Source organism: Syngnathus typhle, linkage group LG13 (assembly GCF_033458585.1).
Source record: "Syngnathus typhle isolate RoL2023-S1 ecotype Sweden linkage group LG13, RoL_Styp_1.0, whole genome shotgun sequence".
Taxonomy (NCBI): domain Eukaryota; kingdom Metazoa; phylum Chordata; class Actinopteri; order Syngnathiformes; family Syngnathidae; genus Syngnathus; species Syngnathus typhle.
The window spans coordinates 5,931,413-6,067,042 of record NC_083750.1 but is presented as its reverse complement, the minus strand read 5'-3'; the positions used below and the strand labels follow the sequence as shown (position 1 = coordinate 6,067,042).

At 39.8% G+C, this 135,630-nt stretch overlaps 9 protein-coding genes and 1 long non-coding RNA gene across 15 annotated transcripts; 5 read left to right on the top strand and 5 right to left on the bottom strand.

Moving 5' to 3' along the window:
• The first annotated feature begins 23,351 nt into the window (after positions 1 to 23,351).
• LOC133165686 (cAMP-dependent protein kinase inhibitor alpha-like) lies at positions 23,352 to 26,549 on the top strand. The gene is made up of 3 exons (XM_061295525.1): positions 23,352 to 23,596; positions 24,349 to 24,539; positions 24,721 to 26,549. The coding sequence occupies exons 2-3, from the start codon at positions 24,377 to 24,379 to the stop codon at positions 24,792 to 24,794; spliced, it is 237 nt and encodes a 78-aa protein (XP_061151509.1). The 5' UTR covers positions 23,352 to 23,596; positions 24,349 to 24,376; the 3' UTR covers positions 24,795 to 26,549.
• Positions 26,550 to 27,640: 1,091 nt separating this feature from the next.
• On the top strand, positions 27,641 to 31,165 carry urod (uroporphyrinogen decarboxylase). The gene is made up of 10 exons (XM_061295163.1): positions 27,641 to 27,801; positions 28,379 to 28,491; positions 28,588 to 28,667; positions 28,800 to 28,862; positions 28,926 to 29,123; positions 29,200 to 29,361; positions 29,543 to 29,677; positions 29,857 to 29,957; positions 30,707 to 30,773; positions 30,905 to 31,165. The coding sequence occupies exons 1-10, from the start codon at positions 27,779 to 27,781 to the stop codon at positions 31,061 to 31,063; spliced, it is 1,101 nt and encodes a 366-aa protein (XP_061151147.1). The 5' UTR covers positions 27,641 to 27,778; the 3' UTR covers positions 31,064 to 31,165.
• Positions 31,166 to 35,946: 4,781 nt separating this feature from the next.
• On the bottom strand, positions 35,947 to 64,756 carry zswim5 (zinc finger, SWIM-type containing 5). Of its 5 annotated transcripts, none has more exons than XM_061295162.1 (16): positions 64,158 to 64,756; positions 45,367 to 45,554; positions 45,011 to 45,179; positions 44,217 to 44,365; positions 43,860 to 44,010; positions 43,331 to 43,453; positions 42,899 to 43,096; positions 42,671 to 42,817; positions 42,439 to 42,609; positions 41,962 to 42,113; positions 41,619 to 41,721; positions 41,249 to 41,384; positions 40,660 to 40,817; positions 40,419 to 40,582; positions 40,061 to 40,142; positions 35,947 to 39,808 (listed from the first exon to the last, which is right to left on the bottom strand). In XM_061295162.1, the coding sequence occupies exons 1-16, from the start codon at positions 64,678 to 64,680 to the stop codon at positions 38,946 to 38,948; spliced, it is 3,477 nt and encodes a 1,158-aa protein (XP_061151146.1). In that variant the 5' UTR covers positions 64,681 to 64,756; the 3' UTR covers positions 35,947 to 38,945. The 5 variants fall into 5 exon arrangements, with proteins under 5 accessions (XP_061151146.1, XP_061151142.1, XP_061151144.1 ...); XM_061295158.1 differs by having other exon boundaries at positions 43,277 to 43,453; positions 64,158 to 64,755; XM_061295160.1 differs by having other exon boundaries at positions 42,439 to 42,576; positions 43,277 to 43,453; positions 64,158 to 64,754.
• Positions 64,757 to 74,079: 9,323 nt separating this feature from the next.
• Positions 74,080 to 74,978, bottom strand: LOC133165883 (gastrotropin-like). Its single transcript, XM_061295776.1, has 4 exons — positions 74,828 to 74,978; positions 74,570 to 74,745; positions 74,410 to 74,499; positions 74,080 to 74,297 (listed from the first exon to the last, which is right to left on the bottom strand). Exons 1-4 carry the CDS (start codon positions 74,892 to 74,894, stop codon positions 74,247 to 74,249), a joined length of 384 nt encoding a protein of 127 aa, XP_061151760.1. The 5' UTR covers positions 74,895 to 74,978; the 3' UTR covers positions 74,080 to 74,246.
• Positions 74,979 to 81,019: 6,041 nt separating this feature from the next.
• elovl8a (ELOVL fatty acid elongase 8a) lies at positions 81,020 to 85,202 on the bottom strand. Its single transcript, XM_061295750.1, has 8 exons — positions 85,044 to 85,202; positions 84,378 to 84,444; positions 84,106 to 84,293; positions 83,487 to 83,567; positions 83,165 to 83,221; positions 82,959 to 83,073; positions 82,754 to 82,881; positions 81,020 to 81,686 (listed from the first exon to the last, which is right to left on the bottom strand). Exons 1-8 carry the CDS (start codon positions 85,047 to 85,049, stop codon positions 81,504 to 81,506), a joined length of 825 nt encoding a protein of 274 aa, XP_061151734.1. The 5' UTR covers positions 85,050 to 85,202; the 3' UTR covers positions 81,020 to 81,503.
• Positions 85,203 to 85,332: 130 nt separating this feature from the next.
• selenop2 (selenoprotein P2) lies at positions 85,333 to 88,883 on the bottom strand. Its single transcript, XM_061295751.1, has 5 exons — positions 88,784 to 88,883; positions 87,835 to 88,091; positions 87,194 to 87,406; positions 86,994 to 87,102; positions 85,333 to 86,778 (listed from the first exon to the last, which is right to left on the bottom strand). Exons 2-5 carry the CDS (start codon positions 88,059 to 88,061, stop codon positions 86,551 to 86,553), a joined length of 777 nt encoding a protein of 258 aa, XP_061151735.1. The 5' UTR covers positions 88,062 to 88,091; positions 88,784 to 88,883; the 3' UTR covers positions 85,333 to 86,550.
• An 897-nt stretch (positions 88,884 to 89,780) lies between these two features.
• On the bottom strand, positions 89,781 to 92,251 carry si:ch73-382f3.1 (uncharacterized protein LOC100151273 homolog). The gene is made up of 4 exons (XM_061295787.1): positions 91,803 to 92,251; positions 91,434 to 91,593; positions 91,152 to 91,327; positions 89,781 to 90,778 (listed from the first exon to the last, which is right to left on the bottom strand). The coding sequence occupies exons 1-4, from the start codon at positions 91,950 to 91,952 to the stop codon at positions 90,395 to 90,397; spliced, it is 870 nt and encodes a 289-aa protein (XP_061151771.1). The 5' UTR covers positions 91,953 to 92,251; the 3' UTR covers positions 89,781 to 90,394.
• Positions 92,252 to 92,453: 202 nt separating this feature from the next.
• On the top strand, positions 92,454 to 95,438 carry toe1 (target of EGR1, exonuclease). Its single transcript, XM_061295785.1, has 8 exons — positions 92,454 to 92,866; positions 92,956 to 92,996; positions 93,097 to 93,193; positions 93,324 to 93,482; positions 93,644 to 93,757; positions 93,920 to 94,068; positions 94,203 to 94,365; positions 94,565 to 95,438. The coding sequence occupies exons 1-8, from the start codon at positions 92,753 to 92,755 to the stop codon at positions 95,186 to 95,188; spliced, it is 1,461 nt and encodes a 486-aa protein (XP_061151769.1). The 5' UTR covers positions 92,454 to 92,752; the 3' UTR covers positions 95,189 to 95,438.
• Positions 95,439 to 95,911: 473 nt separating this feature from the next.
• Positions 95,912 to 98,020, top strand: tmem53 (transmembrane protein 53). 2 transcript variants are annotated; one of them, XM_061296089.1, is made up of 4 exons: positions 95,912 to 95,968; positions 96,055 to 96,144; positions 96,312 to 96,415; positions 96,499 to 98,020. In XM_061296089.1, the coding sequence occupies exons 2-4, from the start codon at positions 96,090 to 96,092 to the stop codon at positions 97,198 to 97,200; spliced, it is 861 nt and encodes a 286-aa protein (XP_061152073.1). In that variant the 5' UTR covers positions 95,912 to 95,968; positions 96,055 to 96,089; the 3' UTR covers positions 97,201 to 98,020. The 2 variants fall into 2 exon arrangements, with proteins under 2 accessions (XP_061152073.1, XP_061152072.1); XM_061296088.1 differs by having other exon boundaries at positions 95,918 to 96,144.
• Positions 98,021 to 98,553: 533 nt separating this feature from the next.
• Positions 98,554 to 118,593, top strand: LOC133166169 (uncharacterized). The gene is made up of 3 exons (XR_009717707.1): positions 98,554 to 98,666; positions 116,349 to 116,452; positions 117,864 to 118,593. It is a non-coding gene; the product is annotated as an uncharacterized LOC133166169 (long non-coding RNA).
• Positions 118,594 to 135,630: the final 17,037 nt, after the last annotated feature.

The window sequence follows — 135,630 nt, the reverse complement described above, 5'->3', positions numbered from 1 at the left end:
CTGAATAATTCAGAATTTCTATTCTATAACCAACCAGTTCATAATGTTTACTTTGCCCAGAAAGAAAATGCAAAAAGGCATTTTGGTGTGTACCAAAGTAGTGAAGAAGAATGTGAAACATTACACATCTGAGATTCAAGTAGAATTCAACCATGCAAAAACAAGCCTTACCATGATGCAGTAAGCCTGGTAATTAGAACCCATTGCCTTCCCAACAGGGGTCGTCAGTTGCTCCTGAGAAGCTTGCCGTACCACCTACTGAGTCGGGCTAAAATGCTGGCTTCTTTTTGTATTTGTTTATGTGACGTGTGCTCTTTACCTCTTCACCAATACTAAATAAACCGGTCATGACTGGCCAGCAAATCCACAAAGCACATGCAAAGCGCGGCCCAGCTCGTCGTCATATATTTATTCAAATTGGTATCTGCCCATCTCATGTGGCTGTTTGAATATATGAGGAATAAAAGTGCATTTATATGCCTAATGACTGTCCAACTTAATGGTTATTATTATAATTATTGTACTGTAATTTTAACATGTTTGAGTACACTGTACCTCAATGTGTCTCATAATGTGTATTATGCCATTTATGAAATAAAATATAAGGTATTGCAATTAGCAAATAAAATAGAAAAGAGAGCAATTTACATACAAATAGTTGTTCCTGACTCTTCAAACATGAGATTAAACTTCAAACTAAATTTAATTATGTTTTTTTTTTCATTATGCTTCTCAATTTAGCACTGAATTGCAGCCAAGAACAAAAAAAATTCTTGGTGTGCAGCAATTTTGCAAAGCCACTCCGATGTCATTTGGCAAGCCCAGGCAAAGGAATCATTTCCTAATAATAAAAAAAAAAGCCTAAGAAGAGAAATCCTGATGGACTCGCATCCATCCGAATGATACCTCAAACAAAAAAGAAAACCAAATGTCAGTGGTGATCTCAGTTGTGAGTCTTTTATTAGTAACCCAACATGAATGTGGAAGGAAGGTAACTGGAGAAAAGTCATTTTATAATTTCTTTCTTTTCGAAGGTCAAATTTTCAGCATTGTTATGATTTCCAACAATGTTTGCTATTATAGATATTTAACAATATGCTTCGCGTGCCACTCAACAGTTGCTGTGCTGACCATCATACCAATTGAGCAATTAATAAAATAAAAGAATTGGGCGGTTCCACAGGGGCAGGTGGCATTGTGACGAAAGATTCTTTTCATGTGCGTGTAATGTAAATGTCCCTCCCTCTTTTTTTCTTACATAAAGATGCCTAATTGTGCACTGTGGTGTCTGCCTGCCATTAAGTTGTTTAGCTAAGAGGAGGTGTCACACTGGGCATTTTGCTAGTATCTATGCTGTCTGAGCCACTGTTTGGGTCAAAAAAATTCATTTGGTACATCGACTCAATGACAAATTTGTCCCTCAGGCGAAGGGAAACAAGCCAACGGGAGAAGGTGGACCGTGATAGCGCGCAGGGAGCGATATTGGCGCGACATTGAATAAAGGAGAGGAAAACTTCCGAGCAGCAAGGGGGAGGACAGATTCAGGGAGATTTAGTGTTGTGTTGATCCCAGAGCTACTTAAATGTTCATCCCAACCAGACAGATTTGTCTTGTTTTCAAAAGGACTGTGCTTGTAGGGCAATGTTTTAATTCCTTCCCTTTACCACCCGCCCCGCCCTTATTGGACATGGTTTAAGCACGATGTAAAGACATTATGAAGTGAGGGCAAATATTCATCCTCAACTGTCATCATCAAATTAGATTGCCAAAGTATCTACAGTTAGAGATATGTTTTTGATCTTTAAATTTAAAGGATATATTGTCTGGTTGCTCATTTACTTTTGTACTATATGCCATAAGTGCAACAAAGTGTGATATGATGGAATATAAAGTTCATAATCCCAAATCATCCATCATTTAAACATCAATAATCTTAAAACATAGTTTTATGAAATAGTTATGATTCTGAGGAGGCAATGTTATAAAATTCATATCCTGGTTCACGGCTATATCACTGACTCATTCTCTTTCTTCATCGCCTGAAATGAAATAATCATCATCCTCCATTAGACGAAGACTCATCAAATATAAAGGAAGATATCGTTTCCTTTGCAGTGTCAACCGTCTGCTCGGCATACTGCAACTCACTTGACTGTTTAATTTAAGCCTGCAGTGCCTCAATTCTACTTTGAGCGTGAGGATAATGCAATGCTTGTACAATGTGTTAAACATAGTTTCTCAGAACAGAAATAAAATAAAAATTATATTGAAAATCATCTCCACATTCTTTCCACAAAACTTCCACCACGTGGAGACATTTAATTTTGTTTGTTTACTCAAAATAACTAAAGGTAACTCATTGTAATTACAATAAATATTTATTTTCCTTTTATTTCAGCGATCAATGTGGATGTTTCCTTCTTTAATGGAAGGTTAAAAAAAATTGATATAACATAAAAATATTTTAATTAAAGCTTCATGACTCTATTATCCACATACACAAAAGAAATGGAAGACTGGTAACAACAAAACTCTTAAAGACTGCCAATAATAACGTTTTCTCAAACCTTGCTTTACAAAACAATACTCTTTCTATTTTTTTCTGTGATGCTCTTCATTCCACTCAAATATTATTAGACCTTTTATACGTCCATTAAGAAAGAGACAGTCTGAGCAAGGAGACACTCCTGACACTTATTACATTACATACCCCCCCCCCCCCCTCAAACACTTTAGTTATGTTCAAAGCATTTTCTTATGAACATCTAATTAGCAACTTTAAAAGAGGACAATGCTGGGAAATTTAATGAGTTAATCCCTCAGCTAAACAAACTTTAGAAAGCCGTAATAAAAACAGGCAGACGGGGATTGCTAAAGCTGTGGTGTGTGTCCTAAGGATATTGCCGACACAACCAAGTATTTTAAACCATGATTTTACACTATATTAGCATACTGTCTTAAAATAAAGGTGTCCAAAGAGCAAGTGAACATTAATCTGTCAATACCCAGTGGAATTTTCACTTAATCTGCCATCAAAGAGACAATCAATCAAAATGGCACATCTCCTATTGTAAAGCAACATGGTTTCAAGGCTGGCACACAAGAGATAGAATTGTAGTAAAAATGATGAATGATATCCTGACAGGAACTGACAAAAGCAAGAAATATTGTTTTGAATTACTAATCACGTGTTGGAAGAAACAGCATCTTAATGACTGTATGTAGGCATGAGATTACAAACACGTACCGTATTTTCCGGACTATAAAGCGCACCTAAAAACCTCAAATTTTCTCAGAAGCCGACAGTGCGCCTTATATATGGACCAAATTCCTAAATTTAAACTGGCCCAAAGCATTGTGTCATGAAATCAATCATAAGTGGCCCACTGAAGACTATGAATCAAAAAAAGACTATGGATCATTATTTTGTGATTATAAAGTAATTTGTTGCATCTGAAGTTGAAATCAAAAAGATAAAATGGAGAATGATTTGATTTGGAATAAAAATCTGACATGATGCATTAATGGTGCACCTTATAGTCCGGTGCGCCTGATATAAGAACAAAGTTTTAAAACGGGCCATTCATTGAAGGTGCACCTTATAGTCCGGTGCGCTTTATAATACGGAAAATACGGTATTTAAATGAGTGTGCCTTGAAATGTTTTTAGTAGGTCAGATTGGCTACTAGAGTGTGAAAGACAAGTTGTTAAAGTGCAGTGCTTAGAAGAGAAGGGAGTACAGTACAAGCTGCCAAAATGTGACATGAAAGTTTAGAATGGAGTGCACTCCAGTAAATTTCCTTGGACGAAAAAAAAAACCCAAAAAAATCCCTAATGTGTATGTTCAGCAGCCTGTTGCGGTGAAATGAAGTGAGTGTAAAAGTCTGTCTCTGGAAAGAGTGATGGCTATAGCAAAGTTGTTAATAGAGTGAATTCATTCACATGACTTTTGAAAGGCGAAGCTTTTCACTTTCAGGGAAATACAAACATTGACCTTGCTATTTGTGTTGGTTGATTCTATCGAGTGTGCAAACTGATAATGAAAAGAAGATGGTGCAGTGTTTAATGTGCAATGTCTTATGAAACCTGAAACGCAATTTTCAGATGAACATTTTCTTGCAATTGTATCCTGAGGCCATGGTCATGTTTTTTTTCCCCATATTTTTTAAACAGTGAAATTAGATTTAATCCATCATCATCAGATTTCTTTCCGTTATTCCGTATTATAAGAGAGTAAGCTGATTTTAAGTACTTTTAAATACAAGCGAAATATGATTTTTGGGTGGCAATGTTGGTGATTAGTGGTGCAGCCCATCTGTCCAACATTTGGGCCCAGACTGTTGGGTGGATTAGAATAAAATTGGTACATTATTCGTCATCGGTTGACTTTAGTAGATTTAGTAGAAACATGATATTAACAATTTAAAATGCTGTGTGGACAAAGCTGTTCTTCTACATCAACGTTCAACAAAGTCCTCATTTCATCACCTGGCAAGAACAGTGATCTTAAACTATTGTAATGATCCTATTTTTTTTTAAACTGACTAGCTCCAAGCCAAAGATCTTTTGTCTGAGCTTCGTACGCTTTGAAGTCAATTTCATTGAATTTTATGAAAGGTTAGAGCTTTTTTTATTTTTTTATTTGAAATCTTTTACAGTTCATACCTGCTCCTTGACAGAGGCCAGGATGGCAGAGGTGGTTTCTGACTCGGATCCATCCCCGTTGGAGGCATTGAGGACAGGGCTCAACATGGTGGCAGCACTGGCAGTGTCAGACAACACTTCAGGCACTGGCATCACTCCTAGAAAACAAGGGAACATATTTTTTACTATTATTTCTCAGCTAACATGGTTTGGGGATGAAGGCAGTCACGCTATCAGACACTCATGGACATCTGTCAACATGAGAGTGATGAAAATTGATAATTAATGTACAGATGATTGATGAGAGTGGAAAGCCGTTTGATTTTATTGAACACATTAAAGCAGAAATTATTTTAGGCATCATTTGAAAACCATGTGAGGAGAAAAAGATTTGAAAATTAGGCATGCGTGGACATATTAGGCTAATGACAATCCAGCATGATTAGCGATCCTGCTCCTGCTCTATTAAAGGATTTTGGTTTCCATAGCGGCAATAAGAAACTACCGTATTTTCTGCACTATAAGGCTCACCAGATTATAAGGCGCACCTTCAATGAATGGCCCATTTTAAAACTGTCCATATACAAGGCGCACCGGATTTTAAGGCGCACCTTCAATGAATGGTCCATTTTAAAACTTTGTCCATATATAAGATAGACATTTGGCCGGCGGGCCAGACTTTGGACATACCTGCTGTAGTGGCCCAATATTGGTCCATATATAAGGCGCACCTGATTATAAGGCGCACTGTCGGCTTTTGAGAAAATTGGAGGTTTTTAGGTGTGCCTTATAGTGCGGAAATTACGGTAGATGTATTGCCTCAGAGAGTCTTGTGACAATACACACAGAGACAAGGATGCCATGTGCCATACTGTATTAGACCATGAGTGGGAGGACACAGGCATCATATGCACCTTGTAATCCTGATGCAGCACGGCGCTGGCGTAACGGCTGCATCAGCCGGCTTTACGTGCTGATGAAAGACTTGTCATGAGGACTTGACACATGCACACACACACATTTATGCAAAAGCATGGCTGGCTGTCGGCATGAGACAGCAACAGCCTAGGGGTCACACTACAATAAAAAAAAAAAAAAGAAGACAAGAAGAAGTAAAGAGGGATGGGAGTGGAATGGTGAAAAGTGGAGGCAAAGAACAAGAGGGCAAAATTCATCTCGCAAGAGACAATCTCGTGACTGAATGTTTTCATATGGCTGACATGTCTTCAATCAATTATCTTCCCATTTACATATTTCATTATCATCCACCTTGCTGTCTTGCCCTTCTTGACATGTCGTCACCTGATTGTAAGTTTGCTTCCTCTGTCATGCTGCCTTTCCAAGGCTATATATTCTCTTGTTTTGCTTGCATCACTGTTTCCCTGCTTTTCTACACTTGACCTATTTTTAATGTCTCCTTGCCTTTTCAATGCATTTCTGCTTTCAGTGGAGGGTGAAAGAAAGAGGATGGCCTCAAAGGTTGCAGGTTACGTTCAAATCTGCAACGCTACAGTGCACCTGAGCCCTTTGAGCACTTTCCCCTGTTGCTCAAAAATACTTGGTTGCCCATTCTTTGCTCCGGACTGTTTTTAATTATTTTTCTCTTCCGCTAGATTTTCATTTTTTTTCTTCTACACTGTAAAATACATCGCAGGGTTATTTAAGTTATTTGTCTTGTTTTGCAGGACCAACAGGAAAACATTGTGCAACCAACCGCCAGAATGAGCAGATTGCAAAATTAAATCTACTATAAGTAATGGGACTGAAACGATACGTTCCTCGGTGGCAACACAAGTTTGAACAAAGTTTGTTTGATGGTTTAAATCACCATAAAAAACAAAAATTTCCCTCGGCCCATCTATGACCTTTGAATATATGCATTAAGTTAGCTGATTCGTGTCACACAAATGATAATGGCAGTGATGCTGTGTTGATTTGAATTAACATTTATGGTGAAAAATAAACAACTTCAAGCAGGAACACTTTCCCTCTCAATTGGCGTGGCAGCTAACAATCAGCTAAATTAAAGACTGCACCGTTCAGAATGGAAAAAAATAGAGAAAACAAACACTGTGCAGTAGGAAATAAAGTCAAGTGGACACAACTCAAATTAGACCAGAAACAAAAATACTGCTAAATGGAAAAACATTGAGGTCCTTAGTCCAAGCTAGATTGTCTGTAGGCATTATATATATATATATATATTTTTTTTTTTTTTCTTTTCTTTTTTTTTTATATAAATAAATAGGTATGCATGATTTCATCAAAATGAAAATGCATGAAAATTAGGCTTGGGTTTGAATGTTCTATTCAGTTCTCATTTGAAAAAACAAAACAAGACAGAGGATATTAACCACGCACCCAGACAGGGAAGGCAGCCAGATATAGGTCAACTCAGCCAACCATATCCTACAACTGACCAGTACAAAGCAGCTTTCCCCGATAACAGCCATCACAACTGGGTTATGGAGGCCAACAGGCCAGCCAGAGACAAGACTTTGAATATGGATTATGACTAACGGCTTTATTTTACTCCAGTATAAGCTTGTATATTTATACTTTTTTTTTTGTCTATATTTCAACATTCTAACATAGGAGTATTTAGAACTGCATTTGAAAGGGGTAATCTCCCATTTTTTTTTACAACAGCTGTAAAAGCATCACACCATGACATGAGAAATTCCCGAGCTTAATCTTTTTGACCGTTTAAGCTCATCAGCATGGTCTGAGACTGGGGTGTTTGGGCGAAGGCAGAATTCATCACAGAGCAGCAACAAATCAGAATAAAATCCAAGCGGGCACATTATCTTACTGCAGTGTGTTGTTTCAAAAGCACGGCTATATCTCTAAGTTATAGCACAATTCCGTGAATGTTTGCATTCCTTCCGAGATGAGTTTCTTTTGTGTCTCTCCGTGTCCCCAGTCACCTCATTAAAACTTGCCGCAGTGTTTTGGCTTCACCAGTCATCCGTCCCTTTGCTGACTGCCTCTACCCAAGTCTTGCCTTCCAAATTAACAGCAACTTAACATTCATATTTAGAACATAACTATGCTGTCGATTGGTTAGTATTTATATCCAACTCACCAGTCACCAAAATACTGCAATGCTGTAATATGTTGTCGATTCTGGCAACTTAAAATTCAGAATTTTAGTTACCTCATCAGTCCCACAATGATTTTACTGACATGGAACTGTGTGAATTTGTGAGAATGGACTCCACATGAACTCATCCCAGGCAATTGTATGTTGCCATGTGAATTCAGTGGCCATATGATACTCTTTAGAAATATGAACATTCATATGTGCGGGTGGACCGTATGCACAGATTACTTCTTATTGTGAAACGCAAACAATGGCAGATTGCCTCTGAGTGTTCTGGTACTCCATTAACCAAATCTGTGCCTGGTCGGCTCCAGATGCTAATGGACATCGAGATACCCCCGGACTTTTCATAAAACCATAAATCTCACAATCCATTCGTATGAAAGCTGTTTAAGGAGACAACCTCTGATGACAAACCATTAAGAGCTGACTGGTTACAATAAGTATCTATTATTCAATTAATATGTACACACTTCAAATGATCCACCAGACTTAACAAATATGTATAAAAAAAAATCCTAGTTTAATTGTTCTAAATATAAACTTTGCAAAGACTAAAATAAACATCAAACGGTGGGATTCAATTAAATGCGTTCCTCTGTAAAGCTTATCTGCTGTTTTAATTAGTGTTGCCAAGAAAATCACCCATGTGCACATACTATATCTACAACAAACATATATACACACACACACACACACACACACACACATTCTGGGCCACGCAATTCAATTCCGCCCTGCACAGAAATATATGCAATATGTCCCCCAACATTTAAAGAGCCTCTGGAAAGCTGTCCACAGGTCGTGTGGGCTGGGATAAATATTGTTAAATGAAGATGGCCTTGTTTGCCACCTACATTTTGTTTTGTTTAACTAGTGCATGTCAGGGTTACAATAGTTGGGGATTTTTCATTATACTTGGGTTTTATTTTCTTTTTACTTTTTTTTTTAAATCTGTTTTTAAAACAAGGTTGTTGGTTTCTATTATTATTTTTTTTAAATGCTTCATTTTACTCTATTTTTTACGTGGAATATTTGTAGAGTGCAACATGTACAGTCATACCAAAATAATTACATTTCAAATGAACCAGAAATCTCATCTGGCAAAATTAAGAACAACGGACATGTTTGCTATAATAACAGTTAGTATTCCTTACTTTTACAAACGCAGCATGGCTGGCGAAGTAAGCATCATCTGATTACTCATGCACAAGCTCCTGTTGTTATTCCTTTTGGTAATTAGTAATTTACATAAGTGATATACCTACAACTTCTCAAAGTAAGCCACAAGGTCAGAAGTGCATCATTTTTAATTATCACGCAAGTTTACGTAGTGCAAGTGCAGGCCAATGGGGGACGTGTTTTTGCAGACTATAAGAAATGTTACTTATAGTGTCTCATTTGGGCCAAATCCGTATGCATGTTCCATCACTTCACAACACGCTAACTTTCCTGACTTTGTAGCTTATTTTCAAGGTGCTCTGTTACAATACAAGTTGGCTGGTATCATTAATTAATGTCAGGAGAAAAATTCACATTCATTTGTGTTGCTTGCATCGTTTCAGTGCACGCTGTTGTCCTATTTATGAATGAAATATGATAACCTCCACCACAGATCCATAGAGCTCCGAATCTGTCTGCTTGCGCCGCTATCAAATCCACCAAAATCGTGTTACAGCACCTGCGCCACAAATTAGACCACTTTCATGGTGCTGTGCCGTCTGTCAAAATCCCAAACACGGCAGCACAAAGATAAAGACGAGCCAGTTTTTACACCCGAGCACACGTGCACTGGCTACGAAAATAAAGCACCGTGTATTACGTTATATGCCTGGTATGAATAACCTCGATTTTGCAGCTTGATTCTTGCAGCTCTTAGTTGTTGTTGATTCATATCCAAGGGTATACAAAGTATTTGTAGACTCTTACAGTCTGTTCCCTGTGACAGAGATGTTATTGTAAGCCACAAGGATTTTTCTGTAAGCCACACAAATAATTGTTTGCTTCTACATGGAACTAAAGCAGAAATAAATCCTCAAGTTAATTTCCGCTCCACTCTTCCTCCACATTTCCCTTAATCTTCCTCTCTGTCTTTGTCACACACATGCACACACACAAACGACCGGCCTCTCCACTGCAGGCTTAAGATTCATTACGAAATTCAAAACTCTGCATATTAAGTCATATTACACCCACGTTTGGTCATTCTTCGCTCCCTTTTCCATGCAAAAATTAGTATGAATATTTTTCTGTCTTCAATTCCACCCTGAAAATGCAGCAGGTGGATACACAAGTTTAGAGTATTTATACTTCTGACAAACGTTTGATAATTTCACACAGCACTCCTAATGATCTCTCAAGGCACACTGGGGTGCCATGGTATCATGGTTGGCAGTCACCAAAGATTCTTTATGATTGGCTTTGGATGCTGTGATGGAATGGGAGCCCCCTACTGCCAAGGAGTTAGTAAAGCAATAGCAAAACTATACGTATATAACCAAGTTGCGTACAACGCGAGCCCAGACTTGAGTCACTTTTCATACTGATACACTTCTCCTGGTTCAAACACCATGAAGGAAGCCAATTTTGAGGAAAAGTGCACACTTCTAGGTTTCCCATTTAAATTATGCCACTCAAGTGAACACGGAAACTCTGCGCTTGAGACATTACATTTTTCATGTAGTGTAATAGTACTCACTGGAATAACACCGCTAAAAAAAACACTGAATGGATTTTAGTGTCGTTAAGTGCCGAAGAAAAATTCCAATAAAGTAAAAATGATAGAGGGTTAATTTTTATCCCGTTGTTGTTTTGTTCTATTTTTTTTTTAGATAGAGAAGGACACAAAGAAGGAAAAAATACCCCCTAAAAAACTTTCAGGGCAAACCTCCAACAGCAGTAAGAAAACAAACACGTACTCATCTTTACTACAAAGTAGCTCTTGTTTAATTACATGCGAGCCTCCAAACCAACTTGTGAAGCTAAAAATATGATCAACATAATGAATTATGTATACATATTTTCCTTAAATCCTCTAGGTGGGCTATGTTTACAAACAGCTTTGCCACACAGTGTAATTACTGAAGTTACAAGACCTACTTTGCTGCAAGAAATTAAAACTCAACTATAATAATAATGACTGATTTGTTCAACAATTTTGATTTCTCCAATTCTGAAATTTGGAGGGTTTTTTTTAGGTCGTCCAAAATCGCGTAAACTTTTAGTTTAGCAAATGCACTAGGGGGGGCGTGTAATCTAATATTCCAGAACACTGAGGGAGGCGTAAAGCAATCTGGAATATTGAGTCATTATATCATATATTTGGCATCATGAGTTTGCATCATCTAAACAAACCACTGATGCCACAATTATTACAGCACAGTCAACTAAAAACCAAACAAATGTGTCAGTGAGCCAAAATCCTACATTAACATGTGGCTGAGTACAAATGGACAGATTTTAAATACAACATTTCAAATAATAGTCTCACTGATAATGCAAATAAGGTGTAGATTTTGTCTCCATCCGTCGGCCTCTCTGCTCAGGCATTTTAAGATTAATCCAACAAACCATGAGCTCAGGTGTTTTTTTATTATTATCCCTTTTCACGCTGCCTTTAGAGAAAATTGGCGTATTAGAGGCACAATGGTAGACGTCTAAGCTTCTGCGGTAAATTTGCAGGTACGTATGTATGGGAACAAAAAAAAAAGCCTGACTTTGATGGGGAGTGTGAAAGAGGCTATTGACACTTGGGTAATTCCCACTCTTCTACTCTAATCTACTTTGCAGGAATTCTATACTGATGACTCCACATTGAGCAGGAGATGGTAATACATTTGTAGCCAGCTAATGTATTATGGATTAAGAGAGGATGAAAATTTGGGCAGACAGACGGAGTGTCACCTCTAAGCCTAGTACAATTAGTAAGTGTAAAATGTTACTGTTGTCTTAAAAAAAGAAAGAACCTAACCCGTCATCAGCAAATTGATCGCCTGCAATTACAAATCCTGATTCGGATGTTAATCCCAAAAGGGTGAGACTAAGGTCTGGAGGTTTTTGGAAATCCCAGGTATTAAACATGATGGAGTATGCTTGACTTAATAGATGAACACTTTCCTTAGTTTCCTTAATTCCGTATATGAGGAAAAAGCTTGCAGTGTTGGATTGAGAAAAGCACTAGGCTAAATGCTGCAAAAAAAATGTTCAGAAAATTACACTTATTAGGAGCCAATATAAATCCACCACCCATCCCAAAAAAATAAAAAAATAAAATGGAAGAAAAATCATTTCAACTTCACCATAAATATTCAGTTCAAAACATTCCCATTCTTATTCTCAGCACCGGGAACATCACCATTACTACCTGAGGGCACCATTGCTAGCCATAGTCGTGCCATGCATAATACATTGGGCCAACTTTGAAGGGCTTTTCTCAGAAGTAATGACATCATGGAAGAAATTGCTTGTGAAAGTCGGGCATCAAAGACAGCCAAATAGCCTTTGCGTTCGTTTCAGACCATGGCAAATGTCCAAGTCGAGCACGAGAAAAGCAGCATCAAGCAGCCTAAGAGGACTGGCAAAGATTTGAACATGGCACAACTTAGGTCATGCTGAAAATTCAGATGACAACAAGCCAAGTGCTTATAAGGTAATGCCAAAAGCAGTGGTTGGTGCTCATGTGTTTGGGCAACAAAGAAGAATGATGAAAGCAATTTCTTTTTCAATATTAATAATATTGAATATTAATATTAATCACGAAGGTTTGAAAATGAGCAGCAGCCCATGTTCCTGTATAAAAGTTAAAATACGACCTTATGGCTACGAGAATGAAAACGCTTTATTTAGGCTCCATTCACTGTGAAGTGGCACAGACGCGAGATGCCACTTTTGTTCCATATAGTATGTGCATTTTTAAAATTGGCTGCAATTGCTCTTAAACCAATGAAAAAATCATGCCATGAGGCAATGTGAAGTGTTTGTGATGTGGCTACTCTGTCTCAATTGCTATAAATAGTGAAAAGTGGTGCTGTCTCTCATATTTCATGTGTCAGTGACTTTGGCAGTGACTGTTGAAGAGTGTTTACTGCGTATACTTTGCTCGCTCTGAGCTTTCTGTCACCTGATCTTCTCTTGATGATGCAGTCTATAAAGTCATAGCTAAAGGGTATATTTTGAATGGAAAGACTGAAAAAGATAGCACGGTATCACATTGACGCTCATTTTAAACAGTCTCAAAAACTAAACAAAACCTTTTTTTTTTTTTTTTTTTTTACAAGGATGGAGATTTGGATGTATCAAATCGAGATTTCCAGAGCCAGCCTGACAGAGCAAGGGCAACCCTCTTGACCACAAGACTCATTCCTTGAAGAAGGCCACTAGGCCAACATGTTCGTTGACATGGCCTGAATAAATTGGTGGAATTGAGTCAACCTTGCCTTGAAGGTCTGTCTGGCTTATCCATGTTTGTGGGATGCCTACATTTGCCTTGGGCCACTTGCTCAGTCTATGGTGGGCAAAAAGCAAATGACTCTCCATGATGAAACCTGAAGCCACAAATGGAGAAAATAAGTAAGAAAAAGGATGTAGATATGCTGTTTTTGAAACGTCCGTTGTTTATACAAAAGATTTTTGTGCACCAATGGAAGTCACAAGGAAGATTTTGGGGGGTAATATAATAAATAAAATAATTAAATACACATTAAAACAAAATATTTTGCAAACATTGATTCTATTTGTAATATCTCAGCCCAGAACCACTTTTTAATTGGAGGACCATCGTTGGTGCACGGACCTTCCCATTCAAACAAAGAAAAAAAAAAAATGAATGGGCTTTGATAAACCATCTTTGTTATTAGTTCAGAAATATGTTTGCAGGTGAAGAAAAAAATAATTATTCTGTCATTTATATTGACGTCTGTATAAATGTTTTAGATGAAAGGCACTGATCAACAATCAAGGACAAGATGGTGGAGTAAAGGGACAGCTTAGTTTCCTCTTATGAGCTTTCAACCGTGAAGTGTGAGAACACAAATCAATCCACTTCATGAATCCAGCCTGAAGCTGAAGATGAGTAAGAACAATAATTATTTTGTTTCCATCGCTCAGACAGACAGACCGACAGACACAGACATCTTAGTCATGTACCAGGCATTGCTCAATTTAAAAACAAATCCTTATTAGCCCAAGTCATTTCTAGCTAAAAAAAAAATCCCTTTAAGTGAAAAATGTAATGAATAGCAAGGGTATGAACTGTTCTGGGTTGGCTTCTTTATCTGCTAACTATGTTCAGGTAAGTTTTCTCAGGTTATATCTACCACAGTGTCTGAAAATCTTTAAAATCAAATAATATACTTTCCAATTCTGTCAAGTCATTATTGGTTTTATGTTAAACTTGGACATTTTATGAAATCAGCAGTTGAGTTTATAACAAACATTGCAAATGCAGAGTGACAAATGCACACAGCAAAGCACCTAGCCTGCCAAAAGAAACATGTTGCGCGGCTGAATGGGAGGCCAAAATGTTGCTGAGCAAACCTTTAAAACAATGAGCAGATTAGTCGCTGTCAGGCAGCTGGTTCAATGGTAGCATAGTGAATGAAGAGGCTTTAAAGCCAGACAATGCAGTACTACAGTGGCCAAAAGCCACTTCCTCCACTGCACAAACTCGATGGTGCACACATGCTGGCAAAGGTTTTGAAATGAATGAGGGAAATGCTCACATTCAACATCTAATAAATAAATAAAATAAAAATAAAAAAGTTCCTTTTTGAGTGGCTATTTTCATCACTTCGGTTTTGATGATAATGATGTTTTAAAAAGCATACATTTCTTAAAAACGACAATTATCAAAACACAGCCAACAAAAGAAAACATTGAGTCTTTCCAAAGGAGCCAACACAAACCAGTCGGTCACAAATCACAATCAAAAAGGCTAAATAAATAAATCTAGATAATCTCTTTCTTGGCCCATGAACACATCACAGGCATGTTATCTGCAACCGTTTTAATTTGTCACTAATAAATAAATAAATGCTCAATATTACCTCTTTAGTGTACCTAAACTCACCGAATGAATACCGTATTTTCCGGACTATAAGGCGCACCTAAAAACTTAAAATGTTCTCAAAAGCCGACAGTGCCCCTTATATATGGAGCAAATTCCTAAATTTAAACTGGCCCAAAGCATTGTGTCATGAAATCAATCATAAGTGGCCCGCTGAAGACTATGAATCATGAATCAAAAAGACTATGGATCATTAGTTTGTGATTATAAAGTAATTTGTTGCATCTGAAGTGGAAATAAAAGATAAAATGGAGAATGATTTGATTTGGATTAAAAATCTGACATGATTCATTCATTGATGGTGCGCCTTATAGTCCGGTGCGCCTTATATAAGGACAAAGTTTTAGGATGGGCCATTCATTGAAGGTGCCCCTTATAGTCCGGTGCGCCTTACAGTCCGGAAAATACGGTACAAAACCGACGATAAATTCTCATCAGGGAGAAACTGCCACAACTCATTAGGAGTTTAAAAGCGCCGTTTTACTTACTCCCAACAGAAATATGGACAAGAACATTTGAAATTATGTAAGGACCACAAATAGTCTGTCAGACTGCAGCTAATCCTCCAACGCCCACCCAGTCAAAACGACACTTGCACACATTTTCAAAAAGACAAGGGCACGCAAAGTCATTGGAGCGAAGTGGCTCCATGAAGCGACTGGTTGAACAGTCTTATTTTTGTCTGCAAGATTTTTAAACAAAGCAAAAAATGTTAAAAGATGATTTTTAAGTGGTATAGTCCATTATAGTCTACATAAAGTTTCATAAAGCTGATAATATCAGATAGCAATTAAAGTAAAGCAATTACTTTAGCAGGCTTGTTCTTGTCTTATCAATTTAAATCTTACAATAGACGACTTTAATAATGCATTGCTGGCCATCTGTAACTTCCAAAGGTCACGTCAGCAGCATCATAAACCCTGGACCCCTTGTACTGGACAGGAACTCAACAGCCATTATTGCTTAGCTGCTTAACTAGAAAGCAGATTTTTCTCATTACTATGGCCTTGTCAAATTACAACCGCGAATCATAAATCAATGCAGGTATAATGTGTTTGCTCCACACTCACCCATCCAGCCACTTTTTGTCTATACACTGCAAGCACCTCTGATGGCTTCAATATCTAAAAGCAACATTGTCATGACAGCAGTGTCTTGTTCTTAACAAGCCCTTAATAAAGGTTGGCCTTGTTGGAGCCCAAAGACGGCACCTGGCTGACATCACAACAACTGGTTGCCATGTCAACCACAATTTGGCAACGGCAACTTGGCGATCCCACAGGGGATTAATTGGTTGAGCCATTTACTAAAAGGGAAGTTATAGGAGTAGACGATACTCTCAGGTGGAAACAGACAGCTCTAACTGATAAAATACTACCAAGGACAAACTTTAGCTATAGTCATAAAACAGCCGCAAAGAGAATTAATCTATGACACACATCATATTGGATTGACGTCTCCGGAGGGAAAAAAAAAAAACATCTCATTACTCCAAACATTTTCCCCTCCTTTCCTCTCCTCGAGTGATCTTCCCGACTTCCAAGAGGAATCTCTGGAGGGAAATCAGGAGCTAACATGTGAACAGAGGATCGAGGCGCTTGAAAATAATAAATGGTAATTCACCAAGGGTCTTAGCCTCTCACCAGAAGGATGACTCACCGAAACAATGATGCTAGCCTTGCCTTGGCAAAAAGGGATGAGAGATGCAACAACAGCTTCACCATGTTTTGCTTTCATCACAATCCATTCTGTCCTCAAAGCTATATTGTTTTTTTCACCGTATTTTTTGGTAAACAAGTAATACATTGCATTCAGTTGCTTGCCACAACCAAATAGGTTCGAGAAACACACAAGTACAAAGCAAAGGACAATTTTCTTGCTGTGAACACTCTATCTCAAATGACAAAGCGACATGTGCAGCAAACCATCTTGTCACCTCTTTATAGATACTTTTCGTTCCTGTCCCCTTTAAGGGATAAGGAGAGGACAGAAAACCACTCAGGGCTTCAAACAAGGAGGTGAAGTGCATCGGTTCGTTCCCATCCTCCATTAGGGAATCAGTCTGGCACATGAGTGGTGGGCGCATGGAGAGGAAGTGATGGGTGCCACTCTATCACCTGGATACAATTGAATGTTACTATATAGTCTGTAAAAAAATGAGTTTAAACATTTAAGGAACTTTTCATAAATGTGTGATAAATATTGTCAATTTTCCACCACTGGGTGATGCGGGAACATTTAAAGTGTGTTTAAACAGTACGTGCATGACCTCAGCGCTTTCACTCACAAGTCAGTTGCCATAACAACGTGGGGCTCTATAGACTTAAATATTGGATGTATGCACTGTGCAGCAAAGAGGGGGCTAGCAAACATCACTTTGAGTATCTTTTTTATTTTATTTCTTGCGGCTGTACAACAGTAACTACATGTCATCAACTATAAACCTAAAGCAGTGCTTCCTTACATTTGAATTGCAAAATATATGAAGTACTTGCAATACAGTACAGAGCGCTAAGGCATGACAATTAGTATAGATGAGACTTTTACGCACAATTTATCATGATATGCGTCACTAAGACTTGAGGGAATTTTTACCAAATGTATCATCATCTTCTCCATCTTAAACTTAATGAGGCCTGTTGAGGCTGCAGCAACTCAACCAATGAAGATGATAAAGGACAATAACATACCCTTAAAAATGCTCTGAGCCGTGGTACAATGCGTCGCTTCCTCGACATTTCACCAGGGATTTAGCTGTATGCTGACTTCCATCATCTACCATGAATCTTCCACAATTAGGCTTAGAAAGTGAGAGTCGGGTGAGGTAGGAGAGGGTGGGTCCCTCTGTGTTTTTGCTAGAAGTGAGGCTTACTTTAATGCTGCTCAAAGTGTTACAGAAAAGCAGCAGAAATACTTGGGGGATTATTCACACGTCTGATCATTTAGAATGCGGTTGAAGAAGGACAGCAGTTGTTTCGAGCTCTGGGATGCTGCACATGTTGCTTGTAGCCATCATGGGGAAAAAAAAAAAGCATGAATCTTCTTGATCCATTGATGTAAGATGTATTGGGAGACAGTGTAAAGAGGCCAGATTGGGGTTATGTGTTCCCTTTTATGAGGTTATGACTGACACACACACAAACGCGCACACACGCACACACACACACACACACACACACACACACACACACCCATGCCATGTTCAATTAGAGATTTCCAGAGCAAAGGACAGAATGCTGTCCTGCTCAATACCGCAGAAAAACACAGACAACAGAGAAATGCCGTTTCAAAGAAGAAAATTGTGTTCAATACATTTCTATAAAAAATAATTAGGAGAGAATGTTATTTATACACTTTAAACTATAATAATGTTGGACCCCATCTGCTGTATCAGTTTCCCTTAATGCATTGTTGTCAAACTTATGTTTGTCATGAGCCACATTAGGGTTTTCCTTAGAGACTTGTTATGATTGTGAAACCATCTCACTGTATTAGCCCCTCATCATATTCCCACAGACAGCAATTTGATGGATAACTACTTTGAAATCACAAGTCAAACAAAATACCATCAACTATTAATCCGCTTATATTAAGAATGAAGAAAAAAGAAGGGATCTCGGCGCAATTTTCAATTTTGGTACTGACTTTAGCCAGAAACACAATTGTTTGTTGTAGTGGGCCACATAAAATGATGTGGGATGCCAAATCTGGCCCCCAATGCTGGAGTTTGACACCTTTGCCCAATCATAACAATCCAACACACCAAATTTTTGGGTGAACAAAAATAAATCCACATTGCTGCCAGGTCACAAAGCATAAGCTCACTACAATAAAGATGAGCAACACGAAAATGCTTCCTCTCAAACACAGTAATCTGGGAGAATGAATGGATTAATTACTCCACAGTGGTGAAGAGAAACGGCCCGAGCTGGTGATAAACACACATTTATTTATTTATTTATTTATTTATTTATTTATTTATTTATTTATTTATTTATTTATTTATTTATTTATTTATTTATTTATTTATTTATTTATTTATTTATTTATTTTTTACACATGGACAGTGAGGGAGGCAGGCCCAAGCTGGAGCTGCAAGCTGGCTCTAAGTTGCCTTTGCATCCGCCTCGCAAGGCTCATGTCTGAAGCACAAAGCAACACTTGCATCGTTGCGTTGTAAAAGGCAACGCAAAGCCAGCGGGGATGGGCAAGCTAAACCCCTGTCACGCATTATAATCTTACACTATCGCTCAAATTTAGGTCAATCTCAAAGTAATTTAGATTTCGCATTAGAAACACCCTCCTCCGACCCGGATGCATGGATGGATGGAGTGGATGACGCCAGGGATGGACGGACGGATGGATTGCGAGACTCTCTGGAAAGGGGGTTTCCATTTTCTGCCCACGATCAATGCAAGCGCTACAGCGAGTAAAACGCGCAATAAGACCTACATCCACGTGACCGTGGTCAAATAACATCTGGCGGACAAAAGCACACTTCTCGTCAAAAACTCACACCTTCCTCAAGCCGGCAGTCACATTCTACATATCTTTAGGCTCTTTTCTTTCTCCCGTTGCTTACACGTGTGGAATTGATGAAATTGGGAGCAAGAAAACTGGAATGACATTGCGCTTGCTTACTGTAAAATAAATTCCCTCGGGGGATGGAGAGCCTCTTTTTCGCCTCTCGACTTTCCTCCTCGCGGTGGGTGGGAATCCAAAATTCAAAACCATGCAAAACGGGCTGTTGGTGGTTCCAGCCTCAGAATTTTGGGAATCCAGTGCGGAGTGTGAAAGATGAAGGCTCCCAGCATCCGAAAAGGAGCGAGCCAGCTGTGGGGAGGAAGTGAGGGAGCGGAGGGAGGAAGGAAGGAGCGGCCCAGCCGGAGCACTGCGCACAGGCGCGAAGGCAGCAGAGGCACACACTTGTCTCTCTTTCTTTTTCTCTCTATCGCCGTCTCTCTCTCTCTCTCGCACGCGCGCGCACCCTCTCCCCGTGTGTGTTCGTGTGTACGTGTTTCACAAAACAGCGTCCCTTCATCCCTGCGAGACAGACTGAGAGACAGTTTGGATAATAGTGATAACAGCGACACCCACTGGTTATAAAAGCTCTTGGTACCTTACACCTATTTACACCTTACCTTTTTGAAACTGATTCACTTCCAGGTTTGGTTATTGTTTTCTGAAGTAAAAGCGGAGTTTTACAAATGATAACTAGTCTGCATTCATGAAAGACTACAGTAATCAAAGTCAAGTTTATTTATATAGCTCTAAATCACAGGCAAGTCTCAAAGGGCTTGAGAATATTTACTGTTAAGAGTCGAAAAACAGAAAGTGTTGACTGTTTTGAATTTAATGGTGGCTCTAAAGGAGTAATTGCTTAAAACAGTTGTTGATGAATTTGATAACTGATTAACTGTCAGCTAATTGATTAATTGTAAGACTTTTAGTTTTAGAATGTACCATTTGACATTCAGGACACAAGCCTGCACCACATTTTGTGCATATGTTTTGGGAATACTCAAGCACGCAGAGGGAGAAAATTGAAACACCATCGAACAGCCGGCCGAGGCCAAGCGAGGACAAATACTTGGACAAAGACGAAGACAAAAGACAATTGAAAAAGTCAATAACCCTGTCCAGCCCTGTATGTAGATTCTGTTCTATCCCTGGCTCAATCTATATTAGTCTTTTTTCTGTGTTTTCATCTGTGTCTAACGTTTCTTTGTTCAGTCATGTGTAATCCATTTCCAAATGCCAAACTCATTGGCATCAGTGGAAAACTAAATCTTGTGCACATTGTTCTCACGAGGGCTGTCTGCTCCAGTGCACAAGAAAATCTTTTTGGGGTATTCTGATTATGTACATCAAGATATTCAATTAGCGGCCTGCGGGCCACATGCGGCCCAGAAACAACGCCTGAGTGGCCCAGCCTGCCTGAATTGAATTGCATTAAAGAGATGCAGAGGGTATCTTGGTTCACAAGACATGAAAAATTCCTACGGTGTTTGATACCATAAATGCAACACTCACGTAGCCTACTCACATTGCTGACGGTATTATTTTGAAGCGTGGTTAGCGGTGCTAAAAACAGGGATAGTGGCAAGATACGGGGGGGAGAGAAAAAAACTGTTTACTGGACGCCTAATGTCTACGGCCAGCTACATTTCTTGATTTGAAAATTTGGCCCAAACTGAATTCATAATTTAATAGCTCGAGTGTTGCCTGGTCCTAACTGCATCACCAAGCTCATATGACCAAAGAAAATATATTATATCCTAGACTTCCCTGAAAAACATATTTGGGCTTACCGCCTTACAATATTGATACATTTATTGAAGCTTGCCCTTTCCAAATCCCCAATTTGAGCTATTCTGTACTCCAGACTATCCTTTGCTGTCTAACGACCTGACATCTCAGCAGGGAGCATTAAACTTTCATCTGAGCTAATCTAAAAATTGAAGCTCTCTTCAGCAAGACGCATGCCTGCACCAGTGGAGCAGTTCAGATTCCCTATGTACGACACGTGGTCCTACTTTGAAGCAACGTGAAGGTTTTATAGATCCTACGTATAGCATGGTGTAAAAGTCTAGACACCATTAATAAAATGTCACTCATGATATACAAAAATGGCCAAGTCAAATTATTTCTTCTCATGTTGACTTCCAACTCCTCCCATCAGCGAGTCGTTTGCATGAATTGTTTGGCACAGTTACTGATGGATGGCCTTGCTGGCGCAACGCTCGAGGAACTAGAGAGCTCCAGAGGCTGGGTACACTCTGGCCTGATTGTCTGTCAGTCACACTTACATCAACCCTTTTGGGCAATTTAGCGTCTCTAACATACACTACCTCTTTTGGGGGGGGAAAATGTGAGAGATCATTTTTTCTTGTCAGCCCTTTCATTATGTTGCAAATAATGTGATGTATTGGAGATTACTTTCAAAATATTCATTATGTATTTGTGGTATTACTATTATCGCTGTTAAGGTGTTAGAATACGATCCAATGTTTGGCCAAAAAACAGCACTAGATTGCTTATTAGACTTTACAGCTCTGCCCGATTAGATCGGAGCGGCCCATATTTTGCATGTGGTGCACATTTTTTACAGTTTGTAATGTTTGTATTTCGACATCAATCATCAATGACATCATGAACGACATCACGAAGTAAAACTTTACAGCTTGTTTGTCTCCCTCCTACATGTTGACCGGTGGCCGGCCACCGCAAATTAATTTTTGCTGCTACTAAAATATTTTGGCTCTACCTGTAAAGATAGCTAGATAACTAGATATTGTTTTTTGTTGGCACTTAACGAATGTGATTGTATGGGTATACTAAATGAAAAATGTCTGCTGCGTGCGTTTCAGCACCACGGAGAGTTCCAAGTAGTTACAAGATGAGCGATTCTTTTCACAGTAATATTCGTTTGAGGCGCGTGCATATGTTTGCGCGAGCATGTGTGTGTGTGTTTTGTGTGTTTGTTTGTGATTGCCAGTGATTGCCTGTGGCGTGCCAGTGAACTCAGGGGTATTTAAGTCCCAAGCAGCCTAAGCATCCCTCAGGGGGTGTAGCATCTGTCCGACCACTGAGGGCTGCCCAACTAAGGGAGGGGGGGGGGGGGGGGGGGGGTGTCGTAAGGACTTGAACAGGTCGACTCAGACAGAAAACAGGCTTTCTATTTCCTTTCAAAATCTCCCAGATGTATCCTGCTGACATAAGCCACAGGCACAATGGCAGACGTTTCCACAGCAACACATTCGAAGATGCACTTTTTGTTCATTGTGGGAGATGGAATCATGGCTGTTTGAAGATTTAAAAAAAGAAAAAAAGGTTTAAACATTTTGCAGATATATTGCTTATACAAACATCTATGTAAAACACAGATTTTTGTATTACAATACTAACTCTAAAAAATAGTACACATACTAAACCAATCGTTTAGGACAGACGTGATGCTATTTTACTGAAAGAAACTTATTTCTATTTGGTTATTTATACATTAATATGAACGCTAATTGCATATTGTATATGAAGCCACAGCTTTTACAGTATATGTATACATATATATATGATAAACCTCTCGACTTTTGAATGAAAAGTCAACCTCTGATTATTTAAGAGCACATTTTTGTGTCACTGATGCACTATATTAGTGTAATAGATGTTTCAGCTTTTGACTTTGAATCCTATTTTTCCCCCTGATTTGCAGCTAGTGTGGTAATTTAGTCATTCGTAATCGCAACAGCTCCGTCTTGTGGTTTTGTAATGCATTTTACAATCGGGACATACAGCGCCGTAGATTATTTGATTGTCTAAGTTATTACATTAATCATACGCGTAAATCGTTGCAATCTTCCTCTGGTTTCTATCCGACGTTGCTTTTAAATCGATTTTTTATTATACGAGGGTACAGTGAATGCAGCGTCAGTCTTTTCTCCGAGCCTCCTCTCATCTTTGTGCATCTCATCCAATCAGCGCTCAGATTCGGCGTACGGGCAGCTCATTGGCTGAGAAGGAGGAAAACGCAAAGACCGTGGACTGGCTACTTTGCAGGCATCATCTTCTGGAGCTAATAGGTTTAGTATTTTGTTGTTGTGATTTCCTTTTTTCCAGGCGTTTGTATAGCTACAGTTAGTAGTAGATATTATATTCCTTTGGATGTTGGTTGAATACAGTGTTTTTTTCCATATCCTAGACGTTTGCACATGATGTCGGGCCTGTGGTGCTGCTCAGCCACTGAATTCGCCCTCTTACTGTGCTACCGAGGTGTTGCAAGTCTCAAGGTAAGTGAATAATGAGAGATTGCATGGGACACAATAAGATGACGTCATGGTGCATTGGTAAAATGCACTCGGATGAACTCACGCTTTAGACAGCGCCTGAATAAAAGAGCTGCTGTAAATCACATCCACGCAGGATCAGTTCAGTTTTCGGCACATTTGATGAAATTATTTGACAAACATTCATACCTATAGTGGACTAGTTTTAGCATTCTACCATAGGCTAACTCAACTTGGAGCAAATAATTGTTCTTTTGCTATGGTTAGATGTGTAGATATGCTGAGGATTTTTTTTTTGTCTTTGAAAGGTTCATGCTTTAGACCAGGGGTGTCAAACTCATTTTTTTCACAGGCATTGTAATCATAGATTCTTTCGGAGGGCCATTATTACTGCCATCCCGAATAAATGTACGAGCATCTCATATTATATACAGTAAAAGCTACAAAACAAATTGACAAAAAACTCATTTTCAAATCAGATGAGTAGAAACTGGTCAAATACTAAAAAAAAAGATATTAAAAGTGAAGACAATTTGCAATTCTAGTAATAACAAAATGATGTGGCTGGCCGTATCTGGCCCCCGGGCCTTGAGTTTGACACCTGCGCTTTACACTTTAAGGCACAGTATCTGATGCTTTATATATAAAAAAAAAAATGTTCGGAAAGTCACAATGCTGGTAACCATTTGAGGTGAACGTCTATTGAATATCAAAATTGCCTGTATGGAATCACCGCACAACCGCTCTCCTTGTAGGTGTTGCTGTCTGAATGATGATTACGCGATGTCTGATGTTGAAGTCACGTACGCCGACTTCATTGCATCTGGCAGGACTGGGCGTAGGAACGCCCTGCATGACATCCTGCACAGTCCCACTGACCCTGAAGGCCGAGAGCTCTCTCTTACTCTGTCCCTGTCCCAGCTTCACATTAATGCAGGAGGGGGAGGTAAACTACCATTAGCTATTGTACTAGTAGCATTTATGGTACTCTGAGCTTTTGAACTGCCAATTTTATCCTAACACTGAGAATTAGAACTACAGATCAAATTCACATGAAACTGCTGCCTTTTGAAGATACATTTTAATTCAGACCGAGATAATAATAAAACAACTTCCTCTACTCTCAGATGCAAATGACTCCGATGACACTCAAAGCTCATCCTCCTCGGCTCAAAGGGAGGCGGCGCAGAAGAACAGCTAACTGGACGCAGAAGATTGCTGGATTGATTCCTGGCCCTGTTGGTTCCAAATGTTTTCTTCACGCCTGACAGGTAGCTGGAGGTTAACCGAATATTGATGCCTTTGCATTACCTACTGAGACTAGTTAGTAGCAAGTCAGTCTAAACTCTAAAGTCCAGTATGGAGGCAATGAACTGGAATTTGCACTTCGCTCTCATGTCTTCTGTGCACGTTAACTACAGACCTTGAGGTGTGTGCTTTAGAGTTCAAGTGAAATGAGATGAAGTTGGTGTGCAAATGATTCCCCCCCCATCATTTAATGAATTAAATGCAGTGCTAAAAACACTGATGGGGGTGAATGGAAAAGAGAATCTCTGTTACTTTTGTTGTTGTGCAAGCAATTTGTGAGCCCACTGAGACGTGCTAATGTAATGGGTCGCAGTGGAGGTAGCATGTGTATAGAGGTAGCGATGCAGATGGGGATTATATTGCCAGTTAATGGCTCGTGCTTCCTTGAAATGGACACTACTGTAGAGAAAATTAGACTGGCTGTAAGCAGAACTGGAAACACCGCAAAGAAACATTGGGCTTTGAATACTTGTCCATTTTTATGAGACTAAATTGAACTGTCATATAGTCTCATTTATGTCATATCAAATAACTCTAACCATTTAAAATATAAATCATTTCAAGTGAAACATCCCATCCCAAAGAAGAGCCAAGATAAGATCATATAGAAAACTTAAATGTGTCAAATGTGTCTTGAAAATGTCATGCAAATGTATTGCACTAAATAACGAAATGCAACTGTACTATATTTAGGCAGTGATTCTTTTGCATACCACTAGAGGGAGCCCACGCACCACCAGTGGTACTAGTACAGCATTGAGAATCACTGCTATGTATTTAATCTCAAATTTTGATGGTGTACTATGTTGGACCAGATGCCACTAAACTGTGCTCACATTTCTCACTTATTACACACAACCTTAACAAACCATCTCACTTGCCACCACTTATGGAAATGTTGAACCTAGTATAAGTTATTTTTCACTCCTCTTAAAATGTTTGCGCTTTAGCTGTTTGCTTGTAATTTACACCTATCTCTCCAAAGGTTTTGTGTGTGTTTTATACTATTTATTTTCATTTTACACCCAAATAGTATATGTGGACCATGAAATATAAATACGGTATATTATTACAAAATTAATTGTTGGCTTCTTGCCTTTTTACCACAGACAACAGTATCAATTGTCTCTTCTAACTTTTGGCAAACACTGAAATAAGTGCATTTCTCAAAACACGGACCTATTTTTTTTTCATGTAGATAATTATGCAATATTGTGTGGAGCTTCCAGTAAGTATGCCAAGTTTGGTGAAAGTGTCAATTCTTACACAGAGGCACACTTTATTCCTGATTACTATGCGTGGTAATGGATACATCCCATAATCGACACAAAAAAAAAGCCAAAAAAAAGCATTGTGCATGTACAGCAGTTTTGAAAGTGTTAGATTTAAGAGTGTGTTTACTGTCCAGGTTTACAAACTATACTTTCCTCTTTGTGTGAACATGTATGCATTTATATGACACTCCTCCAATCAGGTTATTTGTGAACTACCATGTGACCATAGTGACGACACTGTAAATCCAACTATTTATTAATCAGCTTGTAGGAATGTGAGGTGCATGAGTTTGATAAATGTCTTAACTGTGTATTGTCTGTGACCTTTTTTCTACTCTTCGTGCCAAAGTAAAATAAATGACTGATGGCTTTGACGTTTGACTGTGTTGCTTCCCATCAATACATTTGACACAGTATTAAAATCATAATAAGCTAATTGCAAATAATTCCATTTTGTATTCATGATGGTGTAAATATTTTCACCTGCATTATTTAGGTCAGTGGTGTCAGTGGGCCAAATTTGGTGAGATGAAAATGGGGCGCATTCCTCGAACCATTACCATTGTAAATTAACTTGTAAATATGTAACTATATCCTTTGCCGTCTGCATATAGGTAATTGCAAATCAGAATTTATTGTCAATTGTATTACCAGATTTTTAATCCAGAGTAAATAAATCTCCGTTTTATCTTTTTAACTTTATCTGGGATCAATATGAGTGTGCATTCGTGTCGTTAGTAGTAAGTAAACAGCGCTCTCACCAGTAGCCCGTGGGTTGTTTTGCTTTTCCCTGTGCAGCGTCTCTGAGTTGCGTCCTCTTAATCCTTGGTGTGCAGACATTTGAAGGACGAAATGTCACTGATGCTCTTGCAAACGGACACCTGTGTGCGCGTGAACTGGGAAGGGGCAGGTGAGAACGCGCTCGCGCCCGATCATGAGCGCTCGCTCATGTGCGCGTTCCCGTTCGTACGCGCTTCATTTCGGTGGCGCGCAGGTCCCTGCGACAGTGCCAGTGGGCCGCATATTATTGATTTTTGATATATTATTGATTTGACTTTGGGACGGTCTAAATTTCGACACTGTCCGGATTTGGCCCGCGAGCCAGAATTCTGTATTCATTGATCCATCAAATTTGTGATCCGGTGATTTGTCTGCTTTTTGTCTTGGGTAGCAGAATTATGTCAGACTCCTGTAAAATGAGGCGCGACCCATAAAATGACCCATACTTAATTAGTTATTACTAGACCTCCAATTACAAATGTAAAAAAAATTGCAGGTCGGTGTATTGCAGTTCATAGGGCATATACATCCACACTCTCTCTATAAACAATTTTAGATTCTTGAAATTATACACCCATGCATGCTTTTGTAATGTGGGAGAAAAGCAGGAAATTCAAATATATTTAGACCATTTTAGAATATTTTGTTTTATTTTGAAATGTCTGACGTTTCTGTTGTCGTCACGTGAGTCCAAGATGGCCGCGCCCTGCGAGTGACAGTTGCTACGGGAGTCTGCCCGAGTAAAAGTGTTAGTAGAGGTGGTGCATGTCCCAGCAGACGTCTTCCAAAGCAAAAAGCTTGTCTGTTCCACAGCTTGGCCGACATGAGCAAGGGTGAACTAATACTGTGAGTAGTCCTCTTGGTATTGTACTGTTACTACGGTGACGCTAGCCTGTTACATTAGCTGTTATGAAAACAAGTCCTCTCACATTGTTATGAAAGCATGACTTGGCAGGTCTATATTTGCAAAGATTGTCAAAAGTAATGACATTTAGAGTTGTAGGTGCCATTCATTGCCAATGATTATAGTTTTCAAATGTGTCTTTAACCTTGTAATAATTGTAGTTATCAGTGTAATTAGAGAACTGTATATTCTTAATGTGTATTGTCTCAAACATATTTATTTGGCCAAAAAACAGGTGACAACAATGCAATTTAATAGCATGGCTCCCCATATTTAATTTAAATGTGGGATTTGGGGATTCTTTATATTACACTGCCTTTTATTCAACTGTCTCAATGGTGCTGGGAGGTGATAAGATGCGCCCTGGTCTTATCTGACCTCACCACCACTGGGGAGTGGGACAGCATAGTTTAGATAACAGAACTTCACTGGCAGACATTAACAGAGACTGGCTAAAAATCCTCATATTGGTAAAAATAATTTTATGCTATTTATATGACATTCTTATGTTCCCTCTAGCCCTAAAGACTTTCCTCCACTCCAGAATGACACATTCCTACGAGCAGCTCGAGGTGAACAGACCGAGCATGTCCCCGTCTGGTGTATGAGACAGGCTGGAAGATACTTACCAGGTACTGGGAGCTCTTTGCTAGTCTATTAAACTAACCAGACAACTGGTTAACTGTCCAGCATCCATTGGGATTAATAACATCTTGTCACATGTGCAGAGTTTCGTGAGTTCAGGGCAGGGAAGGACTTTTTTGAAACATGCCGCTCGCCAGAGGCCTGCTGCGAGCTTACGTTGCAGGTATGGCATTGAAGTTTGCTTTATGACATGACAGCTTTCAAGTTTTGCTTCAAAATATCTTATTCATGAACAAATTATACTTTTAATATTATTATTGTTATCATTTAGATGTGATTCTTTTCTCTGTTTTAGCCTCTGAGGCGTTTTCCATTCGATGCTGCAATCATCTTTTCGGACATCCTCGTTGTGCCACAGGTGAGCTTTAACCAATACTGTAGATTTGATTGTTGATCACGATTCTTCCCTTGCTCCCTTCAGGCACTGGGTATGGATGTCCAGATGGTGCCAGGGAAAGGTCCTACATTCCCAGAGCCCCTGAAGGAGCCAGAAGACCTGCAGCGTCTGCGTGTGAAAGTGGATGTCGCCAAAGAACTGGGTTACGTTTTCCAAGCCATCTCGCTGACCAGACACAAGATTGAGGGCAAAGTGCCGCTTATAGGATTCACCGGAGCGCCGGTGAGGTTCCGAGAGCAATCAGGAAGTGTTGAATTTTGTCCATTTCGCTCCTTAACAATTTGCGTTCCCTTAACAGTGGACGCTCATGTCTTATATGATAGAAGGCGGCGGTTCCAACACTCACTCAAAGGCAAAGCGTTGGCTCTACCGACATCCTGAGGCCAGCCACATGCTGCTGAAGATGCTCACGGATGTCATAGTCGAATACCTGCTGGGTCAGGTTGCAGCTGGAGCCCAGGTCAGACTTCCTACAGATACAACAGATCATCCCAAAATATGATTTTTAGTGTGGTCACGAAACAAACAATTTATTGGGCTTCGACGACATAATATACTGTTTTATTGTTTAGTGTGCGACACAACTGTACTGCATCATAATATTTGGATTGTATGAAAAAGTCTCACCTCTCATTGTCCAGGCTCTGCAGGTGTTCGAGTCCCACGCCGGCATCTTGGGGCCGGTGGAGTTTCAAACGTTCTCTCTACCTTATCTTCATGACATTGCTCGCCGCGTCAAAGAGAAACTCAAGGAGGCGCGACAGGAAGTTCCCATGGTAAGAGAGAGAAAACCACACACACCTGTGCACGCGCACTACTTTATTTCCCGAGACTTCATTTACCCATGTCATTACTTTTCTTAGCCAGTAGGTGACAGCACTGCACCAATAATTTGCCTTCATGTTTCTCAAAATCCATCAGTACTAACTCTGTGTGTGCGTGTGTGTATGAACAGATCGTTTTTGCAAAGGACGCACATTACGCTCTCGAATCTCTGTCTCAGTCTCATTACGAAGTGGTCGGGCTTGACTGGACCATTGACCCACGCTCAGCACGGTAATGCATGCACACGGTACACAGGCATACGTAGATATTTTACACTGAGCATGTGCAAGTGATAAGAGCTCGCTCGAGTGTTGCAATGGGACAGATTACACTCTGCAAGCGAGGTACCAGGTACGCACACGTGTATTTTGACGCAAACGACTTGGAAAAAAAGTCCAATAGTGTTGGTCCACTCTCTAAATGGGAAGGGAAAAACATGCAGTGAAAAAAACCGATAAACTGAAGACACAAATTTTGTTCAACATAATGGCAAGCCAGACATCATTAGAGAGCATTTGAAGGCTTCAAACCTTAAGCACCTCTTCAGTTCCTTCCTTGTAAACGTCAGCCAAGAGTTAAGTTAAGTTAAAGTCCCAATGATGGTCACACACACACATCTGGGTGTGGTGAAATGTGTCCTCTGCATTTAACCCATCCCCGTGTGATTTTAATCCATCCCCTGGGGGAGAGGGGAGCAGTGAGCAGCAGCGGTGCCGCGCTCGGGAATCATTTGGTGATCTAACCCCCCAATTCCAACCCTTAATGCTGAGTGCCAAGCAGGGAGGCAATGGGTCCCATTTTTATAGTCATTTTTATAGCGCAAAAGGAAAAAAATCACAAATATGTCCCCTTTAAAAAGATGCATTTGTAAGTAAGGGAAGATTTGGTTGAATTCTTTGAAATCTGGTATATTTGCATTTGAATGAGGGACACTAAGCGTGTGTGTGTGTGCACGTGCGTGTGTCCTTTTTCCAATTCAGTGAGCGGACAGGAGGAAAGGTTAGCCTTCAGGGAAACATGGACCCATGTGCGCTTTATGCTCCCAAGGTAAGAAATAAACCCGCCTTTGGAACAGGTTTGCATGGTCTTTTGTGGGTGCATTTGTGTGAAGAATATTAAATAAAGAGAAACATTTATTTGAGACACTTCCCCCCCCCCCCCCCCTTGCTTTTTTACAGGAACGCATTTCAGAAATTGTGAAGCGCATGCTGGAAGGTTTCGGCACCAGAGGCTATATCGCCAATCTGGGCCACGGTCTTTATCCCGATATGGATCCAGAGAATGTGGGCGCTTTCGTGGAGGCTGTGCACCAACACTCAAAACAAATGGTCAAATAAATGTAGAGAGGAATTGGAAAAAGATGATCAAGAATGTAAAATGTTGGATTAATGTTCTTTTGTAAGAATCCTAAATAAATAAACAGCGAAATGGGGATTGTATTTGAATTGGTCATGTGACTTGACACAGTTTCATTGAATACACCACCACAATGGATTTGAAATTAAACAATCAATTGTAAACCTGTAGCGTCATATATAAGGTTTTTCAAATATATGTACAATTTGGGATTTAAAGCCATTATTTTTATTGCCTCAGTAGTTTGGACAGTGTACACTATAAAATCTTTCATGACTCTTAAGACTATATATTGGGGGTGTTTGAAGGAGAAAACATAAAAAGACTTTGTCCAACCACTTGAACATTATGCACTTCTTAAAATCAAACAAGCAATCTTTGTCCTTGTACAGAATATGTATATAAAATCACTCTCTCCACTAAACATAGCTTTTAAGTATCAACAAATGGCTTTCTAAAACAAGATTTTCTATTAATCTCAAATGTATCAATCCGGTGGGAGTGGATTATGTTTTGGGATTTTGAATGGGAATGACCCCATTCCCGCAAGTATGTGTACATGTACATGACAAACACATTCATATTGAAAGACGACATTGCTATTAATGGTGCAATGGTACACTTCCAAGTACCTTTAAGAGCTGCAGAAATACAAGTAGAGATAAAGCTTTAAGCTGTAACAGATTCAATCAAAGCGCATCATCTTAAAAGCAGCTTTGGTGTAAAATGCAGGGTTGGCCAAATAGTTCCAGGAGGGGAATTGTCTCTGTAGAATCAGTTTTATGGGGTGGGTGTGTGTGTGAAGAGGGGAGCAAACAGATTATTTTCTTACTGCACAGGAATGTATGATTATGTTCCGAATGTATTTGTTGACTCTCCGAGCTACTCATATGCATATATAGCTAAACCTTATGTGTATATGTTTGACGGTACTGTTGTGATTTTTAGAAAGGAATTTCTAATTTCAATTTGTTAGGATCAAAGCAGCAAGACACAATGTAGCCATATTTGACGTAAACAATTATTTACTGTAATGTGGTTGGGTTAAGCGGCGTTGAAAATGGATGGAGGGATGGATGGATGGGCCAAACAAAGAATGGTTGGAAAAAAATGTGAATGAAATATGTAATCAGGATAAAGCGAGGTGTTTTATAGGAGGAATTACAAAACAAGATCACATAATCCCAAATAATGTTTTTTTTTTTTTCCTCAGTGAGGCAGCAACTGATACCACCACATAAGCAGATTCCATTAAATCCGGTTGTTGTTTCCAGTTGTTGTTGTGTTGGAATGCAAACTCCAAATACTCATGGGAATTGTATTTTAAGACTGAAGGAATTCTTTTCGACATTTTTTGTATGAATGCCAATGCGCCAATTCCTTCCCGCCATATAGATGAAAAATAGATGACATTTTTGTGCTTTTTTTTTTCATGGAATGATGGGTGGACAAAATGTTTATTTGTGGGTTTAACCATCATGAACAACGGTATACAATACAGATAGATGAAAAACAGACACACACGCACACACACACAGATTCAACCATCTGAATTCATCACCATTTGGATGGAGAAGTGATTCTTGCTTAAATGAAGGTGGCCTTTCATCGCTTGCTTTTGTGTCGCTTGAGTACCATAAGCACATCACACACACTGGCTTTTGTTGTGGCCGCTTTTGTGTTATAGCAGAGACACTCGGACAAAAACTGTGGCTGATTGTCAGGTAAGAGAGAGAAACAGCTTGGGGTGGGGTGGGGGGCAGTGGGTCAGCAGGGAACAAAGTGTGTGTGGAAAAGAGACACATTTAACAATGAATTGCTGCTCTTTAGAAATGAAAATCAATTTCTACATGCAGGTCGCCCTTAGAGGCTTTGCCCGGATAATAATTTGTATACAGTGTGTTCATCCTATCTCCAGTATGTTATGTGTATTGGTGCTTGCCCGTTTGGACTTTTCTGTTCATAATTACCACAAATATTAAAATACAATGACATCTGGATCGAATGATGTGTGGTTATGTGTCTGTGCAGCTAATGTACACATTTGAGGGAGGGCCAGGGCCCATCGCCCCGAGAATCCAATCTGCCTGAAGAGACAGCAGGCTGTACATCATGTTCCATAGATGGACACTATCAGTGTTTTATCAGCAACCACCCCCAAACACACACGCATCCACCCAAGTGCACACACAACCCACTTTGTATGTATAGAGTACAGTCCATGTGTAATTTGACAGCTTTGTGTTGGAAGTGCTGCCTCCATAAGTGAAAATGTGATCTACAGTACCGTATTTTCCGGACTATAAGGCGCACCTAAAAACCTAAAATTTTCTCAAAAGCTGCCTTATAGTCGGGTGCGCCTTATATATCAGAGTCAGAGTCAGCTTTATTGTCGGACCAAATTCCTAAATTTAAACTGGCCCGAAGCATTGTGTCATGAAATCAATCATAAGTGGCCCGCTGAAAACTACGAATCATGTATCAAAACGACTATGGATCATTATTTTGTGATTATAAAGTAATTTGTTGCATCTGAAGTTGAAATAAAAAAGATAAAATGGAGAATGATTTGATTTGGATTAAAAATCAGACATGATGCATTAATGGTGCGCTTTATAGTCCAGTGCGCCTTATATAAGGACAAAGTTTTGAAATGGGCCATTCATTGATGGTGCGGTGTGCTTTATCGTCCGGAAAATACGGTAATCTGTATGGGGATTGCTCAATGAGGTTTGCTGCAGCCGTACTATGTAGCAACATTAGCCAGTGATGGCAAAAAGTCATTCAATTTGTTGCTCATTTTGGTGTAGGCTGTTATAATTGGTGTGACATGACAGTGGGGATCAATTTTCCTGTAATTCTTTATCCTTTGTGTATTTTGATGGAGAAGTGTCAGAGAACTTTAATGAAGACAATTGGGAAGTGTTTAAAATTGCACAATGCTAGACAGCATGTCTACTTTGCATCTCAGTAATAATGATATTAATGAATGCATGTCTCTAAGCCCAGGAGGTTAAGGTAGAACAAAGCTAAAGCTTTTAAAAACTTTTTTTTTTGGTGTTCTTTCATAATTTGGAGGCCAGAGAGTTTGTGTGTGCGTGTGCATGTAAGCAATCACATCTACATTTTTTGTAGATAATGGATATAAATTTTCCCCATATTCTGTGCCCCAATCAATCTAGTTCTGCACATGCACATTGTGATGAATTTACTCCACACACCCACAGTGTGCACTTAACGCATCTTGATGGCCTGATTGTCTAGTTTTATGGCTCTGCAAAAATCTGTAATGAATGAAAAAGGGGCATTGAAGGAGCAATAGAAGAAAAACATTCTGATTAGAGATAAATGAGTGAAAGATTGATGAAAGTGCATCAGCCTCAACATGCTTCATTTACTTCTAATCTGGTTGCTATGAAGGGTGAAATATTTGGAATTAACACAGCTGAAGCTTTTCTAGGGTAAAAGTAGGACTGCATAGTGTGGAACTAAATGGAGAACCTCTCAGACCACCTCGAAGATGGATCACGTATACAGTATATGTACCGATTGCGATCAAGAGCTCTAAGCCGAGCTAGCTAGTTTAGCTCAAATCAATCAATCAATCATAAAAGTGCATCTTTGGTACTGTGAAGGGGTTTAAACCCAGATTAGAGCCCACCAAGATTTTTTTTTTCTTTCTTTTTACATAAAAGGGTTTCATTTGGGTTTGAGCTTCAGGATAATTGGCTTGGGGAATGTTAAGAATGTTGTTAACAGGGCTAAAAAGAACACAGTGTTTGTGACAAATAAAAAGAAATCAGAGAAAATAAAATCTACTTTTCAGCTTTGTGTGGGAGCACACTGTCTAGTAATATTACATGGTAGAAATAAAACAGTCATATCATCTGAGTCACATCTTCAACAATACAGCCGGGTAAACAATAAGACATGTCAAGATCAAGAGTGTGTCCGGATTGATGTGTGGGACCAGAAACAGACTGCATTAAATTTGCATAAATGAAAATTAAAAAGCCTCTTGGCAAAGGTTTGCTAAGGACAACAGATGTGAGCGTTTATTTCCCTTACGACTATGACAGTTTTTGTTCTAAACAATCGCAACAGTTCTGAGACAGCACAAAAGTCACTGACAATGCCAAGTTTCAGCCACATGTAGCAAATCCAATCCGCAGGTGAAGGAATCATTTATTCACTTGCGATCTACCAGTGTAGAGAGTTAACTTTCAGACGAGTGACAAGAACTAAAAAAACAAAAAAAAACTGAAAACAAAGCAAAGTTGGCCAATGGCAGGCCACACACACTGACACCCTTAGTGTTTGCCAAAAGTGTCAGTGTTGCAGAACATGTTCTTCCAATCTAAAACTAATTGCCTTCAATGTGCATGAAGATTCCATTCAAACACAGCTGCAAACTGTGAACTCAAACCACAGAGTTATAAGATACACATTTTGTCAAATGATCTCAAACCACATATTTATAAGATACACATTTTGCAATTTGTGCCTTGTTTCCGCACTCATTTTTTTAAATCAGCAACCCACGTGGATGCTGTGTTCTTAGAGCCAACAATGTGGAGAACTAATGAAGTCATGTCGTTTTCTCATAGTGAACCTTTCAGTTGAACACAGTCTTTATGCAAAATCTCCTAGAAATCAAAGAAAATAATGTTCTGGTATTATTCTGCTGGAACCTTTAATAGTGTATGTAGCACAGGGACAGTGGAAGTTTGCCTTTTTTGTCGAGCTTGCAAGGATTTCTTCCCTAGTTTCTTGCCGTATTTACAAAACATACATTCTTAAGTTTATTCGAGAATAAAAATCAGCCTCTGCAAGTAGACGTCATCTAAAACAAAATAAGTCTGTGTAACGTGTTTAACACTTTATTCATAGAAAAGCACTGAGTCCAACACAAATCAATATAAAATGGTAGTAGCGATACATAAATAATAATAATAAATTCTTGCTTTATAAACAGTAGCTCAAGAATTTGCACCCAAAAAAAAAATACAAATAAAAAGTGTTGATGTTAAGCTATCATACTTCTGTGGCAACAAATACTGGAAATACCTTTTTTTTTTTTTATAATCAGTAGCACAAAGAGGCAACAAACACTTTCAACATTCCCTTAAGTTAGAAAGAACAGAAAACCAAACAAACTGGTAAAGAGTTGGTGAACTAGGCGAATGACTACTCCCAGCAAATAGTACTCTCCTACAAACGTAAGACAAAAAAAAAAAAAGAATGGATGTGGAAAAATGTGAATCTCCTCTTAAACAGACAAAAGAGGCAGGAAGTCACGATGTTGCCGCTTTGATAAGCTAAATCACGGTAAAGGCAGTTTACGAGAGCTTCCTGTTAAACTGGCAAAAGTACGTACGTACATGTCGTGCGTTCTTTTAATGGATGCTTTCTTCATACAGAAGTTTCCACCTTCTAAATGATGCAAGCATGGGGTTAAAATCAAGTGTACTGCAGAACGTCAATGTCACCAATGCTTTGGACACGACAAGGCTAATGGCTTGCGGAGTGAGCCCATGACCAAACAATTTGACAACGAAGATATCAAACAATAAATTCAAACAAAGGAATGGAGGTCATCCAAAAGGCCATCCCGTTTGTTCAGAGTTGTAACATTGAACTGTTCTCTCTTTTATGAGTGCCACCACATGACGACATCTTGAGAAGACACTAAAGGCTTTTTGAGTCCTGATTGAATCAAACCCAGAAAAAAGTAAAGCAACAATCTTTTGTACATTGATAGGTCAGAAAAGGCATTTTCTCAGGTTCAATGTTTAGCTCTCCATCATATGCCGCAACATAGTCAAGTCAGCATTGGACAATTGCAAAGCAGGCTGGACCTCGGTGGGTTGGTTGTTCCCCCCCCCCGGCCGCCTCCCTAATAGTGGTTTAGTCCACCGGGTCTCATCTTGCGCTCTTAAAGAGCCATCCAAGTGGTTCTGCATAGTCAGGTTTAAGAATGTATCTGTGCCCATTTTCCTCAACTTACATGCTTCTTTTGTATTTTTTGGAAACATTTTTCTTTGCAAATGTAAAAAAAAAAAAAAAAAAAAATGAAAATACAAACAGTAAAATATACCAAAACAGAAATGTACACAGGAGCACCTGAGAAACGTCTTTGCTCTTACAAAAAAAACAAAAAACTGCTGTCAAATCCCCCACATCCAAAACAGTTCAAGTACACCCACACTCCCCCCCTCGGAAAAAACAAAACAAAAAACACAGAACATACTTATTATAAATAATTATAATTTTACAATTTTCTGAATTGACACTTTCATATTTACAATATCTTAAATGCTTAATGCTACTATTTTTGTTTTGTTTTGTCTCGTTAAGTGATGTCCCTGAGAACAAAGTTTAGCCTCTCTTTCATTCTTCTATATCTTCAATTAAAATAACAGGACGAAAAAAAAAAAAGGTAGATTGGGTGACGTGGAAGATCACCTCTAATGGAATGTTAAAAAAAAAAAAAAAAACATGCAAGAAAATGTCCCTTTTTAAAGTTCGCCTGTCATCATCAGAGGCTTTATGACTGCCATCGTTTGTCATACAAAGCAAGCAAACAGCAATAAATTAAACCGGCAGGAACGTACTGAAGAGGTATTTGTGTGAAGTGCTTGTACAATGACGTTTCGTCTGACCAGGAATATTAACCTTCTGAGTGACTTATCGGGAAAATGTCCAAAAAGTTGGCCCATTCTGACATTTCAAGTAGTATTAGAAGCACATCATATATGATGCAATATATTGTTAGTGCTGTTTAAGCTTTCCTTTTAGGCTTTTCAAATATAATGAAAATTTCTTTTCTGGGTATTTCTTGGAAAAGTGTCAGTAAGCAACCAAAGTTGCAACTATATTTACTAGTTTCATAGAGGAAGTTAAGTTGGGGAATTCTCAAGTTCTCACAAAAGATCTTACGATGCAAAAAGAACTTTAGCTACAGGCAGAGGGAAGAGCCGCTGATAAACAAAGGCCAAATATATCTCAACCCCTCCAACCGAATACCACATGACATCATGCGGCTTGGAGAAGAGAAACGCAGAGGCTTGACTATTTATTGCTTAACAGTAAAATCGTGAATTAGTATGTAAAAAATCGTCAACGCAGTCCAAACCGTTTAGATTAGTGGCAGAATAAAACAAAATAAAATCCAAATTATAGTCCGCATGTGCATGGAGCCTAAAGTAGAGCAGCTCTAGCAATGCTTGCGATGAACGTATGTGGGAGCTGGCCTTCCACTGCTTTTGGTCAGATCTTTGGAATTTGTTGTTGTTGTGGCTTGAACTCTCTACTTATGAGCCCTGAATGAAACAAGGTGATTTATCAACAAGGATGTTAAAGCTGATAAATATTACAGTTGAGGTATGACAGTAACACTTTGTGTGTTGTCATCCTCAGTGGGTTCTTTTTTTAATAAACATTTGAATGTTTCTTCCATTTTTTTTTTTTAAGGCCCACTTCTTCCCAGCTGCTTTTGGTTTTTGTGCCACGTGTCACCTAAAAATAAAAGCTAGTTCTGCTTTTCACACACAACCTTATGACTTATTTTGTTTGTTATGTAATTCAACATTCGTTGATAGCGAGCCAGGAAGCCGTGTTTTGTTGTTCATCTTTGACATATTGAGCCATTTGCCTCTTTTAGTAGTTTCAGTAGAGCAATGTTTCCTGGTTCACATTCAACAAACAAAACCACCACATTGGAAGGAGAAAAAAAAAAAATAGTCAAACAATGGCTCAACTTAATGAGTAAAAACAAAGAATTCAAAATTTGAAACAGAAATATAGAAGGTGGATTACTTCCTTAAAAGGATGATCCTCTAAGGAAGGGGGGGTCGTTTAGGGTCAACCGAATCGTTCCCTAACCAGCATCATGAGTTTCTTCTTGCCCTTGTAGATTTGTTTGAGGTTGTCTATGAACTGGCCAAACTGAATGTGGCCATCCTGCGCCAACAGGAAAGTTTCCCGCGCTTTGCTCAGGAACTCGATGAACTCGCCGTAGTGCCGCGGACTGATGTGTGTCAGTCGAGAGTGCGTGGTGTTGATGTAGGCCGAGATTGTAGCGTCCAGGAGCTGGCGCAGAGGCGCCTTGTCTGTTGCCATCAGTTTCCCAGAGTTCCTTCTGCCGGGAATGCCGGCCAGACCCGGTGCCGTCATGGTGCAACGCCGCAGGATATCAGACAGCACGGTGGCGCAGTGCACTCCCTTCACCACCAGGGGGATAATTGCAGCGAGCTCGTTTTTCCCCAGGGAGTGACTGAGGGCGCAGGCCCACAATACGTCATTAATGGCTGGGTGGGTGTCCTGGTTGTAAGCCAGGTTCAAGTGGCTCATAGCCAGGGAGGCTAACTTAAACGAGCGCAGCGGGTACCCTCTGTGCTCCATGTACCTGGCGATGGTAAAGAGCTGCGAGTAAGTCATCCCCGTGGACGCCGCGTCGATGACAATTTGGTAGGCCGTCTCAAAGGCGATGTGGTCCTTCTCGCACAGAGTCAGAGCAGACAGGGCGCAGTTCTGCGGGTCCTTCATGGCGCACTGCAGCGCTAACGTCCTCGCGCAACTAGCTAGCTCCTCTCGTTGGGTGTAATCCAGGCTGAGGCGCAGGATGGTGTTGTGGGACATGACGGTGGCTGCAACAATACTGGTGGATTCGGTGGGTGTGAAGAGGGTGTACCAGCTCTGCAAAATGCTCACAAGGGCACGAAGACCTGAGAGTAACAGTGGAAAAAGATATTGGTGTGAAAAGATGTGCCAACACTTGGATTAGTGACGATTTAGAACTTACTTCAGATGCTACAAGTCGACGGCAAAGCACGACATTTACATGAGACAAGCTTTGGTCCAAGCAACGGGTTAAAATCAATCTTATCTCGATATAAGGACACGATCATGTACGTATAAGTGATGGGCAAATTTGGTTTGCCTGCTCTTGGGGAGGGCAGGATAATATTTCGACATACCGACTTCAGTGGCACAGGTTACCAGCCAGCGGACCATCTCTCTCCTTCTCCAGTTGAGCGTGGACAGAGTCATCCTCATCACCTACAACATGATTGGGGACAAAATGATTGTGCGACTGTGTATAAAAGGAAGAATAACTTCAAGTTTAACTTGGCATCTTGGATATCTACGAGTTTCCCCATGATGCCCATACAAACATCAGAAGAGTTGTTGAGTTCGCTTAATTATTTTGCCGGTATAAAATATTGTTTGCAGTGACGCGGATTGGAAAATAAAACAAGCACAATCGTTTGTAGAATTACAGACGTGCCCTAAAAGTCGCAAACACACAGGCACACACAAACCTACACACACTACCTGAAGTCCCAGCTCCAAGGCCACATTGAGTAGAGTTATATCAGGCGGGCTGTCTGCAGGCGTAGCGATTTTGAAGGCATCCTGGGCTAGTTTAAAGATCAAGGATGAAGAATGGATGTTTTTCTGAATGACTTCCAGAACTGTCCGCAATCTCAACATGTCACCTAGAAATAAGGAGCAAAGGATTTTGATTGGCAAAATCTTAACGAGATGCCCCTTCTGGGTAATGCTTGGACTGTACCTTTAGCAGCAGTTAGCATCGTCGAAGCGAGCTCACACTGCTGCGTCTCCAAGTGTCCCAGAGTGAACCAGCGTGGATATCTATTTGTAACGATGGAAATACCATGACGAGGTTGACCCATATCCCCGGACACTGCAGATGATTCCAGAACTGGCAATCTGAAAAAAAAAGAATGCTACAACTTCAGGCTCATACAATTCACGTACTACAGACAAAGGATATGGTCGTTTTTATTTATTAAAAAAAAAAAAATCAAGTGGTCATATGCAGGTTATGACACACATGCTCAGCACACTTTCTTATATTGATATTTTCATATTTAATAATATAATATTTTATATTTAATAGACCGTGGCATGAATTACTTCAGGATTTACTGTACATTTGTTTCTGTGTGCCTAAATACACTGAGCATATATATAGTTATGAAAGTTTCACAGCTTAACGGCCCAATATTAGAAAGTAGCGATCTTATTCTTCCTCGAAAAAAAACAAATCACAGACTGCACTGGGACCAAGGCGCCTTCGAACAATTAAGTTTAGATCGAAGAAAATGAGAACTAAAGGCACACAAGTTGAAAAGTCTGACCTCATGGCACGGAGAGCCACCTTATATGCCAGGTCTGCATCGTGTGGCCGGAGAGCAGAAAAGAGGTACTTGGCAAAAGTGTGCATAGGAACACTCTCCCTGTGGATGACTTCACCAAGACCGCTGAATGGACCAGCTGCATAGAAACAAAAAAGAAATCATTCTCAGTTTTCAAGAACCATGTTTTATACATTCACTTGACTCAAACATATTCAAATGTATTTTTTTTAAAAGTGATTTGAGTTTTGTTGTAGGAAGAAAACATCTGAGTTAAATAACAATATTTCAGATATTAACTTCAATTATTTTCATCTGTATCAGACATCACAAGTCTCCTGCAAACACTGGATTGTCATGTTGAATGTTGTACCTTCTAGTAACTGTATGGCCTGTCTCCGGAGGGTCTGAACCAGCACGTTGTCCAGCTCGAGCTCTTGCAGCTTTGTCACAATTTGCTCTTCGTTGCGGCACACCTTCAAAACAACGCGCAGATCTCAAAGGTTACACGTTGCACAATATTATGCACAGCATATGCTCAATACCGCATGTTGCAATACACACGCAAAAAACATGTTTTTGGAGTACGCGTTTGAAAACTACACCAATGAAACGGATAGAATTCATTTGCACAAAATGTTTAATTCATCCAGATAAAAGAAATCGACTTCATGCACCTGTTTTTTTTCTGAGAACAAAACACCATACATTCATACCTTCTCCTGAGCGTAGAGACCTTCTGGCATAATCCTTTGTTGGCCCATGCCCATCAGAGTCACCTCCAAGGCTAGAGTCAGGTAAGACTCTCCTCCATCATGACTGCCCCACACTGGTACATGGTGGTAGACAGGACGCCTGGGCTCACCCTCTTATAGATGGGGAAGAAGAAAATTCACCCGTTCAATCAATCAAGTTTCTAACCCTGACTTTCAGCTATTTGATCAAAGCTTAACAGAAGTGCATCGGACATGGAATGTGGCCTGCGACCAAAGGTCCACATGTTCAAATCCCTGACTACAATTGGGATAATAAGTAAATGAGCAGCAGCCTTCCAGGAACAATAAAAACCGAGAGGGACACAGCAAAAAGGATGGTGGTACAAGTGGGCGGGTCAACTGGCAATACAATGTTGTCTAGGAGCTGCCAAGATCTACCAACCTAAATACGACCAGTTTGTGTTAATGTTTTAGTACCTCCGGTGTCCATAGTGCTGTCGTCATCGACTCGGCACGTTTCGGTGAGTGTTGTAAACAGGCAGCCAATGGGGTCCAGAGGATGTCCTACCCAACCCTCCAGGTTTGTGGTGGTAGTCACGCCCCTTTGAAGAAGATCTGGGGATGGACAAGAGCAGATTGAGTGGAACCCTGTATTGATAAAAAAGAGAATGAGTATGAGTATTTGGGTGTGTGGTTGCGTGTGCATTACCTTTCTTTTGATGCTTATAGATATCCATCTCACGCTGCTGTAAGAGACGAAGCGTGTTGATGATGGCCACTGCCAGTCGCAAGGCTTCCCTGGAATAACCATGGGAACGCAAGGCATCTACACGAGCGCATGCCGTCGGTACGTGATCTGTATGTTTGACAAGAGACGTGCAGAAATTCACCACCGGTCATTGATTAACATTTTCAATGTTTGACATACTTCACTCACTGTGTGCGTGTGTACGCGTACCGAGCCAGAGGGGCAGACCCTGTGGATTAAACAGTAGACTCTCCTCGTCTCTCTGGTATGATGGAGACATGTAGTAATCGCTGCTGATGATTCTCTGAAGGTGGCTGCCCTGCCAGTGGAGGTTGCAAGCCTCGACCGCCCGGCTGAACACAGTCCTCCTTGGCCTGGACAGAGAGTCTGACAAGCAAAATACACACTTAGCACTGGGCAGTATTGTTTGTTGTTGATAATGGCATTATCATGTATAGTTGGTATCAAACACTCAAATGTACTTGTACAGTATTTTCAGGGCTATCAGTGCCCCCTGATTATGAATGACTACTGTATCTTGGACTGCATGTGTGTTTGCGTACTGACCCTGTGCAAGGTTGCTCTGCGGCAGAGCATTAGTAATGTTTGGGAGCTCGCTACCATAGTTGCCATCTTCCAGCGGGCACACGTCCATGTCGCTCCACTTCTTCAGCTGCATGAGCCAACTGCTCTTCTCCTCACTCTTACAGTGGGGGTTTAACACCACACACACCCACAATGCACCTAGAGCAGTCAAGTCAGCAATTTATAGTCGATGCTTTTTGAGTGATTAAAATACAGTGTAAAAATATATATATATATATTGGTGAAGACACACTTTTTAAAAAAGCCAGATTTTATTTTATTTTTTAATGTAATTTCAAAACAAGACAATGTCTGATTTTGTCAAACTTGTGTCAATACTGCTCTTTTTTTTCAGTCTTTGTCAAAGGAGTGTTATTTCTGTTTCAGATGCACGTCATGATCACACCCGCTCACCCAGGAAGTGTTCTCGTTGACCTCCTAAATGCTCAGATTGATTGCACAGAAGCTGAGCGGCTTTATTGATTTAAGGGCTTCATTATTCCATGAGGAAAAGAAAGGCCGAGACAGAGAGAAACTACAAAAAGGTTTCACTGACTGTACTTACCCAGCTCATCCCAAAGTTGTCTACATTTGTCCGTCATGCCTGCGCCTTGTTGTCTCCATAGTGACAGCCGAGGGTCTGCCATAAACTGTTCTGTTATGAGAGTCAGCATCCTGGCACCATTGGAGTCACGCATTCTTAACATCTCGCGCACCTAGAAATCCCCAAAAAGATAAGTCTTGTCACATTTTGGAATCAGCGGTCATTCATGTCTAAGTGTCAGTACTTGGGTGGTATTTCATGGTTTGCACAACAATATAGAATATAATTTTATCTTCTGTGTCTTCAGGCTGCTTACGAGTGCATTTAAAAAGAAAGTTGGGGGGAAAACTGACATAAATCAAGCAGAGCAAAATGTACCTTAGCAAACATGGAGTTGATCTGCTTCCCAGAACCGTAGTATCCTCCCTGGGACAAAAACTGCTTGACTTGTTCCCGGACTTGATCTTCATCCAGATGCCAGCAGTTGTCATCGTCAATGCTTGCGCCAGCAGTTGGATCGGGAGCACCTGAATAAAATGATTAAAAAAAAAAAAGCAGGCCATCATGAGAGACATGCTGATAAAAAGGTTTTTCTACTAAACAGGTCAAGAGCATGGTATATTGATTTCAAAAGAGGCTCAGTCGAAAACAACATTAGACTTCCCGCGCTCATGCGGGACTTGCTAAGCGCTGCAAAGTGAACTAAACAAAATATGGAACTCAGTGTTAGTTTATTTTGATTTCTGCAGCAGGAAGTTTGCCAGCACAACTTTGCTTTCCTTTTCCTTCTCTGCATGTGTTTCTACATGCAATTTGGGAAAGGGGCAGGGGTTACTTTGATCAAGAAAGAAGCTGAGCAACTAAAACCACAAATTTCAATCTGCCTGTAGGAAACAAACCAGCAACATTCCTCAATTAAAGCCTTCCATGTGGATCAACAGCTTCCATGGCCTGTTCTCTTGTTAAACACAGACAGGAAGCACAATGTGGCTTTGCTGAACTGGAAAGCTGCCGAATGTCAACATTAACAGAGGGAGACCAAATCGGGGGGAAAAAAAATCTTTGTATTGTAGGGTGTTTCGAGTTTGCTATATCCGTAATGTACGTCCGTAGAGACTAGTTTTGAATATTTCTCTCCAAACAGACACGTGAGGAAGATTAGGTTGGCGCACCGTGAACTTGGTTGATCTCAGAATTGGATGAGAGGATCTCGTCGGCCAGTTTCTGAGCGGTGGGCAAGACCTCTGTGTGGTGGGCTGTGATCAGGTATTGGACCAACTTCTGCAACTGGTCTCTGTTCATTTGGAACAAGGTTTCTGAGATGGGCAATCGAAGCTTCACCTGCAACATACACACAAGTGACACAGGATATAAATATGTCTCCCGTTTTAGTTAAGTCTTTGTTATGTGTGCCTGACGAGGTGTGCTTTGTTTGTCCAGCTTCCGTTTACATTGCATTGTTTTGGTTTTAAAGTTGTTCCACCTGTTCAGAATGTCGTCTTGTAATTGGCTTATGTGTATATTTTACCTGTTCAGGCTTGCGGATCCTGTACAGAGATAGCGCCACCACGTGGGCGCAGTAGAAAATATCCCGATTTCCACAGCTACAGGTGACAGAGGTAATCTTGCAGCGATCAAAGCTGATGGCCACCTTGTGGGTGACCTCTGGTTCCAATGTGGTGGCAGGTTCAGTTACCGTGCCACTCAGATGAAACCCTGCACAAGAAAGAAGGTAGACAATAGAATAATTAGTTGGCGTCTTTTTTATTGTGATAAAGAAATAAAACATCTCCACAATAACTTAACATTTCCCCCTCACTTTTATAGTTTTAGAAATAACTTGTCTTGAGGCTGTGTGTGATGTTATAAGGGAAGAAACAAGGGCGAACCCATAAGCAGTAACTTGACGCCACATTTAAAACAGACGGCGATTGGTCACATTTGTATTGTGCGTATTCGTAAGATGTGTACAAATTAGCCTTGACCTCCGGGCTTTATCTAGACCCAGACAGCAAGAAGATGGGGAGGGAGGAAGCGGGAGTAAACTGAAAGGCAATGACGAGCTTATTTTGGGCCGTGGCAAAGGGAAATGTGCAAAAATCTTGTTTTCCCAAACCTACACACGCCCAAACCATAACAGGACCCAACCCCCAAATCCACCCCCACAATTAAAATCTGGGGTATGAGCCAGCATGGTACAGATGAATAATAAGGGCTTCCTTAAGCCATCTCCTGGGCAAAGTCCCTCAACAGGCTTTCCTTTTCCCAACCAAATGTTGTAAGCGCACACACAAGAAAGCTGTCACACCCTGCGATACAATCAACTGAAAACATTATGGCAAAGAAACGGTGATAAGAAAAGATGGACAGGAACAAACAAGAGCTCAGAGGCTTGCACCGTTTTCCAGTAATTTCACCGTCAAAATGATATCATGTCTTCAATAACGATATTTTAATAATGACAGTGACAATCTTTTCTTTAGCACACCACTTTTCCAACTCGTTTGTGTCAAATAAGAGCAGAGCCTTCTTCTCGACAGAAAGAAAGACGAGACAGAAAAGAATGGCCATGAAAGGAGAGGCGTGGAGTGAAATGAGGAAGTATCTTGTTTGCTTCGCCAACGGACATGACATAGCCTGTGTGCAATTCTTGCTCTCAGTCCAGACGATAGAAAACCTCCAATCAAGTTAACAAATGTCATAGCTTTAAACGACTTGCTATCAAATCCAGTGCAAGTCGAATGAGTGTGAATTCCTTGTGACCAGCAAACCATTTCGACCATTTTTGTGGAAGCTTCCAAACATTTCAAATGTGTTGATAAAAAAAACAAAAATACCAACGTTCACCGCTACTGGCTTATTGGAAAAAGATTCCGCTCGTGTTGTATGGACTCGCCATTTTGTAACCCCGTAGCTGGAGGGATAAGACTTAAAATGCTGGGGGGGGGGAATTAAAAGATCCGGAGTGACAAATTCAGATTGTTAAACTATTGTGTGTCTGAAACATGAAGCGTTTGTTGCTACCTCAAATTATACTACAAGAGCTCCCTACTCTTTCATGTGAGTGCTCCTCAATGTGCGGTTAAGAGAAACAGTGTGTCTTCAGCAGATGGGGATGCAATGACACTTGATTTAAAAAAAAAAAAAAAAGACGATGCTGCATCCGGCAGCCCGTGTACATGTACATACAGACATAAAACACAGCACACAAAACAACCTTTCAAAGCCTGCTTGCTTTTGTTCTAAATGCCAGGACCAAAATTTAGTGACAAAAAAAAAAAAGCCAGTGATATTCACAGAAGATATCATTAATCTCTCACACAACACACAGACTGCTATTTTGTTTTAAATTGCAGGCGGCAAATTAATTTCAATCAAAGGTGATTTACGAGTGTGCTGCATAGAAAGATGCAGTTAAGTCCGAAAGGGAACATACAACTCTGTGTCACGCTTTTGCTCTTGCGTCATGTGTGCTGCTGACATCTCACCAACAATTATCGCTGTGTGCTTTCAGTTCTCCACACATAATAATCCCCATTCACGAAAAACTTTTCGTTTCACTTGAAATAAAAAGTAATGCATATTGACATACGTCCAGAACGCATGAGAACATTTATGTCCAAGAAATATAGACTAGTAAGGAAACAATCAAATGTGAGCATGGAGTGGGGGAGTGGAAGACAACAGCCGCCATTGTACATCTTTCCATTGTGCATCCACAACTGCGCACACAGCGCCGCCATCTGTCACACAGTGAAAACCCCACCCACCCCACAGCAAGTCAACCAATGAGGAGGCAAACAATTGCTCATGCTCATAGGCCATTAACCCTAATCAGCTGGGAGAATGGAGCCGGGCGGTGAGCCAAAGTATATGTATGTGCACGCACACGCATCGACACATTTAAATGACAGCAGCCTTATTCCATTAATGCCTCCCCACAGACAAACCCAGCCCACTCATTTCAAATTCCAAATAAATAATTCATTGATTTTCCCCAAGGTTCCACAAAAATATGACACATTCCATATATCTCCAGCAAACTTGAATTTTAAAACCGATGCAGTTCACGCGGATTGGCGGGAATGCGCGCCGAGTCGAGGATGATGCTTCTCATGGCATGGGGGCAAATTTGCTTATTTGCCCGGTCGCTGGTGTTTGAGGACAGGGGGGGGAAAAAGAAAATCAATAATACAATATATTGTTGCGGCCCTCTGTTGGAATAAATAACCGATACACTGACAGTAAATATGGATATTTTTGGACAACACACTATCGCAAGGTGCATTGGTGCTTAATTTCTCTTTTTCTGTTTATGGGGTCGCTCATCCCATAGATGGGGGTAAAGTAGGTGGAATCAGTGGTTGCCCAAGAAGAACGGATGCTAAGACCCACCGACTCGTTGGCTTTTACAAGAAAGACGACGGAAAAACACTGGATTAAAGAATATAAAACCTAATTACCGTATTTTCCGGACTATAATGCGCACCGGACGTGCATAAGGCGCACCTTCAATGAATGGCCCATTTTAAAACTTTGTCCTTCTGTAACAAATTACTTTATAATCACAAAATAATGATCCATAGTCTCTTTGATTCATGATTCATAGTCTTCAGCGGGCCACTTATGATTGATTTCATGACACAATGCTTCGGGCCAGTTTAAATTTAGGAATTTAGTTCTTATATAAGGCGCACCGGACTATAAGGTGCACTGTCGGCTTATGAGAAAATTTTAGGTGCGCCTTATAGTCCGGAAAATACGGTAATGTTCATGGCATTAACTTGGGGGTTTTTTTGGGCTGTGTACTTTGCATATGTACTTGATTCTTTGTACACTATATCAAGTTTTGGCATAAAATGAATCCAGAATGTAATTTTTTTTTTTTTTCATTTTGAGTCATATACATGTCATGATATATCGTTTTAGCACAATTACCACCCAGCAGTTTCACGAGTGATGTTCAAACGTCATCTTTTCTTGGGGTTACCAAACGCACAGGAAACGCGCGGGACGAAATAATATTTTGTGTTCTGTTTGAACCCAGGATTTTGAGAGGTTGTAAATATGTATTATACTGCAAATACAATTATTGCGTGAATGTTTGCACGCTTCAGTCATTCCTTTATGATTTGTGTAGTAGCCAAGGACACACACAAACCTTGTCTCCCATTCTTCCTCCTTTAGCCCTCCCAGCTCCATGCCCTGGTATCCATCCCCCTCCAGCAGCAAACGTATCCCCTGCAGCCCTTCCCATCTCCCATCTGTTCTGACAGCTCCAAGGTTAACACAGCACCCCTTTTTGCACGCTCCCACTCACGCAGACACCCACATGGCCGTGTATTCAATCAGCCATCTATCTGTGCACAACAGACGTGCATATGCACAAATACACATCGGCCACACTGAATCATCTCCTCCCTCTGCCCATCCATCGATGCATCCATCTATCATTCAGTCACCCATCCCTTCCTCTTTGCGCTGTTTGCTGATGCGATAACAACCTGATTGTTTCATTTGTGATTTCCCAACAGCTCTGCCCCGACACGCACACAAACTCAGTAACCGCAGGGACTCATTTGTCATGTTTTCACTGAATTGATTACCTGATTTTCTCTTTTCTATTGCAACAGGGGAAAGTGAGGGGGGGGGGGGTGCTGGGGTTGGGGTTCATGGCAGGTTAATTAAGTGCCTTTCATCTTATGTATCAGTGTAAAAAGAAAAAAAAGAAAACGACCCAAAATACAGCTCTGGCGAAACAGGTGGAAGTCAGCGAATTGCCCACCTGACTGACCAGGTTAAGAATAAAAATAGTTTTGTCGTAAAGAACCAATATCAGAATGATATGACAGAGTGCTTTAAGTGCACACACACACACCGAACACACACCTACAGCTGCTTTAAGGTAAACAAGGGGTAAGTAAGGAGGAAGGTATGGCATCCTTTCCTTGCCTGCATCTAAGATTCAATCAAGGATTTTATCTGTCTAATTTGAAAGGAAGCCATACAAGCAGAGAGCCAAAGCAGCTCAATTCAAGACAGGCACACAAAGGACTCACTTGGTCAATTCAAAGCATTGTATTGTAAAAGGTGTGCATAACAGCATTGAATGCCACTTTAAGAGGAAATAGCTGAAACGCTGCTTTCAGCTTCCACGAGAGCTCAAAAGGTGCAGTCTGATAAGAGCTGCCATGCTCACACACAAACACATTGTGTAGAACGTGAAGCTGAACTTCGGGTGAAGATCAATCGAAGGACATGTGAGTGTGTATGCCAAAAGCTGTCCTTTTACCGGTTTGCGTAGATCCTGTTAACTCAAGGCTAAATAAATCCAGAGCCAACATTCATCTGCTCTTTGTTGGCTAGTGAAGCTGGGCTCTCTGTTTGGCTATCTTGCAAGTCCGGGCCTGAAAGTTCTCGTTTGCTATTTAAGTGACAACCTCGCAAGATATAAGACATCAGATTTTAGCCAGCTTCCACAAGAAAAGAACAGCCACGTGACCAAATATATCATCTCTTTGAACAACCGCAATTGACCGTGGGTCCACACAAGACCTTGACCACGTCATTTGTCGATAACATGGTCCATAGTGTCAAAGCTGTCGTTTTTGCAGACACTGGCTGACTGTAAGGTCCATAAGGCACCCATTTCTGGTCCGACAAATCAGACATCATGAAAACCATTATTTGAATGACTAGTGTCATTTTCAACTGCCGCATTGACGGCATGATGTCGTATGAAAAGTTAAAACTCATTTGTTAGTTTGATCCCCTAGTTTGGTGGAGACCACAAGAGTAGAACGCCACTGGTTACACATATCTACTGCCAATAATGAATCAATGTGGAACCGCGGCGTTGCACTACTGCGTCACTAGATCTGGGGTAAACAAGGTTAGGCACCCCTGACGTACACAATTTAATCTTGTCCCTGATTCTCACAACAACTTTGTCTGAGGTGCATGTTAAAAAGCTCTTTGCTGCCACGTGTTCAACTTATTCTCCTGGTTACTACAACCACCATGGATTTAATGAAAAAAGACCAAAATAATTTCCTTTTCGCATGGTCCCATTGAATTTGACTTGAAAGGCATGTAAAGAATGTGTATGTATAAATGGCAATAGTATAAAATGTGCACCTGACTACTGCAGTATACTGTACGCACATTAACAATGTAGTAATAGTACGTTACGTCACTGCCATGTGAAAAAAAAAGACAGAGCAGATAATTACTATTGATTTTTCAAGACACTCTTTACTTCCTCTGCAGCTAGCAAGAAAAACATTGGTTGTAGTTTTGTTCAATTTTATTTCCATTCAACATTTTGGTGGAACAAAAAGGTCATGACGTTTATGGTGTGGTGGGACCATCTGCATGTCTGAGGTTAGGAACCTTTCCACCTACGGATTAGACTCCACCCCTGCAGATCTGGTCATGGCGAGCTTTGCACAATCACGCATGAAATGAATCATTAATGAAATGTAATGAAAACAGCTTGCAAGCCAACATATAACCTGGAAATCCACACATGCCCTCTCTCACACACACACTTTCAAATAGGGGGTAGGGACTTCTGGTTGACTTCATCGAGCTCTCATCAAGCCCTGCCACCATATGGGGATGGGGCCCAAACCAAAGGGGGATTTGAGTGTGTGTGTGTGTGTGTGTGTGTGTTACAGAGACAGTATTAAAATGCACACAAAGGGCATTACCAAATCAGCTTGAATGCATTATGACGCCACTCTTGCCAGATTAAGAGGACCCCCTTTCAACTCATGTACCCTGAAGATGTGTTAATCTTAAAGCAGCTCGGGACACTGGAGCTTTACCACTGTAGTAATAATCACATGTTATTAGTCCACCATCTTTAATTTCCAGGTTTCTCTCCTTTGCTGCTTTCTTGCTTTGAGACACACGGAGGAGCTGACGTGGCAGACAGTCATGCTAGAGGTTAATCTGATCAAGTGTGTGCGTATTTCTCGCATCTTGTTGGATGTCAGCCATGACTTGGAGTTATCCTTCGAAGTCACTCAATTCCGGTTGTGTGGCGTTGGTTCGGATATCTCCAAAGTGACGCTGATGTTGCAAGGTGTCGGCGGTCAGTGCCCACAAAAAAAAAAGCGGTAATACAACAAATCAGTTTAATTGTTTAAAAAAGTGCCAGTCAAGTGATTATAAGGTAAGAATGGAAATGCGAGCTGAGTCGTCACAGCATACGCACGCCCAAAATAAAGTTGACATTTGTTTACATTGTTTTCATTTTCCCCAAGGGGGGCAATTTGTGTATTTTAGGTCCGTCATACCTGCAAAAGCACTGGTTCTCCTGTTATTTGACATTTTTGAGTATTTTTATCTATATTTCCATCTTATTTAGTTTAATTTGTTTTGTTATTTACGATCTTTTGAAGTATTTCTAGTTTCTTCAGTTTTCAGTGCAGATACTTTAAAACAGGAGATGGAAAAAAATAAATTGAGATATTTGTTGCCATATCGGCGCAGCCCTAATGTCAACTCTCACACAACGATTCAACAAAGAAGGATGCACACGCAGACGCGCACTCACATACACACACAAACACACACACACACAAACAAACACAGAAGGAACAAAGATGGCGGAGGCTGGTAAACAATGCTACACAATGCCGTTTCGAAGCCTTGAGTTCACAAAAGAAAATACTTCCAAATGCCTGGCATTCATTGAGTTTGTCTGTCACCCTCATACGAATACATAACTGCTAAGTGTGTTGAGAGAGAAACCTTGACAACATTCAATAGGGAATAGATATTGTTCCTCAGAACATTATTTCTCTCCACAAATTGCCTTGCAAATTAAATATTCATTTCACTCATTTTCACTACAATACAGATGCATCAGTTGGAGTGTGTAGCAAAAGTTTGTCAGCAATAATAAAAAATTAAAAAATAGTTATAACCAAAAAAAAAAACTATACATTTGCTTAAAATAGCCAAGGGCAAAATGCTATCTTAGCAAGCCAGACCCATTTTATATCACTCTAGCGCTGCTACCATTTATGGTTTATGATCAATAAATATGACAGGAAAGGATCACACCGATTTAGTCTCCAAGTCATCACAACAATGTGAAGTGGAATCCCCCTGAGCTAGGCGTGTTAAGCCTTCACGATTTGTTATGTTAACAAAAGAACCTTTGTCATAGCCGTATCGACAAAACCTAGCTCCTAAATCACCCCATAATTTTAGTGTGCATAGACCACAGTGGCTACTCCTTTTGTAAATGAACCAAACCAGGATTCAAATTCCTGGAAGAAAGCGAAAGAAAGAACTCAACACCAAATTCCTGCTTGAAAAGACTAAGTAAAGTGGCCGGTCATATTGGGTACGACGATATTTTGGAGTCTTTTGTGTGTCTGACGATTGGCGTGAGACAAAGTTATGAGTCAGCATTGATTGGGCATTATTTTTATTTCCCTGCATGGGCTTCATCTGACTCACTGGGTTGGTGAATGAAACCTGATGAGGAAACATTAATAGTAACATCATTAATGGTCATTTGAGCAAATTTGTTATTTCAAAGGGGGCTTTCATAATGGCAGTATTAAATCTGTACCTCTTGAGATTTAAAATGGTTGGTGACTCCTGCAACGCCGACTTTTTAAAAAAAAGATTTTGTTCCGGTACAAAACTACGCACGCGTGCACAGCATCTATCTATTGAAACTCACATTTCGAGTTCTCTCCCTTGATCAATGTCAGTCCCATAAAACATACAAACAAAAGCAAAAGGGGAAAGCAAGTGAAAGCCTCTTCACAACAATGTGTGCTGTGGGCTGAATACAGAACACAACACAAAACAAAAGTGTGAGTGACAGCCAACTGGCTTGGTACCACTTGGCACAGCCAAGGCCTGCTTGTCTTTGGCCTGACAATAAAACACACAGACAATGCCGCCCACTCTTCTCAGGTGTAAAGAAAAGCACAGCACTCAACACTTGAAACAAGTTCTTTTCATCAGATCTCAGTGAAAAGATGCATGACAAGATGTCCCTCCTTTAATTCTCGGAACAAAAAACAGAAAATTGAGACTCTGATGAGGGCTGGGGGGGAAACTGTAGTAGCATCCAAACATGTAAGATCAGCATACTGACTAGTATGACTAGAGATGTTTTTGGCCAGCTCAAACTGATCATACGGCAGCAGTTATCACTCGTTGTCAAAAATATTACTTTTCTGACAATACGACATAATAAAATGATGATGATATAATGGCATGATGATAATAAACTGACTGGCAATTTTATTTATTTGTCACTGCTGCCCAAAAATACAATACTGTTGTGCTTCTTTTTAATATGAGCTCTCTTTTTCTTTTTTTTAAATACACCATCAATATCACCGACCGCATAAAATCGTGATAACCATGCTATTGTGAGGATTATATTGTGATAATATCACATATTTGGATATCATTACCTAGCCTCAGGTGTACAGGGTGAGAAAGCTTCTTAACAAGTTGTGCTCATATGAAATAAGACCAAAGGGATGCAATGAAGGGCTTGTGTGAAAAGAAACAACCAGTACAAAAAGTGCAAGCGAGGGGTGGGGTTGGGGGGTTTGGGGGGGGGGGGGGGGTGCAGGCCGGCTTACTCAGCAGGAAGCTGTCTGCCAAGGCAGGAGTCAGGCGGGGGCCGAGTGTGATGTCTGCGTGCGTGTGCACGCATGCGTTATGTCTGTGTAACTAAGGAATATAGTGGCCACGTGCCAAACACAATGAACTGCAAAACTGGATGAGCGTGCGTGTGCGCGCCCGCGTATTGTGTTGGGGGGGGGGGGGGGGGGGGAGTATGTGTTTGCATTCCTTGCATGCATGTGGAAGACTGGATGGAAACAGCCCACTAAGTTAATAAGTGGTGGACAAGATAAGAAGAAGCAACTGAAGGCTGCTGTAAATATCAAAAGCCTTGAAAATTAAATGATTTTTTTTTTTTTTTTTTTAAAGGCCAGTTAAGTGGGGAAGAGGGAACAAACCAGTGTGGTGTGATGCTTGGAGCATTTGTGCTGCTTTTCTTAGCTCAAAAAAAAAAAAGCACTGGTCCCATCTGGCAAGGACACAAGCACAAAGTCATACACAGATATATAGAGCTATTGTCTTCAAAATGTGAAGAGGGTTAAAGGGGTTCTCTGCTGACTCCTGGGCACTTGGCACACTAATCCAGTTATCTATGTCCCAATAAGAAATGCATTCATGAAAAGAGCCGGCAAAGATGTTGCCCTGGAAATACTCTGCATGAAAGGCAAGTGAGTGCATACTTGGAGGCTCCTCGTGTCCCCATTGTTAACTGCCAAAAGAAAGTAAAGCAGTGGCACTGAGATGGTCAAGGTAAGCCTTGCATGGCCTGGCTTGGAGAAAAATGACTTATTCTCGCCTTTTAATATTAAAAGCATTCATCCATTTGTGCTGCCATCTATTGAGACGGTTGAAATGGTCACCTGGCAACAGTTTCAAATGTTAACATGGATGTTAAAGCCCTAAACGGTTGCATACGCCATACCGGACAGGCAAATGTTTCTCTAACACAACAAGCTTTTGCGTGTGTTGATATCAGGTGACCTCTGGGGAAGAGAATCTTGTGAAGAATCTAGGCCATTTTGATTAAAATTAGAGTGAATTGAAAAGGTGGACGGATGAAAGGAAACAATGGGTATTTGACAATGGCGGAGAGACTGATCATAGTCTTTGAGTATTCCCACAATGAAACACAAAAGGCCCTGCCCCCTCTAGAACCACCGGTTTCCAACTGAAATTGTCTTGGTAGGTGCGCCATGCTAAGTCTACGGTGTCCTGCAACAGAAGCAATTATGGGAACAGAAAAAAACAGGAGCATTTCAGACGTATATGCACAAATGCGTTCCATCAAAATCAGCATGCTGCCATACCCGGCACCATCGCACTGACACTTTTCTTGACCACCATGCTTGAAGGTCTCAACCAGACGGATCCTCATGACTGCTGACCACATTAATCATGGTGAACGTGTATGGGGGGGTTAGTGCACTTGACTGCTCCGATCAATTTGGCTTGATTCCCTTCTTTTCTTGGGGCATGCCCATCCTCCCCCATTGTAGAACACCTTGTAAACCCACTACCACCGCACACACACGCACACACACACAGACACAAACGTGTGATGAACTGCTGAGATTGTAATGAGGACCCTCCCTTCCCATTGGCTTTGAGCGTGCATGTGTGTGTGTGTAGATGTGTGTGAGCCAGAGGTGACAAGCTGCTTGTGTTTATTTCTGCATTTGCCTTTCAGCTCATTTTGCGCCTGTTTCCTTCCTTCACACCTTTAAATCTCTTTTCTTCTATACTTCACACTCTTGGTGTCTGTCAATTCTCACCCAACCCCCCTCCCCCCAAAAATATTTTGGTTTTTCATCATCCCTTCATGTGCTCAATTCTACAGTTATCTTACCATTCTTTTCTCCGAGAACGCATCCCGATGGGCTGTAGTAAAACAACCACTACAAAAACTCACAAAGTGGCATAATTGGCAGAGAGGCGTGAAAAAGACAGTGGCATGCATGCACACACACACACACACACACACGTGTGGAAATAACTGACGGAAACCAGAAACTTATAGATGACTCATACAGACCAACATACCAAATACATTTGAACGTGACTCATAGTGAAGTGGGGAGTCTAAACGATGAAGGGCTGACTAACATCTCCTTAAACCTTTTAAAACCTGGAATTATTTGTTTTTAAAAGCACATCAAAACCCAAATATGCCCTTATTTGGGTATGTCAAATGTCAAATAAGACGGCCTGGTTACCCCCTTTTCGAACCCAAATCACGTCTGGTGTAAACTGCCGATCGAGTTCCTCCTTCAAACGAGTCATTGTCTTTTGTTCTGTGTGAGCTCTTGCTATATCTACAAGGAATCTTGTAATGCAGGAAGTATCTTCCTCACCATAGCTAGCCAAACCTGAGGACATTTCTCATTTTCACACTCACCCAAGCAGATGTAAACAATTATGGCGGAGTTCGGAGATGGGGCAAGAAAGCACACTTTTGGAGCAAGAGGCAAACAAGTTTATTCTTTAACAAGTGTAAACGTGTGTGTCATGATGTCTGTGCGTGTCGCTGTTTTCATATTTAAGCAATATTTAAATGTGAGTAGACTTAGTCCATATCTAAAATAATAATAAAAAATACATAAACAAAAATGATAAAAAATTAGCCTGAAGAACTTAACCAAACGGTTTTGGAAACTAATATTTTCTTTCACAGCAGTCATTTATGAGCGCTTTGGTCACTCAGCCATTCAGAGAGTGACGGTGCAGCACACACAATGACAATTTACACATGGATAAAAACGGAGTGGCTAAGGCTTATTTTCATTTATATTAGAGTGCATGTGAATGAAAATGGCACAAAACAATGCAGTCACACCAGCCCACCAATTTACTAATGCACACAGAGGGAAGGAATCACCATAAATGGAGATGCTGTCTTCAAGGAATACCATTGTAAAGCTTTTTAATCCAACATGCGCCTTTCTTATACAAAATGAACTAAAGTAAATGTAAAATAAAAAGACCAAGACAAATCAATTCCAATGATAAAAGTCTGAACACTTGGAGGAGGCCAGGGATGATGAATAGTGCACTTCATTTTAAATACAGCATGCTTTCATCTGGCAGGAAGAAAAACTGTAGTTGAGAGACGTGCGCACACTCGACGATCATGTGCACATTTGCAACCAAAAAAGGAAGTACATTATATTTTGATTACCATCTCCTTGGCTGAAAGTCAATGTATAGAAATAGTTTCTGATGTATCTATAATGGACGCTTCCAACACAATGTGCTCCTATGGGCACTCGTCAGTCGTGGCTGTAATAGTAGTAGCACTGTTGTTACGAGTGCTGAGGATCTTGAGGAAGCACAATGGAGACAGCCATTAACTACAACTTGTATGCGTGCATGTGTTCTCAATAGAAGAGTGATGACTATCTGTGGCTGACATCTGGGAGCTACTGCTGCCTATTTCCAAGTGGCCATGGCAAAACAATGAAGAGAGACATTTTCAGATTGCAAAAGAAAAATGGAAAACAGAGATGACCAATGAAACCAAGAGGCAGAAATAGGAGGGATTTCTAGTAGGTTCTTGAGTAATCGATGGAATGATTGATACGTTTTAGGCGCCGACTACATGTCATCTTCCATTGCTCCGAAAAGCACGACGCCAAACTAACTTTTAAGCTATCGGGGGTATTTTGGGAAGTGCAACAAAAGAGAGAAAACTGTGAGTCGAGTTATGCTTGAATGACTTCTATCCAACCATCAAGTAGATAGATCAATAGAAGCAGATGAATTGCACCAAGAAAATGGGCTGGGCATCGGTAAAATGAGGCAGAATTTAAATTATTCTGATGCAGTACAAATACAGCCTGACAATGTTTGATGTTTTTGAATTGCAAATTTGGCAACATGCTTTACAGAGGAAAACACCCAAAATGTACCATTTTTTTTGCAAAAACAGATTTTATTCCACCAACTAACAAATACCATGCCTTTCAAATATTTCCTTCCCTTCCATGTCTTTTCACGCACCCTTTCTCCACATTTGTTTGGCTATTACAACCATCCAACATCAGAGTCATCCATTCCTTTCAAGTCCAGCCTTCCTCTGACTGAAACGTGGACAGCGGCCAAATGTGTAACCACCATGTGCGCACATGCACACGCAAACACAACACACACATGCACACAGGCAAAACTAATAAAAGACAGGTGTGGGATGGTGCAATAACTGAGAACAACAGCAAATGTCTGCTTCAAAAGCTACAAGGACAAAGCTACCATTGATCACGTCCACCCATAAATATAGAAGCACTAAAGGTGCGGGAAAATACACAATGTTGAGAGATTCTAAACACCGGACACGAGGAACTTGAGTTTGCTTTATCCCAGCACATGTGCAGTTACTGTATATTTTTAGAACAGTTATTAACCGGAAAAATGGAGTGGATGTGGAGGGATTTGCAAACACTGGCCACAGTTTCAGGTGACACTGAGTACAGGGCTGCCTAATTCCAATTTACCGTATTTTCTGGACTATAAGGCACACCTTCAATGAATGGTTCATTTTAAAACGTTGTCCTTATATAAGGCGCACCGGACTATAAAGCGCACTGTTAATGCATCATGTCAGATTTTTAATCCAAATCAAATCATTCTCCATTTTATCTTTTTTATTTCAACTTCAGACGCAACAAATCACTTATGATTGATTTCATGACACAATGCTTCGGGCCAGTTTAAATTTAGGAATTTGGTCCATATATAAAGGCGCACCGGACTATAAGGTGCACTGTCGGCTTTTGAGAACATTTTAGGTTTTTAGGTGCGCCTTATAGTCCGGAAAATACGGTAGTCCCTGTATTCATTTATATATATATATATATAATTTCTTTTTATTTTTCCCACCAGCCATTCTCAATAAGAATTGGAATTTTAAATTAAAGAATTAAAGGGGGAAAAAGCTTAGTGGAAAAGTGCCGCACTCTAGCCACTGCACCAACGGATCACAGCGCTGCCACCTGCCAAAGTGTGTGATAAAACTTATATTGCCAATATAAACAGAAACAGTAAGGTCTCTAGTGTGAGAGTACACGGCACTAACTGCCCTGCGTCGACTAATGTGTAAATAGTCGCTTGAGGCACTTGGGGAGAAATACCTTGCTTTCCTTCTCATCCATGCATTTAAAACAGGAAATGTGCCAATTCAGCAATTTTAATGATGAATACACAGAGAGCATCAATGTAAAGCACAGACTAGACAACAAAAATAGAAAGATATTTTAAATAGCAAAAAAAGCTATTTAAAATATTGCTCTCTTTGAACTTTCAAGACTCCTCCTCCGGTGCCTGCCCTGACTACACGGCCCTGCAGACTTGTCCAACTCGCAGGGGTGGATAAAAATATTGATTCATGAATGCATCACAAAACTTTCTATTTCAATATCTATTCAGCGACTTCTATCCACAATTCAATATTGATTCCGCAATATTGATTCTTTATGATGCCAAGCAGCGTTTGAGCAAACATTAACATGCCAACAAAAACAAGCAGTGGAAACTTAAAGAGCTTAAAGTCTACTTTCAAATCTGACATTTAGAACCATTATGGAAATTTGCCCGTTGACAACCCACAGATTTGAAGGAAGCAGTTTTGGAGTGGACAAAATGCCGGTTAAGCTTCCAGAGCGACTGACGTTGACGGAACTATCACTATTTGAGTTGTCCCCATATTTTTTTTTTACTCATTATTATTATTCATTTGTGTATTATTACTGTTTACTCAATCTGAGAATTTCAATCAATATTGAATAAAATCACACACACGATGACACTTTGGGGCAGAAAGATGAAAAATTGAGCAGATCTACTTCCAAGAATTGAGCAGGAAATAATAAGAGCAGTTATTTTGATACTATTTGCAACTTTTGAAAACAGACACGGGTAAACCATTACCTGGGTTCAGAATGACACTTCCTACCTGGCAGCCTTTTAGAAGCACTTGGAAAATCCCCCTGACTGACTGTCACATAGTTTAATCTCGTTCAAGTCTGCTGCCTCGCTTTGTCAGAGCCACCGTCGCTTCAGAAGGCATTGGGGACCCATTACAGCTTTATGTAACATTCTACAGACAGAGACGTGGAAGGGACACACATGCATTCGCAGACAGATCCTTCCTACCCCCCTTTCTGTGAACAAGGTTTTTTTCTGCAGCTGGCTAACAAAGCATGACCCAATAATCCTGAAGCTGGACCCAAAGATGAGGAATACCCCCTCCCGCCCATCCGCTAACCCGCCCTTCCCTCCCCAATATCCCTTCCTCCTGCTCTCGGAGGACTTCATAACTGGCAAGGGAGCTTCTGGTCATACATGTGGCGTGTTGGGGGAAGTGGGGGGTGGTAAATGCACAAGTGCTCTTAGCTTTAACCATTCTAATTAGGACTTGGAGCTAGAATTAGATTATTACACATGGGTTGATAAGTTGTTGATGAGCTCACACGTCCCTTCAATTAGACAGTGTTACAGATAAACCTAGACAAACAAAAGACTCGACTTGCAAAGAGTGCGTGCGTGTCGTTCAGGATTCTCTGAATTGCATATAAAAGGTGTTTTCAAATCTGATTTGCTTACCATTAAGTGCCAGAACTGTCTTTCCCAGGACTATTTTCGGCTGCTTTAATTTTGTGGTGTCACAATATTCTGAATATTATTTATCTGACAAGAAATAATTTTTGTTGAGGTTTTTGATCGTAAATATGCCAGACAAAGTTCCCAAAGTTGTGAGAAAAATGACCAACATAGCTCATGGGCTGTTTTAGCAAATCCGTTTTAAACGTCACTAACCACACATTATTTTTTTTTTTTACATCACTAACTCAGCGCCAAGTCTGCCCTCACAATGTTGAACAACTGTGCAGGTACAGCAGGTATAACAGGACAACATGACAGCCTGACAAAACCAAAGCAACTTTTCCGTAGCACAGTGCATGTACAACAAAACACTCTTCTCTTCTTCCCACACCCAAGCCACCAGAACACTTGCATTTCTGAACCGAATATACCCAAACAACTCTTCCGAAACATGTGGCAAACATTTTATTGACGATCCCTTCAGCAATTTGGCACAATACAAGTCTATTTCTGGAGGAATTTCCTTCCATAAGTGATATATAGTTCCCCTTTTTTGAAGCTTGGCTGCTAAAAGCCCCGGTTGATGTAACATCACAGAGCTAAATCAAAGCATATGAGAAATAACTTTGGATATGTCCTTCTGAAGCTGTTGGGTCTCTTCCTCTTCCGATGCCTCATCGTCTGGTTCGAAATCAGGCCATTTTTGCCAACTCTCAACTCTGCAACACATGTAGGCTAACTTCATAATGCAATGACGTAGGTGGTCTGAGGCAATCACCAGGCGCTAACGTCCAAGTAGCAACATTAACTGCTCATCAAGGATATTTGTGGAGACTGAAGAGTACAATTTGGAAGAAAAATAAGGTTTTTGATTGGGGCCTGTAATTTTGAAATCAAATTGTGATCAAAGAGAGAATAATGTAATTATAGTTATTATGACATTTTGGACATAACGGTGTCATTTGGTGATCACCTATTGAAACTGAAGTGTGCAAAAGAATGTGCGAGTATTTTTTTAAGGAGCGGATGTGAAAGACTAAACCATCCTTCTCCGTCGTTCCTTTCGTCAAAGGACGCTCCAGCAAATTGTTTTCAAACTTAGCTGAAGCAGATGCCTTTGATCCACATTGAACCTCAACCGCATATGGAGGGATATTTATTGCTTGCATGATTGCCCACGTTTTATGTGATCTACTCTGTTGTTTTGTTATTATGGTTTCGTAAAACGCTTTGTTACGGCAAAAGTTGTTGTGAAAGTGCTATATCAATAAAGATGCATTGTGTAAACAGAAGCATGTGAAAAGCAGTAGTAAAAGTAGTTAATTGTGCATGGCAGCTTATCCAAATGTCATGAGTTAGCAACTGGTTACCATGTGCCACAAACTGAAGAGCAGGCCAAATCTTATCTTGACGTCAAACAACTATTTAACTGGTCTTGTTAACAGAGAGACAAAACCATGTTCGGACCTGCTGTGACTGACCTTGGGGGGAGGATGACAGACATTTAAGGCTGCTGGTGTTTGCTTTCAGATACTGTACATTGTTTTTGTTCGTGCAAATGTCAGTTTACACCCGAGGGGATGTAACTTATTTGACCCCAAAATATGTTTTGAATGACTACATGACATGCACAAAGCGGCATGCCGTGCAGCTTTTAAGCACGTGGCGGTGTTTATGATAACCGGAAGTGTCCTTTCTCGCTGTCGCCGACATTCTTTGCATACGGTGCTCGATTACAAGCAATCACCAACCAGCTAGAATTATCCTGACATTAACACTTTAATGAAGGTGCCGCTTTCGGATCATATCTCGCAAGCTTGCACAAGTGCATCAAGCCAGATGGCACTAAACAAAGCTAAAAGTAAATCTCGCTTTCATATTCACAAGTCTCACGTTTCAAGATAGTAATGGAGCAGAATCAATGGCCATTTAAAAAAGATGCAATAAGATACAGCAATCCAAAAGAAGCCACAGTTTGCAGCTTCCCCTGATACCTTGAGGCAACATGAAACCCCAGACAAGCTCCAGTACCTCTCACGCCATATGGCCAAACAAGAAAAAATAGCCCAATAACACTAGGAGGCAGTTTCGCCCCCCCCCCCCTTCCCCTCACACTCTCCATCAGTTTCAATCCCATCCATTTTTGTCATGTCCAATCTCACGTTTGGCTTTAAAGACTAATGAGGCTGGCGTTGGAGAAGGAGCTTTTGCGGAATGGCCCTTTGTTTGAAAACATCCTCTCTGCAGTGCTGGAAATGCGAGACGCTTATCGATCATTTCAACCGTGAGCCTTTTGTGTGGCAAGCGTCTATGGAACGCACGCAAAGAACGCATTTCAACATTGGAGCCAAACTACTGCCGGAAAACACCAAGCTATTTTCCACGCCGGTGGCGTCCGCGTCTCTTTGTCCACTCCGACCAGCAGCGAGTAAACACAGCCGTGTGATGGGGGGGACTTTTTTTTTTTTCTTCCACGGATTAACGTCGGATTAATCATAATAAGAGACCCAATAACAGTCTTTGTTCCTTGGCTAAGGCACTGCCAACCAACGGTTAGTTTTGGGGAAAACTCTTGCAATTGGGAACTGACACAAACAAAACATAAAGCCCCGTTGAGTCCTTTTGTATCGGTGCCTGTCAGCAAGAGCACTCGTCCGCGCCTCCCCCTACTTGGCTGCGCGTCGAAGGCTCCAGTCAGCTCCGCTCGTCGGGGAAAAAAAAGTGAACATTAACTCATTTTTGAATTCTTTTGGTGCTGTTTGACTGGACCCAAAACATAACACGCCTTACTTTTATTCCAAAAGGGTAGAGAGTGTGCTAAAGCGTAGCGAAACCACAATCGGAAACCCTTCAATTTTTAAACAGCAGCTGCTCGGTTATGTTTAGCAAGCAACCTTATCGCCAGTCTCACGCGGACATGAGCCTATTAGTCAAAAATGTCGATTAGGAAGCTTGAGGAAGTTAAACACACGTCACACGGTAACTACTCACTCACGCTCGGGTTTAAAATTTAAAAACAAGAGTGCGTCGATCAAGCGTGTGCAGATTCTGCAGGGACGCGCCGCAAAAGTCCGTCGAGCCAAAAAGTTGAGCGAAAAAAATATGTCCACTCACCGACTTGCAAAACGTTTTCCACGCAGCCGGTGTCAAGCAACCTGATACCACGGCGGAAAGGCAGTGCATCTCCCGTTCCTACTCCTCCGGTTGTTCCCACTGTCGTCGTACCAGTGGTAGTTCCTCCGCCACCAGCAGTAGTTGTAGGTCCGACTCCGACAACCACTACCCCGCTGGTCGCCGTCGACGGACCCTCTTCGCCGGCCACGCGGCACTGAAACGAAGAGTACATGCATATCTCCTTCTCGTTTCTGGGGAAGGACCAGTAGACGATACGACGCTGCACGGGTTCAGGTATCCGCTCAAAACGCTCCTCGACTCTTTCGAAGGCCCACTTTTCCGCTACTGCCTTCGCGGCACAGTCCAGGAGGGACTCCGGGGAACGTTGTCGATGGCTGGTTAAGCCGCTACCGTATCCGGGCCCAGGGCCAGGACCCCGTGGAGCTGGTCGTAGGCAGGGTCGCTTACTCGCCGGTGGTAGGGGCAGGAGAGGATGGGGTGGATCTCTTCGTCCTTCCGCCATGGTGAGCCGATCTACACTGACTAGACTCAGCGTGCGCAGCGGACAGAGTTTCAGCCGGAACTCGACCACACGCGCACGCACAAACACGCACAGACACGCGCGCACACACACGCATTAGTTGCACGGAGTGTAGACAAGACTTCCTGCTTTATCTTTCAAAGTAAAATACATTTCAAAGAGAAGGTCGACATTAAATAATAACAAACCTGTAAAAGAAAACACGTCTTTTTTTATTATTTTTATTTTTACAGTCAATTCTAGTCTGGTTCCTATTAGTTAACTTCGTACTATGTATCGAGGTGCTCTGATGCAATTCAACAAGCGTAACATAAAAGAGAATGGTGACAAGTTTTCTTTTATGCAAAATGTCCTTTTATTAATACAAAATCCTTTCTCATATTTATCATCGCGCTTGTCAAATGTGCATTCAAATTAAGAGTTATTATAAGAAGAATAAAACAATTCCTCCTCATGAATAACAAAGTTACTGTTTTTAAGTCACTCCGTCCATCCATCCATCCATCCGTCCGTCCATCCGTCCATCCATCCGTCCGTCCGTCCGTCCGTCCGTCCGTCCATCCATCCATCCATCCATCCATCCATCCATCCATCCATCCATCCATCCATCCATCCATCCAATCCACTAATTTGAAGCACTTTGAAGGAATTTTCCAGAGGTGGAAACTTCAGATCCAAGGCTGAATCACCATTTTAAATGTGTTTCGGACTTGGATATGTTTAGGATGATATAATAGACCGTGGTGACAACATTATGTTTGTGCCATCATACACTTGAACACGCACATGTATACATCACTCAGAGAGGGAAAATAATTCCAGAGGTCAAGACCTGTGAGCAGTGGCCATGACATCGGAAAGAGATATGCAGCAGGCGAGCCAATATTCCCAAGGCAACTGGTGCAGCTCTAAAATTTGGTTGTTTTTACTGATGATGATTTTTTTCTGCGAGTTATTAGTACTTTTATATTTTTTATTTTTGTAGAGTGCTTCATAAAATGTGCTAATAAAAGTCAAAGTCAAAGTCTGCTTTATTGTCAACTTCTTCACGTGCCGAGACACACAAAGAGATCGAAATTACGTTTTCTCTATCCCACGATGATAAGACGTATTACACGATGGACATACAAGTAAACGACGCAATATAAAAAACAAGAAGGCACAAACAATAAATAATAATAATAATAAATAATAATTTTGTGCTGGGCGGCTCGGTGGCGCACTTGGGTAGCACGTCCGCCTCACAGTTAGGAGGGTGCGGGTTCGATTCCACCTCCGGCCCTCCCTGTGTGGAGTTTGCATGTTCTCCCCGGGCCCGCGTGGGTTTTCTCCGGGCACTCCGGTTTCCTCCCACATCCCAAAAACATGCTTGGTAGGCTGATTGAGCACTCCAAATTGTCCCTAGGTGTGAGTGTGAGTGCAAATGGTTGTTTGTCTCTGTGTGCCCTGCGATTGGCTGGCAACCGGTTCAGGGTGTCCCCCGTCTACTGCCCGATGACGGCTGGGATAGGCTCCGGCACGCCCGCGACCCCAGTGGGGACTAAGCGGTACAGAAAATGGATGGATGGAATTTTGTGCTGTGGCTGTCCCACACTTTCCGATATATATAGTCATACAATTATTCATTTTCATAATAAGTAATGCTTGCCTGGATGGTAAAGTTTCATCAGCTCCGAATAAAAGCAATCTGTACAGAATGGCTAATAAAATCTTGAATGAATTGGTTGAGTCATGGTTGAGCGGCTACTCTTCTGACACTGACACTATTGAAAACGCAGGAGCGACATTAAACGCTCAACATGCAGACACAATCCAGATCCGTCTCCCTCTGTGCATCACTTTGCCTCCTTTAAAAGGCGGCTTTTTGGTATGCAATTATATTGAACAATAGGCCAAAGCCAATGGAGGATGCAATCCGTTACCATGGAAATGATTATGATGGATTTGTGGATAGACAGAGCAGGTAATTGGAAAAAGATTGATGGGGAACAGGGTAAAAGAAAGTGATAGAAAGATGGAAGAAGAGGGGGATGAATTACTAAAGCAGCCGTGGAGGGAAGAAAGCCCCATTACGCCCTATCTTTCTACGATTTTTATAATTATATAATGATGCATCTCTTGCTCATCAAGTCAATAGGCAATCACTCCGTCTTACTTTTCACTGACTCCCTCTTCTTACTCCTTTGCAAGGGTTGTACTTCCACCCTTTTCTCTTTCCCTCACTCACTATTGCAGTTCTAACATGAAAGAAAAAGCGGAACATAATAGTTAGTAATGCCTGTCATCAAATCATGCTGTGCAGGCAGGGGTTGAATAGAGATACCCCAGTGTGAAGAGCCCACACCAGCAAATAGTCTCAGCCGCATTTATTGCAATAGGAACACATATTGTGTCTTTTCTGATGTTTTGTGTTGGCAGGTTTCCAACCTGGATTAGTCAGCAGTCAGGTGACAGGGACCAAATTATGATTTTTTTGGGAGGAAGCTATTATACTTTAACAGTATCTTTCCAGTCCTTGAAGGCAAGTTCAACATCATCCTATTTGTTTACGCAAAAGTCATTACTAAACAAAATGCAACCCCAGCATCGATGGAGATGACCAAAACTGTATTTTGAATATCCTTCCTTGCCTATTTAATTTGGTGAGCTTCTATACATCACTGGATCAAAGGTCACATGGCTGACCCCTGACGGCACAGTATAAGACTTGGTATCAATATTATAGATGTTTGGGTCAATCCGCCCACCTCTACATTTCTTTCTCGCTTTCTCATTCTCATCATTATCTTCCTCCTTAGTCCGTTTTCCTCTTTATCTATCTTAGCCACCAGTATTTTCACTCTTCTTTTCAAATCTTCCTTTGTGTATTAGCCCTCTTAAGTCTCACTGACCATCCCTTAGTCTTTGCTGCCATCACTGCTCACTTCTCTCTTCTTCACTCCACCGTGACCCTTCACCCTATATTTTTCTCTTCTCTTTCTCTGTCTACTTTTCTCTTTAGCTAGCCTTTTCTTCTTCACTCTGGGTATCAGGGCTTTGTGGAGACCCTCAGCTCAGCCCCCGGTGGGAACCCCAACAAGAGAAAAAGATGCAGAACAAATGCTGAGTGCTGTGAGGGAGGTGTGAGCTCACTTACTCAGAGGTGTCCACAAATAGGCCTGCAGGGGTTCACCATGTAAATTGCGACCAAATGCTTAGGTGTCAACGTTGACTGGGAAACTGGGAAACACCGGAGGATACCAATCTTACAGCATATTATTATTATTATTATTATTATTATTATTATTATTATTATTATTATTAACATATTTTCCGCACTATAAAGCGCACCTAAAAACCTCAAATTTTCTCAAAAAGCAACAGTGCGCCTGATAATCCGGTGCGCCTTATATATGGACCAATATTGAGGCACTACGTGTCCAAATATATGTATTTATATATGGACAAAGTTTTAAAATGGGGCATTCATTGAAGGTGCGCCTTATAATCCGGTGCGCTTTATAGTGCGGAAAATACGATATTATTATTATTATTATTGGCAATCAGATAGCCACAACAACAAAAATAGCTAGCAGCCACCAATGTGAAGTACATCATTATAACGACAATGCTACTTTAAATCCCACAATTGTAGAGTCACTTTTTTGCCACATTGTCTTCAGATTTGCTCACTATCCCTTAATCACACCATGTGGTTAATGATGCCAGACAAATGAACAAATATACAAAGAAAGTAATTAACTAATCAGAGCCATGAAATGCATTTTTACTGTTTGGCCTTGTGGTAAATGGAATCTGACAAGCAGTGAAATTGCATGCATTGGACTTTTCTGTCAGTCCTCATTGCAAATTTGGTACAGACAGTGGAACCGCAATTTAAAAAACCCCGGAACCAACAGTCAGCTTTAATGGACAGAAAATAGTGTGCACCCCCTAAAAATACCTTTGTACCGTAGTTGTCAACGTCTACTACTTCCAGTCCTTATCACGGTTGTTTACTGTCACTGTGGCAAAATCAACAGGGAGAGACCGCTACACATTTTCAGATTTTTCCACTGGCATCACTTATTAGACATAACCAGGTTAACAAACGTGTCTACATGGCGGCCATTTTGGCAGTGGTGACTTTCCAATAGGAAACTCATCAGTACCCCATAAAATGTGTTCTATGTTGGACTGATGGAAAAAAAAAACTTTTCAAATTAACATGTCACCAAGTGTATGAAAATAGTTACAGGATGGCAGTTCAACCATCCAAAGGTCAATGAGCAAACAATACAGAAAAGAAATTGAAACGTGATCATCAAATGATGGCACTCGTGTCATCATCTCAGCCACTCCTTCCACCTTCATTGCCCTGAGCCATCATTTTACCCTCCATAACCTCCTTTCCATCTCACCATTGCACTCCATCATCCACACCCAATGCTCTCCCCTTAATATCCAGTTAATGCAACTAGTCATTACATAGGCCTTGACTTGGGCATGTGTGTGCATGTGTGCTGCACAGAAGGGAGGAGACATGTGATCTATATGTTCCAGATTTCTGCTTGCATTAAAATGTGGGACTGGATGTACATTACAGAAGCCTTTTTGGAAGGAGTTCTTCAAGGGCTGTTGAAAACAAGTGTATTGGAAAATCCATTCAAATGTTTAACCATGTTTCAGTATTTTGAATTAAATGTATCACGAAAACCACATCTTCAATGCTTGGTTTGCTATTACAGTCTTGGAAATCTTTCCCATCATTTCAAACCAAATAATAGTCGAATAAATCTTTATAGTTTAAATAAAGGTAAAACCCTTATGTGTATAAATGTTTGTTCATCTGTATTATATATTTCCATATGCATGCATTATTAATCTTGCCATTGTTCTATGTATTAAAATGTAATGAAGTGTGAAACAAGCTCTTCAGTCTCTGTGGTCAAGGCTACAAAAAACAAAACAAAACATAGTCCCTTGTCAACACATCACACGTTTACCATTTATCACATCCTCCCACGTTGCGCATCAGCAAAACTGGGGATGTACTGCGGTATACATGATGGTAAAGGTACACAAAAACATGGTGGCAATAACATTTATTATGAATCAAATGAAAACATATCAATGGAAGAAATATAAACGTGCTAACCAACACTGATCTTTATTCAGAATCCTTCAATTCCACTTTGGGCCATGTACTACATGTACATACTGCTAGCATAGGCAGCTTGTATCATACTGATACTGAATAAATACTTTAATGGCACTCCATAGATTCGACCAAAGTGTTGGAGTTTAGAAGTTAGCAAAAGCTTTAAATGGTTATAAATAACCATTGATTGCACGAGTAACATGTTTGCTGTAGATATGATTAAAAGCCTTTTCTATATATAATCTGTATGCAATTTAAAATTGCAATTTCAAGCATGTACACTGTGCAATGGATTACATTTTTAATCCTAACCCTGCCCCCAAGTGCCGGCCCTTCTACCCAACAGTGGATCTCCATTAGCTGAAACCTCCGGAGGAACATCATGACCTCACCTTGCCCCAAGGCCCTGCTCCAATTTTCATTTATTTGCAGTGGCCTGACAAAGCTACTTGTCAGTGTTCACATCCAGCCAAGCACACAAATATGTTACACACTGTTATTAAAAATATCTTCAAGCACAGTCGGAGGTGGAGTAGGTTTTTCGAATTTCTGGAACAAATAAACGTGTCTCCTGTCTCTTCCTAATGTCACCATATGATGCTGCAGGCTAAACGCTACCTGCCAAGAAGCCCACGCCTGTCAAATCTTGGCTCAGGCAACCGCAACACACTCAATATAAAAATGCATGACCCCAGTGTGTTAATTGAAGGTGACAGCACTGCAAATTATTAATTCCCACTTAATTTAAAGTCAGTCAGATCAACATCAGACCCGACAAATTTTAAATTCTGATGACTCGCATTTCTCTCCAATGTCTTTGTTTCCCCTCCTCCATTGGGTACCCCCTCCCCACTTCTTCTTTCCAGCTGTTAAACCAATTAAATGCTCACAGAGGGTAGACTGCCCACTCTCCTGTTGAGAAAAATACATGCAATAAAAGCCTTCTCTGTGCAGACCTATTGTGTGATGGCAAGGCCGCCATCTTTAATTATGGCCTACGCCTCCACCCTTCGAGATGCTGAATAGCACTGTGCTGTCGGTACAGACAGCTTCTGCTGCCGGATCAGCTTTTTATATTTTGTGTCAAGCAAGTCACGAGAAGGACTGATGTTGGTGGGTGGTACTAATCCAATGTCAGACTTAGAAAATTTGAATGGCTTGGAATCTGGAATCTGCTTGTATTATACCTGAAGAAAACTGGCAAAATGGGTGTTCAGAAACATAAAACCTACTGCGTACCGTGCTACACTACAATATTACACTACTAGTGTAGAGATCATGCTGTTCTACTTTACGGCAGCCATTTATTGGGGTTCCGGTTGTAGTGGTAATAGTGACTTGGTCATCCGTACACTTCATTAAATGGAATAGGAGGAAGCCCCTTTAAAAATATGAAGTCATGTATTCAAAGTCAAAGTCAAAGTCTGCTTTATTGTCAATCCCTTCGTATGTCAAGACACGCAAAGAAACCGAAATTCCGTTTCCTCTATCCCACGGTGACGAGACATTAAAGTTAAAGTTAACAGACATACAAGTAGACGACACAAAATAAAAACAAGAAGGCACAAACAATAAATAATAAATAAATAATATGAGTGATGAATAAATAATAAACAAATAACACAATAAATAAGAGGAGCAAAACTGAGCCAGTGTGCATACAGCAGACAGTAAGCATAGGGCAAAGTACAAGACGTTACGCAGAAAGGGGGAGAGAGTTCAGGATCCTAACAGCCTGGATTTCTGATTAGAATGAATGACCAAATGGGTTCGATGTCGTCTGAACATTTGTCCTGTACCGTAAAAACCTCAAATTTGCTCAAAAGCTGACAGTGCGCCTTATAATCAGCTGCGCCTTATATATGGACCAATATTGAGCCACTACAGCAGGCGTGTCCAAATTCCGGCCCGCGGGCCAAATGTATATATCTTGTATATGGACAAAGTTTTAAAATGGGCCATTCATTGAAGGTGCGCCTTATAATCAGGTGCCCATTATATATGGACACATTTTAGAATGGGCCGTTCGTTGAAGGTGTGCCTTATAATCCGGTGCGCCTTATAGTGCGGAAAATACGGTATAAGAAAATGAGAGGTGAAACAAGATTGTCCATTGTCTGAAGCGCTCCCAAAAATAGAACAGGAAAGGCTGTCACGAAAGACTTCTGCTGACAGAGAAAACATCCTCAGAAAACCAATATGGAATTTGTTGCAGCATTCTTTGGTTTTGTCCATGGCAATGACACTGTCAAGGCATATGGTGGAGAGAGTTCCTCCTTGGTAACTTGGAAGGGGGGTACCCAGAGCCGGTCTAGAGAATGCGAGGCATGAAGAGTGGGGACAATGTGGACTACTGTCCCCCAGAGAGAAGCCTTGTTCCAGGCTGCGGTTGTACAAGAAGTCAGCTTCTCTTTGAATGAATGAAGGATGGATGCATGTGGGACTGACTGGCTGTCTGGATGGATACATGCCGGCCCGCTTGCCCACAGAGCAGGCATGCGAAGGAACCAGGGCAAGTCTGGGGAATGCGAGGCATAATGTGAGAACAAAGCCAGCAACTGTCCCCTAGAGAGAGGCCCTGTCCTGGGCTAAAGGGCAAAAGGAGTCAGGCTTATGAGGATGGATGAATAGATGACCAGCAAGCTTGCTGGTTAACAAGAAATCACAGGAATTATTTTTAAAAAAGAGCTCGGCAGCCTTTCTACTCTTTAACCTCCTCACTTTATACTTTCTGATCTGCCTTTGTATGTTTTTCATGACCTTTGCCCTCATTTCATTCATTTTCTCCATTCAATAACTCCTCAGAACATGTACTCATCAACCTTTCCTCACTTATTTGTACATTTCCTTCTCTGTGTTTATTTACCCTTGCCTGCTGCAGATTCTACCCAGCTTGTTTACTCTGCCTTGCCAATAACTCCCTTTTTCTTTCCTTTGTGTCCAACCTCTTGTACAACTCATCGTGTTTGGTCTTTGCCACTTCCCACTTCAACGCTATTCAATTTTCTGTTGCCGTATAAACCCAATCATGTGCCACATCCTTGAGACAACCCTGAACTCTTTCTTAAGGTTTTTACAACATTCCTCCTTTCTTACAACTTACAAACATGTTCCTCCACTCCACCATACTCTCTTTCTCTTATTTTATAGCATTCTATTTTCAAATTCTTCCTACATTTAAATCACAAATGTGTTTCAAAATGTCTGTCTCACTATTATTATTATTATTTTATATATATCTATATTATTTTAGCGTCTTCATCTTATTTTATGCTTACTTTTTTGTGGTCCCCAGCCTTGAAATACTTAAACATCCAACAAACCGTGTGGGATGTGAGCAAGTCATTTTCTTCCCACTTGTGGCAGTCGAAAAAGAAAACCAATCAGAAAATGACAGAATGGCCAATCATCAACAGGAAACTGAGAAGTAGCCAATTAGTCTGGTTTGTCTGCGAGAACAAAGGAAGTAATATTGCCGAATGATTGCGCCACCACTGGGCTACACAAACATGCTCAAATGATACCTTGCTTGTTACCTTCCAACCCTACTTTTCCAGGAGTGTCCGATCTTGATTGCGTCTGTGATGGCAAGAGAGAACACCTCATTATTACACTAAAGCAGTCGCCATCTCAAAGCCAAAAAAACTGTATTTTGTTTTCATCAGGGAGCTATTGAGTCACCAGCTCTCAGGGCCAACACATGTGCACACACACACATACGCACACACACGCATGCATGCACACAAATGCACACTTTGTCTGCAGACTGGCAATCTTATTTAAGATTTGCTTCTAATAACAGTCCACTTAATGAAGCTGTAAATTTGGAACTTGGGAGGAGAGCCTCTCTAGAGCTCCTCTGAGAGATTTCACAATGATCCGGAGCTGAGCTGGTTAATTAACTGATTGTTTGGTTGGCTGGAAGCCAGAGAGAAATACACATGGCTCGACAGCGAAAAAGTCCAGAAAAGGAGTGGACACAAAGGAAGAATAGATTTACATCAGGTTGCTTGTAATGTAGTTAAAGTAGCTATATCATGCTATTTTAAGCTGATAATTATTTGTGTATAATCGTTTTAGATTTTTTTTTAGGGTTGACTGTGTGGATTTTTTTGTGACTTTTTTAGTGTTTTATTTTTTTATTTTTATGAAGTTCACAAATGAAATTTATATTAGCATATTGATTATTTTTCTTTGTTGAGATATGTTTGGAACATAAGAAAAAAGAAGCGCAGACTTGATCAACTGAATGTTCAGCCTTTTTGGTTGGCTTTATTTCCCTGTAAAATTCTGATTTTTTTTGTTGAACTTGTTTGAATGAATCAGTCAATCCATGATAATGTCAAACATTATTTATTGCAATAAATGTAGTCTCCAACTACGCATGTAGTCAAGGATCATATTGTAGTTAGAGCTTCTTGCTGGTTCTTTTAAGCACAACAGAGCCAGCTGTGGAGGTCTACAAAAAGAGAAAACGTAAATATGTTACCCAGACAGGCAGTTTGAGTTATTCTAAGTAATTTCTTTGTTTCTCACAAGTTTATTTCATCAGCTGAGATGAGTGTGGTTACCTCAATAAGCTTTCCTCCACTGATCTCAGAGGTGTGGTGGTAGTTGGGAAAGTTAACATTCAGCTTGCCTCCCTCCATTTGCACGGTGGCCTGAAATAATGTCCCTCGTAGTTATTCAATGCTTCCGACAACCCATAAACATGCCATTTTTCTATCCTACCTTGAATTTCTTTCCTCCGATGGTCTCCATTTCGCTTTCCTTGCCAACTGTAAATTTGTTGGCAACCTTAGCATTTGTGGGGTAGATCTGAGTCCAGGTGAAGTCGTTTCCTGCCTGGGTCACCTCTGTGATCAGTTTGTAGTCACGGCCCTTCTCAATGATGTCAGCAGGGATACCTGGAGAAGGAACGAGGTAGAATGGTGGTCAGCGCTCAGGTTTGAGTTTTTTTGTTGGTCGTAAATATGAATCCAGCTTTACCGAGGAGTTTGCAAAAGTCATCATAGCCCTCCTGGGATTCAGTTTCCCATCGTCCAGCAAAGGCCATCTTGGTGCTGATGTGTTAGGAGGTGATGATGAGGCAAGCTGAGGGAAAGGCAAGGTAGCGAAACCCAGACGCTTCTGTATTTATATACTGCCCACCGCTCACCGCCTCCCAATCATCGCTGAGAATGATGACTCCAGTCAACGATCAAGGATGAAGAAACGTTTATGGAGGAAAAAGCTGATAGCACGGCAAGCTTGTGTCTCACCTCCAGGTCGTTGAACTCTCCTGCAACGGCCTATTGTCACAGGCTGTAGTTTTACGCCGTGGATTGTGACATCAGATATTTGCCTTTGTTTTAAAATATGGGTCGTTTTTTTTAACCGGTTTCTTATCTCTACAATAGAAAGTTGGCTCTATAATAAAGTGGATCATTTAAACGGCGATTTATTGTATCATATTTTCTTTCTGAATCTATCTATCTATCTATCTATCTATCTATCTATCTATCTATCTATCTATCTATCTATCTATCTATCTATCTATCTATCTATCTATCTATCTATCTATCTATCTATCTATCTATCTATCTATCTATCTATCTATCTATCTATCTATCTATCTATCTATCTATCTATCTATCTATCTATCTATCTATCTATCTATCTATCTATCTATCTATCTATCTATCTATCTATCTATCTATCTATCTATCTATCTATCTTACATAGAAGGCACTTTTTTTTTTATATCACAGGTCCTTGATGCAATCAACTATCCTTACTGTGGAATTAAAATATTGATCGACCCACTGTTAAAAAGCGCAATATCCATTCATCAGAGTTCCTGGCTTTGAATCTCTGCTCAGGCCGATCTGTGCGTTGACTGGCAACTAGTACAGGTTATATACTATTTATATACCTCTTGCCTTGATGCCCCTTGAGATTTGTATTCATGACAATTTGTGCCACTTGCTGTAGCGCACAGATTCAGTTTCTCATGATCCAGCCTTTTTAAAGAGCAATAATAGTGTTCCTAAAGCATGAAAAGTCAGTGTGGCCTTGAAGCTCTTTATTGATATATAAAACATCACGTTGGGCAAGATCCTATAAAAGACACCCGCTATCTTTATCTCTTTGGCTGACTTTTCTGATCTCACACACACTCATGCAGGAAGCCAGCGCTTTAGGCCCACACAAGATTTAAACACAAAAGAGCATGTACCGGAATTTTTCCACAAGCTGATAAATCCATGATCTTCTTGCCTCTGATTTCGAAGTGCACATTACAGACTCGCTTGATGTTAATTTTTTTTTTTACCTTTTACTTGTTTTGGACCAATCCCATGTCAGCATGGTTTTGGTCTTACATTAATTTCGTGTATTCACTATAAAACACACTCTAAGCAGTTTAAGTACTTTTTTTTTCATAAATGCATCATTAGGTTTGCAGCAAATTCTTAAAAAAAATTGGGCAATAAATAGGACACAAAAACACAACTTTGTTGCAACGCCGTATACCAACTAAAACCCTTCATTTGAACTTTCAAAAGCACAATTTGATTCGTTCCATTTTAGAAAACAACTTTCCGATTCGATATATAACAAAACAAATCCATCAAGTCACCCTTGTGTCTTCATAAAATGAAGAATTTGCCAGAGTAATTTTCACAAACAAGCAATCAAGTCTTTAAATTTCCCCTCAGAATCAGAAATGAGTCACTGACGGTGACGTCAAACACTTTTGTTCAAATATAGATTAAGACAGGACAAACATGTTTCTTTTTTATGTCTGCAAAAATATATATCGTACATAAACCTGTAGTTACTTTCTTACTTTCTTAATACTTTCAAGGACAAACCAGATGAACAGTGAACAAAGTCCAGTTGTGGGCATTATAACCCTTTAGTTACTCTTTAAAAGTTCTGCACAGTTGAAACTTTTTGGACAATCAGTAACACGAACGTTTCGGCTGTTACCGAATGTCCAATCACGTGCCGATGAAGTCATGCTATACTCTCCAACTCTCCTCCTCCCTCCTCTGATGTTAGGCATCATAAAATGCCGGTGACAAAGAGATGAGAAGAAGGCAAGAATGTGAACAAAATGAACAAGAAGTCCAACAAGAACAAAAGATGGCAAGAGAGAGGGAGGAAAAGATTCTCTGGAAAGATACATATAGATTCCTTTTATCTACAGCTCGAAAGGGGAGGCTTGTGATGGAGGGATGCCTTGAAATGCAAATGATTCTGCTGCTAATCAAAGCAATAAGATTAGCCTTCCAAATTGAGAAGAAAGGCTCCATTATCTAGGCCGAGTGTCATGTTTAATAACGTGGAACGGCATGGTAATTCACCGCTGATGCAACTGGAGCCTTCCAATGCGTGTTTGCGTGGATGTCTTACAGAGTTGAGTGTATGCGTGGAAGAGTTGTATGTGTGTGTGTTAGGAAAGACACAAAAGATAAAACACTAGAGCAGGGGTGTCAAACTCATTTTTTTTCGGGGGCCGCATTGCAGTCATAGCTTCGGAGGGCCATTATGACTGTCAACCCAAATAAATGTATGAGCACCTCATATTATATACAGTAAAATCTACAAAACAAACGAACAAATAACTCGAGTAAAAACTGGTCAAATATTTAAAAAGGCAGATATTATTAAAAGTGAAGACAATTTGCAATTCTAGTAATGACACATGAATTTCATGCACAATTTGTCTTCGCGGACCACATAAAATGATGCGGTGGGCCGTATCTGGACCCCGGGCTTTAAGTTTGACACCTGTGCACTAGAGCATGCCCAATTGCGCAACTCTGTGTCTCTTAATCCATTTTAAAATGAATATCATTCGGATAGTTTGAACCCAACTCAACCTAATTTATAGGCACTGATAAATTTCAAGACTTTATTTTTGGAGTGTGGAAACTTTTTTCCACATTTTGATGGCAATATTTACATTTTATGGGGAAAACAATTCAGACTGTTGGAGCTCTCACTAAGGAAGTAATGAGATGAAATTTGATGGTCTAATAATTCAGACATGGGCCCTAAAGCAGAATTAGGATCATCTTAAATTTCCATTTTCATCTTTATTACCGCTTTCATCATCTTTGTATAATAATAATCACTCTGCTCAAAAAGGAAAAAATACTGGACAGTTTGTTCAGGCCATAGCAGAACCAAACCGACAAAATAAACGTACTCTACCAAAATAGCTCACCCGACAATCCACCAATCATTTACGCGTATATAGTAGTTCAATTTGACCATGACTACTGCTGGCTCAAAATACTAAAAATGGCAGCACCTTTCACTTTGAATGGCTGACAGGGAAAGCTGCCTCCGTTACACAGGCAACAAGCCCGTATATCCATTAAAGGCCGAGACAGAAATAGGCCAGAGAATCTGCCAACAGTGAGCATTCTGTTGTTGTTATCGCTACCGTTTCTCAATCCATCCTGACAGCTTCCTCTCCTTTGAGGAAGGAAGCAGCAGTCACTAGTGAGCATGAAGCCTTCCCTCTTTCAGGCCCGCCTCCACCCCTCATCCAGGGAGCCAAATTATGCCTACATTAATATTACATATTACACAAGACTCACAGAGAAGCCACATGTGTATCAGCCCTTTGTCTTCATGTCAAATGAAATATGCTCGGCAATCATCAGAGGTTGAGCGCGAGCCAACAAGAGGAGGGGTTGGGGGTGTGAGGGTGACAGCAGGAGGGGAGGGTGACAAGGGTGAAGGCTGGAGGCTTGAGGATACGAGGAAGGAAGGAGGAGGAGGCGGGCTGCCTGGAGACAAGTGGCCTCTTAAGGGGTAAAATAATGGATGATGAGGTGAGAGGAGGGACGAGTGAAATAAAAGTGAGGTACGAGACGAGGGGAGAGAAATGAGGAGCAGTGCAACATGCCTGGAATAGTACTAAAAAGTTCCAAACAGCAGGCAACCTTCTGGAAAAATATTGTATTATCATGGTTGAATAGGAAAAGGAACCTGGTTAAAATGTGTGTTATTTTTCAACAATAATAATAAATATCAATGTCTTGAAATGGAATTATGCTATGTGTTTTATGATTTATATGTTTTTATAAATATGAATGCATAATGATTAGTAATTATTCTAACAAGCAGATTTAAGTCTTTACAATCTATTTAATTACGCTATTATATGTATTTTTTAATAATATTATTGAGTGCTTAATATTATTGAGTGCTTTTGCAGGGGCTGGAACATATTAATGTCATTTCCATTCATTTCACTGGTGAAAGATTCTTTGAGATATGAATGTTTTGAGTTATGAGCGTTTTCAGGAATGTAATGCATATTTCAAGGCACCAAAGTATCATGCCAAGACGCCATCATTCATTCAATAGAAACAGTGGACTGCCATAAAACACCTTTAAGTGTCTATATTAGGAGCCACCAAGAGCTTCTTGGGGGTTAATCACACACACACACACACACACGCACACGCACACGCACACGCACACACACAGGCATGGACACACTTGAGAATGAGCAACTAGCAGGTTGTCTGACTGATTAACACTAGCTCGTCTGTGGTCGAGTACGCTCCTGACGTACTGAGATTGCCGCAGCCTCTTGTTCACCCTCATTGTAGGAAACAACACAGTGGCTCACCGTCGAGCGCACTTGTCAGCCTCTTATTGCCAAACCTCTCACAATCGGCAATTATGTCTGCATGTGTGTATGTCCCCGTTAAAATGTGTGTATCTCTGTCTCTCTCACTGACTCTCATGTCAGCAGCAGCAGCTTCCAAGCACTTTTATCACCTCACTCAAACCTGATTATTAATTATAGTCGGCAAACACTGTTACCAAGGAGACAGCCACAACATCATTCATTAGCACCATCCAAGAAAGTAAAAAGTCTTGCATATGTAATCTGCTTGTTGCCATATGAAAAGTAACACACCACATTATAATGAACCCCACCTCTGGCCACAAAGGCATTAAGTGATCAAAGTGAGGGCGGAAAGGAAAGTCTGTCATGCCTGAGTTGCACAGAGGCACTCAGCAGTGATCAGCCTGGAGCAGTGCCTGCAGCAAGGCTCTCTCTAAATTTATTTTCGCTTGCGTGCATGTGTGTGTACGTGTGTGTTGACGATAAATACACTTGTGCTGAAATGAAGAGCATATTACACATATTTTCAGGCAGCAGGAACATGGTTTGCAATGCTGCACAGGTGGGAAATAGAACAAAATACACACACACGTTTGCAGGCGCTGCTGCAGGTCACCAATTTATGCGCGCTATTGTCAATAAGGTTTTGCAGGTCACCACTGAGGTCATCATAATTGTTACAAACTGGCAGTCGGCCAGCATACTGACCAATATGGCTGTAATGTTTGTTTAAGAAGTTTGGTGTGAACCCCCCAGCACCCCCCCCCCCAAAAATAATTGGTCATCGTCTGGTGGGTGCAGTAGCACATCATATCCTCCACTAACTACTGGACCATCTGTTTTCTTTTCATAAAGCTTTCATAAAGCTTTCCTATATGTAATAATGAGTGTTTATCCAGGAACTGAGTAAGTATTATAATGGCATAGCCATTGTCTTGCTGCACCAATGCAGGCAAGTCTCCTGAGGATCTCATCATATTTGTGCACATCAGTCATCCATACATTTGTCGTCTGTATCGTTTGCCACTGAACACCCCCTGTCTGGATTGTATATGTATATTTTTGTGGGGGTAAGAAATAAATACTACAACTACCTAATTGAATATGTACATAGACAGGCAGAGGAGATTGTATATTATCAAGACAGGATTGTAAGTTGATGGGGGTCCCTCTTTGACATCAACACAGCCCAGCCGATATAATAACTAACAGAAATACAGAAGCACAACAACCCTTCTGAAAACCCAGAATTTGCGCCACCTATAATATTTATAAATATAGTGGGATACATATTTTAATCTAAACACAAATTCATATGGAAATTTGATGGGAATTAACTTGGTGATTATGCACATTGTATAAAATATTCCTTGGAGTATGGATAGAATGGTGATAACGTGACAGTAACACGTTACACGTAACAGTGCTGCCATCTATTGGTTTTCTCTCCTCTCGCATGCTCACTTAAAATTTGAGTCTTTTTACAAACCCCATAGTGTTTTAACCCTGAGTAAAAACAAAAGTTGAAACGTTTACACAAATTGTTTAAAATGTTTATAACACGTTAGTAATCCAAAGTTATGATACAGGTTTGTATTTATTGGCTTTGCTTCTTTAGCTTCTGATTTCAAGCTTTTTTGATTTTCTCTATGCCATCAAGTGGATCATTACTGAATGAAGCAACAATCATATGCATTAGAACATGTTTTGCACTATGTGAGAATTGTTTATAACACGTTAGTAATCCAAAGTTATGATACAGGTTTGTATTTATTGGCTTTGCTTCTTTAGCTTCTGATTTCAAGCTTTTTTGATTTTGTCTATGCCATCAAGTGGATCATTACTGAATGAAGCAACAATCATATGCATTAGAACATGTTTTGCACTATGTGAGAATTGTTTTCAGACATGTTAGAAAAAAATATGAGCCAACATACATATAAAAGAAACTTTAGATTAACTGCTGTGTAGTCGAGTCACTCCCAACCATTCTCTCCTCCGTGTAAATATATAAAATACATTTTCTCACTGCTTCCATTTCCTTTCCTCATTGGTCCTTGATGTGAGGTAGCTGTGGTAGTAAAAATGACTGAAGAGTGCAATGAGGGTGAGAGCGTAGAAAATCACGATGGCGTTCAACAAGTCAGGGTAATCACAATCAGTGAAAAAGTTGTAAACCGTGTGCAAGGTTACCAGGAAAAACTGAAGCTGTGAAGAGAGAGAGAAAACACGAAAAATGATATGAGATTTCTAAAAAGTCACACTTCTAATCAACTCTTTCCCAGAAGAAGATCAAATTCTTATCAGTACAGACCAATTACACCAATTGCACAAAATATTTGTTGAGTAATGTTTTTGCAATAACTAAAAAATGCCCATGATGGATAATTGATGCAAAATTGGACACATCCAAAATAAGAGCACCATTGAATACTTCTCCTAAAACACAAAAGTGAATACACATATGCAGACACGGCTTCAGGTCATGAAATTGTGCAGCCAACTGTCAGTGAAGACTATTTGCGGGTCACCACTGAGGTCGCCATAATTATTCTTACATAATGGAAGCCATACAGAAAAGAAACAACAGCAGTCATCATTATAAAAGACAACAGATGGTCCAGAGCTGAGCTACAACTGCAACTATCAGAACAATGACCGACTAATCAGGAGTTGGTCGCACACCAAGCGCCAAGATAAACACTAGTACACATCATTATCGAAAAGACGTTTATTGTGCATATGGGCCAATAAATGATATCTCTGAAAAAAAAAAGCTACTTGGGGCACAATTGACTGTTTTCTTTGTGCAGTCAACGCCAATCATCCAAATTGATTGTATCTGAAGTTGTGAGTGACTACTAAAGACTGCTTTAAAGCTGTAGACATTTTGACACTGTAGATAATAGATGTCAAACTCAAGGCCCGGGGGCCAGATACGGCCCGCCGCATCATTTTATGTGGCCCGTGAAGACAAATTGTGCATCAAATTCGTGTGTCATTACTAGAATTGCAAATTGTCTTCACTTTTAATATCTGTTCTTTTAAATATTTGACCAGTTTTTACTCGAGTTATTTGTTCGTTTGTTTTGTAGCTTTTACTGTATATAATATGAGGTGCTCATACATTCATTTAGGTTGACAGTCATAATGGCCCTCCGAAAGAAGCTATGACTACAATGCGGCTCGTGAAAAAAATTTGTTTGACACCCCTCCACTACAGTATAGATGGACAAGTTCAACCAACATGTCTATTCAATGCTATTAATACTAACCAGCTGTAGGATGGTAAGGTAGTGTTTCCACCAAAGATATTTGCTCATACTTGGTCCAATTGCCGCAAGACCATAGTAGAAATACATCGCCACATGAATCAGGGAGTTGACCAGGCCACTAAAGAAAGCTTTGGGGACATATGACACAAGGAGTAAATATGTGCACGCTTAATGATATATCAGCTTTGTGTATTTGCAAACTCACACTGGCCCCCTGGTGCGAACTTCAACCCTATCCAGCAGTTCAAAATCATGGTGCTGTGATGGTAGACATGGAGGAAGGTCAACTGGCTGTTCTTTTTCCTCAAGATGAAAAACATCTGGGTGACGGAAATAGTAAATAGATGCTGATCAAGGTTTCTTTTGAATTCTGGTCAATATATTTGAACCAGAAACAATAATCATACTTACTGTGTCACAGAACTCGATATATTTGGAGATGTAAAACAGCCAGCACACACTGGCCATCTGCAGAATAGTCAGAAAACGTTTTAAATCATTAGTCTGTTGTCAAAATATTTTACAGTAATTTAGGCACAAAATTAATCTGTATTTGATAAATAACAAATACGAAAAGACATGAATAAATAAATAAATAAATAAATAAATAAATAAATAAATAAATAAATAAATAAATAAATAAATAAATAAATAAATAAATAAATAAATAAATAAATAAATAAATAAATAAATAAATAAAACAGTGTGGTATTTAGGGGGCGGGGCATATTACCCTCACGGACAGTGGATCGTTGCTGTAGTCAACTGGCTGACACAACATACTATAATTTGCCATCCAGGAAGATACTGTAAACTGTAAAAACAGAAGAACAGGACACTCAAAGGTAATGTAAAGACAACAGTTGTGTTGTTAGTTATTTTTTTATAACTTCTGCATCAGTAAAGGAACTCCCATGTATCATCAGAGTTATTTTTAAGAAACTGTTGAGCTGTAAAGATTTTCCATTTATATGTTAAAAAGCACAGCTGACAAGGTGTCAATTTGAACCTGCGGGCAAACTGAAATTACCATGCTACCTCAGAAAAGCACCTTAATTGTAATGAAGTGTTACTTCTGAATAGCACTAAGGGCTCTATTTATTGTAATTTTGCGTCATTGTGGGTTACAACACAAGGGATGTCATTCACCAATCAAAACTTAAATTCACTTTCCAAATGAGAAATTCCGGTTTATTTTTTGCAAATCAAATTAGAGGCAGATGACTAAATCAGAGAGGATTAATTTGTTTGTAACTCTTATTTTTCTAAAGTATAGTTGTAGGTTTTCCTCCATATTCATTATCTGAATTAGCCCATTTTGTTCAAAATTAGTAGAAAAATAATAGTAGTACCTCATACAACATGTATACAGACAGGCAGACCATCGTGAAATTGTAAACTATCAAGACAAGTTTGAGGTTGACAGGCTCCTTCCTTGCCATCAGCTTTGGCCCAACCCAAACAGCGAATAGGTAGCACATAATTATGAACCCAGCAGGTACAGGAGAGTAGACCAGCAGCCAATTTTCTATCCTCTTGTCTAGACAGAGAAAAAGTACATCAAGAACATTCCAGAAATGTTTTTGTGATAAAAGGATAAAAGGAAAAGATAGTGAACGCATACCTCCCTTTTCCAGAAATTCCTCATAGGATAAAGAGGCTTTTTGCCAGAAGGTGAGCTCCTGGGAACCCTGAATTTAAATAGAAACAATAAACATTGTGATACAAAATAAGCAACCAAGAAACGTAAATAAAGAGGTAATAGATAAATATTTACAATAGCATGTTCTGTAAATGCCACCAATTACATGCTGGAGAGAGAGCGAGAGGTCGAGAGACCAGTCACACTCATTTTCACACCTAAGGACAATTTTAGAGCGCGCTAACAACCTACCAAGCATGTTTTTGGGATGTGGAATGAAACGGGAGTACTCCAGGTAAATCCACGCAGAAATGGGGAGAACATGCAAATTTTCACAAAGGAACACCGCAGCAAGAATAGAACCCCGGAACCCTCTGAACTGCGAGGCCGACATGCCAGCCCAACCCTGATATTACATTGCATTAATTATACATGATTTCTGTTGATTACACCATGAAATGTAAAAAGAAAATTCATTAACTTGCTTCAAAGAAGTGAGAGTTAACTTGTAGACCAAATGTCAATCAATGAAAAGTTTGGCAATGGAACATGCACACACCTAAAAAATACCCTCAGCCGCCATCAAACTTAAATTTTACTAAGAAGCTTTAACTATACTAGTATATACTGTTAAGCATGAGGACCTACCTCCATTTAGGCGGCGATTGATTTATTTTCCTCGTCAGTTCCAACACCAGTCAAACTCATGCTCCATTTCAAACGTCAAAGTGAGGTAATGCAACTTCTCATTGAAGCATTTCCTGTTCTGCAACAATAAGTCATATTGCCTCCTTGCGACACCTCGCAACTTTCAACTGGTTCATTTCAAGGTGCAACAGTTTACGCTTCACTACTTTCACTACTTGCTTTCACGACTTAAGTTTGGCAATGAAGCAAGGTTAATATTGAAATGCAAAAACAATAACAGAAATAAGACTTCACCATTCTAGATATGTTTTAATTCGTGCACAAACCTTACACACTTGTGACAGTTACTTTACTTTTGACTACTTTTCATTACTTTTCATACATTCACAGAAGAACTTATAATCCCTTCAAATCATGCTTCAAAGAGTATTTATTTCTTTTTGCACAAGCACTTTTAGCAAGTGGAAAAACTTGATATGAGTAAGCAAACCGCCCATACTGGAATGTTCCACCCATGCAGGAATTCCATTGTCATTCGCATCGGACTCATCTCATCAGAACGAACTATCAGGTCTAAAATTCTCAGTTTTTAAAATACACCTGATAGATACTATCACTCTTCTGATATCTCTACCAAATCAGTGCAACCTTTAAATTTGAACATTATCTGATTTGAAAGGGTCCTATTTTCATCCCATTTTTTTTTTTTTTATATTTGACCAGTTTTTACTAGTCTGATTTGAAAACGAGTTATTTGTTGTTGTTTTGTAGCTTATACTATATATAATATGAGGTGCTCATACATTTATTTGGGTTGAAAGACATCATGGTCCTCCAAAAGAAACTATGACTACAATGTGCCCCGCGAAAAAAAACGAGTTTGACACCCCTGAAATAGGGCGTTATGCGCCGTTGTGGGACGGAAGCAGGTGACTCTCAGCCAATCGGAGTGGTGACAGAAAACTGACATATCCGTATGAATGACTTTATTTCCACGCTATGCACATGAGTCACAAGTAACTTCTCTTAAAATCTTGTGATAAATAAGTCTCATAAAAATTAAAGCTGTTTTACAAATTAAAGAAATAGCAACACCCAAACATTGCGACTCGGTACATGCGTTGTAAAATAATATAATTATATAATATGATAATATAATTAATATTGGCATTAATTACGACAATTTCTAATTAATGAAGCACATGAAAGACAAAATGTTTGTACACAATAGACATACTGAGGTGTACTTAGCATCAGTGCACCGCATCCTCTGAGCCTGTCTGAGAAACAGCAGCTGTCAGTCCAAATTTAGCATCTCTCCTTACACATCCATCTGCAGCTTCCTGTAGCCAGGTTCGAGACTGTAGACTTCATTAATAGGAGCACACAGGGAGGAACGAAAGCAACTGTTTCAGCACACTTGGAGAAGACAGCACAATCTTGTTTCAGTACAGTACAGTACAGACAATTTCCACTATATTTTACTACAACAGTTGAAGATAAATGTCTACTCAAAATGATCTTTTACAGGATGGTGACTGAGGCTTCCAGTTGTATTATGCTGCTGCTGCTGATGATGATGGTGGTGCTCTATCTGAATGGTTTTAGGTGTTGTTACTGTCATTTTGGAATCCACTGCATCCACTTGATTTCTGGGTGATGCTGTAGTGTGGTTGACGTTAAATGGTAGCGTATCATTCTTTGTGAGAATGCCATTTATTGTTGTAAAATTAGCCTGGGGAGTGTAAAAAAAACATTATTAACTATTAATCTGGTCTCTCAGACTCTCATATTTTATATTCAGCAAAATAATATGATGAAAATATTACAAACACCAGTATGATGGAAAGTCATTCACAGCTCTTTTTAGTAGATCTTTTTAGATTTTGCAGTCCTGTCATTTTATTTGATGTGTAACAGTATTGCATTTGTGTTGAAGTGATTACTCACAGTGCAGTTGCAGATGTTTTTAAGATAGGTGGCTCTGATGGCAGCCTCAACATAAGGATATTGCAAGAAGCTGTATGGAAGCACTATATGGAATGTGAGGAGACCACACCTGGACAGGACATGAAAAGAATGACCTTTGACATTTGGAGTTTCCTTAATGTTGGGAAAGCCAAGCACTGCAATGTGTAAGATTATTTTACCTGTCATAGACTAAGAAATCATCTTTGTCACCGTCCAGCACCCCCCACACATCATTTTGAAAGGGAGTCTGTTGGTAAACTGGAACTTCAGGAGGAGCTTTTCTTTTCAGCTCCCACAACATTGCTCTGGAGTGAGGGTCTTGCTCATTAACTATCATGAAGGAAACCTCTGTCAGATTGTTACGGTTCAGCTTGTCACGCAGGCCTTGGATTCTAAACATGGACCCAGAAGAATAAAAGGGTTACTAGTGTTGTTATTATCTTTCACAGAATCTCACCACCACTGCTTTTAAAGTACCGTATTTTCCGGACTGCATTGTCAGATTTTTAATCTAAATCAAATCAATCGCCATTTTATCTTTTTTATTTAAACTTCAGACGCAACAAATTACTTTATAATCACAAAATAATGATCCATGGTCTTTTTGATTCATGATTCATAGTCTTCAGGGGGCCACTTGTGATTGATTTCATGACACAATGCTTCGGGCCAGTTTAAATTTAGAAGTTTGGTCCATATATAAGGCGCACCGGACTATAAGGTGCACTGTCGGCTTTTGAATTTTTTTTTAGGTTTTTAGATGCGCCTTATACTCCGGAAAATACGGTAATGAATATTAAATATTAATTGGTTTTCTTACTTGGAGGCCTGAACGAGACAAAAATGTCAGCTCGCCTTAAGTAGTGCCACCACCACCACACTTCCAAGCACCATCTGCATGGGTGCTTGTCCTTTTATGTCCCAATAGGGGGCAGGTTTACAGATCCTGGTGCCTGCGTCCTCCCCCTCTACCAATAGACTGGCTTGGGAGGCCAGTAGCAGGCCTGGCAAGGCCGCACATGTCCACAGCAGCAGGGGAGAGAACATTGTCCTCTCTGGCTGTTGAAACACACCCACCTAAGAAAGGGCATGAATTCAGTCTTAGTCATTTGCAACATAGGAAATAGTCTGTAAACTTGTAACAGTAGCGGAAATCATACATTTGGTTGGTAGACTATAATGGCCCGCATCGTGGTGTAGTATTTTTTTACATGCTATAATACTAATACTAATACAGTAATCCCTCGTTTATTGCGGATAGTTGGTTCTAAAAACGACCCGCGATAAGTGAAATCCACAAAGTACGGTCACCACCAAGAAGTACTGGGCAGGCTGACGAGTTAGCGGAAAGATGTTAATTCAAGATCGTGGTAACACGCAAAATTGGACTTCTAAAGCAATGTAAACGAACATTTGGAGCAATACTACATTGTCCTAAAGGTTAGACACATGTTTCCTCAATTTAGAAGTTTTATTTTGACTTTTAAATGTTTTTTTAATTTGGAAAAAAAATCCGCGATGTAGTGAAGCCGTGATAAACGAAACGCGAAGTAGCAAGGGAACACTGTACTACTACTACTACTAATAATAATACATTTTATTTGTTAGCTGCCTTTCAAAACTCTCAAGGTTGCTGATAATAATAATAATAATAATAGTAATAATGATACAATAACAATAATGATAAAATAATCATCATCATCAAGTAAAATTCATATTTACAAAATAAATACAATATATTTTTTAGAAGTCTAACCATAACAACTCACCTCTGTTGTATCCTAGCTGTCCTTTTGACCTAAAGAGAGAATTAGATCTGTTTTTGAAGCTTCTGCGCTGGACTCTTCCCCCCTAAAATCAAACAAAGAGGTGGAGTGAAACACTGTCCACAAACAGTGCAACCACGTGTCTATTTAAAATGTTTAAGGTTGATCAAGTCCGAGGTCCATGCCTCTTAACTTCCACCTGTTTAAAAGTAGCTTGTGTACAGAAAAACAAATCCAACAAATTCTCACTTTTATCTTGGATTATACATGACAGACACCTGGCATAATAGGAAAATAATGAAGTCGGGTAGTTTAGGATTAATATACTTAATACGTTAACCGCTTTATGATCCATCCATATGGCTTCAAATCCATAAAATTTTCCATCTTCGGCATTCAAATTTAGAGGTAACAGTGTGTAATCGGTGGATGAATGTGATGTACTTTTAAACTATACGTGTTGTCAAAGGCTACATTTAACCATTTAAACTTCTATAAAAGTAGGTTGCGACAATGAAACTAAAATAAAATGGTGACAACAGCTGAGATAGAAAAGAAAACCATTGGTCTACAATATTATGTGTAACTAAATGCCATGTGACTCAAAACTCACACAATGTGATCTTTGGAACAAAGCAAGAGGCCAAAATCAATGACGATTATCAGTGCAAGAAAAGAACCCAGTGCAAAGTTTTTCAATACTTTAAATAGTAGGCTACTCGCATTACATTACGGTATACATATAACACGATGATCAAACCAATATTTATTTTCAAACTTGCTAATTTATATCCAATTTTAATTTCAATATTGAGTGCCTTCCCTGGAGATAATCTGTGCAGGCAGAGCGAGAACAAATAGAGAAACAAACACGATATGCTTCAACAACACTTTCATCTTTAAGAAGGTTTTTAATATAGGGTCTCCTCTAAAAGACTAGTCCTTCCTTTTGGTTGTATATTGAAGGGTTTCAGATCAATAAATGAATATGAGACAGAAGTTTAAAATTATAGCTTTTATTTCTTGATATTTGCATCATAGTGTGTTGAGCAACTTCGGACAAAGCACCTTTTGTCACTCACTCACTTTTTAAGTGAGCAAAAGTATTGGAACATGTGACTATAGTTGAACTTGAACAAGTGTGCCTTCTAGATTGAGTGCTTAAAAAATAGATAGTGATTGTTTTTTGGCTTTGGATGCATACTAGTGTACATAAAAGTATCATAACATTTTACCTATCGAGAAAAATGTGTTAACATGCTACATGCTTGTGCAATTGCAGGCTTTGTTGTATAGTCTGACACAATAACATCATTACTAATATGTTCTGGATTATTGTGGTCAGTTGTATTTTTGTGTTCCTTGGGTTTTCTAAACGAGTCATAAAATGAAAAAAAAAAAGTGTTTGGTCTGCTAGCGGTCACATGACTCAATTGGTTGCATGTTTTAAGTTTCCCAACAAATCTCAGCATACTTTTGTGTGACCTTGTGTTAAGCGCGTTCTCCTGCATCTCATCAAACTTAAAGAGCATCCTTAAGTAAATGGTGCAAAGCAAATAGTGTCCATTTGATGAGAGCTCTCATTTGCTTGATGAGTCACGCAAACAGCAGAAATCACGACAAGACACCAAGAAGGTCTTCCTCATCATTGTCGCCAACATCTTCTGTTGGGCTATCGCAGGTGGCCATGAGTCCCAGGCCCAGCTCTGCCAATTCCTCACAGCTCATGTCAGTCGTTACCATGATCTTGGTTTCTAGGCGGTTACATAGAGTCCGGTAGGAGGGTAACGGGTACCCCAGCTCTCTCAGGTACTCATAGCCTTTGGTGCCCACCGCGCTTCGAATCTTTCTAGCCTTCAGGATAGTCTCTGGAGACCAGACGGCTCGGCGAGACCGCTTGGTGAGAGACAGAGCGCGGATCTGGTCCTCATATAGAAAGTTCTGGAGTCCCTTCTCAATACGGTCAAGCCTGTAGAGACGTTTCTTCATCTCTTCTGCCTGAGACACACAAAGCAATAGATGGTAAGATTGTAAAAAGATGATCTTTGCTATGGTCATTATTCCACTTGGAAAATGTTGTCACCTGTGAAAACTATATTAAACTTGTAGTGACAAGTGTTAATGCAAACCTAGAATGATTTCTTGCCGAAGGCACACCCTAGCAGTTAGTGAGTTGATCTGCTGCACAGAGATTCCAGATCTCAATCTAAGTTTGGGAATTTGCATATTCTGCATGCTTTTGTGATTCCAATCAGATTTTACTGACAGTTCACCACATTCCAAAAAAGATGCACACAAAGACGTGACAATTGAACATTGGGGTGTAGCCCTTCTACTGTATATCAATCCATACCAATAAAATCGCTCTCACCTCCTTTTGTAGTCTTAAGGTGTGCTGCATTTCTTTCTCCAGCTGTTTTTTGAGGAGGTGACATTGTGTGCAGGACTGCTGGTCCACAGCTGACCTATCTCCATCCTCCTCTTCCAGGCCAAGCAGAGGAGTGCGTCTAGCATAGCCATGATCACCAACATTCAGCTCCTTCTCCACTACAGGCAGAACACAACTATTCTATTGTACTCCCTTATTCTGCTGGCCACATGGATATAGATATGATTTAAATTTAGGTGTAGAGTAGGGTAGAGTAGCATTTACCTAGCTCAGGTTTCAAGGGCAGCATAATGAATGGAGTAGTAATTGCAGGGTAAGGAGGGTCTCCGGCACTGAAGAGAGTTGGGATGGCATTGGGCTTCAATTTCTTTCCTCCAGCTGGGGATTTTGCCAACTCCTCAAACTGACTCGGCTCAAAATGCTCCTACAATATTGAGAGGATGATGTGGTCGTATTGATATATTGATTTAAAAAAGAATGTTACAATAATAAATACAAAATTAATTTAAAAGTGTGGAAAGGATGATCAGATTACAGAACTGTTTTTTTTTTTTAACATAAAATTACTACTCCTTAATCATGACTATTGTGTATTTTTTTTCCCACCGAGGGATAGACAGGTACTGTACTCACTTGGCATAATCTCGAGTGTGGAGTTGGTTCAAAGTCGCGTCGGCAATTCATAAGCCATTTCTTCTTCCTGACAGGATCTTTGGGAAATCTATACAGTTGTTTCCCGATGCTGGTTGAATTGGAACAATTAGGAGCCGAGCATCCACCCATTGTACACGAAAACAAACAAACTAAATAACACCAGCGTTAATAGTATTGTTATTGTAGGAATTTGTTATGCTGGCAAACAGGCACCGCAGAGGTAAACATCTTCTCTCTTTTTTTAAGCAAAACTGCACATTTACATTGCTTGAAAACAAACTAATTTGTCAATTGTCAGCTCACTCACATGACTGATTGGCATAATATAGGTACTGTATTAATCCTAAATTACAAAACATCCGTATTTAAGTCTTTCTGACTTTGTTTGAGCCAAAATGGCGACCTTCCTTTTTCTAGTTGGGCATATGACGTCATTTATGCGCCTGAATTAAATGCCTGAAATAAAAAAAAAGTACATTGAAACACACACCAAATTAACAGAAAGTCTTGATCATATATACAATGGTAAAACTTCCAAAAGATCACTTTGTGGTGTATACGAAATTATATTGACATCCTAAATATTATTTTGGAAAATATTGCTGCTGGCCAAACAGGCTTATGGTTATCTCTCTATGTGTATGACGCTAAAGGACCCACGGAGCACGTTGTGGACAGTCGTGTTTACCTGCCGAATTATACCCCGAGTCGGCATTTATTTAGTGACTCTTGTTTGTATTAACAGTTATTATTGCATTATGACTACATTACGTTATATACAATCGAAATAACCTGATAATGCAAATAGTTGGTAGGGTTGTTTTTCCCCCCCAGCTCAGCTATTTCAAGTAAAGGCACAATTGACGCCCTTTCGCGATCTTTTTCGCTGTCCATCAGTATAAGCAGCTTTTACTTTTGAGAAAGTCAAAATGACATCCTCGTTTGTTGTTCCTGTTATTGATGTTCAGAATAACAACTTCAAAGAACTTTGGCCTGCTATGGTAGTGGCTATTAAAACATCTTCCTTCGTTGCTGTTGATACGGTATGTGAATAAGAAAATATGATTAAATACTGTAGTGGGAATAAAAGATGCAACAAATGACCCCTACTTATTGCAAGTTATTGTTGTAGGAGCTGAGTGGCCTTGGAAATAGATCATCATTGCTTGCAGAGTGAGTAAACATCTTCTGACCTTCCTAATTTCAACTGGACTTCCTCCGAAGCTTATTTTGAGGCCTTCTTGCTAATGCTGTATTGACTGTTGTGTTTCAGATCTATAGAAGACAGGTATAAAGGGATATGTCATGCAGCACGCTCACGCTCCATCCTCTCTTTGGGAATTGCCTGCTACAAGATGCTCAGCAATGAGGTGCAAAAGATGAGATATTTTCTGATTGCTTTGAATTTGAGACATATGTAAACTAGCATAACATTAGTTGAGTGGATCTCATCAATTATGTTGAAGCTCTAAAATGTGCCCTCCTCACTTTTTATCCCAGGCTGCAGACAAATACCTGGTCCAGGTATATAACCTCACCTTACTGTGTTCAGAGGAGTACATCATAGAGCCCCAGTCAGTCCAGTTCCTCGTACAACACGGATTTGACTTCAACAAGCAGTATGCAGGGGGGATCCCCTATCATAAGGGTAATGATAAGGTAATGATCCCATTTGAGCCTGTTAAAAATTTAGTAACTTTTTTTCACCTATCATCTTGATGTCATTCAACTACATGCTGTAGAGCCAAGCGTATCCTTACAACATTGTTTGACAAATTAGTGTAGTTTTGAGGTTTCCTCTCTTTCTCTGTTTTTGCAAGGGAGGATCAGACAACCAGGGTGTTCATATCCGGGCTTTATTTACTGAGCTGCTACGTGCAAGAAAACCTCTAGTGCTCCACAATGGCCTCATTGATATTGCTTTTCTCTATCAGGTAGGATTTTTACATTCATAGTTTTTGTCCGTTCAGGTCTTCTGAATTGAGAGATTTCTTAAGCAGATAGTTTTCAGAACATGTACTTAATGGTTGGCTTTAACTGTCAGCTATTTGGCTGCTCTTTCAGAATGAAATTAATGACTTTTTTTTTTTTTTTAGAATTTCTATGCGCATCTACCAGATCGTTTAGCCACCTTTACAGCCGATCTCTCCGAGATGTTTCCTGCAGGCATCTTTGACACTAAATATGTCACAGAATTTGATCTTCGCTTCAGTGCCTCATACCTGGAGTACGCCTATAAGAAATGGTGTGTATTTTCTTTCTGTGCGTACATGATAAAGCGTCTTGCTCTGAGAAAGTAATGGGAAGGACGAGACAATGTACAGTTAATGTATGTAATGTATTTTTGACTGCTTGGTTGTCTTTCTCTATTCCTTCCAGTAAGTTGGATAACAGTCGAAATGAGGCCTCTGTTGAGACTGGTCGTCATGTCTACCTGGAGTTCTGTCAGTATGCCGGCGCCATGTCCCGCTATGTGGACCACAGAATCTGTCCAGCTGGAGCTCCGAACTCAGCGAACACTGAGATTTGCCACTCCTTCTCGGTTAGTCTACCTAAACTTTGATTATAAATAGTCCAAGTGAAGCATAGTTATTGTTTGGAATAAAAGGGAATGGGAATCAGTCTGGAGTTTACTTATCTCAAGTTAAATACAAATGGTACACAAATTCTTTTAGTCAGCAAATAGATTTTTGCACGTCATCACCTATCCTGTCCTAAATTTTCTGCATTTGTCTTTTCAGGCATTTGGTTGGTGTTCAAAAGGCACCAAGTGTCCTTTGTCCCACGACACTGACCTGATCATTTTCCAAGATGATAAATCAAAGGATGACAAAAGGAAAAAGAGGAAACGTCAAAAGAAGAAAAAGAAAGAAGAGGTAGAGGATGACTCCTCCAATTTAGACGGTGCTCCCCAAAAGAAAATGCCCCATTTGGAATTGAATCCAGAGGAGGGTCATCAAGATGCGACAGCAGGGTTTCTGGAAATTACAAATCTGATGGACAGTAATACCCATGATGGTGAAAATCTGAAAACAAATAGCGAGGGAAATGAATTAGGTGAGCACAACACAGAGTCCACAAACACTGAAATGACCGGAAAAAGTGAAAACAAGGCAGAGTCGGGCACCCACCGAGCCGGGTTCGATGCCTTCATGACAGGATACATATTTGCCTACTCGTGCACACTGGTGAAAAAGGAAGAAGTGAATGCAAGCGGAGAGGAACAGATATGGCCTCCAACCTCCTTCAATAAGGTCTACCTCAGTGGCAAGTCAACGCCGCTCAACATAGTAAAGAGCACCTTCTCCAAGTCATCCAAGGCCCACATGCAGAAGATGGAAATGGTTTGGGGAAAAAAGAAATAGAGGATGGAAGATAAAAGACTAATCTATCTAGTGACTTTGGAAATAATAAAAAAAGTTATTTCTAGAAAGAAGGATGCTCATTGGGTCATCATCATCAACATTCTCATGTTTTCATTGATTTTTTTATATAGAGAAACAGCTGAAAAAAAGACTTCTTATTTGTTTCATATTATGTTCTGTCAAGTGCAGCTGAGCCTGTGTTGAATTGAAAGTGCTATGTAAATAAAGAGAAGAATCCTTGTTTTCAAAATGGTGTGATGTACTTTTCTACTCCATTTTCTCACCCTTTCCTGAGGTCAATATCTTCTATTTCTACTTAGTGTTCATACATAGTAGGTACATCAACAATAAGCAAAGTCTTCCTGACACTTGCTTCATTGCCTTTTTCATCCAACTTAAATTTGTACCCAACCTTAGACCTAACCTAGAAACTGGTAGCAATTTCCCCCTACCCTTCTGTCATGCATCTCATCATCAGTTTAACATTAGATTTGGTGTCCCAAAGCTTATTTAATTATTTTTATTTCATTATTTTCTTTTGTTTTTCTACATGGTTCAGTAACATATAATTCTACAATTTTCTGAATGAAGTGGAATCTTTTTAAGCTCTCTGCTGCATTCATTGCCTGCATTATAATTTTGTGAAAAACAAAGCACACACCTCCTGTACAGGAGGGGGCAGCATTGTATCATTTACGCAGGATGATGTTTAAGAGGTCACAAGGAAGACACAACTTCCGGCATAGTAGCGTTCCCCAATGCACATTGCCGTTAGTTGAGGTGACAGTCCACTGATAAATTGCACTGTATATATTATGGTACTCTAATGGCTTAATCATCCTCGCTTACTGTAATCAATCTTCCAGTCACTTAAAGCAAGCTTTGACTCCTACGAACTGAAATGGAAAATGATGGAATCGACTACAATATTGTGTTTCCAGATGAAGCGACTATCGGTGAGCATCGTTCGACACCTGTGCCGTATTACTAGTTAGCCTAGCTTACGTGCTAACTTTTTCAAATCGGCCTAAATGTCCATCTCGTATCTGCGTGCTAAATTACGTTTACATTTGCTTAGTTTGGGCGTGATAACATTAAGTCCGCATCCTTTTTCCTTTTCCAGAGGCACACTGGCAGGGAACAAAAGAGCCTGTTGTGATATTGTTGGGATGGGCAGGCTGCAAAGACAAACATCTCACGAAGTACAGCTCAATCTACAATGAACAGGTTCAAGGTTTTATTGTTATTTTTATTTATTTGTGTGTGTTTGAGGCGATCATAAATTATTTTCTGATTCTCTTCCAATACAGGGTTGTGTCACTCTCCGTTACACAGCTCCACTCAAGACTGTATTTATCTCCGAATCATTTGGATATAGAGAACTTCGCTGTACAGCCCTCAAGTTGCTGGAGATCCTCTATGACTACGAGGTGGAGCAGAGCCCCATTTTCTTCCACATATTCAGTAATGGTGGATTCATGCTGTACAGATATATTATAGAGCTTTTGCACAACGACAAGCAGTTTAGTTCCCTGTGTGTCATCGGGGCTGTTGTGGACAGCGCTCCTGGTAGTGGGAATGTCATCGGGGCTGTGCGGGCACTGGCAGCCACTTTGGGGTCAAAAATAAGTTCTATTTTGAAGTACCTCCTGCTAGCTATCTTCGCAGTGACTGTTTTCCTATTGCGAATTGTGCTATACCCCTTGACAAAGTATGTGCACAAGAACCATTATGATGCAGTGCAAGATAGGCCACCCGTCTGGCCGCATTTCTTCCTCTACTCTCGAGCTGATCAGGTGATCCGGCCAAAAGATGTCAAGCTCTTTGCAGATACCCTCAAGCTTAAAGGTGTTCCAGTGGACAGTTATGATTTTGTCTCCAGCGCCCATGTGAGTCATTTCCGGGAATATCCGGAGCAGTATACATGCAAGTGCCGTCATTTCCTAATTGCCTGTCTGAAGGACACCGATGGGACACGCATAAGGAAGAGACACCGGATTCAGGATCAGTGAAGCATGGAAATGAAAGTGGTGTTCAGTAAGCTGACATCCTAACAAAATTCTCCAGGTAGTTGACATTGCATTTTTTGGTTTAATCGGATATGTATGACAATTGAATTCATTATAGTTTTAATCATTTTAGCACCTGCCTTTTCAAAATTATTATTATTTTTTTAAATACACACAAAACAGGTAGTTGATTCACACTGGATGAATGGGACTTAATAGAAATTTTATCTAATGTGTTTGATATGTGATGCCTTATAGGTTAGTATTAGTTGTTGGGCAAGTTAATTGTTATAGATATTGGAGCATACGCCTCCAGTATGTAATCTTTGAGATGTAGTAGTTGTGATTTTCATTAAGTTGGAAATCTTACCAGACTGTTGTGAAGTTAAATGTGGAGTTAAAAAATAGAACATAACACATTGTGGCAGATGTCAAAGATGAAATGGCTTTTGATTTGTTTTTTCCCCAGAAGCTGTTGATGTGATTCCAGGTTGGAGTGAAAAAACCCCCCAAATCAATTAGCAATGAATATATCGTGGTTTTTAAAAATCTACACACCCCATATTCAAAACCTATTTAATTTGTTTTAAATAGAAAATGTATTCTGGCCACAAAGTATCATCTTGTTTTTATCGGCTCTCAAGACAGCTTTTCTCGTGAGTAGCTGATTTGATTTTTTTTTTCTCAGATGAAATCAAGTTGAAATCAATTTGAGAGAAGACTTTTTGTTTCCATTGTATGTGTCCTCCACAAGTTTCAAGGTCTTCTTCTCAACTAATGTGCCTTCAATGAATCAGACTGCTAATAAAACTCCTCAACCATACTTGCGTTTACAATAATTTGTCCTAAATGATTGCGGCCTGCTATTTTCTGTCAACATGTGGAGCTGCAGAGAAGAAAAGAAAGAAGTTTGCATATCGGCACAGCCAAATAAAAATCAATCATTCTTTCATTCTACTGTATGCTTCCTCCAATGGGTCATCAATTATACAGGTATTCAAAACCAGTACAGATGCTTGGAATGTAAATGTTTCACAAGTTCTGGTACTATTACTTTTGAAGGTCTTCAATATGTTGAGTGACAGTGAAATGAATCTTACAACTTTACAGGGTTCAAACCCAATGCCCAAAATTTGGCCCGCGGGCCAAACCCGGCCCGTGTTTAAATTTAGACCGACCCGACGCATCGTGTCATGAAATCAACAATATGTGGCCCATTGGCACTATCGTGGGGATCTGCGCGCCCCGGAGCAAGCCACAGAAATGAAACTCATACCAACGGGAACGCGCACATAAACGAGCGCTCATGATCGGGTGCGAGCGCGTTCTCACCTGTCCCTTCCCAGTTCACGCGCGCACAGGTATCCGTTTGCAAGATCAGTGACCCAAACATTTCCTCATTCAAATGTCTGCACGCCAAGGATTATGACCACGCTGAAATCAGGGACGCTGCCATTGACGCTGCACAGGTAAAGGCAAAATAATCCACGTATTTCTGGTGACAACTTTGTCTACCGCCGCCCACTCACAGTGATTGCAAACAACAAAAAGACTGGATTATTATTTTGTGATGATATAGTATTTTGTTGTGTATGAAGCTAAAATAAAGATCAAACGGAGAATGATTTAATTTGGATTAAAAATCTGACATGATAGAATCTGGCCTGTTTATTGCAGTTTAAACAACAATATAACCCTTCTCATTAATGTGACAATAATAAAACAAACTCAATACATGCAATAAAACACTCATTCCAATTTCATAAAATCGTTAATTTGTATTTAATTTTTTGTATCTATTTTTTTTATTCCAACTATCCTGGTAATGCAATTGACAATGGATTCTCATTTGCAATATCAACCTATCTACAGACAGTATGACAACATTTCCTGAGGAGGGCAGCATTGACTCACACTCCACATCCTTCCATAGCTTCTCAAGTAAACAGCCCCATCGCAGTGCCCTGGGCTTCAGTAAAGACACTGCAGCATCAGTGTCCCACTTTAGATCTTTCATGTTTGCATTGCTTTGAGTTTAGCTGTGGTCTCATGCTTCACATTTGTTTAAGATACTGTCCCTAAAAGTTCCTAAAGTGTCTTATGCAGCAGGTTTATGCAGAGGGCACAAAATAACTCACGATGGATGGTTGATTGGAAGGATGGATGAAAAGATGAGGCCTTGACGGAAGAAATTACCCCACAAAGTTAATGAAGTCTCACAAGCTGATGAGGGGGAAATTGCTGCGAAGCAGGGTCAGCGCTTTCTCTTTAGCCTTTCGCTCTTTTACAGAAAATGGCTGCAGTCAAGAATCATACTTTTAGAGGACACAGACCACTTCAGCACAGCAATTTGACTAGTGTGTGTGTGTGTGTGTGTGTGTGTGTGGAGTGGGGGCGCACCAAGATTAATAGTATTAAGTGGTAGCACTCAGCATTACAGTCTCAATATTCTTTTTTCCCATTCTGACAATCGCAGGCAATATACCGCACGTTGCCTTAGTTTCATTGACTTTTAACTGTGATTTACATTTTACAATGTTATGCCTGGTTGTGATAGACAATTTAAGAAAAAAAAAATACATATGTTCATGTTCCAATTGAGCTGCCTGACAATTCAACCAAGCCTAGCAGATATTTCCAAAAATGTCATTCTGGCTTTTTAGTTTAATGTCATTCTCAATATGACTTGGGTGTATTTATACACATGGTGACATTTTGGATGCTGCTCTGTGAACTCGCCTTCTAGATCATTGGATCGGATGTGCACGATTTTATCTGACAGTTGCACACACATATAATATCAGATGGCAAAACTCTGATCTTCTTCGCTGTCTGGTTATTTGTTGATTGACATTTTGATTTTAAAGCTGCCTTTCTTTGACTTTTCGACCAACGATAACAAAAAAGAAAATACACATTTTCTCTTCATTGTGGTTTCTAATCAGTGTCACAGGAACATCCAATATAGTATACTTGAGATCAATACTTACTCCTAAATATAAGTTTATTTTGTCCTCTCTGAAATTTAACACTTTTATGTAAATTAAATTACAGAGATTACAGGTTTGACTCCAGAAAATACTTGTTTTTATTATTTCCAATGGGCAGATGAACAAATTCAAACAAACTGCAAACTTATATATTCTATAAATTTTTATTGACTTTTTTTTCCCAGCTATTACTAAAATGTTGTTTACTTACAGAGTGAGGGGGGGTATTGTCTACTTCTTGTCCCCACTATATAATGTTAGAAAATCTACTTTGTCATATACACCATTATATTCATTTTATGAGGGCCTAGCCCTTTCCACAAATTATCTCTCCCTCCAAGCACAAACCACACGCAAGCTCACACTCAGACGTGTCACATTGGGTTTACCGGTCCGTGTGATACACCCTGTTTTGAGAACCTGGCTTTTCTTCACCGGCGTGCGCCACATGACTAGCTTCATGATTAGGTGGAGTGGGCAGCGGTTGAGAAGTAACTCAAGTCAACCCCTAATGAGCAAAGTATCCCGTAGAAATCAAGTTTTGAGACAGCATGGGGGCATGGACATATGGAAAGCCACAAAAAGAAGCTTATGCTTCATGAGCACGCATAGCTTTTAGTGGGTCGAAATCCAGAAGACCAAAGTCTTGGTGCCTTTGAGTAACTTTAAAAGGTCTCCTGGTGTTTTGGATTGAAGAATGAAGAGGAAATTGATGTGTGGAGTCTGAGAAGGGAATCAGTTTTTGGGGCAGGCAGGGAGGTGTCCTCACAATCTACCCTGGGCTATCTCATCCTCTCAGCCCTCTACTTAAGACCAAAAGAGGCAAGCGAGGCGATGGAATGTTAGATAAAGAGAGAGCCAAAAGCCAAGGAGAGAGAGAAAGATGGAGAGTATGAGGAGCAGCAGTGTAGCAGCCCCTCAGCATGTGTGCCTCTCGCAGCCTATTCAAAGCCAGCGTGCGCACGTGTGTGTGTTCCTTCACAGATGTCCTTGAACAGAACCCCCTCGGCTGTGCGGATCCCTGCTGCCACTAGAGAACATTTGACAAGCAGCGGGCTCTTGTTAGAGCGCTGTCAAATTAGAGGTGTGTGTGTGTGTCTTGAGTAAATGTCCGTGGGAGTGTGTGTTTTTTTTTTTTTTTTTTTAGGCTCCACACCGAACACTGTCAAATTAAAAGCAGCAAACAAAATGTGCATGTCACACAGACAGTCTGCTGCTGGTGCTTCTTTGTCTATTTGCTTGTAGGTGAATGTTTGAACGTGTTACATGCATCATTTTTTTTTTTTTTTAAAACATTCTTTCAAGACTTTGCCAAACATAAATATGTTGAAAGAACACCTCTCGTCAGGCAGCAAAGACTTCATACAGTGCCTTCTAAAGAATGTATTTGTGTTGCTCCACTAAAGAGGCTAATGTTACTTTGCCTTCATTAAGAAAAAAAAATGTTATGATTTATGCAGTTGCCGGCTGACTAATATCTTTAGAAGTTTTTTCCCCCTTATCTTGTAGCTGGGCGGCCGATTCATCTTCAAGAGTGATGAGGGGAGGTTGCTCTCTATGCAAAACGCATTAAAGCTAAATGAGGAGTCTATTACTCAAATCTGCCTGATAATCCGTTAGCTAAAGACCCCTGGCCGCTAACTAAACAGATTAAGTTATGTCATTGCTACTACCACTGGCTTGACAACTGTACACTACTTACATTCTCGCACATGAGTATACAAACTTGCACAAACATTGGCTACTTGAGCATCCCTGCATGAATTTTGACTTTTGGCCAGTTTGTTAATTCCATCTTTGCCAGCACACTTCATAGAATTAATTCTCTACTCTCCGCCCACTCTTTATTTGCTGTTTAGTGTGTGTGTGTGAGAGAAAGAGGGATGCGCAGGGGACTAATGAAGAAGCCGTGTTTGTATGAACACGGGCAATTCATCATGCCTTGATTAACATACAAGCTCATCCTCCCTCTTGTTCTCGCTGTGCTTTCGGTCATGTGGTGATAATTACAAATAATTTATTCCTACCGGTTAATTGTCTCATATTTTTTAACAGAGGGCCCTGAAACACAGCTGTTATTAGAATCACATTTTTATTGAAGTTACTTGTTTCTCCTTGACATTACGTCACCTTATCCAATGAAAACGGTTAAGCAATTTTTATATTGTCAGATCAGGAGCAAGTTTTGTTTTGTATGCCGTCCCCGGCTATACAATATCTGTGACGATCACTCATGCAGCATGCAAACTAATCACAATATTGACATTTTGCACCGACTCTAATGTTATCATCTGAAACACTAGTGACTGCGCCAGCTGGTGCCTCCGCTGTGAACTAATGCAACAAAGGGAAAACTAGGGGGGAATAAACCTTGAGGTCGAAACAGAATCATGCACCGCAGCTGCTTCACTCAAGCTAATGGACCTACACGGACCTGCAGTTTAATCCTGCTCCCACCACCGGAACCAGGGAAGCATGCATGAGGAAGTCCGAATTTTCATTTGAAGAATGAACGGGAAGAATATACCGTCCATAACGACAAACTATCAAATGATTTAATTTTTTTAAAAAAATCATTTATTCTCATAAATTATTTTAGAACTTATTTGTAATTTTAATTATTATTTATATATATGTACATTCAAACTTTAAAATCATTCAGTGTTGTGAAAAGAGAAACATGATCCATCTGTCACATTTACAAGATGATTTCATCCAACGGGCGGGCAACATTTACTGTATATTATATCATATATCATCATTAGAAGCAAAAGTGACATAAGCAATACTAAGTATTGGAAATGCAGCTGCTCATTTTTGTGTCATCTTTAGTGTGGTCATGGACCTGCATCTCACACAGACGCACAATTTGGTGCAAGAAGGTCGGTCTCCAAGTACCCACGACCAACTACATCTTGCAGTTCACCTTTCCGTTTGCCAATCTCATTTTAAGCACAGACCCCAGCAGGTCAAAATCACAATCCTATTTTTCAGATTTTTTTTTTACAAAATTACAACTCTGAAAATAATCAGCTCGACTTGAGACAATACATGATCCATCCAGGTCAGACATCAATGTCCCTATCATGCCAGACCTTGCAGAGGGTTGACCTATGCTCGGCCTGTCTTGTTCCCAATGACCGTTTGTTACTAATTAATAGACTGAAGGCCATTGTGTCATGCTGAATGGAACGCAAACTATATGCATTATACATGACCACATCTCCTTGTACTGCCAGAGACACAAGACTAAAAGAGAACGTCAACAATTCTACACATCGGCCAATGGGAATTAATGGAATCGCAAAAATAAGTCTGCTCTAATTCAATTACAGGCAACAAAATTATCAATTCAAAATTGTAAGATGATGGGAACTTGACAGTTTGAATCCCACTGCCTGAGATGGATTGAAAAGTAAAGAAAAAGAAGATAAATCTAGGCTCTTAAATGGTTGGGGTGGCTCTTTGAATCCTCGGTGATACTCACTGGACACAAACGCACACACACGTGCACATGGTAGCAGAAGTTAATGTATAAATTGCCATTATCTAAGCCGCCGCCAGTGGCAGTGGCACCCCCACCCCCTGATCACCTCAGCTGACAAAAGTTAATTTGCACTAATGATGTTTTACTCCTCTCATTATCTTAAATCATATTCCCTTCCCTCCCCCTTGCACAAAAAGCAAAGGAGAAATGCAAATAGCAAGGTGCAAAAAAAAAAAAAAAAAGATGCAACGCAAAAGAGCCACAGAGTAAAACACTCAGCAGTTTGCAACTGGAATTGTTTTGGACGAAGCTGATGTTCTCGAAAACAGCTTTCTACCCTTATAAATATTTTAAAGCATGGTATAATTACCAAAGCTACTCAAGATCATTTTTGATTAAGAGATGCCCACGCTCAAGTGTTTTTTTACTGTACACCCTGCCAAAGAGTTGTATTTATGTTGCAGGCTTAAGTGGTGGACTTAAGAAGAGTTGAAGTCTAACAAGTATAGTGTTTAATGATTTAATGAACTTTTTATAATGTAAATTGGAATATTATAGTTCCATGTGCAAAATAAGCTAATGGGTATTTTATTGTACTATATTGAATGTAGACCCAAATTATCCTGCAGAACAGAGGTAACTAACATCCACCATAATAATACTTTCCATTTAGTTGTTAGTGTGTATCATGCAGTCAAGACTCACTCATTAGCATGGTTGCTTGTCAATAAAAATGACGCTATGTTATGGACCAGTCTTACTATCAGACTCATTTTGGAGGAATTTATTCTCCTTTTTGATAATTTACCATTTTATAAAGTGCATAACACCTCAAGAAGGTTTTTCTGGTTGTTGTGTGACCATAATTTGGATGGTCATCCATTTCAAGGAGCTTGATGGATGTTAACATGTACACAGTTGCTTTTATGTCCTTAGTGACATAAGCAATCATTCAACACCACACGCGCACACACATCCAGTGTGATGCCGGGAGCATGCCATGTGAGTGATGATCACTCGCTATGAAGGGGTGAGGGATCAGGAAGTAGCTTTCGTGATGGATCAAAAGGTTACATGGCAACCAGGCGAGGGGCTTCCTGCATGACAGAAACATTCTTCAAAAGGACGGCGGCCAAAGCGATCAGTCCTCCAAATAGACAGCGTCCAGTATCTAGGCTGATGTGTTTGCTTCATCTTAAGACATCCTGTCTGTCTGTGTCTTCATCTTCATCACGTTCACCCTGATCTGGCCCTGATGCTCTCCGCAAAGGGTGATTTCGCTTTAACTTGACACATTTCCCATAAACGTCATTCTGCTTTTTTGGCCCATGTTCACTTTTCACGTGTCACCTCCATTTACATGCTTGGAGGAATTTTATTTGACTATATATGAAGCATTTTATAGGCTGAGTGCCTGTGGCTGAACTATATTATTTTGGAGTCAAAAAGTGATCAATCGCTATGAATCAAAATTCTCACGAGTCAAAACTATCCTTTTTAAAAAGACGGCTAATTGAACCTTTTCTGATTTGCAACAAAACATTAACAAGCACGGATCAATTCTCACTTGTTTTCTCAACAAAATTAGCAAGTCAAATGAAGACAAATGCTAACAAGAAGTTACCTTTAGCACAATGGAATGGCAGGAGGTCATCAAGTGACGAGAGGTTACACGTTAAGTGACTATATATCATCATATCATTCTTTTTCTATTGTACTTGTGCTCTGGCCTTCGGGAAGGTATAGAATCACACCACCCCAAACATAATAAAGGTAATTTACTACTGAAGCAAATTCCTTAGCTCTGGGCCTCCACTCCATGTTAAACAGCCAGCTGACCTTTAGCGTCTGATTTCATAAAGAGGGACAAAATCAGATTAGCTCTGGACAGGAAAGGTCAAATGCACTAGCAGTTGTGGTGGGAACGTCGCCGCTAGCCGGCAAGAAATACACATTGCGACCACAGCTGTGTGGAGTGCATGCCCGAGTGTGTGTATATACTGCATGGGTGTGTGGCAGCCCTTCTGACGGCAGTTAGCCCTTGTGGCCTCTAGAGCCGTTAGCTGAAAGGGCAACATATCTGACATGGGTGCCGTGCTCCCTTTTTATGGCCCAGTGACCGCACATGCTGATACACATAACCATGTGCACATTGGCTGTGTGAGGACATTTCATTCTTGCAGTTTTTTTTTTAAAAAGCACAGATACAAACCATCAGCCACCCGAGAGATAATACAGTACCCTATTTTCCGGACTACAAGGCGCACCTAAAAACCTAAAATTTTCTTAAAAGGCGACAGTGCGCCTTATAGTCCGGTGCGCCTTATATATGGACCAAATTCCTAAATTTAAACTGGCATGAAGCATTATGTTATGAAATCAATCATAAGTGGCCCGCTGAAGACTATGAATCATGAAACAAAAAGACTAGGGATCATTATTTTGTGATTATAAAGTAATTTCTTGTGTCTGAAGTTGAAATAAAAAAGCTAAAATGGAGAATGATTTTATTTGGATTAAAAATCTGACATGATGCATTAATGGTGCGCCTTATAGTCCGGTGCGCCTTATATAAGGACAAAGTTTTAAAATGGGCCCTTCATTGAAGGTGCGCTTTATAGTCCGGTGTGCCTTGTAGTCCGGAAAATACGGTATCTATATACTGATAAGATTAAAATCTGTACAAATAATTCTATTCACCAACTCAGATGTAGTCCTAAATGAAATATCAGTAAACAATAACATACTTCGTACTGACTACAATCTATCGCTACAAAAAAAAACCTGAGGCGTTGGGTAATACTGTCAGAGGTATTCCTTTAACAACGCTTATTAATGTACAAACTATTCCCATGGATGGTATGAGTACGCGTCTGTGCAAATGTGCTGCAGCACTGGTTAACAAATAGCTTACTGTACTTCAGTAACTGTAAGTTTCTTACTTGTGTACATGGTTGAAGCATTTGCAAGTGTGTCTGTGTGTGTGCGAGACATGGTTAATGTTGATTGTGCTGCCTCACAGCAAGATGTTGACAGTACCATGTCTGCTGAATGAAGGAGATGATGGTAACAAGCACGGGGAGGCGGTCAACACCCCTCCTGTTTACAATATGGAGGTACTCAACCTGTCGAGACCATAACTACTGCATACAACTGTGTGTGTGTGTGTGTGTGTGCGTGCAAATGTGTGAGTGCGTTAACACCACCTTGTCCGCCACCACTTTGTTGTCACATGTCTCCAGCTTGCTGTATGTGGCATACCAAGGGGGTGAGAAGGGACTTTGTAGTAAAGACAAGACACACACATAGCACTAATTATTCATGAGCAAGGATAGATGCATTTTTCTGGTGCTCAGTCAGTGCTGTGGTAGGTGACTGGGACCAGGACCTTGGGCTTCTAAAGAAAAGGGGCCCCTGGAAATGGCAGTATCAGCAGTGGCCATGTCATGGGCTTGTGCACAGCAGTGTGAGTCACTTGACACTTGGGACAGGAACAGGGATAGTGAGGAAATTCATAGTTGTAGTAAAAAACGAAGTATTGTATGAAGGGAATGGCAGGACTCGGGTATCAGAAAAGAGACCCATGGCTCACGTTGTGAAGGTGGCTGGCAAACTCATCGGTGCCCCAGAGACACCTCTGATGGCTATTTTGTAAAAGCAGGTAAAAGCCATACTGGACTGTGGAGGACTTCATCTTCTCCATTGCTTCGGGGTCCTTGCCTGAGGCAATCCCCTTAAATAGGACGAATAGGGTTACACCTTTGTCGCCACAGCAATACATTGCTTAATTTACTGTACACACTACAAAGGTTAACTACAATCGCTGCATTGGCCTGTGTGTTTTTGTTTTTACTTGCCGACTGTGTCTTGGACCTTTGTGTACTTTTTTCTTATGTTAACTGTTTCAAAACTGTCTTTTCTTTCTATTATTATTATTATTATTATTATTATTATTATTATTATTATTATTATTATTATTATTATTATTATTATTATTATTATTATTATTTAAAATGATAGATTTTATAGACTTATATGGGAAAAAGCATAGAGACTAAGCATTAGTAGGAATGATGTGAAAGTAAATAATCCCAGTAAGACTAAGACATGTACAAGGGCCATAATGGCTCCAATTTAATTGCGCTTGTAGAACACCTCAAGTTAAAAGCTAACACAGTTATCATAATAGGCCACGCCAAACGTCAGCCAACTCACTTTTTTTAAAGGCAAGCTTAATTTCCCATGATGATGATGATAATGATCAAGTGGACAACATGCTCAGAAACAATTAGCGCTAGCTGCTGAAGTGGACATTTTCTCTCAGTGGAACATCAAGGGCCAGGGCATAAATAAGTCCCCTTGTCAGCGATTGCCAAGTGACAGCTAATGACTCCCATTAATATGCAAAATAGCCGCCATTTTTCTTTCCTTTACTTCATGTGTGCGTGTATGTGTCAGATACTTTCATGCACTTGGTCTGCCCAGTGCAAAGTGACCAGCACAAGAACATTTCTAATTTCGAGTCAATTATGTCATTGAGCTCGTTTGGATGTTCATTTGTATGCAAATGGGGAAACTGTTGAGTAAGTAGAGTGAAACTGGCATCAGACAACACAGGACAAAAATACTCACAAAATGTTGACCCACATGGACAATTTGCTGGACCTGCCTCGCATGATTCTCCAGATAATGGATGGATGGGCACACCATACAAAAACCTTGACATTCGATTTATTAGGTCATGAAACTCTTATTCTATTGAAGTAATCCAAGAATAACTAATAAAGTTGCATTACGTCAATATTATGGTATGTGGATTATGTTACTAACCACATTTATTAACAAGTACCGTATTTTCCGCATTATAAGGCTCTCAAAAGCGCTTTATAATCCGGTGCGCCTTACATATTGACCAATATGGATTCCTGGGTGAGGATTAATTTATTAAAGTAAGCTTTACGTGTTTATTTTGTGTGTTGTGTGATATTAACGTTTGAGCAACGTTGAGTTATTGATATATTGTTATTGTTTTCACTATTTCAAGTGTTACTATATTGTGATTGTATTAACGTTTGAGCAACATTGAGTTATTCATTCTATGGGCCTTATAATCCGGTGCGCTTTATATATGGACAAAGTTTTCAAATGGGCCATTCATTGAAGGTGCGCCTTATAATCCGGTGCGCCTTATAGTGCGGAAAATACGGTAACTATAACAATAACTTGCACCGATAAGTTCTCTGGTTCTGAGCCAGGGCTGCGGTGATGATCCCCAAATTGATGAATCTAAAAAAAATTAGATGAATTCTAATCTTAAAGTTGATCTGGTTCTTATCTAGTGCAAGCTGTGGCATGAAACGGCGAGCTCATCATTTTGCCACCTGTCACCCAGAAGATTCCAACCTACGATTTAGCAAAGCAGGACCGCTCCCAGTAAATGATTCCTTGATCCATCATTCTACTGCTATCTGATCTCATGCTGTTGATTAGATGCTTATTGGAGTGAGGAGCAAAGATATCAATATGATCAAGGGGGAGAAAAGGTTGAGCATGATGGAGAGTGGAGGATGCAGAGAGGATGGGGAGGGAAATGCATACCTAACTTCCTGGCTATGATGTGTGCTCACCATTGCTGCCTCATTAATACCACTAAAATATCTTGGTGACATCGAGCAGCCATTACAGCAGCCATCAGCAGTTAATGAACAGATAGAGTCTACAGCATTGCCACTACATTCATTATCACTGTATTGGAGGTGATGGTGCTGATTAATAATTGGTTTGTCACGCGTATATTTTGGGTGATTAATAAGGGTATTGATTCAGGAGAGGAGGCTTTGATGAGTGTGTGTGTGTGTGTGTGTGTTTAAGCGGTGGGGTGACACGAGAAAAAGTGCATAGACCAGCATTGTGGTTCAGAAAGTCAATGTTTGGCCAAAAAGATACTGATCAGAGCAGTATATATATATATATATATATATATATATATATATATATATATATATATATATATATATATATATATATAAAAGGCCAAAGTTAAATATTTTACACAAACATCAATCCCATTCAGCGTAGAAACAAAACAGACATATCAATCTCTGCAATTCCTCCGTCTAGTCTAGTGTGTTCTGTTCCATTATGGCTGACTCTCAAAGGAGACATCTTGTTCTGTGTCTATGGAGTAGATTCATGACTATTGATCAGCCATGTACTGGATATATAGATCTGTTAAGTATATAGATAAGACATTTATTATGGGTGATCTTCATCCAATATATATGGAGACGCTACGTAGATATATAGATTGACCACAGACAGGTTTATAGCACATTATCTGGATCTCTAGTCAAATGCTGCTTGAGGCCTCTGGAGAAACTTTTCCTTTGTTTTTCATCCACTCCGGACCTAGATGAAGGAAGATTTTTTTTTGGCAGCCCTATTAGAGGGCCACACAGTATATGACAAAAATGCTATTTCAAATAATAATCAAAATATAAATTTGTTTCATTGAACTAATGTATATCACAGTATCTTAATATTTTATACTCAAATGCATGTAGACATGTAGAGCTGTAACACCAAATGCCGTTATTGACAGTTACATTAAAAAAGGGTAAATGTTCTGTCACGTTTACTTATCTAAATAAATTTTAAATATTTCTGTACATGGATTTGGAAAATAATATCCGATTAAGTACTATGCTTCCAATGACATAAGGTGGCTATCTTGTTATGTGAGAGTAGAAAAAATAAATCCGTACTGGTTGAAGTTATCTTTTTTGGGGTTTAGGGTAAGGGATTTTTTTCAAAGCCCCAATATAGTAATCTTAACAATACTCTCACTGCCTTTATTTAATGTACAGAAATACCAAACATAATATATCCATCCAGACATCACTGACCGACCTTCGTCAGTATCCTTAGATGATGAAGTGACACTGAGCTCCGTTGCAACAGAGGGAGAGGAAGCCTCCCCTCCCTCTCAGATTAAAGAAAGCCTCGGTTTCCGCAGGGACAATAGGGAAGAATTACCATATGAATTTGACCACGGCCTCTTAAAACCATCAATCTCCCCACGCTGAGCTCCATGACGCCAGATAACCCCCTGAATATCCCCTCTTAACCTCAATTTCTCTGGATGCATTAAGAGGTGCTTGCTCCAAGACGAGGGGAGAAGGAGTTGAAGGTGTTGAAGTTGGCCTGCACCGGCCTGCTGCTACATTTCTAACCCACACCCAAAACATGTTCATTGCAATTAATCATGTTTGTATGTATATACCGTATTTTCCGCACTATAAGGTGCACCAGATTATAAGGCGCACCTTCAATGAAAGGCCCATTTTAAAACTTTGTCCATATATAAAGTGCACTGGATTATAAGGCACACCTTCAATGAATGGCCCATTTTAAAACTGTCCATATACAACATATATACATTTGGCCCGCGGGCCGGACTTTGGACACGCCTGCTGTAGTGGCTCAATATTGGCCCATATATAAAGCCCACCTGATTATAAGGCGCACTGCCGGCTTTTGAGAAAATTGGAGGTTTTTAGGTGCACCTTATAGTGCGGAAAATACGGTATATATGTATATATCCCAATGTAGGTATGTTTTGTTAGTATTTATCTACAAAACTGAATTCCTAGACTATCTACAAAGCACTTAAATTTCCAATTCTTTTCAATATCGGGACACTAAAAAGAGAAATATAACACAAGGAAAAGGTCATATAATTATGGAATATGATGGAGTTTCCCATTTGTCAGGCAGACATACAGGTGGATAACATAATGCACATGTCCGAGTTCGATACACGTCCTTAGAGGGGGGAGGTGTGTCAAAGGCAAGGGAGAGGCAACAATGATATAGAGGCATCAGGCTCTGCGGGGACGAGCGACAGAGAGCTGTAGTGAGAGAATACAGGTGTAATAGATTTCTGGTGTCTGTATTTCATGTTGGAAATTGGCTGGTACATCCAAGCGGTTTGATCTATGAGGGCCGTCGTCTTAAGAAAAAACCTTAGTAAATGTGTAATTTCTCCCTTGATGGAACACAGGCGAAAGGCTATTCTTCTTATTCCCTCTCACTCGCTCTTCATGTTCTGTCTTGTTCTTGCTCTCTTTTGGGATGTTTCCATGCTAGATTCCCCTCCCTCTCTTTTGCTGGTTGATGTCTCCATTTCATTACCACCCCTCCATCTATCAACCTCTCTCAGTGATTTTCCCTCCACATCGTTGTAAATGTGCTCACTGGATTAAGTTTACATGGATGACAATAACAACATGACTCATGAGGATATTGTAAACAAAATCTTATTTCGAATTTATTTAGACACAAATTGCAGACTTCACTTTTGGCATTGCTGTGGCCTAGTGCTGCAGTTAAGTTGCACACAGTACAGTGGAACATTGCTGTCTTTGGGAAATTAAGTCAAGTCAGGTTTATTTATATAGCCCTAAATTACAAGCAGTCTCTTTCACATATACAAAACAAATTGACAATTATTCTCAAAGCATGGCTGGCTTGTAATGGCTTTTGTTTGGAAAATAGAATATCATCCTACTGAAGCTTTTGCTATTTCTTGCTATTTTGTGGACTGAGGAGTAAAACAAATACTTCATATAGGTGCATCTTGTTAAACAAGCGTTAAGTAGTGAAATAATTTACTTTTTAGTGGTTTAGGTAAAATCATGTTATTTTATTGGTGTCAATTTAACACATTATTAACATGATTAATCCAAGAGTTAACAACAAAAGAATGTGATTAACCATGATTAAATATTTTCATCGCTTCACAGCACTTTTTTTTTTAAAAAAAATAAGCATATGACAACTACCTGGCAGCATACTAAAGGACCCGGTATACATTTTCCAGCTAAGACTGATGAGTGATAGATGAACAGAAGCCATCACAAATCACAAGTGGATGAAGTACTGCTGTGATAGTCGGTGGCCAACATGTGCTAATAATGTGAGATCGGTTGTCTCTATCAGCGGTGGGCTGGGCGGGCCTTTTAATCATGGTCTAAGGGGTGCCGAGCCTCTCTATCATCATTGAACTGTGTCCAGGGCTAATTGTGGCTATATTTCACTGTCCCCGTGGACTGCACATCGCAACGATCTGCTGCTTTGCTGCAAAGCCCCACACACATACAAGAACACATACACCCAGAAGAAAAGTGGTATGAATGCATTGAAAAATAGGTTGCTTTTCTACTTTAAAGTATTATTAAAACCCCCCCCAAAGATGTTTAAGTTTGGATATTGCTCAGTATTAATTCAGCACCAACATGGGCAACTTTCATCTTGTCAGCACTCATTTTAATACTTAAGGTCTTTGACAATTTGTTTAGTTATGGCACTGAAATGCATTAATGATTAATTCCATAGTGCAAAAGAAAAATAATACAAATGCATATTATAAAGAACAGTTGACCGGTCCAGGTGCAGTTGAGTAAAATCCTAGTTGAGAAGATCCTGAATTCTATCCCGTGTTGCCAAACATACAAGAGTGCAGTGTTCAAGGACGTTTTGTAGTTTTCCATCTGTATTGTCCTTAATGGTGCTTTCATCCTTTTAATGAGCAGTTAAATAAAAAAGCAAATGTTTCAGGGAAATTGTTACAAGAGAGGTAAGTGAAAAGTAAGCAGGAAATACATTGCCTTCTCTTCAAGCCTGACATTTACAATACGTAGTAAAGTATTTAGAGTGGCCGGCGAAAGCACTGCCATGGCATCAACGTATTTACAGCAATGGGTGTAAATCTGATAGTGTTTATGTGACGATTAGCACTGATGGCTCTCTGTGGTTTGCAGAGAAGTTGTAATCATTGTGCACATACAGTACTTATTTGCAGTTCCCTTTTGTTGTGTAACATTTACAGTGTGCAATGTGAAACATGTGCTTAAGTCTTCACCATTTTCACCTTATTTTCCTGAACTTCTAACATCTTCTTCCCCCATTTATATTAACTGGTCCCAATTTGTATCTACTGTATTTTCCGGACTATAAGGCACACCGGACTATAAGGCACACCTTCAATGAATGGCCCATTTTAAAACTTTGTCCTTATATAAGGCGCACTGGACGATAAGGCGCACCATTAATGCATTATGTCAGATTTTTAATCCAAATCAAATCATTCTCCATTTTATCTTTTTTATTTTAACTTCAGATGCAACAAATTACTTTCAAATCACAAAATAATGATCCATAGTCTTTTTGATTCATAGTCTTCAGCGGGCCACTTATGAATGATTTTATGACACAATGCTTCGGGCCAGTTTAAATTTAGAAATTTGGTCCATATATATAAAGCGCACCGGACTATAAGACGCACTGTCGGCTTTTGAGAAAGTTTAAAGTTTTGTGGTGCGCCTTATAGTCCGGAAAATACCGTACCTAGAAGTGTTGGCATAGTAGTTTACTGTCATGTAGTATAGCAACAACGTAGCTAACCTGCAATCAATGTCTAAAAAGTGCTCTATAAGATTTATATTCTCGATGGCTGTACAGCAATTTATTGGTTTGGTAATCAAATACCTTTTATCCATTAAAGACAAAAGATAAATGAAGTTTAGGAGTCAAACATGTAACACTGGTCTGTAAAAATACCAAGTGTACTGGGCCAGATTCGTGTTGGGCATGAAAAAAGGGGACAGCTGATTGTTTACGTACAACTAGTTGAGTGCTTATACCCACAAATGTGCCAGTGAGCAAGCCAGTTTGAATTTACCCCGATTCAACTAATTTCCGTAATAACTACCCAACACAAAGTCTTTCAGTCTTGGCTTCTGGCCTTGGCTGAAGCGCTGCCATTTTCAAGCCACCGATGGACAGACACTGTCTGTCATGAGCGAAAATAATTTCATTGTTTTACGGGACAATTTGTTCTTTTTCAAACAAACCATTTTGGCCTTTTTGTCTCATGTGACCGTTAAAGCAACTGAGAGCATGGAGGCAATATTGACTCACTATCAACAGAAGGTTTTAATGAAATGAAATGAAAATGTGTTGCATCAGCTTCCAAGTCTCTCTTAGGAAAGATCCCATCAAGCACCTCATTAGTCCCTCTCAGCTATAAAGCCGTCCCATCAGACCACACTGTCATAACTCACTTTACAGCATTGATTTTAATCACGGCAAATGTAAACATATGTATTATCAACATCAATGCACAAAATAATGCTGTAATGTGCAATTACAGAATGGCATTGATTTTTCTTCCTCTTTTCATATGCCCCCCTACTCTCCTCTCCTCCCCACTTCAATGTAATCACAACATCATCCTACATTGAACTGATTTAATAAAGCTGCTATTATAAATATATACAGCAGGTAGCCTGGCACTGGCTGAATATTACACAGAGGATTTTCATAAATTTAAATATTGTGTTGGGAGTGACTGTGTTTTGCCTGGAGGTGAAGCAGGACAAAATAGGACAACCACTGTGCGATGCAGGGACACTCAAATACAATTAGAATGTTGCTTCACATTTTCACTTTTGTAGTCTAAATGTGTTAAATGTGATTAAAAAAAATACTGAAGATTCAGTGGTATGAATATTTTGTCAGATAAATGGTAGGAGATAGCGATTGCTGTAGCATCCTGTGATAGCAAATACAATCACATTGATGCGTCCGTCCATCCATCCCATTTCGAATTCCTCGGACAGGAATTTAATCATTGCACTTAATCTTGTCACTAAATTGTCAAACAACTCAATTAATTTGTACCATTTTTGTCAGAAATGCTTGCTTATATTCGTCCGGACATCAGCTTGGAAAGATAAAAACCCCCAAAGTGACCAATAACAGAAAGAGAGGCATAGTGTCAGAAATGATACATGAATAAAATCAAATATGGAACGTATGTAATGGAATTGAATAACAGCAAGAAGGTGGGAGGGGAACAAATGTGGGGGGGCGTTAAGAAAAGCACAGAAATGAGAAAGAGGTGAATTGTTTTTATGGGGGAAAATATGTCTTACTGTTCCCGTCGAGCTGCTCCGCGTTAAGGGAATGACGATGTTAGCTGAATAAATGATTAACTATATCAGAGATGCGGTTTTTATATGACCAATACATCTCTGCCTGGCTCACAGCACAATCCCGCACTTATGGAATGTGCCTAATCCATAACCATAACGTGGGTATGGCAGCATGGACTTATATATACCCAGACATTTGCTCTGAATGATAATGCTCATTGCAGCTCACATATTACTGGGTCGACGATCTAATACCTGGCAAAGTGAAGAAGTGAAGTATATATATATGTGTATGTGTATATATATATGTATGTGTATATATATATATGTATGTGTATATATATATGTATGTGTATATATATATGTATATATATATATATGTATATATATATATATGTATATATATATTATATATATGTATGTATATATATATATATATGTATATATATGTATATATATATATATATATGTATATATATGTATATATAATATATATGTATATATAATGTACACGTAGTTGGATCTTCATCGTCTCATCGTAAATTCTAACCTTGTTATTTTTAATTCATGTGCATGGCAAAAGCAGTAAAAGTGTACAAACTAATTAAATATGCAATGAAAAATGACTTTCCTTTCCTCGTTTACACTCACCACGCTTTGTTCTCTGCTTCCGTTCAGAACCGTTCTAATGAGGACAAAGTGCTCCCTAGTTGAGCCACAATGGCTCCGCTCACTCTGACGAGAGCTAAAATGGCTGAATGGAAATGAGAGGGGCAGAGGAGGTCAGTCCCTCGCATCTATTCTCATATTACTGCACATGCACAACACGCAGCCACATGTGCACAAATGACTATTGCACATTGAGGTGTCATAGATGCATAACGGTGACAGCCAGCATCTCTCTTGCCATCCCTCTCTTTAATATTTGCATTTGAATCTACCTCTTTTGCTCTCTCTCGCTCTCTCTCTCTCACCCCCTCTCTGTCTCATCTCTTAATATTATCATGTGAATTGCCAGCAGGTGATGGGGTGTTGAACGAGAGATCAAATTGGGGAAATGTATTAGGCAAAGTGGAATAACTGACCGCTAACCTTATTAGCATATCCCGGGTAAAGGCGGGCAAATGGTAATTTATTTATTCAATATTCTATTTATTTTGCCATTACATAATGTTGATAAGACAGGCATCACATTACGATCGGCAGACGACCATATAGCGTTTGAATTTTAGGAAGATGCACTCACTCTATGAATTGCAATATGTCATTGTCAGAGAGGTAATTAAATGCTTACGGACAATCTAAGTGTCCCCTGTTTTACACCTGTGGTTAATTTTTCTTAAAACACTCCCTTTAACCACCACAAAATAACCATGACCCAAAAAAAGCAACAATTATATATTGTTATATAATGCAATCCGTTTTTGTACCGTAATGTTCGGACTATAAGTCGCGTTTTTTTCATAGTTTGGGTGGGGGGGCGACTTATACTCAGGGGAGACTTATATACATATATATGTTTTTTTGGGGCATTTTATGGATGGTGCGATTTATACTCCGGTGCGACTTATAGTCCGAAAATTACGGTATGTGAGATACAACTCTAAGATTTGGTAAATGAGTTAGGGATAATGATAATAAAGCCCTTGCAAAAAGCATTTACAATATTATTGGTCAATATGAGAGTTGTAGCAAAAAAATCTGCTTTCACAAATAACAGTAACAACGCTCAGCTTTTATTGACACTGTGTAATTCAACAATATGATTATTATTGTGATTATAGTTCACAGTGATGTAGAAATGTGCCATTATGCTGAAAGCTGTTTGTAATGTATTTTTAAATATAACATACAAGATAATGTATTTTTAAATATTGATACAGTTTTCAATCTGGTGTTATACAAGTATTAAAAACACCTCTCAGAATAATGTGTTCCGTACTATTGCAAAGTACAACCTTAATTAAGCAGGATTTTCTTTGTAGAAGCAAAAATAAAACAATATTGGCTGATAATTCCACAAGATACAGATGATGCCAGTGATGTCATAGTCAGTGTTATAGCTGCTGCCTCAGGTATCGACAGTAAAGAAAACAAAACAAAATGGACTCAATTGAAGCTGACAATTTTCTGTTAGAAAATAATTGAATCATGTCATCACAATCTTTTCTTTAAATGTTTTTTTTTCTTCAGAGGTACGGCAATGGGATTCCAAATGAAGACCTATGGACGTACAAAAAAAAAAAAACCCATCTGAAATGATGCTGATTCTCAAATACACAGAGCAAATGACGAAATAAACCGTCCTTTAATTTGTATTTTATGGCTGCAAAACAGTCCACTTTGGGTCACTGTATCTTTTCTGGAGCTTTTTGTCTTCCGCTCCTTGCTCCCTCACAGCAGTGCGAGTGAGCGATGGAGAAATCATAGAGCCATCAAAGCTCACCGGCTAGAGGAAATCTCTTCATTTGCAGCCTGCAAGCTTGACACCTGAGCTCCAGGCTCCTGTATGTTGTACTCCCTGCGCTTGCCCGTACGTGTGTGTTTGTGTGTGCGTGAGAGACTGATAGTCAGATATCCCAGCTTCCCAGCAGGTCTGTCGTTAAATTGTCCGTGTGTTTTACAAGTGTGTGTGTGTGTGTGTGTGAGGCACTTGAGGGCTGTGGACCTGTGCCCCATCCATCAGTGTTAAGATGGCATATTACTGTTAATGAATGATATTTGTGTTCAGCGTGTATGTCAGAAGGGAGGACCAGCGTAGCAAAACAAGCCCTCCCCAATCACCTCTCCTCCAGCCTTCTCATTTTCTTTGTCATTTGCACCCCTGTTTTGCATTTCGGGAAGTTATTCCAGCTGAGACGCAAATGGAATTTGGGCATTAAAACTACTATTTTCTTTTTACTCTCATGTTAGGAACATAAATAGCAAGTGCTTTAAAGAGGAGAACAGAATGTTTTTGTCAATTTTTTTTTCCTTTTCACTTTCAATTTCTTGGTTGTTGAAGTGGTTCATCACCTTCTACCGCTTGGCTACAGAGATTACAAGGCCACAAGAAAGTATTGAGTAAAATGCTCTTTTCTGTTCAAAATTGACTTTTAATCGGTAGAATGATTTAAGATTAATTTATTTATTTTTGTACAAATTGACTTTAAGAAGGACTTGTGAAAACTTGTCATTAGTTGCAGAGTAATCTTGTGACAGTTGTATATAGTATGTAAAAAAAATGTCTCTATCACATTTAACCTTTGACCTTTGGAAAAAAAAAATACAATGTACATTTATCACTTGATTTGTAACACAAAACAATGGTGCTGCTTCCATGTTTCTGTAATATAGAGCAGTTTCCCAGTCAGTGTCCGCCTGGCTGACAACTGTCACACAAACCCCCAGCAGATGCCACTCATTCATTAGTAAAGGATGGGCAAGCAAGCAAGCAATAATCCAGTCTTTAAAACTGCAAATCAATTACATTTCCAATTGACTATTTCTATTTTTCCCAGAGAAAAGCAGGAAAACAATGAATGAGTGGAGGAAATCCTAAATGGGTCCCATTGAGTTCACACATTGTGTTGAATTAACACTATGCGAGCGTCAATAATTTATTATGTGGCAACCGGTTTCGGAACTGTTCATGTCCTGTTCTGACGTGACCATCGGCAAAATACTTCATGAATCTGTCAAACAGGAAGTGTGAAGTCTTGCTGTTTCCTGTGAGTCTATTAGCATCAGTTAATTTGTGCTGCACCCACATTTTGTGCAGTTTTAGTGTCCTTGCCCTTCCTTTAATCAACAAAACACAGGCCAACGATCCACGACACGATTTATGAATCAGTATGCATACAAAAACCTGCTCCTATGATTTAAATTTATCAAGTGAGGGCTGTTTCCTCTCTTGGAACACCCGAGAGAGTAAGCCCGTTTTGGGAAGGTTCTGTTAGACATTTGCTTGTTATCTTTAGGCTTGGATCCACATGCTTTAGAAGGCAGGACGTGTCAGAGTCAGAAACAGGAAGCAGGAAGTTATCAGCAAGGATAATCTGAAAACATTGGGCTGTGGAGTACATCAAGAGAAGAACAACAGACTCACGTTGCACCTGGCCATGTACAGTTGCCTATTGTCACAAATGTTTTATAGTGGGAAATTTTGCCACATGACTTCATCTCTTATCTGGTGTTCAATATTTCAACACACAACTGTTTACTGTAATTCAGTGAGATTACTATTACTGTATTTTCTGCACTATAAAGCGCACTGAATTATAAAGCGCACTGGATTATAAAGCGCACCTTCAATGAATGGCCCATTTTAAAACTTTGTCCATATATAAGGCGCACCGGATTACAAAGCGCATAGAATAAATAACTCAACGTTGCTCAAACGTTAATGCAATGGCAATATAGTAACACTCGAAATAGTGAAAACAATAACAAAATATCAATAACTCATTGTTGCTCAAACGTTAATATCACACAACACACAAAATAAACACGTAAAGCTTACGTTAATAAATTAGTCCTCATCCACAAATCCATATTGGTCCATATATAAGGTAAAAAAAAAAAGGTAAAGACCCAATGATTGTCACACACATATCTGAGTGTGGTGAAATTTGTCTCTGCATTTAACCCATCCCCGAAGGGAGCAGTGAGTAGCAGCGTAGCTGCACCCGGGAATCATTTGGTGATCTGATCCCCCAATAAGGCGCACCGGATTATAAGGTGCACTGTCGGCTTTTGAGAAAATTAGAGGTTTTTAGGTGCGGTTTATAGTGCGGAAAATACGGTACTCATATGCATTTTTTTAAAACTCAACCATTTACCATAAAAGTACGTGGAGAGATGACAAAATGTGTGAGAGGCCTTTTTATGTCAGGGTGTGTGTGTTGTGTGGGAGAAGTACAATAAATGTTGTTAGCATCACATCCCATGCGACTCAATATAAACTCACTTATTCACTTGCTCCCTTTGTTTGGAATGATACCTGTTGGATGTTTTGAGGAAGTGATATGATGACTGAGGGTGCAGGTGTCTGAGTAGTCACGCGAAGGTAAGAGTTCAACGCAGTTTCACTCACACACACAAAATATAGGCTCAGACCTCTGTCTCTAATACCTTCCGCTTCCTATTTTGGCAAACCCACAATTACACACACACACAGACCTAAAAGGCTCCGGGATGTTCTCACTTTCCTAAAATAGAGCTACATCAAGCAGGTGTTTCCCCTGACGGAGAGATGGGAAAGCAGGGTCAGACTGAGCAAGCATTATGTGTGTGCGTGTATGTGTGGGTGTTGCCAGACGCTTTGTATCCTCAAAGGCTTGTTGTTTATCACTATATGTTTTATGGCCTTAACTTCCTGGGACATTTACGTTTGACTGGATTGTTGGCATTTGACACACAAAATGGGAAATCTGATAATATAATATAATATAATATAATATAATATAATATAATATAATATAATATAATATAATATAATATAATATAATATAATATAATATAATATAATATAATGTTGCTTGCTGGTAGTTTGCATCATATTTTCCCATGTTCGTATTTTCCGTACATGATGGTGACGTTGGCTTGGTCTTGTATGCGATTCCTTCTAAAAATGTGTTTAATGGAAGCAGTTTAAAGAAAATGAATCAGCTTTTCAATCAAGATGATTTCACGAGAAACACCTTCATTTTTAACTGACTCGTATAAGGACGGGACATCGAAATCGATCAAACCCAGACCTTGAGAATGGATGTCAGAGTGGCTAGTCCTTCACTTTCCTTCTATCCTCATCCATCCCTCCATCCATCCCCTCTAATCCTGGCGGTGTTAATTGAAAGTCAGGAGAGGGCACTCTTGTGGTTTCATTATTAATTTAACACTCAGGGTAACTTAAAGTGCAATTTTCACCCACATGTGCAACAGAAAAATCAATGGCCACAACAGCAGTGAGCATCAAGGTTGATTACTGATCGCACCAGAAGAAACTGACTGCTACTTGAGGAAAGAAGATTCAAGTGTGTGTTTGTATGTGTCATGTAAAGAGTTTAAGTGTGTCATTAGGTGACCCCCCCCCACCCCTTCCAAAAAAAGACCCTACCCCGTGTTTGTGGGATTATATGTATTTTTTGTATTTTGATATTTTCAATATCATTAATTAGTCATGCAAATGGTTAAAACATAAAAAGAAAAAAAAGTATTGTGTGTGCATTTCTCTATGTTCAATTGGCCATATACAGCTCATATTACCTTTAGCTCTCCACTGATTGGCCCATGTGCTTGAGGATTAAATGGGGGAAATAAAGGTATATTGCTCAGTAATGCAATCTGTCCCGCCGGTTGAGAGATGAGCAACCTGCCCTTTACGCAGAGCGGACTTGCTGGTGATTTAGAGCAAGCAGATGGAAAATTCTAATATGTTAGCCTAACCCTGAACGGCTAAAAGCTAATTTATTTGACAGAATTACACTTTCCTTCACATGCACTTCTCTCTTGCTCTTGCCCTGTTCCTTTCTCTATTGCGCACTTTCTTTCTTAAATCACATGCATTCTACTTTTAGTTCTTAAACTCAAAGGAGAAAATGCAAAATTACCGTAATTCCTTGAGCAGAACACTCTTGGATTTGTTGTTTACTGATACCTAATGATTGTGAAAAAGGTGCGCTTTGATTTCTAATGATGTCTAATTTTACAAATGGTTTTGTCATTATTCCAAAGGTGTCAAATGAGTGGATTTTTCATAATAAATAATATGAGAGCCTTCAGAATCATTTTGATAAAATTAAACATATGGTAAAAAGGCTAGGTTTGTATTATTTATCAACAAAGGTGGTAAGAGGCGATGTTTACCGTGGAATGCGAGCCTGTTCGTTTATTTTAAAAAAAATACGAGGGCCTCGGCAGTTAACTCTATTCTTGTTATTCTAATTTATAATGATTCGGACATTGTGTGGGTTCTACTAAATGAATGAGGACCAGTGATAACATGTTCAATGCTCTTTCCCTCGTTTGCTTTACTTTAAAGTACCGCCGGGTTCTTCTGTATTCAAACTACATAAAAAGCTGTTTGCAACTCTGGCGACAGAACACAGGCTCGACAAATCAAAAGCGTGATTGTCCTGTTAATTAACCCAAAAACACACTCACACAGAGATGCATGGTCTCCCAATTTGTCCCCTCCTCCTCGTTTTCATCAAGCTGGATGAAGTATTTCAGCATGATTGCCCCTAAGTGGACATGTCTGTCTTGATAAACACTTTATGCAGATCAGCTTCCACTTGTTTTGCCTTTCTTGCGAGGGAGAGAGAAAGAGAGAAATAATACGACTCTAATTGACCCATTTGGCTGCTTCTCTGCCCACAGGAGGGGGGCTTTGGCTTTTAATGTTTGATCGGCCTAATTTCCCCAACACATCATTAGCGGCCATCTTCAGCCTCGACTCCTAATAACCTCTTTATGAGGCGAATGGATGCCGTTAAAAGTCTTTGTCTCTCTCATCTCTCTCATCCCTCTTCTACGGATGCTTCTAATTAAGTCAGATGTTCGGGATACGGTAATGGGGCCCGCAAACCTGCTTGAATTGAATAAGCAAGCCTCTCTTGGACTCCTCAGCCATTTACATAATTTCTTTATCACTTAAAACACACTAATTGTTAAATGTGTACGTGTGTTTGTGTGAGGCAGTGCATGCGCCGGCCGGGTAAGCCTTTGGCAGAAATGCAGCACTAATTACAAAGTGAGTGGCTACGCTCCAGAGTCAGGGTGTGTAAAAGCAACAAGCCATTTACACAAAGGCTAATAGATTCCAGAGTGCCAGTCGGCCATTCCAACAGTGTAGGGTAACATTCTCCGAGCAAATCTGGTCTTTTATTATGCATTGTATCCTAATAATAGGTCAGCACTTACAATCTAACGCTCAAAGCAACAAGACCCACATTCTCATTTGTTTAACATTAACAGCAGCTTCGTAGGATGTTTGTGGAGCAATTACCAATTCAACAAACCCATCGGCTATTTCTTCAGGCACTTCTCATCATGCCAGCATTTATAATCAACTACAGGACATTCTGAAAGTGGGAAAGTATCACATTTGTCCCAGAATAATTTCCAACTGTCGGAAGTATAGCGTGCAATTATAGATACTAGGGCCAGATCTATTGACCAGCCGATTAAATTGGCCGATTATGGCCAATAATCGTCCAAATGGCTGATATTTGCCGATTATTTCTACTTTTATCCTTTTACAGCAGTGCTTCGTCGGGCAATGCAAGTTATGCAAGGGATTGACCTCATTTATTATTTTACAGCTTTAGCCTCACAAGGGTCACGTAATAATAATTAAGCTTAATAATAACATAGTAAAGCCGAAATAAAATATTCTTAAATATGACACAAACTGTAGCATTTTTTCCGAACCCTCTATTTACAGTCGACCCCTCGTGACAGCAAAAGTGTGCTAATAATTGAGCCCCATTGAAAGCCATTACCAGGGAAGATTTAATGTATTAAATATTTTTAATCATCGGTCAAATTATTTTTCAATATCTATTTTGTTTTGTGCATCGGCTGAGCCCTGATGGATACATCAAGTTTATCAAACTCTACTGTATGTGCTCAGCTGGCAAATCATGACAGTAGCTTGACATCCTGCTTGTTTTTTGTGCGTGTGCGCTTCCTTTGTCATTCGTCATTGCATGTTTTTATCAAGATCACACACAGATGTGATTGTTCAAAAGTAAGTTTCCTTGAATAACAACACAATCTGGTATGTTGGAGATATTTAGCAGATGATTACTGACAGTGACTAAGCAGGACGCAGCTGTGGGGAGTCATGACGTCTGTGCATTCATCAGAGAACAATAATACACCCTAAGTACCCTTAGTGTATTCTGTTTAATATGCTGTAAGACTTAGACCAATGAAGTACTAAAGCCAGGGAGTCACACATTAAAAAAATAAAAAAGACAATAGGGGTAAAGCCAAAAAACAACACTACGATCATAACTGAAAATCCCGCTGATCTCACATACTTGATTACTTAATGCTGACAAAAGACTAATTAGACAGTTTAGTCCTAGTTTGATTAAGGCCAAGTATGATCAAGTCAGACAAGACCATCTTTCTGGAATACGAGTGACCTTAGAGTTGCGTGACTTGAGTGACGCTCGGAGGAGTATTCTTTGAACAACCGCTGTGTACACTACTTTTGCTTTATGGTTGTTGTTCCTTCTTGCAGGTACATTAAATCATCTTTAAGCTCACCCACTTCCCCTATTATTTTAAAAATTGTAACTCATCCACTCTCCTTCTCTTTCAGACATGTGTTGCTTTTACCTAATAGTTATTAATCACCAAAGTTGATCGTAAAGGATGCAGCTAGTCCAGCACTATTGCAATGAGTAATGCGTAAGGTGTAAAATAATGTACGAGTGCAAAATTCTCATGTGTTCTTTTGATATTTAAAGAAAATGGCTCTAATATGATATAAGATCAGTACAGAGCAAATAAGTTTTGGTCAAATGACGCTCTTTGTACCATTAGTACACAGTAGCGATACACAACAGAAAACAATGCAAATAATTCAACCACTTGTTCAATTAAACTAATATTTATTGAGCATATGTAAATAATCAATGTAATAAATACATGTAAAGAAATGTAAATAGACTACAACCCTAGAAGTAGACCCATGTGATCCTCCATAAAGGTTGAATATTTATTATAATACTTTATTATTAATTTCATTTTCATTTTTTATGGCATAACTTCACACACATCTTCATCCTTGTTCCTCTGTTTAGTATTTAAAAAAAAAAATCACTGAATTCCTAACCATATGTTAATGAGGGGGTCCCGAGTCCCACATCTCGGAAGACCTTGTAATTGATTGCCACCGAACAAGGGGTGGGATTTTTTTTTTCTTAAAAACCCTACCAACACCATCACTTCCTTTCTTCCACCATCTACCCTTTGCCTAATGACAGGGGCTGGGCAGCAGTAATGAAAAACTATACATCACAATCAACCGGACAGTCCTATTCATGGCTATGCATTATGCTCACTAGTCATAATCATCGCTGCTATGACAGAGGGATAGATGTGGACGGGGGAGGAGAGGGGGAACCTGGTGAAAAGAGAGAGGAAATGGTGTGAAATGGCTTGGAGAGAAGAAATAAAATTGCAAGAATAGGTAAAGAGGAATGGAAAAGTGAGGGAAGCGAGAGGCGATGAGAATAGATGCTAGTCTTTGTTTGTAGGATCGTAGTTGTAATAAATTTGCGACCCACTCAACATTCTCTACTTTGTTCCAATTATTAGGGTATTGTGAAGTGTTTCCTGCTGTGTCCAAATGTCCACCCTTATCCCCTAACCTCTCATTCACCATATAGTCCTGCTCTTTATATGGCACTAGAAAGAAGCCACTACTTTACCCCGTACGTGTGCATGACGAAGCGGCAATCTCTGACCATTTATTGTGAATAAAAAAAAAAAAAAGAAAAAGTAAAATTATTTATTTTCTTTGTTTGACATATTTTCAATAAAATAAAATGAATTTATTACTGCTTTGATTATCACGCTTGCACCATGTTTGTTGTTCTGCTAAATCTTTTAGTGAACATTGATGGGTATTACATTTCCAAGTGCATTGTGGGTAATTTGGAGCTTCTTGGCCATTCGGACACCCATGCAAAATTTCAAGATATGAATCACATGCAGGACGAACAAATGGTAATGCAGTGTTCCCTTACTTTTAGGTTTAGAAAAATAATACAGACATATGCACATATTTTGTTCTGTACATCTGTTAGGAAGAGTGCAGTCGTATGAGCCCCCCAATAGTGCTGATTAAAAATTGTGTCCCGCTCCATCGTGACAAAATTATCAGTGGAGGGTCTGTGTACATGAATAAGCGATATAATCAAGCTCAGTAAGAAAGTTTGATCATAAACCACATTATATGACAAATTCAAAACGCCAAAAAACAGACACAGACAATATCTCCCTCATAAACATGTCTGTGTTTTACCTGGTCAATGGGTCTAAGAGTACCTATAATTATAACTGCAACCAGTGTCAAGGAGCGCATTTGGAGCATAAAAACATTTCCATACCCTTCACACACTCACCTTTCTTTATTTTATAGACTGGCGTCTTACAAGCCAGCAAATGTCACTGCTGTTGTTAATCCCAAGCAGCCAGTCTAATGAGAGCATGTTTCACACACATGCTGCTCCTTTGAGGGTATGTCTACATTCAGCACAGGCACGTTATAATGTTTAATGTGTTATGTGTGTGCAGGTGTCACCCCTGACCTTGCCCTCACCCACATCTCATCCCATCTCATTAAATATGTATATCTTATCACAGTCCTTCTCACTCACAGCTCCTCTCTTACACACATGGAGAAACTCAAACTACGTTACTTTGTCGTCTGTGGTCTTTCTCTGCTGCGGTGCGCACAGAATGGAAGAAGCCAAGAAACGTCTGAATACGGTTAAAAGGATTATTTGTAAGAATAATGATCTTAAACCGTAATACCAACCGTCTGGAATGTGATCGTGGTTTATCGGTAAACAGCGATAAAACACCTCTGTGGACTCCTGTAAAATACAAAGCATCCTCTTTGGCTTTAATTATTAAGTGGACTGGGGCACTGCTACAGGGTATTACAAGAGGAGAAAACTTTACTTTGAAGTGCAGCTCAAGTAATTGTTACAGTACAAGAGCAGTAACAAAACATGTTAGAGCACTTTTAAGCGTCGTGATTGGAAAGTCAATAATCCAAAACTTTTTGGATCATTGCATCATTACTCAATGATGCTCACGTCAGTATAATAAATTATCACCGACATCATGCTGGATTTACTCTGCAGGTCAATTAATTCATCTTAACAGTGTGTTTCCACTTTCATCTTGTTTTATTATTGTTGTTGTTTATTATATTGATATTTTAAAATTAGAATAAATATATATATTTTTTAGATGTACTTTCGATATTCACATCTTGTGCTCAAAAATTTGGCAGCTATTCCAGCCTTAAGTGTTTTTGATAATGATGCAACAAAATATTTCCAAAGGATGATTGTTCTGCTACTACCATACCATGATCACATCAGCCAGGTGATGAGAGGTTCGTGGTTCTGTCCAAATATGATGCCCAGTCAACAACATGAGGTGCAACTGGCCCCCAGTTCAAAAAAATTGGTAGCCCACCGGTGCGCACTTTGTTTGTGTCGTAGATGAGGCAGCCAGAAAGAACGTGAAAACCATTAGTGACGTAATTTTCGATGGACAACGCGACGGAAATGCCCAACATGGCGTAATCTTGAAGAAAATTCAAGATTTTCTTGACTTCTGCTTTAAAGTTATTATTTTTTGGCCAGATTTGGAGTTAGGGTTATGCCTCAACTTTGTTTCTTGCATTTTTAAAATGGTATTCATTATTCATCATTCACTGCGTTTTTATTTTATTCCAATGTGACAGTGGTGGTATTAATCAGTGTATTAGGTTACTTAAGTCTTCAGTGAAGGCCCCACACCACCGCGCCCCACTGATGGTATCACATTAAGCATTTCCCATGGAAAGGTCAGATGGCAGAACAGTTTCTGTGGTCAATATGTTAAAAGCTGGTGAGGTGCCATCTGAGTGACAAACAACATCTGTTGTTAAATGTGTGATAACCTGGGGTTGTGTAATAGTTTGGTGCCAGTACTTTTCAAGGATGAGATGGTGTGAAAAATTCTGCAACCTTACACCAAACTAGTTAAGTCGAAAATTTTGTCTCTCCACAGAAGGCTGCATCTGATACTGGGATCATCTTTGGAATCAACATTTGTTCAATTCCATCCATCGTTTTTCCGAACCACTTAATGGATCCCAGCAGTCTCTGGGTGAACCTGAACTGGTCACCATTCAATCGCAGGGCACGCATCGACAAAATAAACATTCACACTCCCAATCACACCTATGGACGATCTGGAGTGGTCAATTGGCCTACCGTGCATGTTTTGGGAATGTGAGAGGAAACCAGAGTTACTTAACTCATTCAGTGCCATTGGCGGTTATAGACGTCAAGGATATTAACTGGGTTGGCAGTGAATGAGTTAAGATAATTCCTGATGTGTGACCATTGCTTGTTACAGCCATTAAAAATCAAGATGTACAGTAAACCAGACTGACAGAAAACCTGTTGAAATATTACAGTTTTATATAGTAATCTCAAAACAATGGTTCATCAGAGTGAAACTGACTTTTTCTTGTATCTTTTGGCCCTGCTTTGCAACAATGGCTTGGAAAGGAAACAAAATGGTGAGCTGAGATACAATACAAGAAGGGGGAGGGGCTGAAGGAGCGGACGAAGAAAACAGATTGCTGCATCCTGCTGTTGGTCAATAGTTATTGTACGTTTTTCTGTGACTTTATATTACCCGTATAGAAACATTATTGGAATTTCTGGGTGCTTGGAAAAGGTGTGTGCAAGTATTTTCAAGTGAACACGGACGCGTGTGTGTTGTGTGCTTGTGCTGGATGACCTGCCGCATTTTAATCTGTAGCAGAGGGAAGATGTGGTGAAAACCATTATCACCGTCACCCTGTCGCTGATAACAGCCCGCTAATCTGTTTGCTGGAGGTATTGAACAAATGCATTTGCACCACGGACAGACAGGAGAGCAGAGGGAGGGGGTGATTGTGTGTGTGTGTGTCAGTACGTGTATTTGGGCGAGCTGATGAAAAATGAGAGGATGAGGAGGTTGGGAAAACTTCCCTGACAGCATTGGCCTTCCCATGACAACCAGGAAGGAAGGTGTGCTGGGGAAAGAGAATGAGAGAGAGGTGAAGAAAACATGAGAAGATGAAGGAAGCACATTGGGGTAATGACAGAGACAAATGAAAAGGAATGAGAAAAAAAGACCTGCTGGAAAAAAAAGAGCAGTTGGAGAAAGAGCAGCGGAAAAAAAAAATCAATGCCACGAGTGTCCTTTTGATAAAGGTGTGGCTTAAAAAATAATTGAATTATTATTGTTATTATTTTAATCATTTTTTTAATTATTATTATTATTTTAATCATTATTGTTTAGCAGATATCAGAATCTCATTGACTTCCCAATCTAGTTAATTGTATATATAGTTAGGAAGAGCAGTGTAAAAAAAAAAAATCAGGGCCACTTGTGTCTTTTTGATAAAGGTGTGGCTTAAAAAATAATTGAATTATTATTATTATTATTATTATTATTATTATTATTATTATTATTATTATTATTATTATCATTATATTGATTATTATTATTATTTTAATCATTATTATTTAGCAGATATCAGAATCTCACGGACTTCCCAATCTGGTTAATTGTATAGCAGTTATTACTTTTTTTTTTCTTACTTGCACTTCAACCTATGCCTCTCAGTGAAGTGCACACTGAGGAGAAGTGCACAAATTGTTTGAGCCCACTATTGAGGGGCGCAAAGCTCCAAAAGTATTTGGACAGGGGCACAATCAGCTCCCTCAGCCAGTCATATCTCGTCCAGATGTTCATCGCTGACTCAGTTTGCTGGTTTTGTTCTGTTTTTGTTGGATCATTGTCTTTGTTGCTGTCTCTTCTGGAGTTTACTTGTCATGATCCTGATTATCTTGAATCTACTCCCTATGTTGGATTGTTAACTTTTTTGGAGCGAGTCTTAGTAATTTATTGCATGTTCCTCGTTTGGCTTTTGGAAAATAAAGTATGTTTCAATCCATTATACACTCCTCGTTTCCCAGCATCATCTGTTTCAGTATCATTTCAGCAATAAAACTTGGATTGCTACCAGTCTACTGCAAAAATCGGAGTCATGTGATGAATAATGAAACATTCTTGTTTACATCTAATTCCATGTTCACCTGAATGGATTTCAGGGTACCACTGAGTGAGCCGTTGTTCATCGGAAGCTAGTTGGGGGATGGTTAGATGACTTCAGGCTATTGGGCTAGCTGTTAACCTGCTCTGCGTCACTTGAGATTGCAGGAAAGTAAAAAATAAAAAAAAGAGAGAGGGGGAGAAAAAGAGAATTCAAGTCCGGTCGAGTGGAGTACTGACACCATGAAACTCACCCTTCGTCCCTTCATGTTTTCACTTCCTTTTCTCACTCTCCCCTTTTCATTAGCTAGTAATGAATCACTTTCACATCACAATCCTCCTCTCCACTTCCATCCCTCCCACTTTCCCACCTCCACGTCAACCCCCCCCCCCCCCCTTCTGCTGAGGCCCTGGGGCACACTCTGACTGCGCTGCTGCCTAACCTCTTGTATAAGTTTTCCAATTCCAATTCCTGCTGGATTATGGCATGGTGGTGACAAGGGGACATTTTCTCTGATTATATATTTGATTCAATGACATGATTATTGCAGCAGTGTGTTCCGATGGTGGGGATGTGGAGTAGGGGACAGAGACCTTGACCTCACCCAGGGGACAATGGGCATCCTGATGCTCCCTCGCTTTCTCTACACACACATGCACACACACTCACACACATTTCATTCCACTCTCCACCCTCTAGCCCTGAGGTTAGGGACTATAGATGGCAGACATGGAGATTGGTTTTTAGTTAAATGTCAGTGGAGGTGAAAGTACAGCCTAAAGGCATACTGTACGTACGTGCGTATGTGTGTGTGTGTGTATGTGTGTGTGTGTTGCCTTTTGGAGGCAAACATCTGTATTTCTTTTCAACATTTCCTTTTTGTTTTTCCACTCTACAAATCAGAGGTGGATAAAATGTGTTTGTCTCATATTGCAAGATTGTGTCATCATTATTTCCCAGCAGTAATATGACAGCTGGAGCTTGTCGGGTTGTCTTGAAATTTTTAGTACTTTGTGTTTGAGGAAGAAAGTACATGTCACTCAGCTAGTCGCTATCATACCGTTATTCATGGAGCAGTCGTGCAGAAGTTGGCATTCAGTGATGTTGTCCCGAAGGGTTAGATGGGTCTCACGTCAAATGCACATCGCATGACCGCATGGGCCATCAACTTTCAGCATTGCCCCTGATTGTGTGTGCAAGAAAGAATAACACACATTTGATAGGTGAATGACAGATGTCGCCAAAACCGACAACAGATTACGCATCATATGTGGTTTGATTTTTTTTTATTTCTGTGTTTGAATGATTTGACTGTGCCCCCCCCCCCCCAAAAAAAACCTTTATCTCAATCAGCCTATAATTAACTCACTACATGCACATGCACACAGGGAGGGATGTCAAATTGAGCCTTTTGTTTTACTTGTCTCACTCAGTATGTAAGTCCAGATGAGCTGAGGGAGCACACTATTCATTCTAAAGTCCAAATGACCTGGCCTCACACTTTCCTCTAGTTAAAATCAACACCAATGCACGAAATACAAGTATATGGGACATTAGTGGATATCTCAGAAGGACAATATAGTGTCTTTCTACATATGTTGTCTCTGTGGCTAAGGAAGACCATTACTCTGGCAAGCAATGTTGCCCCAAATGCAAATGTCCATAAATAAGTAATGAATTACTCATTACCCGTCACTCATTGGAGAATGAGACTCATTAATGGCAGTATTGATTCGATGACACTATTTTTGTCCTCACTGACTATTTTGTTCTTCTCTTGTGGAAATTGGAATATAATACAAAAAAGGGTGAGAAGCAATGAGGATTCTTGACATAAGTCTCTCTGCCACAAAACCTTTTGTTTTTTACTATTTTATTGTGTTGTGATCCTCCTTTGAGAGTACAAAAACCCATAACAGGAAGATAGCAGTGCAGTTGGAGGCAAAACTAATTTTGATATATTGTTTTGGTGCTTTTTTTTTGTCGGTATGGTTTATGCTAAGGCTGCTAAATAATTAGCTATTTTTTGCATGTGACTAAGTAGATTGTTTTATTATGTTTTAACTGATATGTTGTATTTCAATGCAATTTTAAGGGTTGTCTTGTGTACTATAGGCTAATCAGATGAACACCATCCTGTTCATCAATAAAAGCTTATGTGTGCTCCACTAAATTGGAGGAAAAAGAAAATGTTAAAATTACACTAATAGCCTTCATTCTGTCGTATCAACCGGAGTTGCAAAGATTACGGCTTGTTTTTACATTTTGGTGAACTGCGGAATTGAAACGATATCTTCTTGCAAATAAATGACCACATGATTTATTTCTGATTCCCAGACCTGAATCATGTTTATAATCCAGAAAGAAAGGAACCTTCCTTCCCGTGACATGTTCCTTTCACAATTCACTATATTTGTCACAACTCTGTTGTTGTTGTCTAATAAATGGTTGTCCCTTGTGCCAAGAAACTAAAATGTCGATCTCTGTCTTACCCCGACACGCACTCAACATTTTAGTCTACTAATTCCAATTCATTTTAAACAGCCACCAGGGCACAGCATAGCCTTCCTTGGCCCCAGACAGCAACCATTTATTATTCACCTGCTTTCATTATGAATGGCTTGCAGGTTGATGTTACAGCAAGTGCTCATACATCACAACACACACACACACGCACACACTGAAGATGAGGGTGCCTTGAGTGTGTGTGTGTGTCTACAAGCAATGTCGTCAATTTTCCTACATCGCATTCTTTATTTCTGTTGTTTAATTAGTAATGAGGATAAATATTGGTTTGTTTCCACTCTGAGGGTGAGAGAGACGTGAGGACAAGAGGAACAAAAAATAGAGAAGGAAAACAAGACTAAATTAATATCCCCCTCATTTTCTGACAGAAACAAGTTGTTTAGCTGTTGTTTGGAACTTAGTGATAGAGCGGCTACTATGAGGATAGTGGTTGTGTTTATGCCTGCTCAGCCAGGCAGCTATTTAGCATATAAGTGTGGTAAAACAAGCACCACAATAGATCACACTGTGTTACATTTGTCAACATGACACTTTCTCCTATATTGAGTTACACTTCAGGGCTTTTTTTGTTTTTCTGTCTATTCTCCATACTCTTTTCTCTTTCCCTTGCCATCCCCCTCACTAACCTCTGCATTGTTTTTCTCACAACAGATGACTCACAGTGAGAAGGGACTGGCCTAGCAGAACAATGTGCTGGCCTGGTCAAGATATAGACGGCACATTAATTCATGCTCACAAAATATGATGGATGACAAAATAGACTGTGTTCTCTTAGAGTCCTGTGGTGTCACACCTTAGAAGTATTTTCTGTAGAAATACAGCAAAAAAGATTGTTACCCTTTTCAATAATAATAAATAATAATAGTAATACCTTTTATTTATAAGGTGCCTTTCAAGGCACTCAAGGTCGCTGTACAAACATAAAAAAGCATACACAATTAAAAGAAAACAAAAACGTTAAAAAAAAAGGACCGGTTTTCTTTCATGTTTTGATCGAAGTTGAAATTAGTCAACACTGTGCACACGCTAATATATTATGAAGAGTGTCAAATTAAAAATTATTTCTTAATGCGATTCTGCACCATTAAAAATGCTGGGTTAAAAATCCCCCAATTTGGGTTAATAATTTGACCGACCCAAGAAGTTGGGTAATTTGATCCAACTTTCTGTGTTGCTTTGCGCAAAACCATTAATGCATTATTTTGTACACAACTATACAACTTTTTTTTTTCTTTTCAAAACAACCCAAAGTTGGGTCAATTTGACCCACAATTCCTGGGTTGGTCCAATTTTTAACTCAGCAGTTATATGGCACTGCCATCACTTATAAAGGCAAGGTAGGGGAGTCTGACTACTATAATAATGTTGCAGCAGTCAATTTGGAAACTACAAATATCTTGCAGACTGAACCTGCAGGAGTTAGGATCCACAACCTTCTCCGTATTCTGGTGCGTGCTTATCCCTGGAATTAAGTGAAACTGCAATTTCTCCAGAATGACCTTGAGGTTGCACATAGACATCCACATGCTGGGTCCATATCTCTCAATTTTATTGTTAAAAAGAGGCAAGAAGTAAAGTAGAGACCCATCGATGTAGAGTGATGGGAGCAACCCATGGATAAGAACTTATGATCAAGTGATTTGATGGAGAGTGAAAAGAGTGATGGCCCAAGGCTGGACTAAATCCAGAGAGATCTTGGTTGTGAGGATGTGGAGTATGGCCAGGGTTATCCTCCAAGAGACCCGGTAGGAGCATTTGGACAGTTAAGACCCGATGTGAGGGCAGTGGAGGAAACGTCAGGCTCAAATTACAGATGTACAGTCACGTCAGAAGGATTCTGGCTCGGTCTTATAATTTTTGAGACACTATGGTGTTTAATATGCTTTAAACTGTTCTTTTCTATTTGCTCTGTCACAATAATATTGATCGTACAACAACAATGTAGAATGTATTAACATTTAATATACATTTTTGTGAGAATAAAAATTCTCCACTGACAAGGAATTATTGTTTTTCTGAAAAGTGCACTCTTGTTGTGTTATCTTGTTTTGTAGCGCTTTGAGTTTTGGGGAAAACTCCCTGCATACTCAACAAATACTTGGATGATTCATAACCCACTGGGTTGCCTTTTGACATTCAGGCAATAGGGCCTGTGTAAGCCCAGACTTTATTATTTCCAATTTGTCTTGCTTAAAAACAAAAGGCCTAAATAAATAAACAAAATGGTGGCTGCTGAGGGAGGGTGGAAAGAAGGAATGAATGGTCAGGTTAACCTAAAATGTGGTATTGGTAATGTTGGGTGGGTTATCTCGGTGAGTAAGAAGAACGTGTACGATAAAGGAGTATCTTTTTATATGTGGTAATAGTTTTTGTCTTTATGTAGTGGTTGAGTAGATACAGTTAGATTGCAAGGCGACACGTTGCAAATGTGTAATTTACACATTTAGTATTTTGGATGATTCTAATTATATTCACTTAGCTCAATAAATGTAGCTTGTCTCACATTTGTATACACACTATGGACAAAATACACACTCGTCATAACATACAGGAAAAATAACTGTTATTTATTTTCCTATTTCCCTAATGTAAGTATTGACC

Coding starts and splice junctions, on each gene's coding strand:
- si:ch73-382f3.1 (XM_061295787.1), bottom strand. CDS start 91,952: ATGGGTGGATGCTCGGCTCCTAATTGTTCCAATTCAACCAGCATCGGG. Junction 91,328..91,433: donor GCCCTTGAAACCTGAGCTAG/GTAAATGCTACT, acceptor TTCTGCCTGTAG/TGGAGAAGGAGCTGAATGTT. Junction 90,779..91,151: donor CCTTAAGACTACAAAAGGAG/GTGAGAGCGATT, acceptor TGTGTGTCTCAG/GCAGAAGAGATGAAGAAACG.
- toe1 (XM_061295785.1), top strand. CDS start 92,753: ATGACATCCTCGTTTGTTGTTCCTGTTATTGATGTTCAGAATAACAAC. Junction 93,194..93,323: donor ACAAGATGCTCAGCAATGAG/GTGCAAAAGATG, acceptor TTTTTATCCCAG/GCTGCAGACAAATACCTGGT. Junction 93,758..93,919: donor ATATTGCTTTTCTCTATCAG/GTAGGATTTTTA, acceptor TTTTTTTTTTAG/AATTTCTATGCGCATCTACC.
- LOC133165883 (XM_061295776.1), bottom strand. CDS start 74,894: ATGGCCTTTGCTGGACGATGGGAAACTGAATCCCAGGAGGGCTATGAT. Junction 74,500..74,569: donor TCGGAGGAAAGAAATTCAAG/GTAGGATAGAAA, acceptor ACATTATTTCAG/GCCACCGTGCAAATGGAGGG. Junction 74,298..74,409: donor GTGGAGGAAAGCTTATTGAG/GTAACCACACTC, acceptor CTCTTTTTGTAG/ACCTCCACAGCTGGCTCTGT.
- LOC133165686 (XM_061295525.1), top strand. CDS start 24,377: ATGTCTGATGTTGAAGTCACGTACGCCGACTTCATTGCATCTGGCAGG. Junction 24,540..24,720: donor CATTAATGCAGGAGGGGGAG/GTAAACTACCAT, acceptor CTCTACTCTCAG/ATGCAAATGACTCCGATGAC.
- tmem53 (XM_061296089.1), top strand. CDS start 96,090: ATGGAAAATGATGGAATCGACTACAATATTGTGTTTCCAGATGAAGCG. Junction 96,145..96,311: donor TCCAGATGAAGCGACTATCG/GTGAGCATCGTT, acceptor TTCCTTTTCCAG/AGGCACACTGGCAGGGAACA. Junction 96,416..96,498: donor GCTCAATCTACAATGAACAG/GTTCAAGGTTTT, acceptor CTTCCAATACAG/GGTTGTGTCACTCTCCGTTA.
- zswim5 (XM_061295158.1), bottom strand. CDS start 64,680: ATGGCGGAAGGACGAAGAGATCCACCCCATCCTCTCCTGCCCCTACCA. Junction 43,454..43,859: donor ACAACTTTGGGATGAGCTGG/GTAAGTACAGTC, acceptor TGACTGCTCTAG/GTGCATTGTGGGTGTGTGTG. Junction 42,114..42,438: donor CAGCACTATGGACACCGGAG/GTACTAAAACAT, acceptor CCCATCTATAAG/AGGGTGAGCCCAGGCGTCCT.
- elovl8a (XM_061295750.1), bottom strand. Junction 83,074..83,164: donor ATATCGAGTTCTGTGACACA/GTAAGTATGATT, acceptor TCCGTCACCCAG/ATGTTTTTCATCTTGAGGAA. Junction 82,882..82,958: donor GTTCGCACCAGGGGGCCAGT/GTGAGTTTGCAA, acceptor ATGTCCCCAAAG/CTTTCTTTAGTGGCCTGGTC.
- urod (XM_061295163.1), top strand. CDS start 27,779: ATGAGCAAGGGTGAACTAATACT. Junction 29,124..29,199: donor TAGGATTCACCGGAGCGCCG/GTGAGGTTCCGA, acceptor TTCCCTTAACAG/TGGACGCTCATGTCTTATAT. Junction 29,362..29,542: donor AGGTTGCAGCTGGAGCCCAG/GTCAGACTTCCT, acceptor CTCATTGTCCAG/GCTCTGCAGGTGTTCGAGTC.